A 115596-nucleotide genomic window follows, 5' to 3' on the forward strand; every position below is an offset into this window, starting at 1 on the left:
AGAATCTTAAAAACCTGAGTTGGCACATCCCTGATCATAGAGCAGCCCTGGCCTGGTCCAGTCAGTTGTGACTAGTCATATGTGCTGGCGTCGAAGGTGAGACTGATGCGTTCAGACATCTGATTCTTCTCCGATGACCAATTGGGTTAGTAAGGAGTGGTTGAGGTGGAAATCATGTGTTAGTCGCGTTAGAAGGGTAAATAGTTAAGGAAGTACTGTTTTGAGCCGTTTGAAAGGAACTGAGGTAGAGAACTTGAGCATAGGTAGTCCTGAGTGTGATAAGTGCAAAAAAATAGTTAATTTTCGTATGGAATTTTAGCACTTATGTTTTGAATTGAGTACATTTGTATCAATTTTCGCCAATCTAAGAAAGATGAAATGTAATCACATGTTTCTGAGTTGTTGAGTAAAAGGAAATCATTTGATCCCTAGTTTGTATACATTTCAGGTAAACTAAGAGAGAAGAGCAAATCCTGCAACATTTCACCCAAGCTAAAATGATTTCGCTTAAGCTAGACTTGTCCAGGAAGCCATTACCCTAAAAGTCATTCTCGCTTAAGCGAGAATATTTTAGCTTAAGTGAGAATGATTATCTTCTCCAAGAAGTTTCTTCTCGCTTAAGCGAGAATAATTTAGCTTAAGCGAGAATTCAGGCAATTTATATACTTACGAAGCAGAAAGAAAGAAAAAGACGGAGAGCACGGAGAAAGAAGTTACCCAAAGAGTTTTTCTTCCACTTCAGCTGTAGGATCTTCTTCTTCATCTCTTAGAATGTCAATCGCCACCATGAGTGGCTGATCTCTTCTCTTGGGATTGAATGTAATCGATTCAAACTCAGATGTAATATGGTGATATTTATATATAGCATTTCTGTTTTTATTCAACATTGGTATTTTTGTTCTGCTCTTAATGTTTGATTCTACCTGAATAATAGTTTCATGAATGTGGATTTTAGACTTGACTGGAAAGTATTTCTAAAACTCTGATCTGAGCAAGAATACTTGATATTCTGTGATGCTAGGGATAGATTTCAGTTTATCAATTGCTTATAACACTTGAATATAATGTTGGACAATTTGTTGGATATGTGAGGAATCAATATTCAAGGAACTGCTCTTATGAATTTTATATGCGAGGAATCGATATAAATGACTTTGGTGTGTTGCATCAATGTTGGTAATTTCAGTTGTTATATGTTTGTATTCATCCAGATTGCAAACGAGTGAGATAGATGAATTCAATCCCAACTTCTCATATTAACCTTCGTTAAGTTATTTGTTGTTATTATTTTACTTTCACGCAACGTAGTTTTATTTATCAACATCCATCATGAATCAAATTGAACATCCTTGTATATATACTGTTTGAGATAACAATTTATCTATTTAATCGAAACTGTTCCTCGTGGGTTCGATACTCTCACTTAAAAAAATCATTATACTACAGTTGACTATTGGTACGCTTGCCAAAAGTTTAACAGAGTGCAATTGGGCAGTTTGGCTAGCTGGGATGAGTAAATTAGAACAGGTTAGAATCATAAAACTGAGTAAAGTCATGTTCAACATGGTAGAATTGAAATTGGGTTCTTGGGTTAATGAACTTGGAAATTTAAGTTGAAAACTTGGTAGTAATCACCTTAGAATCATGCTAAGAGCGTTTATAATCATCTAGACAAGTTTAATTAGGTGTGATACAAGAATTAGGAGGGTTAGAAGTTGGGGAAAATAACTGAAAATGGTAAGGATTAGTGTGAGTGTGTGATTCTGCAGAATTCATGTTTTGCAGATTATGCAGTGTCGCTATGCGAGTTGTCTCGCATAGCGAGACCCTGTAGAGGGTGCTCACTGTCTTGGTAATTCGCTGTGCGAATTACCAGAGGGTGATGCTCATTGTTTATGGACTCGCCATGGCGAATCCTGTCGCTATGCGACTGGTGGTGGTCTGGGATCACTGCCCATTTAATTCGAAGAGCTAGTGGGGTGCATAGCAAGAGCTTTGGGGAGGTTGGTCTCTGTCTGGGTTCTCGCATAGCAACCTGGGTGCGCTATGCGAGAGGTTTGAAGTCTGATGTATGTTGCGACTTAATTCGCTATGCGAACTAAGGTGCGCTGTGCGAATTTTTGTTGTCTTGCCTTGCATCTTGGTGCGTTGTGAGACCTGGTTCAGTGAGTTTCATATTTTTCCACATCTGCTTGAGCTGTTTGATGTTGTTTGACTGCCAGGATGTATGTATGTCCATATATTTGAATCGTGTGGCTTGAAATAATGTGATTGCAAATTGAAATGATGAAATTGAGTGTGAACTGGACATCTTAGGGTGAGATGATTGAAAGTGATGTGTGGGGGGTTGTTGTTGTTCTGTATAACTGTATGGAGCTTTGAACTGGTATGTCTATCCCTACACTCGAAGCAATGTTCATGCTCAAATAGAGGAGAGCAGTGTAAGTGGTGAAAGAAGAGGGAGGTCCTCGTCTATAGTCTTAGAGTTTAGACATAGACAGATGGGGCATTTACCTTGCATAGTGTTGGGGAGTGCCAGTTGAACTACGCAAGTGCAAAGACGACCAATAGTTCGACAATTATACCAATCCGGATGAGTCGTGTGAGTGGTTGAGTCATGGTTCAAAGGGTATGCTTTAATTGTTCTTTTATATGTAACTAAGCATGATGACATCGATTGATTGTACTATATGATTATTGCTTGTTTATCTAGCTCACCCTTACTTCTTTGTTGTGTGTTGCTTTTGTATGTTTTTCTTTTGCGATGATCATCCACTTGGATGGGAGCAGAAATTGTTGAGGAGATACCTTTGAAGCAAGAACTAGAGGATACTGATGCTGCAGTGCAGTCTACTTAGGAATTTTCCTATTTGAACGCTTGAAGTGTTGAATACTCTAAACTATTTAAGTTTAAAATTTTGTCTTCTTATTTGGATGACTGTAATTTCGTACTTAATTGCAAGTCATACTCTAACTGTTATCTTTATTTGAATGTTGACGCCTATATTATATGATTGTCGTTATTATATATTTGGGATGTCACAATATTATATCACCAAAGACAAAAACACTTGTTGATTTTTATAAAATAAAGAGTAATATTACTTATGAAAAGTTATATGTAAATAAGATTACAATTAATTAAATATTATCAAATCAGTTTTGTTATCACAGTTAAGAATTTTTTTTGAAGTTCTCTTTATTATAATTATAATTATATATATATATATATATATATATATATATATATATATATATATGTATATGTATGTATATATATGTTTATATAAGTCTCATCATGTAATTCTACCATTAGATTACTTACATTTGTTTACAAAGTTTTTTTGGATTAATTTAGTTCTTTTTCTTGTCTTGTACCTCTTAAGTGTTGTATTGGATCTTTTGTTCTCATTTGATCTTGAAAATGAACTTTATGACATTAAGAACTTCAACTTGATTAATGATGTTCACATCAATTAATAAACCTTATAACCATCATTTTCATCATGATTCATCAAGTCTTTTGAAATATATTTCTTTCTCAATATTCATGCATAATGTCCTTTACTATATGATCTTCAAGCTTTTGTAGTGTTTGAAGTTCTTAAGTATTTTAAAAAGATTCACAGTTTAACTCTTCGATGCATCAAGTATTGACCTCATTCATCATTACTTTCAGAATACTTTTTGAAATCCAATTCATAAAGATTGGAAATAAATTGTTTTCAATAACTTGTCACCTCCATGGACAAATTGAGGTGGTGAATAGAATACTTTCTACGAGTTACAAAAAAAAAAATCTTAGAACTTGGAAATAGTGTTTACTTTCTGTTAAAAGAGTTCTTCCTGTTAAGCTATTCTACTCTGACATAAAACTTTCTGTTTGCTTTGTGCGTTATCTGGCTCTCTGCAATTACTTTTCTTCCATAATCAATATGAAAAAAATGTCACATGTAAAATTCTGAAAAATAAGGACAGTTACATGACCTATTCTTAAACAAATATTTCGTTTAATACAAAATCAGTAATACACAGTTTATGAATTCAAGGACCAACATGAAACACCACACTCAGATATAAGATCACACAACATGCACATATGGAAATTAAATTTTAAAAAATAATTTTCATCAAGTAAGCAAGTACATTTTCATTGTCATTTGATTAAATTTTTGCTATCTCACTAAGTGTTATATAAATTTCGTTTAAATAGTTTAGTTCGTTTGTCAACCTCATCAACTACACATTCTCGGAAGTACAGTTAAGTGAAATGTGAGCTCAAAATTCATAACAATGTTTGCATCAATTACTGAGAAATTTCCGCTTTTTAGATGTGTTCATGTAAGGTCTAATGACCCATTCTATCTGAGCTTCAGCTTGATCCACCGTTCCCAACTTTATCTGAAACCAAAATTTTTTAAAACATCAGGAACTGTCAGTACTTGTTCAACAGATATGTTGTATGACGAATAGGCCAGTTTCGATGACAATTTACTTTGGAAACTGGCGTTCAAGATAACCAATGAAAGCCAAAAAAAAAACTGAAGTATGACTATAATGAAAGCAATAAAAATAAATAAAAATAAAATAAAATAAAATAAAAATAAAAACTGAAGCACAAACTACTATGGTCCAATTTAATATTGTATGTTAAGGAGAGAAGTATGCACTTTAAGCAGCTACGATTCCAAAAATTAAAAAACAATGCTTAATCACAATTGAAAGTGATACTGCTTATGGAATTACTCTAGGTCCTGTCATGTAGCCGTATTCATGGTAGAAAAACTGATGTTACAAAACTATGGCATTTAAATAAAAAAATAAATCATAACAAAATCAAAGCACAGTTAAGCTTATGAGAAGTATTAATGATGATGAAAACATATTGACAAGATATCATATAAGCCCATGCAAAAGAATCACTACACTATACAGCTTTAAGCAAACAAAAACCTTAAATCCTAGTAGCAATAATGTGTTCAATCCATAGTGGGCTTAATTGTGATGCACACCTGATAAAGCCGTAACTCAAACCGTGGACCAATTTCCTTCAGTTCTAGAGATTTAGGGCCCCCGTGCTTTTCATAAATATGATGCCTGTATATAACAGACACAATTTAAAGAAACAAATTAACCAGCGAAGATTAATAATAGTTAGAACTTGAACAAATATTTGAAGCTGAATCCACAAAATTGGAAACATTGACCTAACCTGAACGAGATATAGTCAGATTGGTTGGAAAAAGTGACAATTCGTTTTGTGTCTGGTTTTGGCACTGGAAAAAGATGCTTGAGAATGTTCGCTGACCTTTCACCTAACTGTTTAGCGTCCAAAAGTATTCCAAACAAGATGAGCAGTTAGCACTTAGCAGTGTAATGTAGTCCATAGTAATTAATTTTGTTTTGAGTGAGATGGCCAGAGCATAATTTTGTAAAAAGATACTCAAGAGACGAGAAAAAGACAAGGGAAAGGTCCTGGTAAACAATCCTTTAAGTCAATCATAAATGATAAATTACTAATTCTTTGAATGTAAAGGTTCTTGGCAGACTCTCAAACATTTTTCATATAAAAAGGATACAAAAATATATTATAAGAAATAACTTCCTTCATCAAAAACCAGTAATGAAATAGTGATTGAGCATCTTTCATTTTCAAAAATGAACTGGAGTTTGAATCTCAGCAGTACAATTTCTTATTTCAAAGGCACAGAAGTACAAGAGATGTTATTGAAAAATCGAGCTATTTAACTTTTACACCAATCAGTACTCAAACAAATGACAGCACACCCTATCAACTCAGATTCATTTGCTACTGCTCACAACATTTTGGGCATTATAGTAACATGCCATTTTGGGTATGGTTCTACAATCCTTCTCAGTAGAAGACACTTGTAAGCTCTCTCAATATAATGACTCCACATCATATCTATTCTTAAATGTCTACTCATGCATCAAAACATTCTCATTCTTGCAACACCTAATCTATGCTATTGTCTACACTTAGAAAGATAAGAATTTTATATCTAACTAACCTGTCAAATGCTCAAACCGCAATCTAAGTACAAGTACTCAAACCAGAACCAGATTGCACAGTTCCACACTTGACATGCCATGATAGCAACACACTACAATGCTTAAACATGTTCACATATTATTCTGGCTTCAGTGAAAGTTTAATACCACTTGATGTTTAAAAATAATGACAATTGCATTTCAACGTTGGAATTTAATATCCATCCAGCATAGTGTAAATATTTTTTAGTCAATAATATTATGTCAACTAAAGCCTGAACCAGTTAACTTTACATCTAGATTTGAATACTTTAAAATCATTTTGAACTCCAATCACTACATTATGGAATAAGATAAGAACCAATGATACTGCAGGACCTGTAATTATCAAAAAGGTTCAGAGACAAAGCAACAGATCATTGTCATTGAAACTTAGTACTTCCTTAGATATAAAGCTCATACTGAATTATGAATACCTTAGTTGAGAAGTTATCAAGAATCAAATGTGGATATGCCTCAGGCATAGTTCCAATGGCTTTCTTGTCTTTAATTTCATGCCTTGTAACCTGTACGAAACAACAGATTAGCATATTTTCCTCTAAAATCAATATGAAACATTGTAAGACTAATACTTGCCACATTGAGTAATCCAAAATATGCAGTTGGACCAAATGGTAGATGGCAAACAATTAAACCATCTGGTACACCACGATGTTCATGAACCAAAACAACATCAGTATAGTCATGTGCACGACAAGATTCTATAATCTCTGAGATAACCTGAAATGAAAAGGAAGATTGCATAAACCATTAGGCAATTTGCTCAAGGAGTCAAGAATTAGATGTTGACATGTTTTAGCAAGAGTTGAAAATAAAGCTAATTACAGAAAGCCATCTGACATTCTAGATTGAAAAAAATGGCTTAATGAATGCAACTAAATTGAAGCAGAGATGCGCTGAATAATAGAACCTAGTGGTGTGGATGTTATTCATGTACTGCCTTCAATTGTGGCGTTGGAATATTAATTTCCTTAACAAGAAGCAAGAGGAGTAAAGTGTGGTCTCACCGAAAGACCCCCACGCATACATACTATTCAAAATTAAATTATATTAACTTCACAGGCCTGAACGACGGAGGCAAGTAATGAAAAAGGGTGTAATGGGTACAAATCCATAGTGATCTTCTTTGACTGAGATTCTTTGCATATTTTCTCTAACCCGTTGAGAATTTGTACTCAGTTCTTTTGGTTTATTTACTTCTAGCAAATATTTAAAGTTTTGTATGCATTCTCCGGATAGATAGATGTTCCTTTAAGCAAATTTGGAATTTGGAAATCCAAAACTCACTCCAAGGTCAAGATTCTGTGTTTGGAAAGCAACAGAATTCGTAAAGCACACATATGCAGATTTGTAGACCTCACATAGCACTTTTAAACTTATGTATTACGTGAACATCTAGTTTGGAAAAAACACTGCATTTGAGCAACTACTCTTTACGAGATAATTAATTTGAAACTCATGGAGTTGCTGAGCACTAGGAGTGCCATTTCAGTATCGTGTTCAGACAATGTGCTCGACATAACACAAAAAACGCAGTAGCCAGAAAGATGAAGGGGCATGTATATGCCTTTATTGGATTGTCTTCACAGTATCTATAGGTAAATTGAAGAAGCCTCTCTTTTCTTATCCTATCCTGGTATTTCTCTTATTTCTAATTAAAAACATAATTTCTTATCTAAATCATATGACCAAAGAAACCACCAAATAATCAGATCATGATGTCACAAACATGTAGAATGGGACAACAGATGATGAATAATTAAAGACACCAACCTGACCACCACGATTCATGCGCTGTGCATTAGGAAAAACAAAACTCAGCTCCTGCACAAAAGAATTGAAGATCACAATGAACAAGAGTACTTGAAGTAACAAGCAAAAAAGTAGAAAAAAAAATTGGTTTTATAAACAGAATTGAAACAAACAAACACCACACTCATCAAAAGCAAGCAAACCTTTACAAACTGCTGAAGAGGAGCGCTTGGATCCCTGGAAGTGGTCAACAAAATCTTGGGATCCTTTTCCGCAGCATAAGCATACTCATCATCAATGTGCGTTCTTGGAACTGAATTCAATTATAAATCCCATCAAACCCCATATTGAAACACACAACAAAAGGATACATGGCACAAACTTGGATGCATTAAAACAAATTTTTCCACAAGAACTTCTAACAGAAGAAAATTAGAAAGAAAAATAAAATAAACTTCTCTATAAATTAAATTAGTTTATGGTTGGCTAAGTGTCTCCACAAATACTTCAACAACACAAAAATAAAAAGGAAAAACACAATTTTTAACTCATGTGCAAGCTAATTTTAGCTTGTGGACAACTTTATTTCATTTTGTGACATCTTAGATTCTCTCCATGTGCATAAACCAAACAAACACTTAAAAACCATTTAAAGTTATTACTTTAAAAAAAAAAAGAAAAAAAAAACATGAAGAAACATAACATAGAGCGTGACACCACTTACCAGCAGTGTTTTCATCTTCAAGGTCGATTTGGCGTCGAAGTGCAGCTTCCTCATTTCTGAGTTCAGTGGGAATGGGTTTCCCTTCTGCAAAAACCAAACAAATAAATAAATAAACATAATTATATGAGAAATAATTATTATTATTATCATAATATTGAATATGAAACGCAAGAAAAACAGAAACCTTGAAGCGCTTCTCTGATTTTGCGTTTCTTTTCATAGAGCAAGCGCTCTTTGCCTTCTAAGCTCTTTCGGTACAAATACTCTCTCCTCAATCGAATGTTTCTACGCAGCATGTTCAACACACTCACAGAACGAAACGGCGCCGTTCAGAGATGGAGAAAAACGAAGAGGAATAGGTGTGGAGCGGCGCGGGAACAGAAGAGAAGAAAGAAGTGAAGAAAAGAGAAGGGATACCGTAAGAGCAAAACGACCTTCGTTTTGGATCTCGATTACCTGAACTTAAAGAATATATGTATTCACATATACAGCTAATAGATGCCGTTGGATTAAACGAGTTTAGAAGAGATATTTAATACGAACCTAGTGAGACCCATCCAACGGTTTGGATCTAAAGATATCTTGTAAATTTATAAATAAAAAAAAAACAAATTCTTAAATTTTTAAATCTATCTTTTTTTTCTCTTATGAAATTAAAAATATATATTTTATATAAAACAGATATAGAGGACAGATTTTCTCATTTCATCTACACATCTTATGTTCTTATTTTAATATTAATTATGTTTTAGAATTAAAATAAAATATACTACTATTAAAAGTAATTATACACTTTCATTTATTCTTATTTTCTATATAAAATGTATAAAGTAAATTCTATCAGTATTCTGTTGTTTTTTAAGATTACGTATATTTTTTTACCTTTTTTTATGTTTACAACAGTCTACCTTGTAAAAGTAGACAATGCAATATTTTCTTAAAATAACTATTTAAATATTCTTTGTCGACATTGAGTTGATTATTTATAATATGTATATTATTATTGCATAAATACCAATGCTTCTTCTTATAATTATATATATGTATAATCTTAAATAAATTTTATTTATTATGCATAAATAAGATCAATAAATATATAATATAGTATACATTATATTATATGTTCTAATATTTAATTATACAAAATTAAATATTTTAAATGCTTAATTGTGTTTAAAATATAGGTAATTGCTCACCACTCTTACCCCTTAAACATGCTCTTCAACCTTATTAGTCTCATCATCTTCTCAGTAACATCACAACTATTATATAAATAATTATGTTTAAATAGGGTATATATAATTATGTTATTGAAGTATTTTGTAAAACAAAAAGTAATCATATAGAATATGTTTAACTACACATGTTATGTAGGTTTTTTTTTTCTTTCTAATGTATAATGGGTTTATTCGCACCTTTCTTCTCATTATCTATCTTTCCTTCCCACAATCTATTAAATTCTTTTTTTATTTCCTTATTTTGCTTTATTATGTTTTATTTTACTTTTTTTTTACATCAATATCTTTTTATGTGAATTTTTCATTGTTTAAAATATTATTAAGAGTAAAATGAATATATATATATATATATATATATATATATATATATCGCTATAGATTATAGGTATATTAAAATTTACTAATTCTAAAATTTAATATATTTTTTAATACATATCCATTTCTATAATTTATTTATATTTTATGTGGTTTTTGTATAAATTTAAGTTTTATTGAAGAAAATTAAATTTAGAATAAGAAGAATTTGCATTCGGAGAAAAACACAGATGGGAAGCGAGAGAATAAAAACCTTGGAAGTTATAGAAGATAAATGAAATATTCACTCTTAAAGTTAATAGGGAATGAGAGAAGGTCGAAGAGAAAAAAAAGTAATTTTACATAACTTCAAATGATATATTAAAAAGTAAAATATGCACACTAAAAATATCTATTTGCATTTCGATCACGATCTTTTATTTATATAATGCATAATTTAATTTTTATTTTTATTTTAATAATTAGTTTTTTAAAAGAAAAACACACTTTTTTTTTTGTTTAACATCCATGGTAATACCATTATTTTTCATTTAGAGTTTAAGTTGAGCTCTTTTTCTTGCTATAAAATAAAGTAGAGAATTATTTGTTTAAATAAAAGTTTAAAGAAGGAGCAAAGTTATAAATTGTGTGTAGTTATCTAAGTGGATAAAAATAACATTTTGAGGTGATTTTTAAAGTAGTGTGTATATCAATTAGAGTAATCTATTTATTATTGTTAAATTTTTAATACATATATTTTACAAAATTATATTTTAACAGTGTAGTTAATAAATTTAAATAGTTTTTAAATCCATATGGATTCATCTTACTTCTCAAAAAGAAAAAGTTAGTTCTAAATAGAACATTGCAATAATTCATTGTAATTCTTATCATTAACTAAAATTAGGCTAAAAACAAGTAGAATACTAAATAAGATTAAAAAAACAATAATTTTTTTAAACTAAAATAATTAGATTAATTTTAAGTATATAATTTAATCAAATAATATGCATTTAACATGAATAAGATAATTACAAGGGAGTTATATGTTTAATATATTTTCTTTGTACATCAGAGACTAAATAGTAACAGTAAGTGAGCGAAGAACACTATGATGTTATTACAGTATTCTATGAACAGTAGACCAAAAAAGAAACAAGTTTGAGACAAAAGGTAATTCAAGAAACTGAATGAATCAATCTTGATACACTACTAAACTTTTTAACTGTCTTCTGGTAAATGGCTCATCAAAAACAAAGGTAAAACACAAGCATGTACACCAAAATAATGTAAATGAATGAAGATCAAAACCAGATCATTGCCACAGAATTGTACATAGAGAAAGGCTTGTTTTAAAAGTAACTTGACTGAGATTGCAAGAGCTCAAGCTCAGCTAAAACTTTTGCAACTGTTGACTTCAATCTAGAATCACTCTTTTGAGCAAGATCAATAAGAACCACCTGAGCAGATTCTCCATATTTAACTCTATGTTCTGCAACTTTGAATATTCTCTCCAGCATCCATATTGCTTTTTCTTGAACCTTTGCATCGCCAACTTCAAGACTTTTTATGATGGCTTGCACACCAGATAACTTGGCAATGCAACTGACACCACCTTCCCAGATTTCATCTTGCAGAAGAGTTGAAAGAGCATGCAAAGCAGCTTCAACTGCTTCTCTCTCAGTATCTTCCAACAGTTGGATGAGGGGAGAAACAGCACCTGCCTTCACCAAACAAAATGTGCTGTTTACAAAGCAAAATCCATCATGAACTTCACAAAATGCATTCACCGAGGGAGGAACACACAACCACCTTGACTTTCTAGACTTTCTAAGAGACAGAGAATTCTGAGATAGTTGAGCCAGTGAGACTGCAGCCCTTGCTTTTGTGATTGGTGAACCGCTTGAGAGCAGTTTCACAAGCAAAGGAATCACCCCTTGTTCGGCTGAGAGAAGTTGTAGTTTTTTGTCAGAGGAATTGGTGAAGCGAATGATAACACTGGCAATACTCTCTGCTAAGCTATTTGTTGTGGATGAGTTACTTCCTGAGATAGTATACATGATGGATATTAAAATTGGCAGCAAATTTGCCCTCTGCAGTATATCAGTCACCTTTTTGTTACTAGCAGGAAGATTACTCAGTATGCCAACAGCGGCAGCTCTTTCACTGTCTGATGTTGATGTTGAGACTATATTGACTATGTTTAAGAGGTGAGTTTCATCAAGATGTTCAGTTAACTCATCTGTTAGATCTTTAGAGAGAGTGTACAAAAGATGCAAGACCTTGCTCCTGACTTTGGTGGTGTTTTCCTTCAGAAAGGGTAAGAGAAGCTGAAGTGCACCTTTTTCCTTCATTTTGCTTCTCACTCTGGATGCACCAGGGTGGGAGGCTATGTTATTTAGAGCTTCTAACAAATGGCCCTGGATAATGGGGCTGGAAAGATTCAAAAGTGAAAGCATCTGCTGAGCCACATCTTCATTCACAAGGATGGATTCAGACTGAGCAATTCTTGCAAGAATGGCTGATGCAGGCTCACGCAATGTCATGAGCACAGATGTAACTGAGAAAAGAAGTTGTAGCAGAGATCCTGAAATTCCTGATCTGATCAAACGCTGCACATTTTCTGCCACGGTTGACAGATTTTGCAGCGCATTTAGAGCTGATAACTTGGACTCCAGTTTCCCTGTGCTGAACATGTTGACAAGGGGCTCAATTGCCCCATCTTCTCCAAGGGAAAGCTTACTGTGATCAGGGAGTTCCAACCTTGAAAGTGCTGTCGCCATTAGAATCTTGTTCATGTCAGATCCTACAATAACAAGGTTGCAAATTCAGATACAGGAAATGCAGAATCAACTTGAAAATGATCGCCTGTCTAAGGACTTAAATGAAAGTTTTTTCTTATTATGATCAAATTGAAAATGACCATGATAAAAAAAATTGTTATTTACCCTACATTTAGTATTTAGATAGAAGAAAACACAGCAAAATTTTACATGACAGAACACACAATATTGGGTTTGGAAACTGCTGATTCAGTTGGGGAGACATAGCTAAGACTAGCAAATTAAGATTGAACTGGATTTTAGTGTAAACACAATGATTTTCCTCTATGATAGCCCAACTTCTTCTGAATCAAGGACACTACACAAAGCATTACATGTTCCAATAAAATCAAATTGTTTGGTAGATACCTTTAATTGAAACCAGATGCTAATTTTGCTGCTTCTACTGCTAACAAACTCAATCAATTTCTAGCTCCTTCCACTAAAATTTATTAAAATGTAATGGCTCGATGATGTATACTCCTAAATTACCTGTAATATCATGAGTGTATGGACCACAAGGTGATGGTATCAGATAAGAAAAATCTTGCATTACCTTCTTTCAAATACTGCACTAGTGGCCTAAAGTAGCCAGCCTCGGCCATATGAAGTGCATTTTGAGAATTACTAGACAATATATCCAATAACTTTGCAGCATCATTTGAGGCATCAGGGTCATCCCCATTAAGGATAGCAACTAACATAACAATGCAGCCTTGAATTCTTCCGATTCGCCGGCGAACGGCCTGAATGTCGGAGAGCTCTAGCAACAGCCCTACTGCTTCCTTCCTCTCCTCTGAATCTCTTGTGAGTGACTTCACCACTGCTGATAAGAAATCAATATCTACCATCTTCTCCTGCAGTGAACTACTTTATAAAGCAAGCTAAAATAACCAAAGGTGCAAAGATTTAGACCAACAATTACAAGAAGCATCTTCTTAAGTTAAGGGTTTTACCTTTTTCTCATCATTTCCTGAAGCAATACTTCTTAGCAACCGCATGATTGCCAACCTGTTGTCTGCCTTACACGAGCCTAGACGGTTGAAAAGAATGGAAAGAGTTGCTTCCTCGTTGATCAAACCACCATCAAATCTTTCACTATCTATGAACTCCTTCAGTCTCAAAAGTGAAACTGCAAATTCTTCATCATTACCATTCTTAAGTTGCAAAACAACATCAGCAATAGAAACATTAACTATCTCCTCTTCTATTTCTGCAGTCAGCTTCACTTCACTGCCGGAAACCTCTGATTTTGGACTTGAAGCTACACTTAAACTGCCATCAAATCTCACATTCATCAACTGTCTTTGCAATGTACCAATCTTTTCTCTGAAATCCACGGAAATTTCTAGGCTGGCTACGAGCAGAAGGCCAAAGGATCGACCTATGTCATGTGTTATGTCCTCAATTTGCTTGATGGGTTGCCTCAAATTCGAGCTTTTTGTCAAAGCTTTGGCACGCCTCAGCTCATTCTCAAGAGATTCCAAGGATTTTCTTATAGGTGGCTTGTCCAAAACTGTGTTTTTGTCTCTCAAGTCATTGAAGATTGGTGAGAATTTCTCAACCAACATGGCAAACTCAGAAAAAATATGTACCTCAATTTCAGAGTTCTTAGCAAGAGAAGCAACCTCATCGGCCAAAACTATCAGCTCTGACAACAGTATAGAAAATTTTCTCTTTTCCACGATTTCCATCTTGTATGCGAAAACTGAGTTTATGCAGCAAAAGAAAAACCAGTCATCACTCACCGGTTACAGAAGATCCTCAATTACACACATATGTAGAGCATAGAGCTAACATAACAAAATATCAATACATAAACAAAGAAAACCATACAAATAACATAGACAGAAGAGAATAATCCAACAGACAAGCTGACTGGTTGACTTTAGAATCAAAAACTTGCTTAAAGTTGAAATTTTTCAGATACCCAAATCCCAAACGAGATCAAATCACCCCAGTTCTTCTTCTTCTTGGCTTTGAAAGCAGAAGGGAAAAACAAGTTGTTGCTTTTTTTCTTATGTTTGGTTTGGAATATAGCAAGGACAAGGTGTGTTGTGGGTCATTATCAGACGGCTGTGAGCTGTTAAATATAATAAGGTGGTGACATATGGTTTCTTTGCTTTGATCGTCATGATCACGTTGTGCTTCCAAGCAAGTGAAATTGTGAATGAATGATGGAAGACCAAGTCAAAACCTGAAGCACAAGAACTTCCTTCCCTCTCTCTCTCTCTCTCAGGACTTTGTACTTGGAAAGTGTTTTTGTGGTTGGATGCTTTTGCTTGGTTTTCAGTTTCATTTCCAACCATTTTTCTACTTTGAATGCTAACCAGACTTCTAGAGGGTGGGTGGGTCAAACACTCTAAACTCTGCACAGTACCCATCTGACTTCAGATTATAGCCTGTGGGCAGAAATTGCCCAAGCAAATGCCACATATTTTCTCACAAAACTATTATTAGTTTGGTTTTCAACTTGGTGATATTAGGACCACTAGCAGCTTCACAAGTTGGATAAAAATAAGCTTTTAACTACATCAAAGTTTGTGTTTAATAATTTCTTTATGATTATCAAGTTTTGTCAATTTTTAAAAGAAATATGATAGGGAACAATTTACTTTTAAAAAAAAAAAAGACCAATCACAATTCATTACTACGTGAGCATTGTAAAAATATTATTAAAAAAAAACATTTTTCATTTTAAAATCTTTATGAGTCAATTGAAGGTTTGAAGATTTATATTATTCATTAATAATTAAACATTATATCTATTAATTAGTTTTTTTTTAAATCTTAAAAGAATATATTAGATAATTAAAAATTATTAAACTAATATTTTGAATTATTCCAAAAAAGCGTAGTACATGGACTAGTTTTTTTTATAAGAAATTTTATATACAAAAACCATTTTTTTAATAATATATAAATTTAAACTTTTTAAAATTTATAAAAATGATATTAGAGGCGTTTTATGAATTAGTTTGGTTATAAAATAATTTAATTGATTGTAATTTTTTTCTTTAAGCATTTATGAGAATTTTGATCTATGAAGATCTTTCTTGGGGAATCTTATCTAAATTTTATACTTATTTAAATTTGATTATGATGAGTTGCATCTTTCTCGATATGAGTGTTCAGGAAAGGCAAAACTGAAATATCAATGCTTCAGTTTGCTGAATACATACACCAAAGTCAAAGTTCAACAAGAGTTAAAACATCAAATTAATTCTTAAAATATGGGTCGAAAAATTAGAGCTGGAGTGGCAAAATGTGTGTGGGGTCCACAAACCCTTCAAAATTTAGTAAATTGGGTTAGAATTTTTTCGTCTATTTTGACTTGTTCCGTTTAATCCGTGAAAATACGGTGATAGATTGAAAACGTGTAGAATGGATTAGTTATTTTCTAAATTAAAATAAAAATAATTTTTAAAATTTAATTTTTATACTATTGACTTAGTTACATTTTAAGTTTTTGATCAAGTTTACGATCTTCATATTAAATTTTTTTGATTTATTGAATTTTCAAAACTTTAAAATTTTCAACGGAGTCTGTAATTAATTTTTTTAACTAAATAATGTGATTGTTAATTCGTTATAATTTCTTAAAAACTATTACCATTTAAAACTATTTCATAAACGTATACATATATTAATTTGTAATATAATTTTGATGTATATTTATTTATTTTTGTGACTTTTCTAAATTTAAAATTAGAACGAGTGTCAAAGTATTAATGTTGTAGATAAATGAAGTGAAAGAAAATGAATAAAACATTGTTAACTAGATTTTATATATTAAAATGAATAACAATAAAATAGTTTATATATTATTATAGATTTTATAATTTATTTCAATCATATTTTTTCTTATTGTAAGTTTATTGGAGGCCGATATCTTTAGTATAAGATAATATCCAAAGTTCTGTCAAAAAGATGGTAGAAAGTTCTTTACAAAATCATTGATAAGAAACAATTTGCAATCATTAAGGGTACGGAAATACTTGATATTACTGTAATGGGATTTTGAGAAAGCATACGATTCAATTAATTGAGAATTCTTTTTCATATGTTACAAAGATTGAGATTCGGTCTAAAAATTATTCTAGTTTTAAAAATAATGAATTTTTTTAATTTTAAAAATAATGAAGATATTTCTTTTTAAAATTGTGATTGAATCGAATAAAATTAACAAAATTTGGAACTAAATTGAATAAAAATAACGAAAATTGGAACTGAATTGAATACAAAACACAAATACATGACTTTGACAGATATTGACACTAACTTGACACATGACATTGACATTGTCACGTGACGCATAACTTGACATGTGGACAACTTTTTTAAAATTAAGAAAAATGACACACAATGTTTATCTAACGTTAACGATTTAGACGATGTCACGAAAAAAATCAAATTGAACATAAATTACGAAATTGAGACCATATTGAACACTCAAAGAAATTAAGTTCCACATTAAATAAAGTTGACGAGGTACCAAAAGAGTATTTAAGTCTTTGGTATATTTTTTTTCCACCATTCTTGTATTCTTTTCTTGTTTTTAACTTAATGATTATTGTTTGCATCTTTGATAGTACTCGTTGATTGAAAATAGTTTGGGAAATCTTGTTGAGATAAGACAATTAATAGATTTCACATGTTAGACATAGATGTGAAACAATTAGTCATTCATAACATTAGAATGTTGAACTTAATGCGAATTTATAATAAAAATTGCTAACACATTAGGGTTTTTATTGTTAAAATTTAGACTTATTCCTACGACATTAGGACTTGTTACATGAATCTTTAAGTAGGAGTTAGAAATATATTGTGTTGGTGTCTTTATATGGAATTAGATCATGAAACTCAATTCTGATTAAATCTTTACTGTATATTTCATTAAATCAATTTAATTGTTTTTTACAATTTTAGAATTATTTTATAATAAAATATTAATACTTTTTATTACTTGAAAGTTTTCTTAACTTTAATTAGTGAATAAATATAATTTTTACCGAGAGAAATTATACCTAAACTTATCCATTTTATTAGTTATGTAATTTGGTATAATTATCAATTATGTAGCATAATACATTAAGAACCTATAAAAATTTATCCAAAATAATATTTAACATGAATTTAATTGAATTGAGAAAATTACTTACTGGTCTCGTTAAGATTGATAATAAAATCTTAAAAAATAGATAATTAAGAATCTTTGGAGTAATTAAAAATTTAATGTGTTCGAAAATCTTATAAAAAAAGAAATGTTCTTAATTTCTCAACAATCATATAAAATAGAATAGGGAAGAGATAAGATATATGAACAACAAAATTTACAAAGAATGAAAAGAAAAAATATAGGACAAAGTCAGAAAGTGATGAGGAAAGAAAATTTTGAGTACAGAGTGACATATATAATCATTCACTTAATTGCAAGAGTGACATATATAATGATTCACTTAATTGCAATTTATATTAAGTGACTGTTTGGTTTCCTAATATAATTGGTAATGCTGAGCACTGATGATAACATGACAATGCAAACAAACAAAAATTTGGGCTGCTAAATTTTTTATCTTCCATTTTTACATGTTTTGGTGGGAACTTTGCTGATTAAATATACCAAAAACAAATTTATAATTTTTATTATAACGATGGTTTTAACTTTTAAGTACAAAGTTAACCACATCTTTTGGTGCAAACATATATAAAAGACAAAATGTTAAAGACACTAATTCATTTTTTTTAGAAAGAGTATTGATGCATCTTTATCAAGAATGAAAACGAATCTCTAATGCGTTCTTCAATAAAAATATTATGAGTATCAAATTATTGATCAACTTTTCAATAAAAAATCTATATGAAAATTGATACATTTTTGTATGGTTAGCTTTGTTGAATCATAATTAATTGGCCCGAAAATTATTAGTATCTAAATTAATTTTTATTATAAATAAAAAAAATTATATTTGATTTGTAAATTAAAGTCTACATTGGTTTATGATTTTCACTTATTCTATATCATTTGAGAAAAGAAATCAAGAGATTTGGTATCAATAAACAAACCTTTATAAAAGATCATGACACCATTTTCAACAAAAAAAAATCTTAAAACAATCATGTTACTCATTTTTACTTTTAATATGAGATTTTTAACTCTCTTTGAATTCTTAACATAAATTAGTTTCTAATCTAAAATTAAAAACTGATTTAAAATTAATATTAATAAGAAGCTAATAAGTTATAACATTATTTCCCGAGTGAAATAAGGAATGGAAGTGTATAATTAAAATAGTTGGATAACTGACTTTCACACAAATGGAAAAACTACAACTGGAAATTGGAGATACTAAATAATAGAGTTTGATAGAAATGGAACAGTAAGATTAACATCACATAATTATTTTAACTAGAGTACCAAAAGAAGGAAACATGTTTGAAAGTTCCATGGCTTATTGCAACAATTTTTTAGGACTAAAGTTGGTTCAATTTTTTCCTTGAAGTCTTAGGGTGAATTCCTTCAAGGAGAGAAGGATTTCCTTCAACCTGTTCTTAACATCTTCATCAATCAAGTCACCATCACCGTTAAACTTTGGTGGTGGCTGGAATACATTCAGGAAGAATTCAGGTTTGTTGATGAAATGAAGATCCAAAAACACTCCAATTTGGCGTAGATGATACTGTGATTTTGCTCCGCCATGCCCTCCTCCAGCACTTACTATTGCAGCAGCTTTTCCGGCCCAAACATTTGGTGGTCTTGATGCCCAGTCAATTGCATTCTTTAAAGGACCTGATATTCAATGTGTCCGTATAAATTTCGTTACGATAGACTTTAACCTAACTTTGATACATAATAAGAAATGAACTTTAAATTCAACTCAATTTCGTTACGATAGACTCTGAGCTAACTTTGATATCATAGTAAGAAATAAATTTTAAGCTCAACTCAACTCCATAAAACTGACTTATAAAATAAAATTTATATCTATTTATATATTCTAAATTACTCTCATGACTTAGAACTTCCGAACACAAGTCAGTATTTATGAAGAATGTTATGATATAGTTATTTATGATTTTGAGTTAAAATTTGACGATGATAAGAGAGGTGTGGAGTGACCTGTGACAGAGTAATTGTATTCAGGGGAAGCAAAGAGAACGCTATCAGCTGCAACAATCTTCTGCCGAAAAGCTTCAACTTCAGAGGGATAACTTCCATCTTTCTCAAGATCAGTGTTCAGAAAAGGCAAATCCGAAATATCAATGTACTCAATCTCGATGCCTTCAACCTCTCCTTTGCTCAGCTCAATACCTATGTCAAACCAAATTACAACACAGTTCAACCTATATATCATGCCAATTTTTCCATCTTCATCTTTCTTTTACATAATTGATCTAAGTTATCTAAAATTTATCATATATTATTTATTGAATTATTAATATTTAGTCTCCCTGGAGATATATAGTTTGTGGTGGTTGAGACATCTCATGAACTAGAGATTATAGACATATATGAGTGAATCTGAAGTTCCTTTAGATATAGTTTTTTTGTATAAAAATAAAGCGATGAAAGGAAAAGAGAAAGGGAAGAAGAAGGAACCAGAACGAATGAGGGCGGTGTTGTAAGAGCCTTTCCTGAGAGAACCTGAGAGCGCCACCACCTTAATCAGCGACGAGGATGCTCTGTTCACCGATGCCATGTTTTGTTGTTTTGATGTCTGTGAGTCCATGCTTTATGTGTGTGTATATATATATATTTATATATAATTGTAATTAATTATGTGGACGTCAACGTTGTTGGGTGGTAGCGAATTCTTTTTGCCGTCTTCCAGTCTGTACTAAAACATTGAATTCAATTTTAGACTTTTTCATATATAAAAAGTTGTAGAAGGTTGGTTGGTGGGGCTGCTATCCCATAAGGTGGTGAATTAAATGTTTAGCTAATTTTGTCCTTATACTGAGAGATAAAAGAAATAGCATATATACAATTTTTTTTATGACAAATATTCATAAAATATTTTAAATTATAATTTTTTTAGGAAATTAGGATGATTAATTGATTGATTCTGATTATTTGGTGGAAATTAATTATATTTAATTCTGTAAATTAATAATGTGGGATCTATATTAAATACAAGATACATTGAATAAATATTATTTTCTACATGGTATTAGAAGTTTACGTCATTCGATCTACAATAGCCTCCTTTTTTTTTAACTGTATTCGTGGTCATTGTGCGCCTTTTCTGCTATCAGAACCGTCTTCCTCCTATGACCAGCAAGCTTCGTTCTCACTTTGATATGTCGCTGCACGCGTCCTCCGCCTCCTTCCTCCTCACGTTCGGACCTTGCCTCCACAGAAACACTCGGTGCGGCATCCTTCGTTGCACCTCCTCTAACCAACCAACATCGCCGCGCCATCATCTCTGGTCTATATTGGATGCGAGTTTTGCAACATAATTTTTAGCGTGAAACATTGGTAAACTCTAGAAGGAGAGATTAAATAGAGTTTAAATTTTTTTCATAAATAAATGTTAGATGCTATTGTAAGATTTAAACGGTTTATAAGTAGTGTTGAACACTTTAAGATTTCAAAAGTTTGTAGAAACCTTTTAAAATTAAAACAAGATAAAGATTTATTTTTATATTGGTTTACTTCAATTTGAGATATGTCTAATTATTCTTTAAACATTCTTGAAGGATTCCATTAATCTTTAAAATATTACAAATGAGTTTGATCACTCTTAGTTTTGCAAACTAACCCAACTCGTTAGACAAATTTCATCACTTCTAGTTTTACACTAGTTTAACTGAATAGATTGTTTAACTTCAATGAGTTAAATTAATAAGTATTTTAATTCACTTCTAAATATACAAAACAATAAAGTGTTTTTGAACAATAAGTAGAGATGATGACTTTCTTAGAGAGTATATATTTTTAATACAATGAATATCTCAAAACTTGTAACAATGTTTTTCTTTTTCCAAGAGAAAGTCTAAACTATGTAAGCGAGAGAGAATGTTGACAACGTAAGAGCATAACAAATCTTGTTTTGTTATCTTCTCTTCATGCAATCCTCTTTATATATGAAATGTTTAATTGAATTCAGAATCGATATCATGAATGATTTATTCTATGCATTTTCAATGAACACATGTAGAACTAAAATTATTGTTATAAATGTGAGCTCTAACCAAAATGTTCAGATGGTAATGTGAATGTTAACCCAATGTCAATAAAAGATTGAATGAAAGTATAATGCAACTTCAATGCTAATAAGATAATTGCAGTGATATATTGAAACTAAGAATGCAACTCAATCAAACTAGACAAATGCATAATTTACATTAACAACTTTGAAAACCAACTCACAACAGCAATATAACAATTTAGATATGTCAAGCTTGTCTTGTTGAGTTGCCGAGCTCGAGCTACCTAGGTATTATGCTGTCAAGCTCAACTTTCAAACTTGGAACTAAAACAGATGGGTAAAATGAACAAAATTTCTAACCTTTTCCAAGAGAGAACAAAAATGGTATTGGGATTGTCCACTCAAATGCTAACCTATAATTCAAGAATCACATTCAAAATCAAATGTCTGTGCAAAATGCCAGAATGAAATGCATCAAGTTAAAATCAAAACCTTAAACTTACCATCGATAATCGATAGACGAATGCGAATAGGTAAAGAGATTGGGGAAAACACGAACACCCCCACAGAAGTTTAGGTTATAGGAAACACAATTAAGGAAAGAGATTATGTTGGGTAGAAGGAAAGAGACATGACAACAGGGTCAACAAAGATCTACATTATCTACATTATGACACTGACAAGTCTTAGTTGTTTGTTTTGGGGAGAAAGTGGGTCTAAACTTTGGGAGAGAAAGTTTTGCAGTTTGGTGGAGAAGGTAGGGAAGAAATTTGAAATTTTGATATCTTTCGTTTTGCTAAATTTACTAATAGATCTTTTCGTTGATAATGTTTGCAAAATATTACTGACAAATATTTTCGTAATTTTTTTTCATATGATTATATCGACAAATAATAAAATTTCATAAGTACTTTGCAATTTTTTTGTAGTACAAATTTTCTAGTGTTTTATTTTTAATTCACGTATAAATTAATTTTAATTTATAACATTAATTTTATCTTTTAATTTTAAAGGTATATGTGAAAAGAACTTGTATGAAAAAGAATATTTCAAAATGGAAAATCTACATTCTCAAACATTAATTTTTAAGTAAAGAAAGCATTTTCGTGATTTTAAGACAAAAAAAAATTGAGATTATATAATGGATTTGATCATCCTTGAATTTGGACGAGCGAGAGAAAGAGAAGAGGTGGAAGAAAGGAATTATTATTATGAATGAAGGATAGATCTGTGTTATATTACAAATATATAGATTGATATAAGAAACTGATATAACAGAAACAAATAGCAACAAAACAAACCACGAAACACCAATATAGACAAAAGTTCCAAAATGTAAAAACATGTAGGTTATCTTGTTTATGCAGAAAACAGTTTTCATGCAGTCATAAAAGGTATGAGCCAAAATCCATTCAACACCTTTTGGGAATCATGGTTGTCTCAATTTTTCCCTTGAAGTCTAAGGGTAAATGTCTTCAAGGACAGAAGGATTTCCTTCAACCTAATTTTGGCATCTTCATCAATCAAGTCACCATCACTGTTAAACTTTGCTGGTGGCTGGAATGCATTGATGAAGAATTCAGGTTTGTTGATGAAATGAAGATCCAAAAATACTCCAATTTGGCGTAGATGATACTGTGATCTTCCCCCACCAAAGCCTCCTCCAGCACTCACTATGGCAGCAGGTTTACCAGCCCAAACATTTGGTGCTCTTGATGCCCAGTCAATTGCATTTTTTAGTGGTCCTTCAATAAATCAAAGCATAGATTCATTTTAGTTTGGTTTTCAACCTGTTATTGTTTAGCAATAACTTATGCAATAAGGATTTTAACTGTGAATTTGAGTTCATGAGTAGAAATGAACATATCTGAGCAATATACAAGAAAAAATATTTACAAACCTATTAATTTGTCAACATTATTAGAATAATTAATGTTTTTTCCTCAAGTCTCAAACACGAAATCCAAAAGGAAAAGAAAAAGATAGTTTGTACTATAGCTTTTGCTTTAATTAAAGTCTCTAAGGTGATTTCAAGGATTCAAAGTAGTATTTATCTTGATCTTTAACACATCCTTCTATTTTCTTATTTTCAAAAGAACACTCTTCAACACCTGCACAACATAACATAACTCTCACACAGAATATCTTTCATTATATTCTTGAAAATATTTATCCTCAAGGATATAACACTAAAGGAGACTATTCAAAAGTAGAAACACAACTGATTTTATACCTTATAATTTAGATCGATATGATAATTATGTGGTGATTATAACACTATAATTGGTATAATTTCTATGATGTGGTTTAGTCAAAGTCTATTAAGTAATTTCCAAAACATAAGTCAGAAAAATGAATATGTATTATCGTTATCTTTATCCTCTTTTAGGTTACTTCCAGACCATTTATTTGATTAACTAACTACCTATAAAAATCTTGAATCATTTCTTTACATTTTTCTATTTTGAAGAAATCGTTTTACAATCCCTAAAGAACATTTTGGCAGTGTTTTGGTGAGGTGCAGAAGTACCTGTAACAGAGTAATTGTATTCAGGGGAAGCAAAGAGGATGCTATCAGCTGCAACAATCTTCTGGCGAAACGCTTCAACTTCGGATGGGTAAGTGCCGTTTATCTCAAGATCCGTGTTCAAAAAGGGCAAAGGCGAAATATCAACGTAATCGATCTGAAGTGCCACACTGCTTTCTTTGCTCAGTTCAATCGCTATCAAACTCAAACCAAAAAAAAATTAAAAATCAAAACAAACGAATGAAGTTAGAGTGTGTATCAGAAACCAACCAGCACGAACCAGGCCTCTGTTGTAAGAGCCTTTCCGAAGAGAACCAGAAAGCGCCGCCACTTTAATCAGCGACGAGGATGCTCCGGCCACCGCTGCCATGTTTCTTTGCTGTGTGGCTTCTTTCGTTGACTCCAAACAATGACGAGGAAAGTTTATAACGAAAAATCAAATCAGTTTTTCTCTCTTTATAGACTTTCAAAATTAACATGCTAAACTCGATAACTTCATTAATTTTTAAGCAAATACTAAATTTAAATATTTCTAATCAAACCCTTATTATAAAATTTTGAAGTGACTAAAATACTTTTCATTTTTATCTGAGTATTTAGTTATTTAATTTTTTTTTCATCTTCAATTTATCAATTGATTCATTTTCTTCTTATTAATTTTCAGCTTGTTATTGAAAAAGAAAAAGATAAAAGATAAATTATAAATTGATTCATTATAGGGGAATTATAAAAGTAATGAATCCTGTTTTCAAAATCTCATAAAAGAATTTGTTGGAAATTTGTAATTAGTCATAACAACAATATTGATGATATAAAAGTGTTGGGATTCAAAGAAGAAATTTTATTTTCTTTCAAAAAAGTTAAAGAAAGGATATTAATAATAGAAAATAGAAAAATAATACAAGGAGCCTACAACATTGGAAAAAAAAAATATTATTATAGGTAGAGGTGTGCTTAAGAAAGGAGATGTGAAAATACTACATGTGTGCCTAAATATGGAGGTGAGACAATTTTATGAACTACAGTAACAAAGAAAAATACTTGGTAAAATTATAGGTAGTAGAAGAATAAAAGATTAACAATATTTATAAGCGAGATCAACAACATCTTTAACAATTAATGTATGATTACAACAAGATGAGATTAATAGTTATATGGTGAATTAGTAATGTGAGCATTGATTGTATGTCATGTTGTTATCTAGTGTGGAGGATGCTCTAAAGAAAATTAGATTTGCAATATTAAGAAGAGATGAATTGGTGATTAAAACTTCAATTGATAATACGCTTTGAAATTTTTTTCTTGAAATAATTTTTTGAAAAGATTCTTGAAAAAATTTATTGAGAATATTTTTGCAAAACACAAATATATCTAAGAAATATAAAAGATAAGAAAAGAAAGAGATTAATCAATTTTAGTGAAATTATTTCTATCATCTTGCAATTACTATATTACAACTACATTTCTCATGTAACACATGTAATCACACATTATATGAACTAAATATTTCTTGAACAAACCAAGAAATACTACCTACGTTCAAAAGACTATTATGCACTATGTACCTTACAAGATGTAATGTATAAATCGATCTAAGGAAAAAATCACTTGTCTATGATAGATAAGCAAAAGCTAAAATAAAAAGTATAAAACCAATTTCAAAACACTTAGCCTTGTAAAAGATACAAAATCATTTATTTTAATTCTTGGAAGTATGAAATTAGTGTTATTGAAAGTAATTAATTGATTTTCAAGATTGTTTATTGAAAAAATTAGTTGAAATGTACTAAGTCACCATAGGCTAAGATGTATTAAGCTACCATAGACTCAGATGGTAAGGATAAGAACTTCAAGGATGAGAACTCAAAGCTGAAATGACAATGATGATAACTCAAGACCAAGATGACAATAATGCAAGCTCAAGGTTGAGATGTGGTAAGGATGAGAACTTAGAGAATGAGAACTTTGAGGATGAAATGGTAAGGATAAAAACTCAAGGCCGAGATGACAAGGAAGTCCTTTTGCATTGCCATTAGAATGACCATCTCATTAGATGAATTTTCAGCTTCTTTTGTACTTATCATCTTACTTCTCTTAGACATCATATAACTTTTTCTTCATCGATCATATCTTAGTCCCATGTGGGCGTCAATGTTCTTACAAGGCTAAAATCATCTTATAAAACTCTTTCTAATAAAAATTTCTTACTTTCAAATCGAAATGTTCCAAAATTTGGATGTAGTCTTAGATCGAGAAATGTTGTGTTCCAACTTTACACCTTCAAACTAAGATGTTTTACGTCTATGTCTCTTCTAAATCGTGAATGTATAATTATAAAAAACACTTTGATACTCGAGTTAATAAAATACGTTATATAATAATATAAATTTTAATAATAAAAATAATTAATTTACTTTGCATTCTATAATATTTATATCATGAGTTTTTTTAAGTGGATGAGTCTATGTAATCAATCAACTTAATTAATTGTTAGTTAATCAAATTTTTTAATAATACGTTAATCTTAAAAGTATGGAAAATGATACTTGAACAACCATTTTTGACAACATTTAGACACGCCACACGTGTCTAAATTTGAGTGGTCCAGTTGGAAAAATTAAATGAAAATGAAATATGACGTGGAAAGGGAGTGGTCAGGGTTTGCAGGTTCGCGTTTCAAATTTGAAATTGAATTTGGAACAATTTTAGAAAGAGAAGCGCCAAGGTTCAGAGATAGAGAGTGTAACCTAGAGAGGCCGAACGACTTGGAGAAAGGGAGTTGGAGAGAGAGACGTCCGACGGAGTGCTTGCCGGAGTGTCGCCGGACAACGTTGAAGGCTGTCTGGGAGCTATCGAACCCCTCCAGGCGATTCCGATTCACGGCCGCCACAGGTCCGACGTTGGCGAAGGAAGGGAAGACGCCATCGTCTTCCGTCCGGTCCGGCCCAGCGAACTAGGGGCGCGTTGAAGGTCTCGCGTCGTCCCACCTGCTTCCGTCCCTGTCCCGGAGTGCCGGCGGAGTGCCGCCGGAGCATCGCCGGAGTGTGGACTGTTCGGTGGACCAAAAAGAGGGGTTTTCCGGGTTGTCAGTCCCACCCACACCTTTATCTTCGTCTGTGTTCCAACCGCCGCACCTCGTGCTGAGTGAAGGTTCGTTTTTTTTTTTATTTCAGTGGAATGAAGGTTTCATACATGCATGATGTTGTTTGTGGATGGTTTTGCTTATGTATGAAATGTCTCCCAAGTGGATTTTGTTGTGTTACTGATTTGTATACTTGTTTGCTTAATCTTACATTGTTGTTGTAATTTTTTTCGATTGGTAGTCATGGACCGCGTTGGCCTTGCTGTGAAAAAAAACAAGCCACCTCAAAATGAGAGTGGTGAACCTAGTTGGCCTTGCTGTGAAAAAACTTGAACCCAATTACCCAATTCATTCGGCTTTGGTACGAGTTATGTTGGTGAACCCAGGGTCCTAGAAAATGTATTTTTATGTGACACGAATTTGTTAAAAAAATGTTAAGAAATTGTTCCCAGGTTACTTAGAAGTAGCTAAACGAGGGAAAACAAACAAGGCACCCCAAAATGAGAGTGGTGGACGTAGTTGGCCTTGGTGTGCAAAAATTGGAACCCAGGTACCCACATATTCTGCCTAAGGTACCAGTTATGTTCCTGTTCCATGAGTGTTAGAAAATGTATTTTTATGTGGCACGAATTTGTTAAAAAATGTTAAGAAATTGTTCCCAGATAACGTAGAAGTAGATCAAATGAGGGAAAATAAAGAAGGCACCCCAAAATTAGTGTGGTGGTCGTTGTTGGCCTCGGTGTGCTAAAACTTGAACCCAGGTACCCAGTTAATTTGCCTTAGGTACCAGTTCTGTTCCTATACCACGAGTCTTACAAAATGTATTTTTATGTGGCACGAATGATATGAATTAGTAAATTAGTATTATTTTTTTGTTCTCTTTTTGGTTGTCTTTTAACAAATGCCGACAATGTTTGTTATCATTTTCATTTTGTTCTTTTACTTGATTGTGTTGTTGTAATGTAATTTAACTTTTTGTGTTGGTGTAGTGTCATGGAGGAACTTGGTGAACAAAGTAAAGGACGTGATAGAAGGAAGAAGGTACGCAGGATTGTATTTGACTTCCATAGATTTGTTGTTTGACTGTTTGCACTGGACTCTTTAGGGCACAAAAGAAAAGAACGACAAAAGATTGACAATGTCATTGTATGTATAGTAATTGATGTTTACTTTGTAATTACAAATTTATAAGGAAAGTATGTTGTTTCCAGGCACATAATCTTGCATTGCTTTTTGGACATTTGTTGAATTGTTCGGAAGACAAGAAACCATCATTTGAAAATATCAATTGCTCGTCGACCTCTTACTGCTGGACGACCGTTCGTTCCACACTGGACGACCGTTCGTTCGGTGGTCGACGAGCGTTCGTTCGCTGGTGGACGAGCGTTCGTTCGCTGGTGAACGAGCGTTCGTTCGCTGGTGGACGAGCGTTCGTTCGTCATCATCAGCATCCACTCATAAATTTTTTTAACGCCGTTAGCACTATTTAACGGAAAGGATCGATTTGTTGCAATTTTCATAAAATTGGGACCCAATTGATATTTTCAGAAAGAAAGGGACGAAATTGAGATTCCATGCGAAAATAGGGACTTAGTGAATGATTAAACCTTTAAAATAAAAAGGACACTCGGTCCTTACAAGAACTGTCATGTAATAATTTTTTTTTGCAAAAACAATGTCAATAAAAAAGTTGTATTTATCATTTTTATATTTAATTATTATATAAATATTTTTATTGTTGAATATTTCTCATATTTTTATTATGTAAAAATTAAAATAATGTTGTATAATACAAAAATTAACATAAATCATATATATATATATATATATATACAAATAATTTTGTATAAGTGTGTAAATATTTTAATTAAATAAGTCTAACCATACATATTGTTTGTTTGTTAATGTATTGATTAAACAAATTATAGTAAACATAAAAAAATACACTGTGCTTTTTATCCAATAGTTAGATGAATATGATGAAACACATTAAAAAACTCATTTCATGCATTCATTAAACTATTATAACAAAATTATTATATAAATTTGAAAACATAATTGATTAAACGAACAAAGTAAGTTTAGCAATACATTTTATATAAATAAGTCTTTTACACATTTAGGACAACTTTAATCATATATATTAAAAAATATTTTGACACACAAATTAAACAAATATATTACATAGACAAACAATATAAAAACTTACAAATTAAATAAAACAAGGATTTAAAATTATAAATCATCCATAAGCAAGTTTATTATTATATTAAATAATATTTTAACAACATTTTTTATCAATATTAAATATTAAGAATTCAAGTATTTAAAATAGTTTGGAGAGCCTATCATAATAATATTTAAAATATATTATTTTTTGTCTAAATAAGTATATTAATTTATTCAGTTCATTAACTATTTCCTTTTGTTTTTCATTTCATTTGTGTAATTTATAAAAGTTATTTCATAAGTGTTTATGGTTTGTTATTGTAACATCCCAATAAATAGTAATTACTATTAATCAGAACTAATCACATTTACAGAAAATACAGTGCAGTCTTAGCATAATTAACAGCTGCTTCAAGATAAAACAGCATGTCCAGCAAATTACAGTATTCAGAAATTCAATAAAGGTACAAAACCAGTTACTGGACAAACGTTCTGCAGAAATATACAGTCAACGCCCCAAAACGCTATACAGAAAGACTAACTACTACTAATACTGTATGAACAGCGCTGCAAAACTATACACAGAACTATCAAAAATACAGCACTGAAAAGTTACTAATGCTAATACAGAAACGGGTCTCTACTGCTCAGCTTTAACTTCAACTTCCACAAGGTTGGCATCCTCCAAATTTTCTTCTTCCAGTATAGTTTCAAGGGGTGCCTCACCATCTGCTCACATCCACAACGGATGATCATTGCATTGACAAGACGGACATACAGAAACAGTAGACAACACAAGGAAAACGCAAGGGTAAGCTTAGGTAATTTAGTTCAATACAATCAACATAATTTAACATATAACATCAGTCATACAGTTCATACAACATTAAACACATATCCACGCATACGGTAACTCATTCATATTCTCCTAATTAAAGACTGTCCGGACTGTATGATGCCATGTATCTACAGGCGTTCTTGCACCCGGGTGGTGTAGTAACTGGAACATCCATCAGCTGCCACCCGAGGTTAACCCTATCAGTCCAAAGTACTCAATAGGACTAGGGCCTCCTGCCATTCCCACGTATGACCTACTCCCCTCTACATGAGGATGAGCACTCACGGAATATCAGGATGAACAGCCATCAGCAGCTTTACCATGGTCATACTACACTACTTCTCATATTCACATCATGGAGACGTTCCTCCTTGGAACGCTCTTTCATAATCCAATCCAATAAATCCATTCCAAATACCATTCGCACATATTCACAATTTCTCTTATTCAAATTTTCATTCTGTGTTCACTCTCTTTATTTTAAAGAACGGTCATCACTCAATAAATAGGGACGAACATATTACAGTACTCAAACGTCCACGTTTCTGAACAAAAGAAACGTACCATTTATCAACTTAACTACATTACAACACTTAATAATTTGAAGAAAACTGATCTGAGAAAAGATGGGTAATACTTAAAAAAAAATCTTAAGTATAAAAACTCCAGGTAGAATCCAAAGGATAAAGCCAATAAGAAATATTTAGATAAACAATCAAATATAATTGAATTCAGAAAACAACACTGCCAGTCAAAGACCGAACGTTAATTAACAATTTGAACGAACGCCATATACGTTCGCTCACGAAGCAATAATAAGAAGAGCGTTCAATTATAAAAGCAAACACTGCTCAGGACGAACGCCAGGTCAATGACCGAGCACCAAATAGAACGAACGCACATAGGAACGAATGTGCATGGAAACGAACACGCATGGGAACGAACGTTCAGTATCAGACCGAACGCTAACTGGGACGAACGCTCAATCTAAGATTGAGAGTTCATTTGGACGAACGCTCAGTATAATACTAAGCGCCACTTATGACGAACGCTGGTAAACAAAACCGAGCGTCCTAACTATACTTCACTTTATATTTTTAATGGTTGGACCCGCTAGGCTAAGCCGAACGCTCACCTAACTCTTAACACCAACAACGCTCGTTCTCGATCAGGTCCTTTCCAAATGAAAGAGTCCTTATTCTAAGTGATATTCCAGGGAAACCGAATGGTATAAGACCGTTCGATGACGAGCGTACATCATCAATCATAGAGTATCAGATTTCCAGATTTTCAGACACTATACTGCACAGTTTTTATACGATTCATAACTTAGAATTTTCTTCTTCACCATAAATCTTATACATTACAACATTCATATTATCATCTCATAAATACAGAATCTTCCATTTTCCAGTTTCCAACATATCATCACCAACATATAGTTCAAATCATTATCATTCCAAATTATGCAGAAATCAATCACATTACAAATCATACATCTCATTCACTGCATAATTTCACACCACATTCCTGATATACATCCATTTCAAATCTGCTCATTCACGCATATTCAAAATTCATATATTGCATACATTTCAGACATCCAGCACTATTCATTACTGTCATACAGATCAAACATATATTAAATTAAATTACTAAAGCTTCCCTTACCTGGTCTAACACTGCACTTCCAAATGCTTAGAATTTATCTCGACCACTCACGGCTTCCTATCCAGAATTCACTCAACCACTTCCACTTATCTAATACACCAAAATCATTAACAGATCAGACTTCTAACTTACACATGCAACCAAAAATCTTGGTTTGCATGAACTAAAACAGACAAGTGCAGGGACGAGAACTTACCAGTTCAGTTCTCAGTTTGGTTCGGATCAGAATAACGCTCACGGTGCAGTGAAGGCGTCTACGGTCTCTGAAATTAGATCAGAGGAGTTGATAGTGAGGTATTTTAGAGAGAAGATGGAAGAGTGCAGAGAAAATGTAGAGAAGATGGAAGATCAGAATTTGTGAGGAAGAAGAAGATTGCATGAAAGGAAGAGAAGAGTTTTCAGAGAAATTATTTTCTCTCCCTCATCAAACGGTTGAGCAGTTACTCACTGCCACTTGGTTTCCACTACAGTTTTTAGAAGTTTCCAAAGTGACATATGGCATTCAATGCATGCAGAGAGAAAGAGAGTGGAATTTTGACGTGGCAAGGTGAATTAAAACAGTGATCAGAGGATGGATTTAAGTGTGTTAATTATCAGGTTCTCACAGTTATCATCGCTCAAAATAAAGGTTTGTAAATATATTTGATCTAAGGTTAAACTTATAATATTGTATAATATTAATTTAGTTACGTTATTTTATATTTATATTAGTATATTAATTTATATATGTATGGAGTTTTTTTAAGCTTTAGGCGGCCTTCGCCCAATTATCTTTTATTTTTAAAAAATTAATATATAAATAAAATAATCCTTTTTTTTAACTTTAATGTATTTAGTCCCTTCAAGTATATTTATAAAAGAAAATTTTGTCAACCCAACTATAATACACACACACACACATATATATATATATATATATATATATATATATATATATATATATATATATATATATATATATATATATATATATATATATATATATATATATATATATATATATATATAAAATATCAAATAGTTTTAAATTAATATAAATTTGTATAAAAACAATTAAAAATAAATGGGCTGAATTAAAATTACTAAAGAAGTAACAAAACCTGGATTATATATTTCATACGTACATTATTGCTTAAAGTTTTAATTAATTAATCAAAGAAAAATATTATTTTATTTAATTCTATATAGAATACTTAATCAAAGCGGGTGCATTACGTGACACTATCAAGTGACTATCAAGTGACTTACATATCCGTTCCTAACCCATTGAAGGAGGTTCAGTCTCAAAGATTTCAAGAAAGAGATTCCTAAAACCCTAATCTTCCAAAACCCTACCATCTCTCATGGCGTCGTCGTTAATTCGCCTCCGCCGAACCCTCAGAGCACTATCCGGCGTCACCCAGTCCGTTTCCGCCACGCATGCGCCATCGTTTTCCGCCCCTATCAGGTGCGCCGTTTCATGGAATTGCCACTCTCTGAAGGGGGTGGTTCAGTCCCGTTCTTTCAGATCATCTTCAACTTCTCTCCTCTCTGTTAGATCCTCGCAGAGCAACATCCCCGAAGAGATAGGTCCCGATACCATTCTCTTCGAGGGCTGCGACTACAACCACTGGCTCTTCGTCATGGACTTCCCCAGGGACAACAAACCCCCTCCCGAAGAAATGGTTCGTGTTTACGAGGAAACTTGTGCCAAAGGCCTCAACATCAGGTTTCTCCCGTCATGTCTTGTACCACTCTTCCTATCACAATGTTTTGATTATTTTCCTCGTCCTCATAGTCTTGAAACAGGTTATATTGTGAAAAAATATCGAGGAGGGCCAGTAACACACTCTATTATTAACCTAAATTTATTGATAACCACTAAATCATGAGTGAAGTTCGTTGATTAAAAATTAGAAGCCCCATGACATGCTGTGGTTTTTAATTCATTTTTAGTTGAGAGCGTGTTGGATACTGTGTGGATCTGTTCGTAGTGGTCTTTACTTAAATATGTGTTTTTTTAGTGTGGAAGAAGCGAAGCAGAAGATATATGCGTGCAGCACAACAACTTACACAGGCTTTCAGGCAGTCATGACCGAAGAAGAGTCTAAAAAATTTGAAGGTATTTGTTCCCGTTTCCCACTCTCGAATTCCGTGTTACTGTCGAGAAGATAGAATTTTATGTTTGATTTGTTGCATCTGAACAGGTCTTCCTGGAGTCATCTTTGTGCTACCCGATTCCTATATTGATCCAGTGAACAAGCAGTACGGGGGTATGATTCTTTTTTCTTTTCAGAAGATCTCTCCATGCTTAAGAAGTTGATTGGATGTCTTCATTTCTTGTTCAATTTCAGTATTAGTTGTATCATGTGACTTCAATAGTTTGCTACCCTTTTTGATTGCAACGCATGTTTTCGTGGTTGATAAATAGGAGATCAGTACATTAATGGAACCATTATCCCCCGACCTCCACCAGTACAGTATGGGAGAAATCAGGGAAGACGAGACCGGAATAGGAGTCCTGGTCAGTACAACCGACAAGAGAATCCAGTGCCAAGCTCCCAAGGGAATCCCTCTTACGGTGCTCAGGAGTCCATGCCAAGGATGGAAGAAACTATGCGCCTCCACAAAATTATCCACCCCCACAGAACTATGGTCAAGCATCACCACAGCAGTATCCGCCTCGACAGAACTATGGCCAAGCATCACAAAACTATCCACCCCAACAGAACTTTGGCCAAGCATCACAAAACTATCCACCCCAACAGAACTTTGGCCAAGCATCACAAAACTATCCATCCCAACAGAACTTTGGCCCAGCATCACAAAGTTATCCACCCCAACAGAATTATGGCCAAGCATCTCAGAATTATTCACCAGAACAGAAATATGGTCAGACATCACAGAACTATCCTCCCCAACAAAGTTATGGCCAAGCATCTCAGAATTATCCACCACAACAGAAATATGGCCAGACACCACAAAACTATCCTCCCCAACAAAATCATGGCCAAGCATCACCCAATTTACCCCCACAACAGAACTATGGTCAGGCATCACCTGATTTTCCACCCCAACAGAACTATAGTCAGGGGTTGCAAAATTATCCACCCCAACAGAACTATGATCTGGCATCGCAAAATTATACCCCCCAACTGACCTTTGATCAAGCACCGCAGAATTATCCACAATATGCTCAGCAGCAGGGCTTTGGACCTCCAGGAGGACAAGGGGAAAGGAGTTATATGCCACAGCAGAACATTGGACGACCGGGACAAGGAGAAAGAAGAGATCCTGTGCCTAGGCATGGTACTTCAGATGTCAGGGGTGACACTTTTGTACCGTCATATACGACGAATTTCAAGCCAACATACATGGAGGAATTTGAACAGGCTGAGCAGGAAACTCATCCTGCCAAAGAACGGACAGGGTCTCAACATCCACCTTCTGGCCCAGACAATTTTACCGGACAGGTATTCTACTGACCCAAAATTGAGTATATTCAAGTTTCTGTTTATTGGTCAAATTAGTCAGAATAGAGATAAAAATTGATGCTAATATTTAGTTCAAAAAATTTTCTTGCGGGAAACTGTATTCATTGAGGCTAGATCTTACGTATTCTTTTCTGTTGGAAAAATTATCAACTTTGTCTCGATCAATACTAAAGGTGACTTGTTTTTGTATTTTTCTTTTTTCTTTTCTGCAGGGAAGATATTGAGAGTAGTCTGAGGCATGTGGGCGGCTTGTATTAAAGTACTAATCACATTCTAAGCTGATTTGCATGTCCTTTCCCTTTGGTGGAATATTGATTCATTGAGCTGTGGATGTGTATCGATTAATTTAGTTCATGCACTGTTGTGACAAAGTTGAATGTGGTATGTAAGTTAGTACTGGCTACCTTGTTTTTTTGAACATGGTTGAACTGTGAATTTCACGTGGTGCTTTGCTCTCTTACTCCTCTTTCCGTTCTCGTTGTGACGAATGGAACAAAAAATAATTGTGAATTTGCTGTTTCATGTGGCAAATTGGTCAGTTTCCATGGCCAGCCTAGTGCATAGCTCACAGCCAACAGCCATGTCTCTTACTCTTTTGGCATATATTAAGTTTTGGAAGATCTACTTCTTCAAATGATAGTAGTTAGTGAGAAGTGCTGTTGAAGTCAATAAGAAAAGGATCAGGTAAAAGGGTTCTTGTGCTAGTGACCGAGAATTTCGTAGGCATAACAACATTTTCGAAATGTCCATGGCTTATGTTAACCGTAAATTTTGAGGTTCCCATGGAAAATCAGTCTTTTATTATAAGTTGAAATGACATGGATATATGAACTCTCACCACGTACAATCCTGTAGCCTAAAACTTCTTTACACGAAGAACAATAAATATTATATTTTAAATCAATTTAGTAACACAAATCACTCTTTCAATGAATAATAAATGTTTTATTGAAGATTAAGAAAATCGATTAATTGACAAAAAAGTATTGAGACTGTTGGTAACACACTCGATATGGTTTTACCAAAACATAAAAATTTGGCTGCAACATTATGAAAAGGTAGGGGTAGTAGTATATTTGGCTTTGTAACCAAAGTAGGCAAATATGCCTTCTTTATTACCAAAATAGGCAAAATTTGACCGAAAGTGAAGTCGTGGGGGGCCAAAACGACTTCAAAAGAAGAAGTCGTGCCCCCCCTGCACGACTTCACACTGTTCATAGGTACAGTGTTGAAGTCGTGCATCCCAAAAACGACTTCTGGATCCTGTAATCGATTACATTGATTTGGTAATCGATTACAGAGTGTTGAAACTTTCTGAAAAAATCGCGCGCCCGGGCGCGGACGATCTGTATGTGGACGAGCGTTCACTGAAAATGGACGAGCGTCCACTTCTCCTGCCGAGCGTCCACTGAGCGCATCTCGACGAGCGTCCTCTTAGCTAGATGGACGAACGTCCTCTTAGCTTTCTGGACGAGCGTTCTCTCTGCCTGGCTGGACGAGCGTCCTCTTCTGCCTGGCTGGACGAGCGTCCTATTCTGCCTGGACGAGCGTCCGCTTCTGCCTGGACGAGCGTCTCTTCCGCCTTGCACCAAAACAACCTGGTAATCGATTACACATGTTTTGTAATCGATTACCAGTGCTTTTGGTGGCATACAAATTTGAAGTCGTGCAGGGTGGTCATGATTTCAACACTCTGTAATCGATTACCATTACATTGTAATCGATTACAAAGTCTTGAAGTCGTTTTTGGGGTGCACGACTTCAACACTGTTGCTATGAACAGTGTGAAGTCGTGCAGGAGGGGCACGACTTCTTCATTTGAAGTCGTTTGGGCCCCCCACGACTTCCCCATTTTCGTAAATTTGGTTGAATTTGCCCATTTTGGTAATATTATAGGCAAATATGCCTAGTTTGGTGCAAAAACCAGTATATTTTCTTAATCGGCAAAGGAATTTTATTTACAAGGTACTAGTTATATCACACCAAATATAAACAAAAATCCTTCTGAAGATTAATGCCATTGTTATCACAAAGGTCTTGAGTGATTGTTCGGCTGAGAAATACCAAGGTCTTGAGTGATTGTTCGGCTGAGAAACTTGATGAAACTTATACAGAATCGTATATTAGACAGTGTAAAAGATATATCCAAACACATGAGACAAAGTAATATAGTTTCAGTCCAAAAGATAAATATAATTTCATCAAAGTTATTTCTTTCAAAAAATCAATAATGTCAGAATGATTATCCTCCAGCACAGAGATCGAAAATATGTAACATAAGTATAGATATTTAATGAAAACATAAACGAAATAAAATACAAAAACAAAAGTATGTAACATAAGTATAGATATTTAATAAAAACGTAAAAATAAATAAAAATAAAAACAGAAAAATAAATAAAAATAAAAACATAAAAATAAATATAAATAAATAAAAATAAAAACATAAAAATAAAAACATAAACAATAAATAAAAACAAAAACATAAACAATAAATAAAAATAAAACTCTGGTTGAGGACGAGCGTCCTCGGCTAAAATACTTTGCCTGTGCGTTCGTTACTGAACGGTCCTTGACCGTTCGGTTTTCTTGATGAAAATAGTTGAAGTGGGATTCCTTCATTTGGTTAGATCCCTTGTTGAGGACGAGCGTCCTCATCATTAAAATGCTATGCTTGAGCGTTCGGCCAAGCACTGTTTGTATCTGAGTATTCTTTGATAAATTTCTATTCTTTAAATCCCATAATATTTGACGCTCGTTACTGAAACGGTCACTGACCGTTCGGTTTTCTTGGTGAACAAAATGGAAATGGGATTCTATCATCCGGATGGAATCCTAGTCGAGGACGAGCGAACCCTCCTGTTAAAATACTTCGCTTGAGCGTTCGGCCAAGAGCTGTGCATCTGGTACTTTTGATACACACCTAACGTTCGTACTTTTGACGATAGGTCTCCAATCTAACGTTTGCCCAGAATAGCGTTCGGTCTCACACCAGCGCTCGTCCAAAAGGGTGTTCGGCTTATACTGAACGCTCGTCCTAATGGTGTCTGTTTTGAACTGAGCGTTCGTCCTAAATGAGACTCGGTCTCATACCGAGCGTTCGCTCTAAATGGTGTTCGGCCTTATTCTGAACGCTCGCTCAAAATGAGGCTCGGTCTTATGCTGAGCGTTCGTCCTAAATGACGCTCGGTATTATTTTGAGCGCTCGTACTCTTCTCCTGCAAAATAGCGTCCGTCCAATTAACAGTACCTTACTCGACCATTCCTGAACGTAACTGTTTCTCTGCCGTTTGTACTCTGATACGAACGAGCGTCTTTTGTGTCTCATTTACAGCGTTCGTCCTCGGTCTTTGGGGACAGAACGTTCGGTCTTGGTGGTTTTCTTATGAATGGTGAAAATGATTATGTATTAATGAATAGTACATGATGAACAGTAAATGATGAACAGTAAATGATGAACACAGAACTAACCTTCTCTATGTTTTCTTGCCGTTCTGATAACACATTTCATCCCACAATAGCACAACGGACTACCATTCTGTTCTTAACTCCTCGAGCACCACCACAGACCACGTTACTATCTTGCTTCCGCCGCATGACGAAGGGATGCATCTTCAACCGCAACTTCGATTAAACCGTAGAAGTACTCAGAAGAATTCGATCTGCACGAAACCTCAATCCCTAATTCGATCTGCACGAACCGAACCCTAGAAGTACTGAGAAGAATCCCTAATTCGATATCCACGTGCTTTTTACTTATAAAACAATTCTTTTCTTTTTACTTATAAAATATTCAATATCCACGTGCCCCACTGCTCCTGCTCTCTTCAACCACGTCAGATAACACGTCCACAACAGCGTGCCACGTCAAACACACCGTAACGCCGTTTGACACTATTTAACGGAAAGGATCGATTTGTTGCAATTTTCATAAAATTGGGACCCAATTGATATTTTCAGAAAGAAAGGGACGAAATTGAGATTCCATGCGAAAATAGGGACTTAGTGAATGATTAAACCTTAAATTCAAACAAACGTGCTTTAAAAAGAAAAGAAGAAAACTTTATTATACAGTATATTCCAAAAATGAATTATTAGACTGTTAAGTTTTGAGGCCCGTAAAGAATTGGGCTTAGATAGGAGGCCCAAAAAGAAGAAGCAGAATGAAGAGCCGTAAGGTATTTTAATTTTAATTTTAATTTATTTAACAGGGAGAAAGACTGGTGGAAGAAAGAAGAGAAATCAAAGGTTGAAGAAGAAAGAAAAAATTGTTTTGTGCAGAAGAATAAAATAAAGGTCGAAAAATTGTGAAGAAGAAGAAGAGACTGACCACAAGGATGCAAGTTGTGGTGCTGAATACTCAATCCTGCTGCAGAGCCCCACAACTTCCTTCATCTTCTCGTTCCTTCGTATCAAAAAAGGTTCTTTTTTTTTATTTATTTATTTTATCTTGTTTTTGGAATTATTATTTTTGAATAACCCTCTTATTTTTCAATCTCATCTTGCAATTTTTCCTTCGTAGGGAACCAGGTTTTTCGGTGGGCATGCTTCTTTCAGGAGGAAGGGCAACGTTTTGCGTTCTTCCTTTCGGATTCATTTATCGCGCTCTACACGTAGCCTTGGTTAGTCTCTTTGAAAATCTGTACTTTTTCTGTATCCTTCTTTCAATTGAATTTGTCAGATTCAAAGCTCTATACCTGCATGGATTACAATTGTTGTCTTTTTTAATTTCAACATAATACCCAAACGCTGCTCTATGCAAACGTATTTTTAATCTTAGTAAGTTGAAAATGTAATCTATTTTCTTGCTACCTTAGTTTGTCAGTATTGCTTCCTTTAATTTCAAATTCGGTTTCAGATTCTTTGTTTGTATGACAATTGGGGAACCGAATCCCATGTTAACTTTATCCTCGTACAGCAGTAAAGTGTGTTGCTACTCCGAATCCAGCTGTGGAACTGCCATTAACTGCTGAAAATGTAGAAAGTGTATTGGATGAAATTCGACCGTATCTCATTGCAGATGGTGGAAATGTGGCTTTACATGAAATTGATGGCAATGTTGTGCGGTTGAAGCTACAGGGAGCATGTGGTTCGTGTCCAAGCTCTGTTACAACAATGAAATTGGGCATTGAGCGTCGACTGATGGAGAAGATCCCTGAAATAGTGGCGGTTGAACCGATAGCTGATGAAGAAACTGGTCTTGAACTAAATGAAGAAAACATAGAGAAGGTTAGTTCTGTGTTCTATCAAGATGATATATATACTTCGCTGGTTCTTCTGGATTATTCATATTTGAAATAAACTTTTTGTAGTTTTGTTGAGAAAACTGGTAGAATGTTTTTTTCTCTCTCAAATGGTATCGCACAAGTACAGATGTTCACATGCACCAAGGGACTTGAGAGGGAAACAGTATATCTAGAGGATATGAATATGCAAATAGTGATTGAGTGGGACTTAAATGTATATTTTTTTTATGTTTCTTGGGATTTCTTTGAAACAATCTAGCGGATATACGAATATATCTGACAAAAAATAATTGAATGATAAATATTGGTAACTTTTGTATATTACATTGTAATCAAGTTAGTTGATGGAAGTCATCTGTGGAATTCAAACAATTTGGGAAAAGGCTAAACATTTTTCGTGAAGAATGCTTTTGTTATTTGTGGGTAAGTTTAGTAATAATTTACACACATTAAGACCCTCCCGTGATTCCCATTAATATGATACAAAATCTGTTGCACATTGAAGTCTTTACCTCATATGTTGCTCAGTTCTGTACACTGTCTATTTGATGGAAAGAGACTTCTGTTTAACTACTAGCTGTTATAATGAGGTTTAGGCCTCAATATCAAGCTCTGCATTTCAGTATAAGAAAGATGCTTTATCCTGCTAGGCTGTTAAACTGTATATGTTGTTTTTCATATGTTATATGCATAGGATTGTGTTTATTGAGACTGGTCTAAGATCATAGTATATTTGTCAATAGATGGTAAGAAATGGTTCAAACACTGGACTTTATTCTATCTTTTTAAGTTTCTATATCAAGCAAGACCTGTTCAGTTATTGTATAAATGACTAATATAATTTCTGTAACATTAGTATGAAGTGAAAATCTTAATGTTATATAAACTGGTTCAGGTTCTTGAGGAAATAAGGCCCTACTTGGTCGGGGCTGCTGATGGAACTCTTGAGCTGGTGGCTATTGATGAGCCAATAGTAAAGATCAGAATCACAGGCCCCGCTGCTAGTGTCATGACTGTGCGTGTAGCTGTTACACAGAAGTTGCGAGAAAAAATACCTGCCATAGCAGCTGTTCAGCTTTTATGATACTTTATTTCGAAAGAATAGAACTATCATGGCATTCTTGTAATTTTTCACGTACAACAGTAATTGAAATAAAGTGTTACATGTTATGAATAGTTATAATATATGCTGTCAAATGATTCTTTTTATTTTTTATGAAAATCGTCAGTCACACGCTTTTACAGTGGATGAGGGTTCTGCTATTGTAATCAAACTATAGATTAATTTATTTGTTATGGTTATCACTAAGTATTAAATCGTATTTTTTGTCTGGACTCCTGTTTTCCATTAACTAGGTTTTCGATCAAACTAATAAGCATGCACAAAATCCCGAATATGGTGTCGCCATTAACGCATCATGAACGCCTTAGTAAAAGTACGGAGATGGTTGATTTTTCCTATTTTGTTAGAAATGAAAGCTATTTTATCAGTTGCATATCATGTTTTCCAATGCTCCAACCTAATTCTCCTTGATTATTGGAGATTTCGCAAGTCTGGCCAACTTTAGGGAAACTGAAAGTTGAAACAGTTTTGTATTGAATAAAAAGGAAAAATGGTTTCCCCTCTAAAAGGAGTCAATGCATTATAGTAACAATTTTTTATCTCCCCTTTACTTCATTCATCCCCTATTAGTATTTAATCAACCCATCTAATCAACTAACTAACCAATGATATTCTAATCATGTTAATGAATTCTTTATATCCTAACACATTACTTCTATTTTAATCGCGTTTTGATCAGACTACTACCTGCATCGTAATTAAGTTACACCTTTTTCCTTCCTATTACTCGATTCTAAAATTAATCCCCATCTACGCACACTAATACGCCTATTTCATAAGTACAACTGTGGGTTTTTATCATTCAGAACAATCTTTTGCATCGCTGTCTTGATACTTGGTTAATGCGAACATTTTCCTCAAAGAACGGTAAGAAGCCTAATTTGGCAATGTACAAACATAATTTACTCGAGATACCCAATTACTACAACGCAATTTTAAACTCAATTGCGCAGATTTAAAGCAATAATATAAATTTACCAGTAGTCTCTAAAATAAATCTTGTGTTTCATAACACGGAATAATTGCGCTCATTTCTTGTGGCAAGCCTCACTACACCGTCGAAACTGCAAACTCAGTAATTGACGTCTTTTAAAAAGGTACACAAACGGTAAACAGTATTACTCGATGTTTTTAACTATAATACAACCAAACAGAATGCCACATTCAATCTCCCTCAAATAGCATGCGCTGGGTGTCTTCGAATAATTTGGTTTCTCATACCTGACATGTTACATAAAAAATGCAGTTCTATTCTAACCGCAAGCGAGGTTTTGTGGATATGAATTCCTGGAATGATACTTCGGCTAAAGATTTTAGAACGACAAATATGTGTGAAAAACAAAAACAATTCAAAAAACCAGAGCAAGAACCTCGCTATTTTGGGTGCCCTTCATTTTGCCTTGCAGTGTTTTCTATTTAAGAAATGAGGAACAAAATTGTTGAAAAGTTGCAGGCTACCATCCTAGATTTTGTCGACCAATCACACGCCTGTATATCCGTATTTATACTAATGACAGTAAAGTTTGATCAGTTTATCAGCACCAGCTGTAAATAACCATGGCTGTCTAGGGTGAAATTTACAGTCTAGTAGTATCCCTGCAATGCAGACAACTTCCAAGTAAGATCAAGAAGTATTTAGCATATAAGTAATTGTTCTCGAATGCATTGTCAGATAAGAATGTAATGGGCAATCATCAACCAACCACATACTCAGGGTTGGTTTATCAAATAACGGCAATCGTGAGAACATATTACATCTACATATTGCATAAAGATGAAAACAAAGGCCAACAAAATGCTTGGAAGGTTGGACTGATCATTCAGAGACTGTTTATTTTTCCTACGCTAATGAATCAATCATCTAGAACCAAAGCAGCCAGTATAACGAGTATCCATTTATCTGTAAACAAGACTGTGCCATTATTATAACATAAAAAGTGCTATAGTTTGGATATTTTTATCCTCCTACCAAGTACTATCCTAAACTGATTTTATAGTTTTCAAATGCTTGACTTGTTTTTTCCCCTTTCTAGACAAGGCTATAACATCTAGGCTCCTCTGATCCTTCTATCCTGAACTGATTTGATAGTTAAAACACTGGACTCGTTTATTTTTTAAGTTGGTCTGATCTTTCAAAAAAAATTGGATCCCAAATTTAGTAACATAAAGACTCACCTCTGCCATTTGAACTGGTATGACCACGAAGAATTTCCAAAGGAACAATAAGGGGATTTTGATTGAGATCAGAATAAACCATTCCATGAAAAACATATGCAGTGCAGTCATCTGAACATGAGCAAATAATGGATATGTGCGGTGAAAGATGACATTGTTGATATCTTTTGGGTGACACCTGCAACAATAAAAATAAACCATAGTTATTTTATGTCCTCTACGCCATGTTAGTTTAGTTTTTTCAAATAATGAAATTTTGTAGCTATATATATGAAGTGGCCATGCTAACACAAAGGGAACTCATCATGTTATAATAAATTTAAAATTTCAAACGATATCCCAATTAAACAGGAAATTGTAATTTAAACATAATGAATGGGGGAGCTGTTATCATAATATAACATCAACATAATTTGACACATTCACTGGCATAGCTAATTTTCTAATCAGCTACCACACAAATTGGTAAAGGACATGGAAGGCTTTATATAGCCCAATACTATATAATAAGTTGTGCGTTCACAAGCAGAGAACTACTCTGGCACAAAAAAAAGTAACGAGTTTGCATTCCTTAAATTAGCAGACAAAAAAATACTTACTTAAGAATTTTATATGGTTTAGATGAAAGGTCCATGTCAAACCAACACATCTTGCCCTCTTTGCTACCCACAATTAAATTATCACCTGCATGGAATACATACGACAAACAATTATGATGAGTAACATTCTGCATTTTATGAGTAGAAGAGGAAGTGATTACAATATAATTCTATGACAACAATAATCATACCTCCAGGATGAACTGCAATAGACGAGGCTTCACAAAGCCCAGTATCAAGCTTTTTTATGACCTTAGTTTTTAATAAATCATACACACGAACGTTCTTTTTCGTACAAACAAAGAAGATGGAACGGGATGGATGGAAGGTTGACCTAACAGCAAGTCCATGTAATTTGAAAGGAAGTTTTTGCGTAAGCTTCTTGGATAACTGGTGTATCAAAACTGCTCTGGACTCACGTAAAGAAATTGTCAAGGAAAAAACCAACCAACCCCTTAGTTTAATATATTTATATCCCTCTAAATTTCATATAATTCAGTCAGAAAACAATTCAGCTAAAAATTTGGTAATCAAGAACTAGTTCAATACGATTTGTTTTCAGTAAATTCCATAGGTAAAGAAACCACATTCTAAACACAGCCATTAATGATGCATGGCATGCAACAGGAGGAATAACACGACAAATAGCAGCTCAAGGCCAAAAGGTTATGTTATTCTAATTGAAGTTAAAAGCCAGCCATGCCTAGTGCTGTGTTGAACAAAATAAGATTCCCTTGCCATCAAGATATGTTGCACTAATATTTGTGCAATGAAAGCACGTGCACATTTATTTGCATACACCCAACAATAACAAAAGTCAATAATATACCAAAAAATATAAAGGAAAAAAATCATAAACAATCATCACCAGAGACATGTAGTGTTGAGCAATAAACCAATGAATAATTAGGTATGCATAAATTGATCAGAAGAAACACTTAAAAAGGATATCTGTTGGCATCACTGTTGAAAAGTAGTCACCTTTCCGGTGCCATTCTACAGCAGTAACTGTCTGCAAAAACAAATCTACAAATGTTTAATTGAACAACTACAGAAATTCAATCAACAAGTGAACCAAGATGGAAATGGAAACAAATGTGAAAACACCTTGAAGTGCCTTAACCTTAAACCCATATGTTTGTCATCTTTAAGCCAGCTTACACTAGGTGCTTTATCACCTGCAAACTCGGGCATGATTAGAAAAAAAAACAAAACCACGATTCTGGGACATAAAATCTCATAAGCATTGATATAAATAACAAATCAACATTCACCCAAGTGACCAGTTAGGTTTAAACTTTAAGCCGATCCCCCTTCCAATAAAAAGCTCAGTTGGGGTTCATAGGCCAACTTGAGAGTTTGGATCTCTTGGAGCCTTCTATTGAATGTTTAGATCAAAACCAAAGTGACAAAAGCACTGACCAGAGTCATCTGATGCTGTTGAAGAGTCAATCCAGAGAAGCTCCTTAATCTGGTTCTGCAATTCTTCATCCCCCAAACCAGTGTTCAGTAGAAGTACATCTTGTCCCCTAAAACCAAAGATTTACCATTGATTTATTTTCACAATCAAACCATATATAAACATTAAGAATTTTATAGAACAAAAGGTATATGACTCTTAATAGCCAATAAAATCAGACTTACGCAGAAACAGCTAGAATATGCATATCAGGCAGAGGATTCCAGGAAACACAGCTGACAGCTTCACCAACTTCCCACCGCCTAAGACATCTGCCAGTTTCAACCTCCCAGACACGGACAGTTCCATCACTTGAACCTGAGCAGATAGCAGAAAAGTTAGAGACCCATCTCCATCCTTCCTAAATTGAAACAGCAATATATGTCATCAATATTCATACCTGAAGCCATCCATTGCCCTGAAGCTTCAATGGAAATTGATGTAACAGAATCTTCATGGCCTTTATACTCAATATAGCATGTTACGGGATAAGGCTTAAGCTCCTTTCGACTCGGAAGCTTTGGCTTAAAGATTCAGGATCAATATTAAGCTAGAACACGAAAAGAAAAGAAAAAGTGAACAAACTATACCAATTATAGTATACACACATTCGCACCAAAAATCAAATCAGTAAACTAGTTCTCTGACAGATATTTCACTCACGCGCTTTTTCCGAACTCAAGGGCACAAGTACAGATCCAAACAACGTTCAAAGGATTCCTTCATAGCATTCTCATATGAAGGGATGCTCCTCATAGACGTAAACCTGACCAAGTAACATTTATTAGCCCGACACTACAGAAAGAAGGGAGTAAAAACGTTTGCCCTGAAACAAAGTACCTTTTTGGAATAAACTTAGGACGGTCTTCCTCAAACATCAATTGATAAGAATTTATCTCCTCTTGAGTTGGAATGTACTCTAAAGGAGGATTATAAGATTCATCATGGCCTACAAAATGAAATTATGTTATCAATCACCAAGGTACACCAAAATCAGAAGCAAAAACAAATATTATCTATTAGTAGATTTTGGCTCTCCAAAATGTAAGTCGCGGTTAATACCAGGTAATTTCTGCTTAGGGGCAGGAATGTAAGCCAAATGATTTGATTTTTCTGTCGAACCAGAATCATCTCCCCACAAGAGATATGGACCATCTTCCTCTTTTGGTTTGTCAAAAGTAATTGTTCCCTTGCGAATTGCTCTAACATATTGTACAACCTGTAGAATCACGGAAGTTTAAAAGTGATAAGAAAAATCAATTTGTTTCCAATGTCCTCCTGAACATCTCCACATTAGTAAACAAAGGAATGGTTACCTTTTTAGCTTCCCACTTTGAAGGAATAAACCTCCTTTTTGGTTCAGGAGCATTAGACAATGGATGCTTGGCATCTTCCCATTTATACCAGTCAACATAATCCTGAATATTACATAGGAGAGATGAAATTTAGGAAGAAAACTGTCCACACTAATTATATTTAAAATTGTACTCAAAATCCCTAAAAATTAAAATAAGATGGAAACTAAACACATACCGGATAAGGATCAAAGTCAGAATGTGGTGCCTGTTCTTGAGCAGTCTACGGACAAGTTTGATTTCATCTTTTGTCAGCTCAACTACCTCATCATTGTACTCATCATAGATTTTCCGCCTTCAATGTTTAAGAATGTAGACAGATCAAATATGTTTCTAGAAGGACAGTAACATTAACAAACTATAAAATAATATTCCCCCACAGATGTACGTGCTATACTTATAACAAGAGAAAAGGAAACCAATAAGAAATAATTTCATAATAGGACTCGTGCAAAAACAAGCTATTTTGCCCTTGTAACCCAACCACAAAATACCATGGTCATACTTATCTTGTAATCCATGGCTGATGGAAAAGTTCAAAACCAAGTGGCTAATATATAAAAGATTGAAAAAATTAAACCCATAAATTTCAAGTTCTTAGACTATATGTCCTGGTATTTCCATCAGAACATGTAGGATTCTACCAATTTTTCCACTATTAGACTTTGGTAGACATATTTAGTGTGCATTTGGTTGAACCCATTTTGAATAAATGATTGACTATTTTCCCCAGCTTCCTATAATAGTTCTTCACTGTTTATTTATTGAAAATTACCCAATTTACCTTCTTTAATGTATTGTAATCTGTTCTGCTTAGGGGCATAGGGTTTAAAAAATAACAATGCTAATTCAAAATTTAGGCCTCAACATAATAGAAAGGATACCAAATGTAACGTCTCAAAGAAAATATTATATACATCGAGGAACATACTCTCTGTGTGTACTGAGTAGATGGATGTAAAGTTGAGTGTTGGTGTTTACAAGCATTATGAGAAGAAAAGAATACAATAATGGAAATTGAAATGAAGGAAATAAGTAGCACAGGAGGAATGAAACTAACCAACTCTTAGAATCGTCAACGTTTGCAAGAAATGAATCTAACTTGTCTTGCTTTTCCTTTTTCTTGATCTTCTTGCCCTTTATGTCGTATCCAATATGAGGTTCATCCTCATACCACTTCAAAGGTACATCTCCGATAGTGTTTCGAGGAGCCACCTATAAAGGAACACAAATGGCGTAAGCATAACACAGCTTCTTAGAATGAGGCAAAATCCAATACGTGAGCCTGTTTCAGAAGACAATGACAGTGATCACCTCATCCTCGGAGGAGTCACTCTCAGCTCCTGGCTGATGGAGGTCAGAGCTCTCATTTCCACTGCCTTCACCATTGACAATGTCCTGCAACGATTTCTTCAACTCGTTACTTATGGTAACAAAAGCAACAACGCGGCCTTCTCGCTAAAGATGCCATGTTATTAAGAACAGAAGGCAGTTTACCTCGTCTACAGAAGATTCAGTTCCTTCGGCTTCTAAATCGCCGGACCTACCATTCTCAGGGGAACCTTCTTCGAACTCTGATTCAGCTTGCGAATCCATCTGCAGAAGAGTCCTACAAACAGAATACACAAGTACACTTCTAGCATTAGTATATAGTCACAGTTACAAAAAGTTATATGAAGTCAGAATTCCTTGAGAATAGCACCTCGTAGTCAGAGTCAGAATCGGATACTGATGGCGAAGGAACCTTATCAGAAGGCAATGGAGCTTCTTCTTCGTGGACGTCGTTTTTCGGCATCGTCTTCTTCTTCCCCTTCATTTTCAAAGTTAGGGCGCGTTAGGGTTTTGTTTGAGGAGGGAAAGCGCTTTGATTTCCCACGCCTTTGCTTTTTTGTTAGGCCCAATCTTCATAAAACTCTGCCTTTAGAAAATAAAATTGTACCCTAAGCAATATAGGAATCATAGTATGATTTTTTTTAAGCAAATCAAATTATATATCTGCACTTTAAAATGTAAAAATATATATATAAATCTTAAATTACATAATTTTGTTGATTTAGTTTTAATTATTTGTTGTAAGGTTTAATGTTAACATCTTAATAACGTTAAGTTTTATGAAATTATATAATTCTTCATTTTTTTCCTTTTTTTTACATTTTTAATGTATATATTTTATATTCTTATTTTATTTTTAAATTATGTTTTAAATTTATAATGAAATATATAAATAGTTTTATCTTATATTCTTATTTTACCTTTAATTATGTTTTAAATAAAACAGTAGATAATTTTTAACATTGATGAAGGGTGCCTTTTACTTCCTTTTTTTATGCAATTCTGTTTACTTTTATTTTTGAAGTAATTGATTTTTAAATTAAATAAATACTCGTGATAAAAAAATTATTTACACCACAAAAAAACAAAAAACAACTCACTCTTTTTTATCAAAAATATTTATAATTCAATAATATTTGTATTTGAATCATTATTATAATAATAATTCTTTTATTATAAAAAATAGACACGTACACATGTATTTCTAATCTATAAAAGACATACGTGTTTAATATTTTTGTTAAACTTCTAATTACAATTTAAAATAAAAAATATATATCTAAATAGTAAAAAGTGGTTACCTTTTTTAATAATGTAACTACAATTATTAATTTATTTTCATATATATATTGAGATAGAAATAAGAAAAACAAAGACAGACTTAGTTATCTCGTATTTATTTATTTATTTCGTTTTTTATTTTAGGATAATGATACTTGAACAATCTTTTTTGACAACATTTAGACACAGGACAGGTGTCTAAATGAGATTGGTTCACGTGGAAAATCAAAATGAAAATGAAATCTGACGTGGAAAGGGGGTGGGCAGGGTTTTCAAGATCTGCGTTTCAAATTTGAAATTGATTTTGGAAGAATTGTAGAGAGAGAAGCGCGAAGGTTGAGAGGGAGACTGTGACCTAGAGAGAGAGGCCGAGAGAGTTGGAGAAAGGGAGTTCGAGAGAGAGAGTGGTCCGACGGAGTGGTTGCCGGAGTGCCCGCCGGACAACGTTGAAGGGTACCGATTCACGGTCGCCGGTACCGATTGATGGCCGTTACCGATTCACGGTCGCCGGTACCGATTGATGGCCGTTACCGATTCACGGCCGCCGCAGCTCCGATGTTGGCCAACGAAGCGAAGTTTATAAGAGATTTTCAATCTCATTTTTTCAAGTTAATACTCAAAGGAAGTTTATAAGAGATTTTCAATCTCATTTTTTCAAGTTCATCACTCAATGCATATTCTCCATTTCTTCCGTAATCAAGCTCAAAAATATGGTTTCTATTTAAATACATAAAAATCCTAAATTTATGAAAATATAATATAACTCAACATACCTTTTTCTTGTCTTAATAAACTTCATCCTCGTGATCAACTTCCTCCATTGCAACAATACCTACGCTACCAAATAAGATCCAAAAATATTAGAATAACAACGTATCATACATAACCAAAATCATCCACAAACAACATCATACATATATTATACATTCATTCCACTCAAATAAAAAAACGAACCTTGAGTCAACGTGTGCCGGTTGGAACACACGAAGAAAAATGTGTGGGTGGGACTAACAACCCGGAAAACCCCTCTTTTTCGTACACTCCGACGGCACTCCGGCGATGCTCCGGCGGTGAATGCAAAGGTCCGGCACAGGGAGGGAAGCAGGTGGGACGAATCGAGACTCAGAACGCGCCCCTAGTTCGCTGGGTCGGAGGGAAGTTGGCCAACGTCGGAGCTGCGGCGGCCGTGAATCGGAACCGGCTGGAGGGGTTGAATAGCTCCGACACGGCCTTCAACGTTGTCCGGCGGCACTCCGGCAAGCACTCCGTCGGACCTCTCTCTCTCGAACTCCCTTTCTCCAACTCTCTCGGCCTCTCTCTCTAGGTCACAGTCTCCCTCTCAACCTTCGCGCTTCTCTCTCTACAATTCTTCCAAAATCAATTTCAAATTTGAAACGCAGATCTTGAAAACCCTGCCCACTCCCTTTCCACGTCAGATTTCATTTTCATTTTGATTTTCCACGTGAACCAATCTCATTTAGACACCTGTCCCGTGTCTAAATGTTGTCAAAAAAGGTTGTTCAAAGTATCATTATCCATGATAATAATAATAGAGGTACAGAAGATGTACATGAAAAAGGTTAGGTGGCACTGAATTTGCATGCAAACACTGACAGAGTGAGTTACATTACTCTTCCTCGCTTCAGCCTCTGCCACGCAACACAACCACTACACTAACACATTCTTCTTTCTTTCTCACCGATTGTCATTCATGATTTGTTCTTTCTTTACAAAATTAATCTGCAAATAAGTAAATAGCTTGGGTTGGAAGATGAACCCTCAGAGTCTTTTGGCTTCTGCGGCCATAAACATAGGGTTGGCCTTCCTCATTCTCTCGCTCTTCTCCGTTCTCAAGAAGCAGCCTTCCAATGCTTCCGTCTACTACGCTCGCCCTCTCTCTCACCGCCGTCAAATTCCCGTTCACTTTCCTTCCTCGCCTCTGCGCCGTTTCCTTCCCTCCCTCGATTGGGTTTTCCGCGCGTTCAGTGTGACCGAAGCTGAGATCCTCGACGCTCATGGCCTCGATTCTCTTGTTATCATCAGACTCTTCAAATTCGGGTAAGTTCATCTTCCCACTTCCTCTCTCAGGTTTTTTCACATACACTTTCTCTTCTTTCGTTCTTCCCTCTATTTAGCTTTTGTTTAGCGCGTGTTTCTTCCGTCGACTCAATCTGCCACTTATTAACACATTAAGGTTATATTCAAGCCAAATCTAGCAGATTTCAGACTACCTATAAAAGTTTTTTTTTTTCATTTCTTTTAAAAAACAATTTAGCATTTATTTTTCAATATGAACCCATTCATTGTAGAGGATATTCATGAAATTGAATTCTTGTCCCTGATTCGCGTATCTAGTTATGTCAGTAAAATTTTGTAAATTTTGGATTTTTTTTATTTGTAGGGTTTTTATTCCAAAATAGGTATAAAAAATTCAAAACTAAAAGAAAATAAAAATAAAATAAATAGTTAAAAAGAGTAAATTTAAATAATTAATTAAATATATAAAAGTTAATTTTTTTATTGATTTTAGATAAGGAATTAACATATTTAAGTTGAATTTGATTTTAAAATATTATTTAGAAGTAAATTTTTGTTAAATATATAAAAAAACTAGTAAAAAATATAATTATGATTATAAACTTGACTAAAATATAATAGAATAATTTAAATAAAATAAATATTATTATTGATGATTAAAAATTAGATATAAAGTTTAGTTAATTTATTAATTTCTTTTGTTATGTGATGATAAATAATTTTAAAAATCTTAAATATATTTTGAAATTATTTAAAATAATTATTAAAAGTATAGTTGACAATAGAAAATTGACCAACTGTTCGGTCAACTACTATTCGGACGGTCAACCAAGTTGACAACAAGTCTCAACCCGGACTATCATCTAATAGACCGGGGCCGGATTATCAACCAAATAGTCCATACGATCATCTAATGGATCGGTCTGAACAAGGGCAAAGTAGATTAATTCTAAAATCGATTAACTCAAATTTAAAGTATAATTATTTACTGTTGGATTGTAATTAGGCTAATCTTAATAAAAAATCTACCAAAATATTTATAAAATCTACCAAAAAATTTATAAATAAAGATTTGAAGTAAGAAAATAGATTATGCATTAAAATTGATAGAAAGGTTACGGTCAAAGACTAGTATTTTGATTTGTGAAATGAGAAAGAAAAGAGGTTTATCTTATGGAATAACAAATTACCTTAATATCCAATGTTTAACATTCATGCTGCTGCACTGTAATAATAACATGCAATAATAACGCTGCCGTTATTGTATTTTGCTTAATTTTACTATTTTATTCTTATGTTTATATTTACTATTATTTTTGTGTTTGCAGCATTAAGTTTTTCCTCGTGTGTTCTCTTGTTGGATTGGTGGTTCTTCTCCCTGTCAATTATGGTGCCCAGGAGGTTCAAAATGGGAGTTACTTTACAATGGATTCTTTCACAATATCTAATGTTAAAATAGGTTCAAATAGGTAAGGTTGTTTTGGAAGATTTAGACAGGGTTACTTGTATGATGATCCTTTGTTTGGTAGAGTTTATGTACTTTGATTTTTCACTCCCCTACTATGGAAGTCTAAAAGAAATGGCTTTTGTGAATTGGGCATGTTAATTTTGAATCTCTAACCACAAAAGTTTAGGGGTTTGAATCAAAGCAATGTTGACAAAACCATGATTTTTTTTATGAAAAGAATATCATTAATGGAAGTCAAATAGAATATTTGAGAAGAAAATGTTAAATTTTGTTAACAGATAATACCTTCAATATATTTACTATTCAACAATTCTGTTTCCTCATGTGATTTTCCTTTCTAATGCCAGGTGCAGGGAATTTAACTACAAGAAAAGTGTGACTTTTTTTATTAATGCTTTTTCCAGATATGATGTGTCAGATCATGTCATAGTGAAAATCTTACTAGCCTTGGGAACCCAAAGCTTAGGTTAATTTGTGGGGATATTTATTTTTGCCCAATCACTACGGATGTTAAATATAGAAGTCACACCTCTTATGCATTTGTGTTTCAATTTATAATGCTTAACCAATAAGTAAACAATAGCATTTATAGATGGCTAATAACATTTATAATGCTCCACTTTCAGTTTTAAATCCTTGTGCAATTGTGTTTTGTTTCCTGCACATTTGATTTCTTCCATTATGCCATTAATTGGTTTCACGCTCTCAGCATAATCTTATTTTCTTATTAGATAAGGAGAAATAGACTATTGCCCCCAAGTCTGATATTATAGATAAGGTGAGAGATTGTTTGCCTCATTTTGGAGTTGTTCAATAATCAACTGTCTTGTTATAAAGCTGGTTATGAACACTTCACTACAATACAACCCTTGCATTTAGAAAACGTTTCAATAAAAAACTTGATTGTTATTTTGGTGTTTTGCCATGTTTGAAGCTGACTTCCCCATGTTCCAAGCTGATAGTTTTATTTTCTTTTTTTTTTCAATCATACACTATCAATGTTAGATTTACTTCATTGTGCAATAGGTTAACGGTTGTGGTGCCCTGCAATCTTTTCCTCTTCAATTTATTGTCAAATCTCTTTTAATAATCTTCAATCCTGGACTAGGTAACAGGTCATGATTTTTATTGTTGTATGTTCATTTTCTGATCTTGTTATAGCATTTATCATTTAGACCAAATGTAATTCTGACTCAAATTTAGGTGACAGCATTAAAAATGATCTGTTTCATGATTTTCTAACAGGCTTTGGGTGCACTTTGTTTGCTTGTGTTTTATATCTTTTTACGGGATGTTCCTACTATACAAGGTGAAATTCTCTGTTCGATTACTATTGCCATTATTGTATGAAAACACTTATTGGAAGAATGGTTTACCTTTTACAGACAATAATGCTCCAATAGTGTTAGACAAGTAGTGATACTCAGCAAACTTAGTGTTTAGTCAAGTTAACATTATTATTTCCTTTATGCAAAACCAGGAATACAATGAAATTTTGATTAGAAGGATTCAGCAAATTCAAAAGTTAAAAGATAGGCCTGATCAATTTACTGTGCTAGTTCGTGAAATTCCATTATGCATGGAACACAAGGCTCGTGACTGTTGCGTTGATCATTTCTTCAGGAGACATTATCCAAACACTTACCTTTCCTACCAAATGGTGTACGAAACTGAAGAACTTGAGGAATCGGTGGTAAGGCATGCCGTCAGGCACTGTCACAATTTACAATTTTGATTTCTTAAATATGATATTTATGCATTGCTTCATTGTAATTTATTCTTATTATGCTACAGACTAATCATGAGCATTGGATAAAGATATTATGTGAAAAATAGTATTTGAGATGCTCCTTATTACCTAATTTAGTGTTTATAAGCCATGGTCAATTTTTGAAAGGAAGCTAGTGACATTGATTGTTCTGTAACCTGAGCTGTGAAATCTATAAAGAGCTCTGTAGTCAACTTCCCATGAATTGTATATTTAAGTTCTCAATTGTTCAAAATTGGAATTGGAACAACCCAACCTTAGAAATCCCATGTCAACTAAGAATAAGGTCAAATTATAATATATAAATAGAATGCAATCCTTAAGTTACAACTCGTTTTTGTAAAGTTAAGTATAATGTCATTTGCTAAGATGGTACCATAGCCTTATAGAGCCTAACCTAGTACTTTTATTTCGATCTAGAATATAAGTGTGTCAAGATGAAATTTATTGAACCTTATTAATTGGTAGGATATTCTTTTAATAAAGCACTTTATTTTCCAACACTGGATTTGAAACCAGTTCAGATTTTTCACCTGTAATGGAACGTATATTTTACATGGAAAAAATTATTCTTCAATTCAGACATGGCAGAGATATTTTGTACTTGTTCAAAACATCAAAGAGAACAAATTCAGTTTGAATTTGTCCTGTGTAATGGATCCTCTAACATATATTGTCACATGTAGAGCCATGCAAAGTCCCTTTCAAGAAAAATAGAGGACATGAGAAAGAGTTGTATAGCCAACAAAAGTAACAATAGGTTATCACTCTTGGGTTTATTACATCGAGAGACTTCAAAAGGTGATTCTGATTTGCTCGAGGAAAAGCTTCAAGCCCTTACTCACAAGATCCATCAGTTACAATGCAGAGACATGCTCCAGAAAAAGGTAGCAGCTTTAGCCTGTAGAAACACGTCCATCTCGTTGTGCTTGCGTGTTTCCTCTTCTACAATTCTGGAAGTATTATAAAACAATTTGGTTTTTTATGGAAAAATTAGATGTATTAATGATTAAAAAGGGAAAGTTTTTGTTACAAATCAAAATATTATAAGCTTTTCAATGATGGAGAAGATTCAAATTGCAATATGATAGGACTGGAAATACTTAAGAAAGTATTCTCAGTACATAACTAGAAATATTACGATCCTAATTCTTGAGACATGTTCAAGATATATTTTGGCTAAAAATCCATGTCCATATTATGAGAACATGGGTATCTTTTGCAGTTGTGTGTTCCTATTTGCTTCTTTGAAAATGAAAGTAAAAATTATTTATGAAGGTTGTATTCATTGTGTGATTAAAAAAGCTGAAAAATAAAGTATCTTTAATTGTCTCATACATTAGGAGTTGCCTGTTGCTTTTGTAATATTCAAGTCACGTTCGGGTGCTGCAGCAGCTGCTCATTTGCAACAGCATTCTCATCCACTTCTTTGGATCACTGAACTTGCTCCAGAACCAAGGGATGTTTCATGGAGGAATATGAGAGTATCCTACAAACTAGTTCCACTATATAGACTAGGCGTTGTAATTGCAGCATCTCTTCTTACAATTTTCTTTGCCATTCCAGTTACTGCTGTTCAAGGAATAGCCAAATATGAGAAACTTAAGAAATGGTTTCCTCCGGCCACGGCTGTGCAGCTCATGTGAGAAACATAACTAGTTCTTTCCCTTCTGATAATTAAGAAAATATCACATTTGCTTGAATATTTCATTACATATTGTGGCTAGATCTTGTCAAGTTTTACAGTTTTGTAGCGTTCCTCTTAGCAAAACACTTCTAAAATCTTTATGATAAATTTTCCTGTGACTACTCAATCAATTAATATAAAAGTAAATCAATTTGGTCCTTATGATAGAGAGATTGCAAGGTTTTTCTCATTATAAAAAAGAATAAAGAGTTTTCACAAATAACCTTTTATGCAAACGAACATCTCCTTGTTTAAGTTTGATATCACATGCTTTGTAATTTATTGATTAGTTCCTAACGTAGAAAATAGAGTATTTTGTTTCTTATCTTTTTCTGACTGAGAACAAATTGTCCATTCATCAGACCCGGACTAAGCTCTATAGTGACTGGTTTTCTTCCAAGTGTTGTACTCAAAGCATTTATATATATTGTGCCTTTTACAATGTTTGCTATGGCTAAAATAGCTGGATGTATTGCAAGAAGTAAGGAGGAGATGAAAGCCTGCAACATGGTTTTCTATTTTCTGGTTGGAAATGTGTTCTTCTGGAGTGTGTTATCAGGATCCCTTCTTGATTTAATTGGAGAATTTATTACTCAACCCAAAGCCCTTCCAACTCATCTTGCCGGAGCTGTCTCTGCCCAAGTAAGTATGTTACTTCATTTATGCTACTCTTCATAATAGTTCTGAATCAATAACTGAGCCACATTTTCAAGAACTATTTTAGGCTAAATTATGTTTTTAACATCTTAGACTTGGTGTGAATCCAATTTTGGATTCCCAAATTTCAAAAGTTCATTTGGGTAGTCTAATTTTGCCTAATTTTGTTACATTTGGATAGTCCTCTAATGAGTTTGACTTCTTTCTTCTGTACTCGTTGTAGGCAGATTTCTTTGTGACATACATCTTGACAGATGGTCTCTCTGGATTTTCTTTGGAGGTTCTCCAGCCTGGCATGCTAATTTGGGATATTTTGAAGTCTCGTGTTTATGGCTCTCAAAGAGAGACAAGTCCTTACCTTTATTCATTTCCTTACTTTAGAATAATCCCTTTAGTCTCTCTCTCAGTTCTAATCGGCATAGTGTACGCAGTAGTGGCACCATTGTTGCTACCGTTTCTTATCGTCTACTTCTGTTTGGGCTATGTCGTCTTTGTCAACCAGGTGAGTTTTCTCTGTATCTGCAAACACCCTTTTCATGTGTTTTATAATACAAATTCATAGGCACACTAAAAGATCTGGTCTGTTTAAGATGCTTTACTATGTGATCCTGTGTTAGTCTAAAATTGTCTTGAAAATATTCCGTGTGAGTCGAAGTTCCACATCGGGTAAAGATGATAAAAGATTAAAGACTCATAAATCCAATGTCTCAAGATTTTTAGTTAAAAGTAGTGTTAATGTCTTATGTAGGTTAAACTCAAGTCACAAATATATCAAATTATTAACATTAGAAACAACGCCTCTAAGATTAGATTTAGATTGTATCATGCAAGTTGGCAATAGATGCTATACATATGCAACGGTTGATATTTGATCCTTCTACTACATTATTATTCTGTACTCAAGAAATATCATTATTGTAAGTTTTTCTTATGCTGAATTCTGAAAAGGCACTCACTTGCATGGACAAATATCCAATTCATACACATATTTAGGTATTTTTCATTTTGTCTTCCATGAATGCTGTCTTAAAGACGTGCAAAACTTACCTTTGCAGATTCAGGACGTGTATGAAACTACTTACCAAACATGTGGGCAATATTGGCCGTACATTCATCACTACATTCTCCTTGCAATCATTCTCATGCAGATAACCATGATTGGTTTATTTGGACTGAAGTTAAAACCAGCTGCTTCTATTTCAACCATTCCATTAATCATATTCACATTGATGTTCAATGAGTACTGCAAGATGCGTTTTCTCCCTTCCTTCCACCATTATTCTCTCCTGGTAAAGTTACTAACAATTATTAATGAGGACAAGTCTATGGTTAAAAATAAGACAATGCTAACCAGTAACTTAAGACATGGTTAATAAGACACGGTTAAGAGAATCAAACTATTAAAAAGTTGTTATCATGCATCTCCTCTGTGGTTTCTAATGCATTTTTGTTGTGAATAATCTAAGTTTAAGTTTCATATTAGGTAAAAAAGACAAAGTTAAACATTATATAAGATGAAAGATCCATAAATTTATTGTCTTAAGATTTTGGATTAAAAGTGGTGTCAAATATCTTATGCCTTTTAGACTAAATCATATATATATATATCCTCTCCCTAATAACTCCTTTAGAACCTTAAGCTTTTTGGTTAAAAGTGGTGTTCAATGACTTATACGTGGTAAGACTTATCTCTTCAATAAAAAACCTCCTCAGGTAAAAATATAAACCCATTAGACTTAGAAAAAAAAAACTTTCAATTATTGATTTCTTAACCTATTTTGCCAATGACACAAGTTAAAAAGACCCTTATGAATTAACAAAGTCTGAATAAATTTGAAGCCTATGGTTTCATGTATGATTATGATGTGCATATCTATCTATTCCTGTACACACAGATATTTTGTGTTGCTATATCTTGCTGAAACTGTGTTTATGTTCGTTTAGGATGCTGCTGAAAATGATGAACTTGATGAGAAATGTGGACTATTGGAGTTACATTATGAGAATGCAATGAATGCCTACTGTCCACCAGGTTTACGACCGGTGAATTTCATGGCATCAGAGTCCAGCTCCACACCCTTGGTTTCTTCCTGATAATTCATTTTGCATTTATGTTTTATTTATTTTCAGTAGAAAAAAAACCACAATCAAGGAATAATAGGAAGTGCAGAAGAAAGGGCATGGTCAATTCAAGGAATCTGAGGGAAGTTTTTAGGAATCCATGCATTACATCTTCCCTTTGCTTTTAAAATTTTAGCTATTAAACTTGTTTCTAATATTTTATTTTATAACAACAAAGGTTTTCCTTTTGTGAGAGTTTGTAGATTTAGTTTTTAATATGCTTCTGAAGAAAATACTAATTATTTTATTTTAGTTTGCTTTTAACTAAGTTATAATATCAATTTATTTTGTTTAAATATTAATAATTGACTTATTTATCAACATTCTTAGAGTGGAAGAAATGAGATATGATAAACTTAAGGTGAAGTTTGCACTCAAGTGCTTTTGATACATAACCTTTTTATAATATTGTCCTATAATTTTATTACCCTTGAATTACCTAGCATAATCTCGATGAGATACTTATAAATATAGCATGCCACGTTATAACAATTAATGTGGCAATACTATTAATTCAACAACAACAACAACGTAACTAAGTGATTGTGAAAATTAAATTACCTTCAAATATGAATATAAAGTTTTAAAATAATAAAGAAATTTACATTTAATTTGATTTTATTGAACTTATAGAATTAAAAAAATTGTCTTTATTTCACATGATGCAATAGCTCGTTTCCGTTATTTTTCACTTATTTTATTATCAGTTTCCATGACCACGGTTAAACATAGGTTAAGATGAGAAGTTACTTTCAACTTCTCTTCTGAAAGCAATTTCAACAACTTATAATTGTTAAAGATTTTTTTTTTTTTGGGATTTTTTTGGGGGAAATTTTTGTTTTTTTAAATTTATTATCACTTATTACATTTTAATATAATAATTAAAATTTTCTTCCAGTACTATTTTAAATAAATACTAACACTAATACAACTTCAAAATCATTTAATATTAATCATAAATCAATTAAATGATAGACTCACCAAATCTTTCCACATAAAAATAAAAACATAATATAAAAATTACACCGTAAATATTTATATTATATAATTAATTATACTACACACTTTTATCAATGTTTACACTTATTTACTTTATATAATTAATTATATTTACTCTTGGACATAATTATTACGCATAAAACATTAAGTATATAACAAACATCAATAAATATTCACGTTTTATTCATTATAATAATATTAAAATAATTAAAAAAGTAATATAGAAATAATAAATATAATAAATAAAATAGTAATTTGCAATAAATTTATCTCACAGTTTATTCAAACGCTCAGTTTCCATGACCATGGTGAAACAAAAGGTTAAACAAAGGTTAAGATAAGAAGTAACTTTCAACTTCTCTTACGAACACTTTTTCCATTCCAATCAAAGAGTGTGAAGAATAAGAGCTCCAATCACACCACCCATGACGTACCTTTCTCCATCGCAATGTCTCATCCTCTCAGAGTCGCCGTCATCGGCGCTGGCGTCGCCGGCCTCGCCGTCGCTCGAGAGCTCTGCCGCGAGGGCCTCGACGTCGTCGTGTTTGAGAAAAGCCACCACCTCGGAGGTACTTGGCGCTACGACCAGCGGATCGACTCCGATCCTGTCGGCTCGGATCCGAACCGGGAGGTCGTGCACACGAGCCTCTACCGCTCCCTCCGGACCAACCTGCCGAGGCAGCTCATGGGCTTTCTCGACTACCCATTTCCGGACCGTCCGGATGGGGACTCGAGGACTTTTCCGGGTCACGAGGAGGTGCTGTGGTTTCTGAACAAGTTCGCGGACGAGTTCGGGCTTCTCGGGTTGATCCGGTTCGGGTGGGAGGTTGTTCGGGTAGAGCGAGTCGCGGGGAGGAGAGACTCGTGGGTGGTTGAGTCAAGGACTTGTGACTCGGTTTTGAGTCGGGAGATTGTTGGAGCTGTTGTTGTTTGCTCTGGTCACTTCACTCAACCCAGGGTGCCAACAATTCCTGGTAAGTAGAGAATAATTGCATACTTAAGTGAAATGTGGTCGCTCAAGCGACGCCATGGTCGCCCAGCTCAAGAGACAATGCTCCTCGCCCAGGTTATGGCTTGTGGAGAGATGTTGAAACAGTTCACTTTCCACAGGGTTTCTCATTTTTGTGGTTTGTCTTTCAGGGATGGAAAAGTGGCCAGGATACCAAATTCATAGTCACAATTACCGAGTGCCAGAACCTTTTCGGGATCAGGTGCTGTAAACAGTGTTAAGCAAGACCTTTCTATATCTCAAAGTAGTATCCTAGATTCCTAGTGGACCATAATTATCTTCTAAATCTTATTTTTTATTGCAAAGTAGTATCAGGCAACAATAACCAAATGGATAACTGCTTCATATTAACTAGTTTGTTGAAGCATTTTTGACTTGTAGGCAAAGGACTCTCTCGCTTTCTTTCTCATTGTAGATAACACAATTTATTGGGAAAAACCCAACTCCCATATAAAATAAGATAGTGACAGTGGCAAAGCACAATATATAAATCCTCACTTTATGAGTTTATTTTGTATGGTTGAATTATGTCTAAATCACTTTGTGAGACAGTATCAAAGTCTATCTTAGATACATTGAAATGGCCAATCACTATGTTATGCATGTTCCAAGAGTAAAATGGTTTTGTAGGATTGAGTTAAGCCTAAACCATTTTGTAAGAAAATTAGCTCTAATGTGTTGCTTTGGTATATTCTGTTTCTTATTGCATGTATTGATTTCAATTGATGTTTTACTTCCTTGCTTAATAATTAAAGTAATATCGTAGCTTTGTATATGACAAAGTATAAAATTCAATTGGATATGAAATGTATCACTAATAGTTTTTTATTAAAATATAACCCTAATAGTTTTGATTAAAATTACTAAGTATTGATATCTCCTTATTAACAGGTCGTGGTTGTCATTGGATTTGCATCTAGTGCCACTGACATCTCAATAGAAATTGCAACAGTAGCTAAGGAGGTTCATATAGCAACTAGAAGTCCAGATGTAAAGGCTGTGAAGTTAGCAAATCATGATAACATGTGGCAGCATAAAATGGTATGCTAAACAGTTGGCAGTATAGCTTCTACTGTTGCCTTTTAGTCAGAAAACATCTTATTTACATTTTTCTGCTCTTTGGACATGACATGAGGAATGAGATCTTTGCTGTCCCCTAATTCATTTGGTGTCTGTGAGGAGCTGTTTTTGCTTCATTATAACTAGCGTAATGTGTAGGCATCCTGTGAAATAAGTTTCATATCAATCATGTCTGTACAGGTAAAATGTGTATCTGAAGATAGGTTGGTTGCTTTTGACGATGGATCCTCTGTGTATGCAGATGTCATACTCTACTGCACTGGGTATGCATATAATATATTTATAATATGATAGGTGTTTTATGGTCTTATTTTTTAAAATATTGAACTAGAAAGGTATTTCAAGAGATAGAAAATAATAATACTATATAGATGTTTGAGTTTATTATTTCAGAAAAACAATAAAAGACTGGGATAACACTGCTTCACTAATGAACTATTTTGAAATAGAGATTTGATCTTATAGCCATGACTTCATTTTAAACTTTTTTTTCAAACTTTTGATCTTCAGACCGATTTTGTAATTTGTTTTTTTCAGAATTGATTTGAAAATAGTTTGAAAAAGAAAACCAGAGCCAAGAAGACCTATATTCTGATGTTGGTTGCTTACATCATCTATGGCTTACTTTTGACAGATACAAACATCAGTATCCATTTCTTGAAACAAATGGAATAGTGACCATTGAGGATAATCGTGTTGGCCCATTATACAAGCATGTCTTTCCTCCTGCATTGGCTCCTTGGCTCTCTTTCATTGGTATTCCTGAAAAGGTAATTGGCTACAGTTTTCTCTTCTTGTAACGCCATAACTCACTGTGAAAACAATTGTTCCCATGTTGAAAACAAGAGTACATTCGACAAAGTTTTACAACATTTCCTTCCGACAACTCATTTTTTTCTGTATCTCTTTTTATTGAATATAGTAAAAACTAGGTATAGGATTAATTTTCTGTGTAGAAAATACACGTAGGATACTATATTTATAATAAAGAAAATATGAGATAAGTCCAAAATACAAATAATGATAGGAAGGAAATAATACCATATAAGCAGAAGATAAAAGATAAGATATCTAAGATGTCTAACACTCTTCATCACATCAGTTATCCTATCTCACACTCTTCTTTCTGGTCTCTCCTAGATTTTAAGAATTAGATGTAAAATCAGCATTAGTCTCAAAAGTATAACTTCAAAGTCTACGTGTACCTGGACTTTATCATCATAAAAAAATGCCATGTCGGAAAATTTACCAAAATTATATTGCTTGTATGTTGAAATGTATATAATTTACTGTGATCAGGACATCATCTTCCAAATGACGGAGTTGCAATGCAAGTGGGTAGCACGTGTTTTATCTGGTAAGGTCCTGTTACCAACTGAAAAGGAGATGATGGCTTATGTTGAGGAATACTATCAACAAATAGAAAAAGATGGATTTCCCAGACACATGACTCATTACTTGCATTTTAAAGAGGTACTTCTCCCTCTTTATCTTTTCCAGTAATATTTGTGGGATGAATACTGAAAGATCTTTAAGCATTCACAAGCGTGTGTTTGTTTTAGCAGTTTGAAAAGTAAACCATGTAGTCTGGTAAGATTTATCTGTAGCATCAGTTTTGTCATAAATTGGTCTTCAAATACTCTAAATGTTTCATGAACATTGATTTGGTTGTTACTCTAACTATTCAATCTTGTTCAGTTCTAAAATATGACATAACTTCTTTGGTAGAACTCCTCCAATGTTTTCACATTGGAAAATGCTAAAATGTAAAGTAGTTTGTGAAACAATATATAACTTTTCTTTCTTGATCATGTTGTAGTTATCTTTTTTTCTCTTCACTCATTTGCACCCTTTATTGGTAAAAATATACTCTTTCATAGAAAGTGACATACTAAATGATGTTTCTTTTCAAAATTTGTTACCTTTTGTTTTTCTTTTAATGAAGGTGCCAAACATTAACTTTCTGATTATCTTTACACATTTGCAAAATTTTCTTCTAGGTTGGCTATTGCAATTGGTTAGCTGCTGAAGTAGGTTTGCTTCCTAGAGAGCCCTGGAGAGAGGAAATGTATTTAGAGAGCATCAAACCTTTATTACTTGGCACGCTAGAAAATTACAGAGATCAATGGGATGATGCTCACTGGAATGCAATCATTAAAGATGCATCTCTTACACAAAAATGAAATAATGTAGTACTTTCCCTGTAGAAGTATTGTAAGTAATTTCCTATCTGAACTTAAATTACCAAAAGTTTGGTGTTAAATCACATATTGAACACTGTAAAAGTAAGACGATTAAGATGACTTTTTTTTGGGGGGAAAAACGAGTTTTATAGGTTCTTAGATAAATGATTCCTTCTGCCAAACTATCCCGTGGAGTTTCTGAAACCAACCTTGGAATTTAGATACCAAAACGAAAAGGAATTTAATTGTAGAAGAAAATGAACTAAAAGGAAGAGAAATAAAATGAAAGGTATATTATAAGGATACAAGTTAATGAAGCTTTTTTTCTTTCAAATTAGTTCAGAAATAAAAATGTTACAAAATGGTTTGTAATGTAGATAAGGCAATGTAATTGACATAATTGGTAAAAGATGACATCAAAGACTATGTAATATGTTTTTTTTTCTAATTCAGTAGCGAAATTATTTTTATTTAAGAAGATTAGTATTTATAATTGTTATTTAAAAATGGTAATAAATAAAAATGAATTTAGAAAAATATTGAGAGTGTGTTTGGTAAAGTTAATAGGCTAGTCAAAGAGGTTACTAGCTACTTTATTGATTTTCTAGTGTTTATGAGAGTTTTTTTTTTAATTAGTAATTTGATATTTATATTTATTTTTATGATTTATTTTAGTTTTTATATATATTTTTATTTAATTTAGTTTTAATATTTGTTAAATAGAAATATTTGGTTTTTTTTTGGTTAATAACGTTTAGAAAATTTGGAACATATTTTATTATGGAATTTTTTTGGATATTTTTTCTCTCGATTGTTTTTGTGACTATAATTCGATTCGTTTCTTTTGACGAAAAACTTATTATACTTGTGTCAATATATACATAGTCTTCATTTGTTGTTGTATAAACTCCTAAAGTATATGTAGTTTATTAGTCAACCTAATATATATATATATATATATATATATATATATATATATATATATATATATATATATATATATATATATATATATATATATTCTTTCTTTTAATTGTATGATTTGTTTATATTTACAAAATTTATCTTTGTGATACTTTTATCTTATAACAATTTTTATCATGCTTTTTTTTAGTTTATATTTACAAAATGTATTATCAATTTTAATAAAATAGATTTTAGGTTTTATTTTTGATTATTTTTACTCATTTTTAATATTTTTAGTTATAGTTATTTTTTCATATAAAAAGTTTGATTTTCAATTTCAAATATTCAATTGCTACAATTCTTCGTTTATTAGATGATATAAAACTTTATCTTCTTTATTCTTTTTTTACTTTTAATTTTTTATTTGAAAAAAAATTGTTTTGTTAAAATGATTTTTATTATCTTTCAATGATTCGACTTTTTTATATTTGGAAATCGAAGGTATTTTTTATCTTATAATATCTTTAATTATGCATTTTTTTTGTGCAATTGTTTTAATTTTTTTAGCCTTTTTAATACTTTATTTGTTAGTTATTTTATTATGTAAAATATTGTTTTGATAATTTTTTTTTACTTTTTAATTCATTTTTACGTGTATAATTTTATCACTATGTATGAAGATTTTTCATTTTCATGTGAATAAATTTAGCACCATGACGGGTGCACTTGGCGTTAGTTTTGCAACCAACATATCATCGTGTACAAGAATATCTTTCAAAATTCTTGAACCAGATATTGTCTTTTTTCAATCAACGTGAATTTCATATTGAAATCACATTTAAGAAACACATTTTGAGTTCAACAGTTCTTTTTTCTCCCTTGAAACCTGGGAGCATCTCATTTTATGACTTTTATTCATACATGAGTTCCATATATGGCTCCTAAATAATCCTTATTAATACAAATCACAATTCCCAATGAAGAAGGAAACCATTATTATGTTTTTAGAAAATAAGAAATGAAGTAATCACACTTTTACTTTAAAGTATGGATAAAATTGATTATTGTTTAACAAATTTAAATAAACCTCCCATCTTGAGGGCTAAATTAAAAATTTATACTTTAAAGTTAAAATTGCATCCAAGACATTGTGGACGAAGTGAATACTCATACTCATCACTAAAGACTAACATAATGCCTACCTTTCATTGAGTCACCATTACACAAACATACATTTACATGTCATCACAATCATATTAAGCAATATTTATTTCATAATTTAAACTCATAAAATAATACATCACATACAAACAAAAAAACAAAAAGGAAAACAAGAAAAAGAAAGATGTAAGTTGTCCTACTTCTCACTTTTCACTTCTTTAAGGAAAACAAGAAAAAAAAATGTAAGCTGTCCTACCTCTCACTTTTCACTTCTTCCTTCCGTCCCTTCAACCATATATTTGTAAACCTAATATTTTATTCTTACTTATATTATCTAATAATAATATATAAATGAATATAAAAATATCTCAAAATATATTTTTATTTGTAACAATTATGGATGACAAAAATATTTGAATCCACGAATATCTGCACGATGGATAGTTGGTATCCGTGGGTAATTATTATCCGCGAGTTGCAGATAACGGGTATTTTAATACTCGCTTATAAATGAGTCGGGTGAAGATATTATACTATCCGACCCGCGAGTACCTATTATCCACATAAAATAAAATTAATAATTCAATTTATACTTTATTTAATTTAAAATAAAATTAATTTATAATTTATCAGATTAAATTTAATTACAAATAAATATTTAGTTTATATTTTATTTTTTTATATGAAATTTTATATTTTTTGTAGTTATATTTAAAATTTTTATTTTTAAAATATATATTTTTTAATATTTGCGATATACTCACAAATTTTAAAATATCCATGGGTATTTTTGAAACAAGTACTCATGCGGATAACAAGTGGATTACATGAGAAATTTTTATTTTACGGATCGGGTTGCTGGTAGACATTATCCATACACAACCTGACTCGTTACTGTCCCCAAGTAATAATATAACAATATTCAAGAATATTAACTAAATATAATAATACATAATAATATTTTTCTAATTATTAAAATTTTTAAAATCTTACAAATTTTATCCTAGTAAGAGGTGAGGTACACCATTACCAAGTTCATCACATCTAAATCCACCTCTAGGTCTCTTATAATTGGGGAGAGAATTGTAGTAAGGACATAATTGTAGTAAGGAGAGAGACTTTAACCTAACTATTCTTTGCTACCAAAGATAGTATACATTCTTTTATAAAATGTAAAGAAAAAATTGATACATATTTTATAATAAAAATAGAATATGATTTTAGTCAATAATTTGACAGTGAAAAATATATTTAACCAAAATTTTAACCATGAACCCGTGCAAGTAAATATTATCTAAGTCTTGTTTAGATAATTTTACATAAATATTTATAAAAATAAACCTTTTCATTAACTAAAATTAGTTTACATAAAATATAATAGAATTTTTATAAATTAATCTGTAAACAAGTTATTTTTTTTCTTACTTTAGTTATAAAAAATTATTAAAGGCGGACCTTTAATCCAAACCACTGTGAAAATGATGTAAATTAATCATTGGTAGGAACTCTTTGAATTTGTAGACAGTTATTTTAAATAGAAAAAAAAAAGAAAAAGAATATTACTGTAATTTTTTTTCTTTTCATAAACATATAATTGATAATTGATTTAACAGTTTTTGGAATAATTGAATAGACACACTACTATCATTTTTTCTCGTGTTGTTTTCATGGCCGTTTCGAACTTCTTCCCTAACCTCCAAATTTCCCCTCACTTTCTCGTGCCCCAACCATTTTCCCTCGGATTTTCCCGCACTTTCCCTGTTGCGACTCCTCTATGCAGAGCTTTCCGAGAATGGCGGGAGTACGAGGAGGCGGTGAAGCGGAAGGACCTTGCCGGAGCTCTGAGGTTCCTGAAGTCCCTCGAAAGGGAACGCCAAGAGCCGCTCGTCGAGGGCGTTTCTCCGGCAACTGAGTTGACTCGGCTACGATTTCTCGAGTCGGAACGGTTCGGGCCGCAGAGGGATTGGGAGGTTCTAGACACGTGCTTGAACGCTGACGACATGAAGCTTGTTGCTAACGCTTACAAGTTCCTCAAAGATAGGGGTTTCTTGCCCAATTTCGGAAAATGCAGAAACATTGGTGAGTTTTGGTCATCTTCTTTTCCGAGATAATATCAGTAATTACTAGTAATAAGTAATGTTAAGATAGTTTTGCTTCTGCTTGATTATTTATATAGTTAGTATGTTTATAAAAACTTCCCTTAGTCACGGCACTTGCATTTTAGTGCCTGTGCGTTTCCTTTTAATCTATTTTAGTCTCTAGGTTGAGGATTGAGGTTAAAAGATGATATATACGGGGAGTAAAAAGGAATGTTTTATAGTACAGAGAATAACACTTTGTTTGGATTGGGAAATAGAAAGTGAGTGAGTTGAAAAGAAAAAAAAAAAAGAACTGGAGTAGAAAATGAGATTGTTTGGATTGAGATAAGAGAGGTGAAAAGAGGAGAGATCTTAGTAGACAGTTTGTAAGTGTCTGTGGTTAATTTGATGGAATACAAGAGAGATGGTAATTGGTTTATTTAGGCGACGATTGTGCTGTCCTTGTTTCCATATTATGTTAAATTACACATGGTAGGAATAAAGAGTAGGGTCATTTGGTGAAATTGGAATTCCGTTTCATACTTTTAGCATGCATGCATTAATAATCGATTATTCCCCACTGAAATTGGTGATTTTTTTAGCAAGAAAACTCACATAATCAATTATATGAGCACACTAAATGATATTTTCTCTAAGACTAATAAATCCTAATATCCACTATTACTATATTTACAAGATTCTAACAATTTTCTATAATCATTCTAGTGAAGCCTTTTCATGCACTCACTAACAGGTATTATTTTTCCTTTATCTTCTCTCCCCCTTTTTCTGGTGTCTTGTATAGTTTTGGATGGACCGAGGAAAGTGACACCAGACGTCTTGAGCTACTCAACTGGTTTAGAAGGTAAAAATATGAATTTGTGACACAATATTTTGCCCTTAGCTATAAATTGCTAAAAGTTCTTTTTTAAGTTATGTTATGCTGTGACAAGTAACCTTTTATACAATTCTATGCTGCAGAAAAATGGTTATACTTTATAATTTTTCCTTTCTTTTGGGCAGTGACTAAACTTGCTCCCAAGAAGTGGGGTCTTTCAGATGGTTCAAATATTGTTTTGGCTGCATTTCTTGGTGCGGTTTCCTTTCTTATATCACAAGGAATTGACCTCAGGCCCAACCTTGCAGTGGTATTGGGTCTAGCAGCTGCAGATGCCATCTTTCTCGGCGGTACTTGTTTAGCTCAAATCTCAAGTTACTGGCCACCATTTAGGCGCCGAATTCTTGTTCATGAAGCTGGACATCTAGTGACAGGTAAATAGTGTTGTTTATTAAGATGGATTTTAAAGGTCACATGTGGGGTTATACAATTTGGATTATGTTTGATTAATTGGCTACCCGTCTTACAAGGTCCGTGATAATGCAATTTCAGCTTACCTAATGGGTTGCCCAATTCGGGGGGTGATTTTAGACCCTATAGTTGCAATGCAAATGGGCATTCAAGGACAGGTATTTTAATATTCAAGGACAGTTTATTTTTCCTCTTAATCTTTCGTTGCAGTGTACAATTATTTGTGTGTTAAATATGATTGAATATTTTTCATTCATTATCTTACGTCGATTTTTGAAAATTGACTACATTGATTGGTTAATGCATTGACGAGTTTAGTGATCAATCTGCAGTATCTTTGATTTTGAATTATTTGTATTTGTTAACACTTGTACACTTACAAGTACAAGTCTTGTTCTTATTTCCTATTTTTCTACTTTAATAATATTTTACATAATGTGCTTCATTATTTACTTGTATTGTAGCAAATACGAAATCCTGAATCTTGAAGTTTTTCTTTAATTGTTCAACATCACTTTACTTGCAGTAAATCCTTGTTTTTCAGGCAGGGACTCAATTTTGGGATGAAAAACTTGCCAATAACCTTGCGGAAGGCCGACTTGATGGTACAACTTTTGATAGGTATGTATAACATTATAGCTTTTAGTTATAGTGATACATTAGAAAGTTTTAGACATTATGATGATGAAATTTCTGAGTAGCTTAAATGAGTTACTCAGCTGAGATAGTATCTATTTGCACTGACAAATTTTGTGTTTACAAGTATGATTTTAGTTCTAAGTATAATCATGGTATATTCTAGGTACAAAAATAACTCTGCATAAATTTGAAATTAATTGCTACAAGTTCCAATAGGGGTTTAGCTAGTAATTCCAACAAATTTAGAACCACATGGATAACTTAGCTCATCATCCCCTCACCTCATTTCCTGTCTTAATAAATGCCATTCCTTCAGCCTTTTTATGCCCAACTCCAATACCTAGGCCTTAACATTTTGTGGCATTACAATACAACTTTCTGCCAGTGATACAATAAATTACAAGTGCACGATTGTAATCAACTATCTGATAGTGTTTTTTGGCTTTGTAATTATTTCGATTTAATGTAAATTAAAAGGAAAAGAAGTTAATTGAATTTGGGTATTGATTGTGAAATAAAGAATTCAAGCAGAAAATTTAAAATGGAACTAGGAAAGCAAATTAATTGGGATAAAATTGATGTAAGAAAACTTTCAGGTTCTTTGCTAATTCATTGATTCCTTGAAGGATTAAATCTACACTTGTGATGTAAATCTAGGTTCCTCCCTTTTAGTTCCAATGATTAGATTCACTTCTTGGTCCTTTCCTAAGCATTTATGACAATGAAAAATGATTGTTAATCGCATCACAAAGATGAAAACCAATAGAAGAGAAATCAGGAGGAGAAATGAAAAGAAATTGTAGAAAAAAATAAATTAAACTTCAACATTCGTCAACTTATGCCTTAATCCCATAATAATGACACTACTCACTCATAGTCATGGAAAAAGTAAAGTAACAGAAATGTCAAACCTAGAAAAGAGAAGTATCCATGGTCTCCTTTGGTATCTACTTAATAGAGAATAAAATGTAGAGAGCCTAAGCCTAGAGAGGAATAATCTATTTAAAGACATTGGGTAAGAGAGTTATGGGCCCAAATTGCAATTAAAATGTAGAACAAGAAAGCCTAGAAAGAAGTCATGGGGGTGACATTTTTCTACCACGGGCCATGGTCATTCCTGTGAATGTCATGGTTGGACATTTTGATATTGAGAAAAATAAGCTTTCAGAGAAGATCACGACCCTGCCTTTAAAATAATGGTTATAATAAGCTTTGAGAGAAGATCACAACCAGGCCTCTAGATGCCATGGTCATGCGTAATGAAAACTTCTATAATTTGTTTTTTCTAATATCTTGAGACTTGAGCTTCCTCAGAGAGATCTTGTAGCTTCTTTTTAATGGATTAAGTACTCTTTTGACACAAAATATGTGCCTACAACACAAGCACAGCCAAGGATTAACCTGTACTAAGAAAAATTGGTAAAAATAGAAGAAATAGTTACGAAAATGAAGTTCAAATATGCAAAATATATTACTTTCCACTCTAAATGGCAAACACATTAGACAACTTAATTTCCATATGCTTAGGGCTTACTAGACACATAATAGAAATCATTTACTCTACATCCCCATACCATATGATATATTCATGAAAGATCACCACCATATTTTTATTTAGGCTTAACAAAGATCTTTGTTGTATCTTGTATCTTCAGACTCCTTGTTAGGGATAATATCAGAAATCCTATTTCTTTTCGTTTTCATGTGTCTTCATCCTTTGTTTAATTCTTATCAATGAGAGATATATACAGAATATAATGAGATTTCCTTCTCTTCTTTATTCTGGGAGGCACCTCTGTCCTCGAATTCTGATATCTTATTCCCATTAATAACTGTAATGGTGAAGTTAAATAGTTTTATTCCTAACTATAGGTTCTTCAGGTATTAATTCACTATTCCTGTTTCAATTCTGGTCACTATCTCAGTAGGCACATACAAGCTTGTCTTCTGGCCCATTTAGCCCTATGTTGATGGACATATGAAACATAATAACTTGTTGCTGAAAGTTTTGGACCGAGTCCTCCTCCTCCACCCCCCATCCCGAATTTTTTTCCAAGTGAGACTGGTGCTTTATGTAATGCAACCAACCACTAACCAATGGTTTAGGTACTGCATGGTACTTTTTGCTGGTATTGCAGCTGAAGCGCTTGTATACGGTGAGGCAGAGGGTGGAGAAAATGATGAAAATCTATTTAGAGGCATCTGTCTTCTTCTTGATCCTCCGTTGTCAACAGCTGAGGTCTTTCCACAACTGATACATCTGCTCTGGTGGTTTGTATTTTGTGATATTAATATTTAAACTTTGACATTCTTGTATTTGGGCAGATGTCCAACCAAGCAAGATGGTCAGTTTTGCAGTCATATAATTTGCTCAAGTGGCATAGAGCTGCGCACCGAGCTGCTATTAAAGCATTGGAAAGCGGTGGCAGCATGAGTGTTATAATTAGGAGTATCGAGGAGACTCTGAATTGTAAAAAATGAGCCTCAGAAGCTTATATACATAAGAAATATTTTCTTTTCCAAAGTTGCTTACAGGTCAGCACTATATAGCATTCGCACTTTCGATTTATTTTTTAAATCTTTGAAGTAATTTGTTGTGTTCATTTTCTCTGGTGCAGGGTTCTGAATATGGATCTGACGTGAAGCTGCTTTTACTCTGTATGTACTACATAGCATATTATGCAGATGGTCCACATATGTTACGCCTTGTCTACCAAAGCAGACAGCAATTAAAGGAATAATTTCTGTTTCAACAAGTGACCGTTATGTCCCGAGGCTGGCCCCAACTTGCACCGAACATTGTTAAATAAGTGATACCAGTAGAGACAGTCATCATGAGAACGGTAGCTTCTCTTCAGAATAATTCTGAGTGTTACACAAGATTGTGTAATTTTTTACCTGCATTATTACCCGTGCTAAATTAATCACGACTCTTAGAAAATGGTTTGTAAATAAATGTTTCTAGAAATCTGGCTTTCTGGATTACTGAATTTTAATTTTGTATCTTTTCTTCCCTCTTCCTGTTCCTTAATGGGACCAACTGGTCCCCAACTCTGTATTATTATCGTGTTGTTGAAAATACAGCACTGTTTCATCAAGTTTCTCAAATTTTAGGTTTAACCTGCCATCTCTCCCCTAAGGAAAATCACACTATAACATTACATTGTAACAGTGCCCCCTCCATTTCATCGAAGGTTGTCAGTTCGATTACTATAAAAGCAGTAGAAACGTTTTTTATCCTGTGTTGGGTAAAAACGCTTTAATATTTCCGACACAACATTAAAGAATGAACGTGTCAACTGTACATTTGTTGTTGGTGAAATAAGATTACATGAGATAAATTACAACCTTCAAATCGAAGAATCTGAGAAGGTAATAAAAGGGGAGTTTCTCTTTTTCTCTTCATTATGGTTTTGGCTTTCCTCAGAGAAGAAATGAGTCTCTTAGATAACAAAACGTTGGCAGTAGTGTTATTTATCTTTCATCTTCTCTTATCAGTTTTCTTGTTCCCTCTTTACTTGCAACCAGAGCCCCCTGAGACAGTTCTATGTATAAGTGTCATCCCTTGCTTTGTCTTGGTTTATGCTACCATGGCTTGGCGACCCAGTGGATACATGCAAAGGGCTAATTGTTACCATTTGAGATTGAACTCAGAGAAGAAAACATGTTGATCAGCACTTGACAGTTGGAGAAAACTGGCTGCTTTTAGCTGCAAGTTCCTTTTTCCTTTTGTTTTATTCTATCTGCAAGTAGATGGAATCTGTTAAAGTTGAGATTTGCGGATAGATGACATATGATACTGTACGGAGAGCTTTGTAGGTTGTTAAAATTATGTAAGGGAAATTTTTTCTCACACCCATTCTTTTTTGTTTTTTTATAGTACTAATCTCTCTGCAATAAACAATGTACTTGTATTTGATTGTGTCCTTATAAAAGGTTGAGATGTACTCATGCTCTTTCAATTTGTCTACTTACACTCTTCAAGCCAATATGTTTTTGAGGAACTTCACCTACGTGTTCTCTTCTAATATGAGGTCCCGGTCAGAGTATATGTAAAGATATTATGATGTTCAAGTGACACGTCATAGATAATATATATTATAATAAAATAAATTTACTAACATATATGGTGAACAATGACTATTTGTAGTGTCTGTATGGGCCAATACTTTATTTCAAAACGATAATTGATTGCAATTGGTATTTCTTAGTTACAACAAAGACATAAAGTCATTCATGATTGTCTTCTTTTGTTAAGGCATGTATGAGTTTTATAATAAAATACAAATCTTAATTTGTATATCATGTTGAAGATCCTCATATTTTGATGTTAACAAATAATAATATAGTTTTGTATATCTAGAAAACTACTTGAGTGTGAAATAGAAATTAGACTTAACATAAGATGCTTAAATGTATTTATTAGACAGTCTTTGGAGATTGGACAAAAGTACTATATGCATAGCAAGACAAGAGAAACTCTCCAAGCAAAATATACATCAAAGAGAGATAAAGTACATAAGTTTATGATTCAATAAGTTCAAAATGCTAAACATGATAAAATAGTAGAGTATAAAATTGACCTAAACATGTTATATTAACATTACAGTAACACATTCAGATCAAAAACAGCGGAAGCAAAAAATGAAAGAATAATGTGCGTACCTCCTGCCATTGCAATTTTGTAATCCAAACACAGACAACTTTGTTTTGCTAAACCTTAACTCACTCAAACTCGATGATGTGTTTTCTGAATAGAGGAGTAAGCTTAGTAATCAAAACTGAGAGTAACCCATTCCCTTATATAAAGTCTGGCCATCACAGGTTTCAAAATAAATGAGCTTTACGTTTAAAAATCAATAACGGCTCCATAACCTCTATGCAGTTAAAAGGATAAAAATAATGGCTTAATGGACCACTTTATGTTCCTTAAAAATAGAAACTGAAAATGCTATAATATTTATTTTATATTTAAAATAATGCTAACAAAATACACATCTTGATGAGACAAAAATGTATGAAATGCAAGATGAAGATAACATTAAGGTATTGTCAACATGAACACAAGCCATAGTCAATAAAATGCAAGGAACACTAAATCCAAGATACATAATACACATGTTCAACACAATACACATTACAAAGTTTAAAAGTTGTGAAAGAATTTCTTAAGAATGCATCCCAAGGATAATTTTGACACAATGTATGGGTCATTTGAATTTGTATGCTCAAATTGGTATTGTTAGAACATCATAGGAGTAAAAGCAATAATTGTTAGAAAATCATTTGAGTTAAAGCATATATCAACCAAAAGTGAATATGTTTTGAAAAGAAACTAACACTAGGAAATCAACAATATACAAGAGTTAACCGTTTGATTTAGGGTCTATATAAAAGTAAAGAAACTAACACTAGGAAATCAACAATATACAAGAGTTAACCGTTTGATTTAGGATCTATATAAAAGTAACCGTTTGTATATTCTTTGTCTGGAAGTGATGCTTGCTTAGTTAAATTTTTTTAAATAAGTTTTCTTTCTCTTACTATTCTTAGAACATCAAAGGAATGTGTTCAAAAGTCTTATAAGTCATAACCAACCTTCTTATGTTAAGATGTTGGCTAAGTAACACATGATCCAAAATCTAGTCAAGTATAAGTTTGAATACGAAAGTACCAAAAGAAAAGTATCCATGAAAGTAATTCATTTAATGGAAAAAAAAAATACTCACACCAAATAATTTAAATATTCTTTAATGGAATCAATTTCACACAAATTTAAGTCACTCCTACGTAGCTTAACATATATAATTGCTAGTAAAAGTTGTTGTATAAGTAAAGGTAGTTTCCTTGTAAAACTTGTACTAATATGTAAGAGGCTTTGTTTTACTTTTTCTTACTTTGTAATTTGTTGTGGTTGAGAGTAAGTACAACAATGAGTTTTAATGAGATTTTAAATTATCACTAAAAATATTTCACATATTTTATTATGATTAAATTACATAAAAAAATATAGTGACATAAAATTCTGAAATAATAATTAATTAAAAAAATTACTAATTTAGTTCCAATTGATTAGATTTGCAAATTATGTATTCAATAAATATTTGACCTGAATTTCTTTTATTTAACAAATATTAAACCAACTTAATTGGTTTGATTGCAAAAAATTATAAAATTAAGATCAATGTTGCAAAAATTCTAAGGTGATAGCAAAGCTTTCCAAAACAACACATGGTTACCATTGCAATTTTCAAACCACAATTCATAACCATGGCTTATACAACAAAGGTCACTCTGTAAAAAAGGATACTATGAAATCTGTTAAATATGTGTTGTATTGTATCCTTAGAATAAGTAAATCAGTCATCATTGCCCATCAGAGTGAGCAGAAACTTCTTGTAGTCTCCTGAAGTTTCATTGGCCACAACATGCTCAAGATGAACACTGTTTCTCTTGTAATACACATCTTTGATCTCCTTCAGATCCTTCTCAGCCCTTGTCACAATCACACGCGTCAATGCTTCCTCATCACTTCCAACACTTTCCATGGCATTTCTCAGAACCTGCATAATGGATTCAGAGTAACAATTCTTTGTATGACAAATGTATTTCATCATGTCATGTTCAAAGAAGCACATAAGATTTTCACCTTTTCATAGTACTTCTTATGATCATTGATGCAACTAATAGCTAAATTGGCTGCCATATGAAACTCATCAGACCCTTCATCGGACAGTTTCTGCAAATGGAAAAAGGAACAAGCTAAGAAAACTAGTTCTTCAAAAAATTTCTGCTATCAGGTCCTACAAATGGCGTCTCCTTGTGTCCCGACACATATGACACGTGAAACACAGACACACATCATGGAAGACATTTTTTTGTCTAAAACATAATTATAACATCATGAAATCTTAACATGAAGAAAGTAAATAAGAGGTTCTTCCATGTTGTACCTTTGTAATGGCAATGCCATGATCATCCCTGTAACGGTTGAAAGTGGCCACAAGTTGGGTCTTGCTCCTGGTGGTAAGGATCCTAATAATTTCTTCATTGCTTTTGTTCTTGTTTTTGATAGCCTCATGAAGTGCATCAGCTTCAGATTGTGCCAATCGTGCATTAATCTCACTGCCACCGTACCTAAATGAGCTCACCAACCCTACCAACAGCTGAAACAAATTAACCAAACCCTAATTAGATCATGAATAAATACCCTAAATCATTTCACCAGTTGACTTCTTTCTCTTCAAATGCAAAATATGAAGTGTGTATAAATTACAAAATGTATATATTTTGGGTGAAACTTTCCAGTGAAAATTAGTTTCATTCAGTTAATCATAGTGTTCTGCATTAAAACTTATGGAGGCAAAACTCAATTAAGATGGAAGAATCACAAGAAGAAACTCAATCTGAGTTTTGTGGAATTATATAAGACATGCCTGGCGAAGATGGCCAGTGGTATTAGCAGCCACATCTTCCTCCATGGAACGTTTGAACCTGTTGTGGTAGGCACGTCTCACAGCAAAAAGCTCTTCAGGTGAAAGAACACAGGAAATTTCCACAATCACTTGGTAGCCTTTTTCATCCCTCTTAAGGGCTATATTGGCCAACAAAGCCTCACGTTCTGCAGGTTCCAATATCCAACGATACATTGCTCTCTGTTTCGTACATAAAACCCACACAACAATACTTATTAATTACATTATTAGTAAGATAGATTGACATAGCTTCTAATCCACGACTTTAAAGCAATATGGTGTTTAACTTTTTCTTAGCAGTTGGATTTCACAATAATAATACGAAACTTTTTCTGAGATTTCCAGTGCCAATTTCGTGTACCTCGAAGTCACCAGAGAGCTCGGATTCAAGGCGTTTGATGAGATCCTCTTGGAAGAGATTCTGGTATGCCTCTCTGATTTGGGTCCTCTGTGCACCATTTCTATGGCCTAGTATTGATATAATGGCTTTTCCATCAGCTCCCCAACCTACAAAGTTTTCAGAATCCATTGCTTTAATCTTAGTCTTTTTTGTATAAATCACAATTTTGAAAAATCTGGCATGCTCATCACCTATTCCAAGTTCCTACCAAATTATTGGAAATTTGATGATGGACTCAAAATATGTAAACCTATGATCAAATGAATTTTTGGAAATATGATGAATCATGTCAGTATCTGACCTTTCACGGCCTTCCTCAGAGATTCTGCATCTTCCACAGGAGAGTGGTTGGGAGGAGCAACCAATGTAGCCATGCTTCAATTGTTTACTTTTACTCTAAGCTTCTGGCTAATTAAATTTATACACACAGCTGCAAAGTTATATATATGAAAAATATTTTTTTAACCATTTTCTTTTTAACAACTTTTTAACAATGTCCAACACTCACATGATAAATTATAATTGTTTTATTCCAAATAAATTCAAACATACTAACACGATGATACATAACCTAATATAAAAAAATTTGAATATTTCAATATATATATATATATATATATATATATTCTTAAAAACTGAACATATTATACAATAGCTTCTGTGTTCACTATGTCCTCTAAAATATATTAAAATAGGTTTAATCCTTTTCGACATTCCTATTTGTGTACGAATGTCTGAGATAGGTCTTCGTTTTCTAAAGTGTATCAAAATGGTCCTTAATTTTGAAAATTGATATCAATTGAGTCCTTTCCGTTAAGTTGGCTAGACGGCGTTAAAAAAATTGATGAGTGGGATGCTGAGATGACGAACGAACGCTCGTCGACCACCGAACGAACGGTCGTCCAGTGTGAAACGAACGGTAGTCCAGCAGTAAGAGGTCGACGAGAGTTCGTTCGCTGGTGGACGAGCGTTCGTTCGTCATCTCAGTATCCCACTCATCAATTTTTTTAACGCCATCCAGCCAACTTAACGGGAAGGACTCAATTGATATCAATTTTCAAAATTAAGGACCATTTTGATACACTTTAGAAAACGAGGACCTATCTCAGACATTCGTACACAAATAGGGATGTCGAAAAGGATTAAACCTAAAATATATTTTAGACTCCTACATCACACTAAGTTGATCATTGTGGGTGAAAAAATAAATATATATTTGAGAGTTTCAGTGAAAAATGTAATGTTATCGTTTACGCTACCGAAAAACAAATGCATTTTGATGATATGAATAGTCAAATCAATTCCTTTAAACTATCCTTCAACGGTATAGTTTCATACTTATACCGTCTCTAGATTTCTCTTATTCCGATGTATGTTCGATTCTTTCATATTTCCTTTCCACTGGAAGTTTGGAGTCGCTCTTTATTTGTGTCTCTTATACTTCGTATCTCTTACACCGGCGATCACTCTCCGCCCTCGTGAGTGCCCAGGTGTCACAACAAATATATTTATTATTTTAGAAATAAAGATAACTTTCTACTTCCGTCCTATTTATTATTTCTACCTTCGATACGTTACCAAAATCTTTCCTTTACAAAAGAATCAAATTCAACTCCTTTTCAAATTTAGAAAAAAATATTAATTAAAATTAATTGCAAATTAAAACAAATTGACCTTAATAATTTTCTTTTTTTCTTACAAATTTTATAGTGATCAATAAATTATAACTAATACAAATAATGTGTTAGAAAATAAATGTATTCTCAATTGCCACTCTTGTAAGTTGCCGAGGAGAACAAAATAATGTTAGAAATTAAAACTTTGAAAAAAATGAAGAATAGTGATTGGAGACGAATCATTGACGTGCCATTGTACTAAGAAAGAACTATTAAAATTAATATTTTGAGAAGATTCTAGAGAACATTTTTTCCTTTTTCTCACTGAAATCATCGACCTATTCTATCTATGAAAAATAAGGAATTGGATTATCGATTATAAAAAGTACGACGATTGTTAAAACCACTGGATGAAACCATTTCACTTCATTTTAGTTTAATTTTGTACATTATTGTCTTATTTGTTTGGTTAGAACCTCCCGCCAAAGACAGTAATAGTTTATAATTATACATTTTAGGTGCCGACCTAATTTGCCAACCACTGCATAGGATTTGTACTTTCAATTAATACTTTAACAACATTTTTTTATGATATTATCTACGTGTCCTTTATGATTGGTCTATAATAATGTTTATAATAATTATTATTAATTGTATAATAATTTTAGATCAATCACATATATAATGACACGTAAATTATGTTAAAATATCGTTAAAATGTCGTTAAAATTTCATTATCTATTATTTTATAGAAAAAAAAATGATAAAATCAGTTCTCATGTTTCTCGCAGTGTAAAATTATTATTTTTTTTATAAAATCAAAGCTGATTGTTTTCTTTTTCATGTAGTTTTCTCTTCTATACGATGTAAAGTGTGTTTTAATTTGTTATTTTTTACGTATGGGTTAAAATAAGTCAGGTGACATCAGATTTTACTTATTTTAAATTCGACTATTTTTAAAAGTTAAACTATTTAACAATTCTTCAATAAATAAAGAAGAGATGAAAAAGAAAACAATAAATATTAAAAGTGTTTGACCTTAAAGCTCTCGAGATAATAAGTTTGTTTTTGAGTTTGAAATTTCTGTTAGGATTTTGTCTTTAAAAATATTAAATTATTTTTTATATCAATTTTTAAATTATGTGAAATTATTGGATATACAAAAAGAAATAAAAAAATTATTAGAGACTTCTTAAAAAATATTAAAACAGTTGTCTTTTCCATATAAAAATCCTAATTTATATAAAGAAAATAAATATTCTTTCATAATTTTTAGAGACTAATATCTTTATTTGATTTTAAATTACGGGTAAATAAGATTACGATAAACTATAAAATGTTTCAGCATAATGTAACATAAACTTGGAATCAAAGACTTATGAGTTCTCTATAGATCTATCTTCCATATTTGTATGGTTTGAATAGGTGATAAAGTTTAGTGTAAATCATTAAGAAATTGAAGAGTTGTTTTTATCTCATTGGCTTAGAATTCTCTTAATCTTTGAGTCTTATCTTGGATTTTTTAGTTTCGACTGATGATTTCCTTTTCATTTATCTTCATTCATCCTCATCGTCTTCTAATATTTTCACGTTTCTCATTTATGTTTTTATTCCTTGTATACTCATAGAGTTCTTGAAACTAATACGAGTTTTACACACATTTATGTGATTTGATTTGAGTTGTTTATTGTTTTTTCTTCTTTAGTGATTTTACTTATGATTTTCTTAAAATGTTTCAAGTTCACATTTTATCGTGAATATTTCTGTTGTTTTTACATTTTTATGTTTTATTTTGTTGATTATATCTTTGGTACAAGATTTTATTCATTTTCATATTCTTGTACTTTTAAGAGATTTATCTAAATGGATTAAATCTCAATATTAGATTATTAAAAACTCATTCAGAGATATCCTACTTTTATGGTTTCATTTTGATTCTTAAACTTGGATTAATATTGCTAATGGCTAATGCTAATAGACCTAAAAGGCCTAATCAGACTAATATACTCTTAACAAATTATAATCTTTATAGTTGTTGATGTAGTACTCTATTGAACATGTGTTGGATCTTTTTAATTCAAGAAGATTTTAACACAAACCACACTTCCTATAAAGCAAAGTAAAAAAAACGTGGATTAAGATAAAAAAATGAAAAGAACATGTCACCTAGGTATGTAAGGACAAGTGCATTGAAAGATTATATTTAATTAAGAGAATAAACCTATATAAAAATATTAAAAATATTTAATTAAGAGAATAATGACAGTATGTATCCTAATTTCTTTCTATATAAAATAAACCTCCCCATTTAAAATATTCATTCTGATTTATATAATATAAAAACATTTTTTATTTACCTGTCCCTTCAGTGTCAATATATATATATATATAATATAATATAATATGAAGAACTCAATCTTTGATAATGAGCTTTTATTAAATGAAGTAACAGACAACATAACTCAAAGGAATTCTGAAAGGAAAACAGCATAGATAGATGCTGTCAAATAAGAGAAAAACAAAGTACTGACACATAACTCAAGGAAAAGGCACATATGCCCTCAAACAAGACACAAACTGACCTAATGAAACAACACATCAGAAACTCATTATTTCTAGGGTATGCCCTTAATTAGGGCAAGTTCTTTAGTCTTGCTTCCCCAGCAGTGCAAGGATGAACCTCTTGTAGTCTCCTGAGATTTCCTTGGACACAGCATCTTCAAGATGAACACTGTTCCTCTTGTAGTACACCTCTTTGATGTCCTTCAAATCTTTCTCAGCCCTTGTTACAATCACACGAGTCAACCCATCCTCATCAGTTCCAAACTTTTTCATTGCATTGCGTAAAACCTATTCATAATACAAAACTTTAGGGTCAGATTACAATGATACAATGTCTATTTTCTTATACAGAAAAGAAACTGATTTGTTAGTCTTTTTCTTAATGTTGTGTTTTCAAACTTGCATTTAGGGAAGTGAGAACCTGACCTTCTCATAGTACTTTTTGTGGTCATTGATGCCACGAATGACTGTGTGCGATACCTTGACAAAATCATCTGATGACTGATCAACCAATTTCTGCAAAGAAAATACACTATTATTTTTAATCATTCTTTAAGATAAATTAAATATAGACAAACAAATTTAGCTATCAAACATGTAGAAATTAATGAGTTATATATAATGGGTATTGCATTTATCAGTACCTTACTAATGGAAAATCCATGTTCATCTCTATAGCGGTTGAAAGTTGCAACAAGTTGAGTTTTGCTTCTTGTGGTGAGAATTCTTGTAACTTCTTCATAGTTAGCTTTCTTCTCCTTGATTGATTCATGAAGAATATTAGCTTCAGTTTGTGCCAATTTTACATTGATCTCATCACCCTCGTACCTGTATGAGCTCACCAGTCCAACCAAAAGCTGCTCAAAACCAATCACAGATTTTGACCATTAGCATTCAAAATTTCATTAAGTGACTTCAAACACTCAAATTATTTGTATGAAAATGACTTGCCTGGCGAAGATGGCCAGTGGTGTGTGCTGCCACATCTTCTTCCAAAGAACGTTTGTAGCGATCATGATAGGCACTCCTAACTGCTAAAAGTTCTTTAGCTGAAAGAACACTAGCAATCTCTGCAATCACATTATACTCTTTTGGACCATTCTTTATTGCTACATTCATCAAAACAGCATCACGATCTGCAGGCTCCAACATCCACCGATACACAGCTCTCTGATTTATGAACACAATTCTTCATAATGTAAGGATAAAGGAACCACATGATTGTTATCAAAAACCAATTACTTAGATACTCTAAAGTCATATGGGATAGTGTTGTTATGATACCTCAAAATCACCAGAGATCTCTGACTCAAGGCGTTTGATGAGATTCTCTTGGTAAATCTCTTCATAAGCCTTTATGATTTCCTGTCTCTGATGAACATTTCTGTGACCCAGTATAGCTATAATGGCCTTGCCATCAGAACCCCATCCTAAATCATCAAAAACAATGTCATGTTTCCTTTTAAGTATCATGTCATCATATTCATTTTGTCACAGTTATGTTTGTATCTCATTAAACAAAACAAATTATATTATTACGTCACTGACTGTTGTATATTCACATTGTATATTTGTATCCCATGTCAGACGAAAATTAAAGAATTTTTAGTGACACGCAATTTCTGTATTGGTATTTGATAACAAGGACTATACGTTGTTTTTTCTTACATCTTTGTAAAGAGTCTTCAATAATACCAATGTCTTGGAAATATATTGTGTTATCAATTGTGTTTTCATTCTATAAAATATATTATTCTAATCAGATTTATATTTGTTATTTGAGACTGCATTTACAGGGACAGGACAATTTTTTAATATTTCTATAATTCCTTTAATTTTAAAAACTTTTTTAGCTTTTCAAAATGAGAAAGAAATCAATTGTTTTATCTTTAATATGAAATAATAAAACATTAAGTAGATATATGTTCATGACATTCATATAGTATTAACTTAATAAAATATATACATATATATATACATATATATATATATATATATACATATATATATATATATATATATATGTATATATAAAGTAGATATGTGTGTGCATGTGCATTCATATCTTTATTTAACTCAATAAAAATATTAAAACAATTTTGTACAAAAATTATAAAATGATGTATATCAACTTTCATGTCTTTATGACTTTATTCTAAAAAAGACAGCAAAAATACACAATTTAACATGGGTTAGGTTTATGCTGATCTTTTATAGTTTTCAAGATATTATATTATTATCATTCTTCAAGTACCTCGGCTTTTTCTTTTCACTCGGTTGGCACAAGTTACTAGTGCACAGAATAACTCATGATTTACTCTTATTCCAAGGTGTATCATTTGGTACAGAGAAGAGAAAACCAATTTTAAGAAAATCAAATTAAAAATCAAGAAAGCTTTTACTTTTTATTCAACTAAAAGAGTATCATTTTCTCCCTGCTAAGTTAAAAGAGAAATAATCAGAACAATAAAAAATATTGACAGGAATGTAAATATCTGCCATAGATTTAGCATATCAAGAATGTCTGAAATGGTTCATGACAGTAAAACATAAGTAACAAAAAATATCCTTAACAACGAACAGAAGAAAGTTAATCAACACTAATGACAAGATGTAGCAGAAAGAAGATAAATTCATGATTAGAAGCATCAAACATAGATAGAGCAGAGAAAGTAATAAATAATTAAAATGGTATAAGTTTATGAAAACCTTTGAAAGCTTGATGAAGAGCCTCAGCATCTTGAGCAGGAGAAGTTTGATGATGAAGAACAAGAGTGGCCATTGGAATAACCTTTTCTAACACTCTGAAAGTAACTATGTGTGTGTGATGTGAGAATGCACATTTGCTCTGATCTCAATTTATAGAAGGAATGGCTCCCTTGGAGTTATCGCCTTCACAATATTACATGTTTCTAAGTATACGTTTCAGTGCACTTTCTTCAATAAGCATCTTTTAACGCGTTAAGAAACAAAGTGAAGAAAGGGAAAGAATAATAAGCATTACAAATAAAGTTATGTAAAGGAGCTGGCTGCAGTAGCTGAGACTTGTTTGCTAGTAAAATGCTTATGAAGCGTCAATTATGAATTTACATAGCCTGAGGTGAGATTTTGTCCTTTTCTGTTTGCATGAAGAACAAATGTCACCACTGTCTTATAGGGTTCATTATTTCTGTGCAACGGCTCATTTACTGTCATAGGGTTCTTTATCCCCATGTAACGTTTCTTTTACTTTTTCATCTTTTTTTCTTAATTTTGAATTCGAATTCAATAAATATATATATTACTTTTGTTTATATGTATAAAAATTTGAAACTTTCACGGCGTTATTAAATTTATTGAAACATTTTTTAAGATAAGATTGAAGTATCAAATTTCAAAGTGTACTATATAAGAGACTGAAGTACCAAATTTTAGAGTGTAGTAGTTATGTTACGTGATAGGCATTTATTCTTATCTTGATCAACCCAAGTGAGGTTAAATAATTTTACATATTGTGATAATTGACTATAACATATTATGTGAGGTCAAAAGTTTACTGTGTGATGTAATCTTTATATTTAATATATACTTATAGTTCAATTAATATTATTAATTATTTTTTTGTTTATATTTAATATAAGTTGATGGAAAAATTAGATTAATTATATAATTTTATAATTTTAAAATTACAATATTGGTTTAATGATAAAAGTTGGAAAAAAAAAGTAAGAAAAGTGCTAAATTTAATTCTTTCAACAAATATTTGAAAGATATAAAATTAGATCGATAGCACAAGAGATTTTGAGTTTAATTTTTTTTACTAACAAAACTAACCACTAATATCTATTGATAAAGAATTTATAATTTTAATTGTAATTGAGAAATTCAACATCCACATAGTTTTGTTTAAAGGATCTAAAGATGTATGAAAACAATAAAATTACAAATAAGGATACTGGAAAAGGAGAGGAATATAATTTCTAACATTAACTTTAATAGAAAATTTATATATCTAAGACATAATAAAGATATAAATGTATTAATATGATAAGAACAAAAAGACTAACACCATGTATTAGAGAGTTTGTTAGTTAAAACATAAAAACACTTAGTAGTGTAAGATTTCGTAAATAAGTTAACAAAATGCATAGCTACTAAAAGAGATGAAAGATAGTATAATGGATGTATGATAAAAATAAAATAACGACTAGGAACAATGAATTTCTCCATATGCTCGTTAAAAATTGAATTATCACTAAATTTTATAGCATTTTGGTTACCAGACTACTTAGGAGTTATCCAGAAAAAGAAATGACTAATGTTAGAAAGAAACCAATGCAATCAAAGTAACTCATTAATGGTTAGAGTTATGGCACAATATTCAACTTCATCAAGAAATGAGAAACAAGAGAGGGTTTTTAAGAAAAAATGCACAAAATCTATAATAGACTTATATAGTAAAGTAATCAACTCAATCAACAACATAAGAATAAGCATACAACGTCTAAGGAAGATGATGAGGAAAAGATAAAGCTAGGTATCTAAGAATGTGGATAATAGTTGCCCACTGCACTGTAGTAGGAGAAATAAGAAACTAATTCACAACATAAACAATATTAAGACAAGTAATGGAAATATATTAAATTCTCAACAATAACAATAGTACAATAGTGGATCAGATAGAGGCATATTATTAGAAAGAGTAGATTTCTCATTGAGCTTAATTGGGAAGTCAAATGTTCAAGTATTAGAAAGGCAAACATGTTATACAATAATGACTAAGCTATATGAAAACTTCAATCCCCAACAAATGACAAAGACGACTTCAATCTTTTATTTTAAAATATTTTAACAACTGTAATTCTAACTCCACTATAAATAATATTAATTTATAAAAAGTTTTTATAACCCCACAAAATAATCCCCGCAAAATAATAATTTTTTTTATAGTGGACCCTTATATTTACAACAGTGGTGGAGGTATTTTAAGTCTTTTCTTATCATTGTGGAGGTGCAGTTGGTAATTTTGTGTACACAGCTAGTAGTCATGGCTATGCAGAAAATAATAGCCATTTACATATTTTTTTGTCTTTACACATCTCGGGATGTACAGGAAGAAGAAATAATAGGGTGTTAAAAGCAATTGCCGTATCCTTAACAATTACTCAACTTTTTCTATGGTCTTCTTTTCTTTTTAAACGATGTAATTTTTTATTTTTAATTTTAATTTAATAAAAAAATACAACCATGCAATGGAAGAAAAGTGAGCATACATCTCGTCTCTGAATATGTCAATAATGATAATATTTCATGAAGTAATCTCTACAAAGCTTTGATGAACTCCTACAAGCATTTGGTGTAGTCTACAACTCACAAGGAATAAATAACGATGTTATGTTACACATTCACATCTCCCTGGTAATCTATTCATGATCAGATTGCCACCAAACAAAGAAAACCCAACATTTTAGGAAACATTTTCTTTAGAAAGCACGAATTATTATTGTCCATCGGGAATTTTGCATATTACATATGCTTTCTTGCCAATCTTACATTCAATACCTTTGAATTTACAGCTAAAAATACTCTTGAAAGATTTTCCCGCATTGTACTTCATTTCCTCGTCAACAACTTTCTTCAGTGAATGGGCAATGTCACCCGGTGACCATGCCAAGGATATGTGCGGACGTGGATCCTGTAAAGTGTAGTTCAAGTTCAAATACCAGAATTGAATCAGGGATAAGACGGTGTTCTAAAGTTTCTAGGCAAATTCAAAACCGTAATTACCTAAATGGACAAAAAATTTCAAAATTACATATAGACAAGTTATGCAGCCCCACACAACTTCAAACAAAGAAGTTGTGCTCAGGTGTACGACTTCAGACATATGTTAAAAGGTGAAGTTTGTGAAATCCCAGATATTTTTTGTCCGGATAATCGATTACAATAAACTATAATCAATTACTTAACGTTGAAATCATGTACGATTTCACTGTTAATTGATTATAATATTATTGTAATCAATTCCCAGCGGGTGTAATCATAATTGATCACCGGATGGAAAAATGGGTAAAATACATGAAAGATCATGGGAGTTGATAATCCATGGATTTAACCATAGAAAATTTGTGATTTTTACTTTATACTCGTCATAATTTGGATAAAATTGTATAAATTAGATAACAAGATACAAGGAAGAAGTACAATTTATTAATATTCAAAAATGGTAAATACAAAGATGTAAGAATTATTAACTATATGGACATGTTTACTATTATGACCTTAGTGTGGGGGCTACACGACTCGCCAATATCCGTAATTTTGAAAAATTTTTATTCATTTACGTTATTACGGTTTTGAATTTGCCTAGAAACTTAAAAAGATCGGGATAAGACAGTAGTTATGATGCAGTGGTTAGGGTGGCAGCATTACTCAACAAAACTACTCACCTTGTAAAACTCAGGAAGATTATGAAGTCTGTAAATTGTATTGACTGTTTCAATTTGCTTTGTAATCTGCAATTAATTTTAAAGAAAAAATACATTTCATATTAATTGATAAACTAGAAGGAGAGAATGAATTGGCATAAGATTAAACAGTGAGAAATTAGTAGTCTTTTCACATATCAATTCTATTTTCCAGAGGTTCTCATCCCATCTCTAGTCTTTTCCCAATTATATATGTGCAACTTCCTATACAAGATAAAAAGGATGAACTATGAGTTTCGAGAATTTACATTTCCATCTTTATTTAATTTAGTTTTTCACGTCACCCTAATGATTTAATTCAGTTTCAAATGCAATTTTCCAAACTTCCTATAGTTATATTACGAATGACATGAATCAAGAGAGCATTAACATGTTCTAAATCAGCAGCTTTATAGAAAACAAACCAAGGTACAAATATTAAGCCCCTAACAATCACATTTAAGCGACAAGTGCAACACATAAATCCAACTGGGGTATGATTGAAGAGTAAAACAAGTAACAGGGGCATGCAAAAAGAAAATGTAAGGCCACAAATCATACCTCTATTAACCCTCTTTGAACAACTTCTACCGAGAGAAAGGTGCGTGTGTGATCATCATTAATAAAGACCTCCCACTTGTGAAAGTCTATCCAATACCTACTTCAAAGGGAAACAATGAGGAAAAAAGGTGGAAAAGAAAAAACTGTTCCATTTTCACAAGTGAAGAATAGAAGAAATAAAACTGACTGGCGTTGGATGTGAAGCTTCTGTTTGAGCATTGAGATCACTGAGTCAATCTGGTGCACTCGTATTGGAACAGTTCTTCCCAAACTTATGTGAAATTCTCTTCCTAAGGCAACTTGTTCGAGCTTCTCATCATGTTGGCACAGGATGTTTAATGGGACATCGACATCAACAACATTAAGATTTGGCACCCGAGATGACACTTTTTTCAAGAAAGCAGATAGTTCTTTCTTCGACGGAGATGAAATGTTAACTGTAAACAAAAGCTGCACCTTGTATAATTTATCATGAAAAGCTTTTGAACAAACTTACTAGCATGGTGAAGTCTATTAAAAATATATGAAGAAATCAACAAGGTACTGGTAAGGGAACAATAAAATATAAAATAGCCTTGCATGTGGTGGTTGAACTTGATCTAAATTCTAGGAACGACAATCATAACTGAAACTGAGAATGCCCCTTTCAATTTTAAGGATATCACTTTTACAACTACATCGTGCAGGTGATCCTGTTTCTAACACGAGAAATTTCCAGGAGTCAAGAGCAGAAAGTTCAGACATAGACAATGGACCAGTTGCTTGACCTAGGCAGGACCTTGTTATAGTGAAGGTGCTGTCCATATGAGAATATTCATTCACAATATGCTCCAACAAGTGCTTTGAAATGCCAGACCAAGTGCACCTTGCTCTGTGCTTGTTGCAGATGCATCACAGGGCACAAGGACATCTAAACTGTAAAGGACTCAAATAATTTGGAGGCATAGATATCTTGTGCAACCAAGGAAATCATCTTTGCATGAGAATGTATGAGAATAGCTTAATTTGACTTTACTTGTGATTTAATTTTCAGAAGTTACTTTACTATGGCTTTTTTTCTATTTAGAGCAATTATCACAAATATAAAAGAATCATAATGACTCTTGAAAAATAAATTAACATTAAAGTCAAATCTGAGTTGTTATCAAATTCTCCCAAACTCAAAACCTTTGTTTATCCCCAAGAAAAAAGTATATTTTAATTAAGAGAAAAATTAAAAGGAGAAAAGGTAACCGGTGAGACTCACAAGGACAATTATGTTATTGTTGGAAATCTCATATTGATTAGATATATAACCAAATTAAAATAAGTGGATGCAATCTCATATTGTTGGAAGGAGGAAAAAGATGAAGGTATCAACCCAAGACAAAAGAGATAAAAGAAGCTAAGATGATTTTTGAAAAATTGCTCAACAAACTTTTGTTGTCGAATGAAACTGGACTAGCAAGTAAACTCCTCAAAGATTCATTCAACAAAGCATCTTTGCTGAGTGAAATATGGACAATGTGTAAGATTAGAAAAATTGCTCGACAAAGAAATTTTGCTGAGCAATGTTTGGCAGTGGTCAAAGTGCTAAAACTCACGAGATTACACTATTCCATTGTTCAGAACTCTCCTAGCTCATGTTTTTAGGATTCTTCGTTTCCTTTTAGATTTTGATGCTTCTCATGGCAACGAGTACCTAATCTCTCCGTTGTTGGGGTTAGATGTTACACTTAGAAAGTAATAGGCCTAAGTGAAAAGTAAATTTAAATGTGAGGCATTCTAATGTGCACAGACAAATGCATAGGGTAAATTCATTAAAAATCACCACAGCAGAAAAACCATCACGTTTAAACATATAAAGATATTTTTACAAAGAAAAATTCTTTCAAAGATCACAATTAACTTACTTGGTATGTAAACATGTAAGGCATAGTTACCATCAACGTGAGGGAAGCTCCTAACTCTTGTTGTCTGACCTGTCTGCAGATCTAAAGAACATTTACCATAAAAACCATGAATAGTTGTCTACAAAAGGAACAAAGCTTGCTACCAAATAATAAGAAATAAAGTTGGTTATAATGAAACTTTCATCATAAGAAATATGAGTTTATGAATTCAGAAAAAAATTGTAACATCAACAAGATTTTCAGGTTGGTGAAATTTACAATTCTTATTATTTCCTATTGGATCGCCTAAACCTATCCAACAAGATGAAAGCTTCATTCTCTTTTTTTCATTCTAGTAATGAGTAAATAAAATCAGCTTAAAACCTAGAATACCAAGAAATGTTGTCGGGTCAAGGAGAGAGATAGGAGGTGGTGGCAATGGTGTGAATACTGCTGGGGGAGTAGAGGTTGGAGCTGAAGGTGCAGATTCCGAATCTGAATCAGAAGATCCATCACCATAACATGATTTCAATGCCTCCATTTCAGTCTAAACTTTATAATATACGAAGATCTGTACATGAAACTGATCAAACTTATGGTAACTCGTATAAAACAAATATAATAATCAAAGAATGATAAAAATCTTTAATAAGAAATCCCTTTGTGTTTCTATGCAATTGTATAGCTCAACTTTAAGATACAAAAATGGATTGCTCCCCCATTTAAGTTGCATCTTAGTCCTTTATGTACTTATTCTTTGAAATTTGTAATGATAAATCCATGGTAGTTGTATACTAAATGAGATTGCAAAATAAACTTTTTAAAGGATTGCACATACAGGACTTGGCATGAGATTTCATTACCTTCTACTGGTAATGCTCAAGTGAAAATCATTAAGCAAGGCACAGCATTTTTAATGAAACAAAAACACTTAGCAAGTTTCACCATAAACCATTCCCATATGGTCATAAAAGAGCAGTGTCAGATCAAATTTGAGAAACTGTACATACAATATATACATGTTACGAGCATTTCTTTTGTACAAATGCCATGGCAATGCATAAAACCAACCATTGCCACAGTCAAAACAAAAGTTAAAATATAACTATTAGAATGAAACAAATCAAAGTTTGATTAAGCACTAGAAGGAGATTACAAAACTGTCACTAAAGGTAGAATTTTTAGAACAATTATAATGAGACAAATCATAGGACAATGGTAGTTCAGAATTGGTGAGAGCTGGAAAAATTTGTACAACAAAGGCTTTTAAGATGGTAGGAAATATATCAGTCGAGCAAACAGATTTGTTATCTGAAAATAAATTAGAATCATAGTAGATGAGATGGAAAGCGAAAGAAGACACAATGTCCCCAAGAGAAAGAAAGAAACAATTTTGGTGGCTAAGGATTATCTGAAAATAATCTCTTTATTCACCGAGTTTGTTTGGCTAAGTACACCACTTATTATGAAATATTCAAACTGGACCCAATTTAAAAGTTCTTAATGAAGAGAAAGCCAGAAAAGTAATATCTCATACATAGACAAAACTAAAGACCTAATCACGAATTCTTTAGAGTAATCCCTATCCCTGAAACTGAAAATAGAATATTGAGTGCATTTGCAGTTTACTATGCCTTCAAACCATTTCTATAAATTGGTGAGATCTGTGCATCTATTAACATGAATTTATTTTATTTTTGGAACACCTGTGGATTTTAATACTCCTTTCATCAACTAGCCTTTTTTCAAATATTAGACACCTTATCTCATATTTGAAGAAAAAGTTCCAAAACTCAATTCCACATTAGCCTTTTCCTATTAATCATGGACAAGATTCATCATTCAAACTTACAGCCTTGCAATTCTCAAATTTCAATGAAGATTGAACATAGTGAATTAGTTCTTCATCCGTTCAGTTTTCATCCATTTATTCTTTTAAACATGGTCTTTTATATTTTGATCCCTACTTTGACCTGATACTGAGATTGCATGGACTGACATAAGTACTTGCCAAACTAGATATTCTCAACTGTTTGTTCTATTAAATATATGCAACTCGGTTTTCACTCATCATAATATACACACTACTTGGAAGTGGGCGCAAAGATTAATTGCAGGCTCACCCTATTGCTTGTAGGTAACCTTTTACATAACAATTTAAAATTTACACAACTTGGGATGTATAAACAGACTTCGTAACCTGAGAAAGTGAAAATGGCCACACTACCAAAATAGAGGATATTATTTGTGTTTACGTTTAGATTTTTAGAGATTTTAAACTTCCACAACCCACTGTTGAACATGCACTACTAAGAAAAAAACTGCAAACTGTTAAAGTTTCACAGAAAGTGATCCTCTAATTTAAAATCATGAACAAAGCCTTATGGACAAACAAATGTAAACTACAACAAACAACAGGTTGAGCACGGGAATAAACAAAACAATCATGGTTACAGACAACAACATTTTGTAGTCATTTCAAAGGGACAAAACATCTAACAAAGAAATTGAATGAGAAAAAAAATATAATGAAAAAACATAGAATGGAATATTACCAACTACTATAAGAGTTAAATTGAAGTTACAGTTTACGACAAACAGGGAGTTGAGAACTAGGGTTCCAGGCAATCCCTGATCAAAATGTCCAAAAAATCTAAATCAAGATTAGAAGAATAGACATAAATGGAGGATCTATAAACCTTAAACTAACAGAAATCTAAAGAAGACTAATCATACACTTACCTGATATATAGGGGATAAAGGTGTATTGTGCCTAGTTCGATGATTAAGAAGATCCTGGTGACTAGTGAAATAGATAGCTCAATTAAATTGTAAAGAAGTGGACTTTAAGTCTAACTCAATCTCACAAAAATCAACTTGTGAGGTTAGGTTTGCACTTACATATATACTATAAATTGGTCTTATCTCTAGTTGATGTGAGACTTCTAACATGTCCCCTCATGTTAAGGTATATACATCTCAAGTGTGAGACTTGATATTAATGGGTGGTCCAATAGCGGATGGAACAATATGCCCAATAAACAACAAATCTCGCTAGGATAGATTCTAATAATGGTTTTGATATCATGTTAAAAAGTGGACTTTAAACCTAACTCAACCTACAAAACCATCTTGTAAGGTGAGGTTTGCACCTACATATGTATTATAAATCAATCTTGTCTCTAGTTGATGTGGAATTTCCAACACAGATTTTCTAGATAAATAGGATTGTGAGAAACATATGACTAATAACCCTAAATCCTAGTGCCTATATAAATAGATTTGTTGTAGACACATCAAAATGGTTGATAACTAGGCCACGTTTCTTTTTCTTTATTACTCTAGATGTGTATATCTTCTATCCAAAGCATAACCAGAATTCAAGACACAAATTTACAAGAGTCCATAAATACAAACTCACACCCTTTAATAAAGCTCAATGTTATTTAAACTAGTTGACTCCAAACTCAGCGCACAAGTCCTGTTTTATTATTTTATCTACAAAACAAATAAATAACGGGTTATATTTTGACTAGTGGGATAATTATATTTGCTACCCGTATGCTTTATGTTGATCCTACCCCTATCATGATATTTCAATCAAATCATAGCCCTCTATTGTTACACTGAAGCTGGGTATGCATTTTAATTATGAACAAACAGTTAAAGAACTGTAAGAAAGAAACTTACCCTTTTACACACACAGGATTTGAAATTAAAAACTATGAATTGGTGGGATCAAATCATCAAGCTTCTGCAGAAAAAAACCAGATATTTACAACATTATTTACATCTCAGCTTAAGAGAATTGTACAATAAGTATACATAAGGCATCGTAGCAAAGTCTAAATAATAATCCAACAACAAAACATAAGCCAATACTTGGGCAGAATTATAAAAGAAGAAAAAACAACCAAATCAAGTAACTAAATGCAGAACTGAGATTAGACTAAAATGTTCAACCATAATAATAATCAACATCTGATTGCAGAAAAATGTAGAAAAAATTAATTAACAACAATAGCATAAAATAAGAATGACCAAAGTAAAGAAAACACAACATATACGTTAATGGGAACTAATTGAAGCAGTAATAAGTCCACTGAAGATGCCAAGGCATCACCACCAATTGTTCCTAACTCTGGATACCCTTATCAATCCCTCGTACCAATTGTACGTGAACTCTGTCCTCTTCCCCATTTTTCTTCCGTGTATAAACAAATAATAAATGTCCAATACATTTTTCAATCCACTTGGAGGGATTCAAGCAGAAGCATATAATGCTGTCAAATGAGAAACCAAACAACTACTAAGAAATTCAAACATTTAAAAATCACTGCCTAACTTCAAGTTCCTAATTCCTTAAACCAATATAGCCTCACAAGACCCAGTATCCTCACAGAAACAAGTCCAAAATACCAAAATTTTCAAATTCAGCATCAAGTGAACAAATACTTAGAAGATTAACATGTCAAAATGAATTTACATAGGAACAAATGGTCATGACGACCTTCATGATCACAGCGAGCTCAGGGGTGATGATGAGAGCTTAAAGGAACCGAACAAACCACACTTTTCGGGTTGGGATTAATTTAGAGGGTGATTTACTGGAGCAACTCAGAGATTTAGTGTGAGGAGTGCAGTGTATGGTGAGACGGAAATAACTGTGCACCCTGTAGCTCTCTTCTACTGTAATAAAAAATATCTAAAATGAAAAAAAAATTAAAAAAAAATGTTTTCTAAATTTATATTAAAATTACTAAAGGTTGTATGTAAAAAAAATTATATTTTAGTAATTTTATAATTTTATAAGTATATAATAAGATTACTTGTAAGTTTAATCACTGTGATAAAATTGGTTATTATGAATTTTATTTTACAATCCAACAAAAATAGTTATATTTATAACAAAAATGTAAGAAAGAAAGTTATAAAACAAACACTATTCTCCTCATATATCATTATAGAAATATTTTAGTTATGTAAACACTTAATTTTCATCTCAATAACAAATTGGTAATGGAAGGTATTAATTTTTTACATACCAATAAAATTGGCTATATTTATAAAGTAAAAACAACATACATTTAAGGGTGTTACTCCCTCCACCCCCACACGTCTCTTCCTCCACCTCCCCAATTTTCTAAAATGCCAATTATATCCTTCTAAAATGACAATTATATTCTCAAAAGTTAAAATTTTTTATTTTTATTATTTTAATATTTTAATTTATTTAAAACTTCTGATTTACTTCCCTCTGCACCTCTTCCTCTCTTCCATTTTCGTTTACCTTTCTCTCTTCCGTTAAGCTTCTTCTCCACCTATAACAAATTCATATTTTAACAAATTCATATTTTAACAAAATTATTACGTTTAAAAACTAACCATATATAACATTTAAAATTATAAATTTAAATATAAATTACTGTAAATAAAATAAACAAATAAAATAAAAACGAAACGTAAAAGGAACACTGCCTCTGGACGGATGACATCCTTCAACGGATGTCAACATCCGTTGAAGGCAAAACGGATGTCGACATCCGTTTTGCCTTAAACGGATGTCGACATCCGTTTTGCCTTAAACGGATGTCGACATCCGTTTTGCCTTAAACGGATGTTGACATCCGTTGAAGGATGTCATCCGTCCATAGGTAGTGTTCCTTTTACGTTTCGTTTTTATTTTACTACGTTTTGCGGCTCATGCAAGGATTATAGGCTTGGATATTAAAAGGATTATTGGAAGTATGGGAAGGATTTAGGGTTTAGGATTATTGGAAGGATTATGACTACGTACCTGGAGAGGAACCACGACAAGGACACTACACCATAAACGCACTGCACCACGTACTGCACCGAGAACAAGAAGAAGATTGTTTGATAATTCTTTTCACGATCACCAAGCTTTGTAGAAAAATATTTTACTCATACAAGAAACTACGTAGGTTATCAGTGAAATATGTTATAAATGAATAAAATTGAAAAACAAAAATTTTAAAAATAAAATTTTACTGAGGGGCAAAATAGTAAAGGAAAGGTGGAGGAAGGGGCAAAATAGTAAAGGGGAGGTGGAGGAAGAGATGTGTGGGGGTGGAGGGAGCAACACCCTACATTTAAAAACAATCTACAAAATATAATCTTCCTAAAAGGAATTTATTTAAGAGTGAGTTAAACTTGCCCATAAACCATAGCTCAAGTTGATAGCTTTGTATATGAGAAGTGAAAAAGGTATTAAGGGGCAGAAAGGGATTTCCATCTCCAATATTGATTCTTTATAACTTGCATTAATTTGTTTTTCTGATTATGTATTATCATATCATATGTTTTTTCATCTTAAAAGAATATATTTAATAAGATCTATATTTACTATTTGCGCTGCATTCTTAAGTACAAAAGCAAATTTGTTCTATCTCTGTTATTATTTATTTCAATCACCCAACGCAATGTTTAAAAAAGACTTCATGAGATATTAAATAAATATTATACTAATGGTAAAACTATTTTTGAATGATGTGCGTGATAAAGTAGTTCTAATATTTTTTTCTGAAAGACTCATTTATTCAATTTGTCTTAACATGTTATGTTTTAGGAAAATTAAATTATTTTAAATTTAAAAAATGATAATAATGGTGTTAATAAATATTATTGATGATATTTGATAAACAATATCTACATTTGAAAAATAATTTCGGTTTTCAATATTTAATATATATTTTTAATTATAAAAATGTTAGTTTTTCAATTATGAAAAGAAATCAAATCCGTTGACATAAGAAAATTTACTATACTTTAAATGACTTCCTAAACTAGTATTACTGTTATAAAAAAATCTGTTTAATCTTGTATTACTACGAGAAATTGAGTTATCTATTAAAACATAAAATTCAAAAAATAAGTATTCAGAAATTACAAAAATGATGTATAATTCATAACTGCATGTAATAGCAGCATTTATTTAATTGTGTATATCAACTTTAAATGTCTGTATTACTTCATTCCAAAAAAAAACAGAAAAAAACTGCAAAAATAATTAATTTAACATGAGTTGGGTTTACCGTGATTTTTTATATTAACTATAGTGTTTAATGTATTATCATTATAAATAATGCATTTTATTTATTCAGTACTGTATGAATTTTTCTATGCTTCAAATAGCTACCCACAAACATAAGTTTCCATGTACAATCTTACTTTTTAGTTAATTGCTTTATAAGAAAATGGGCAAGATAAATAAATAGAAACAAAATCAGACAAACAGCCTTGAATAAAAAGGGGATTTATTCAATGAGAATGAAGCTCACAAAGATACAAAAAGTTGGTATGTATAGCTTCTAAAAGACTTTGTAGCATTATCAAGCATGGATATGTACAAGTGAATGTAGCCTAAATTATAGGCTACGTATTTTTATGTACACTTGGTGTACACGGACCCTACGGCCTGTACTTCAGCATGCATGCGAAGATACCATTGCTGAAAGAGGTTGGAAATTAGTATTTCCTACAAACCAATAGAGTGCCCATTTCAAATTGCAGAGCGTGTACTTCAGAGATTTTGTCCAATTTTCCTGTTTATTGAAGCTTTGAGTGATGGAATAGTTTTCCACTTTGTCATTGTCAATCCTACAAATTACCCAAAAATGTCATTCTCAAACATCAAACTAATGCAGGAAAACAAGTAAAGTTAATGTATGATGATGATCTTCACCTGATATCTTTGTTGAGCATTTGTTACAAAAAAAAAGAGTTATGTAAATTAAGCAAAATCAATCATACTATACTAAAAAGCTCAAGAAGGAATACATGTTGTTCTGTTAATACTAACTCAATTCCAAACCGAGCATAGTAAGGCTTGGGTCATCACCGACCATTCTACATCCATTTTATGATGTTCAAGAGAGTGGGAAAGGCCTGCATGTGTATCAGAACAACTAAAGACACTTAGTAGACTTCACTTTTATTTCTTTGTTTGCACTTTCAGGGTATTAAGCAATGGCTAAGGACTCAACATGTTCATCGAGATCTTAAATCATCATGCCTGAAGCCAGATTACTCTATTAGACAAGCTCAGGGGTAGTAGAAGTAGACATCTGGCCCTCCTATTCTCTACTCTCTCCACCATCAATTAGCCAAAGGACATAATATGCTTAACTCAAAAGGAGTTTTGTTTGATGGCATCAAAGCAAAATTCTTCTGTATCCAATTCTCACATAGCATCCAAAGATAAAACACACTGCTGTGAATGAATATATTAAACTCAGTACTTACTTATAAGGCAGTTTGAAACATTTCTCAGGTGGTATGTTATTCTCTTGATCCTTAGACTTGGCAAAGTCTGCAAAATCCTTGAGGCAAGCTAAAAACAATGTCATTGCTTTGTCATAACGTGTACTCCAGAACAAGTTGACAGGACCAAACCTGGTAACATAATACCATCTACTAATATGATTCAGTAGCCAAGTTTAAGAACAAAACTAAAGACAGAAAGTTTACTAAATTGCTTCGTTTACAACTTTTTATACAAGTCATAACACCAACCACAATCTCAGCACGCATACAAGTCAACTGCCAAGTAAATGGCAAGACCTTAAATAGTGTAAGAACCCCAATGTAGAGGTTTATCCTAATGTTTATACATAGAAACAGAAGTAATAAAACTAACAACAGACATTTAGAAATTGCTACCAATCAATCAGCTGGTAGATCTGATTTCTTTCACACATTGCACTACTGATTTTGGTTCTCAACTTCAGACAGCATCAAATTCTATTTTACAATTGAAGTAGATATGTAGAACAACGAAATACTTACAGCTCAAAGGTACTATTATTGGTGTCTGTGATACGAGGGTAGCTACCCATAGGAATTATCTTTATCCGATATCTAAAGGTAACAAGTTTAGGAGTTACAAGTCAGCAAATCAACAAAAATCTTATTCCCGTTGGGAGAGTTTGATATGTGAATCACAGTTTCATATGATGTCTTTGGTCAGAGAGGGTATATTACTAGTCATTCCTTTGAATTATATGAAAACTGACAATAACAAGAGGAAATTAAGAAAAGGCAATACTTAAGAAGAAGAATAATCATAAATCATAAATCAAACTAGACTATAATGGCCTGGTAGTGTCAATTCAGAAGAAGAGGCAATACTTAAGAAATTTTGGTTTGAATTTCATAAAAGATATTAGCAAGTAACAATATATGCCTACGAAGACAACAGTCTTTGTCTGCCTAAAATCATCCCTTGTGATGTTTTGCCCAGGCAGCACTCAGAAGAACTTGACAAAAAAAAAAACAGTAATTAGCAGATGGCTTCAATAGCTGTAATGTAAATTCCAGTCCTGAACTAGATTCATCACTACACGCACACACATATACATGCAGACATAAAAGAGAATTATGCTAAATTTACAAAAGTAACTACACTTATCCAATATGCTTAATGACAAAGGATACTGAAACTTCGGCCGGAAATACTGGCACATAGTATGAAGTAAAAGGCAAGCTTGGCCCCAGGCAGCATTTATCTCATCCCATTCAACCTACACATTCATAATAGCAAAGTAAACATCATAATCAAAAACTTCAAAGTAGAAAGAAAAAAGAATTTAAGATTAATAAATCCTCTAGGACAAATAATTATAACATCTCTAATCACCAAATGAGGAAAGGACACGTGCAGCTACAACATTTTCTTTTATCAAGGAACATTCCAAAGCAAAACATGACTGCATGACGGCAAAGTTGAAAGAATTAACACCATATATTAGTTGTCTGATTCAAAAGCACAACACAGCAAAAGAAATTTAACTTTTTGCCTTAAAAGAATTTTTAAAAAATAAAATAAAAGCAGCTCTTATCAACATCTACCACAAAACTTCTAAAGACCTAGAAATTATTAATCCAGAATGCAATAATGTACTAGCAGTCATCTCTAGATTTTCTACTACTAGGAGCCATGTCAGTTTTTTCAATCTATTAGATATATTATGTTTATTTTATATTTATTTTTTATCTTTAGTTAGTTTGTTACTATTTCTTATTTGTATTTTGGGCTTAACCCATATTTCTTCTATTATAAATAGAGGACCTTATGTATATATTTAACACAAGGGAAATCAATCTCATACATAGTTTTCACTATATTCAACATGGTATTAGAGTCCGCATTACCCATTATTGTCTAGTCTCATGCTCGAGATATATATATCTCAGCGAGGGGGGTGTTGGAAGTTCTACATTGACTAGAGATTAATCTCATACATAGTTTTCAATATATTCAACACAATCATTTTATGGTGAATACATGTTATTTGTCTTTCCTTTTAGCATTATGCACCACAATTCCAAAGTTTGGAATGGAATGCTAACACCAGCACTTTGGATCACAAGTTTTTACCTAAGATGATAGATATCTCATGGTAGCTTATCAATTATTGTAAACTTTAATAAAGGTAACAGTTACTACAGAGAAAACCAAGTATGCATATTAGCTAAATAACACATGGAGACAGTAATAAAAGACAGAAATAACACATGGAGACAGTAATAAAAGACAGAAATAAAGCATGCTAAGCATCGTACTGGAATTTTAGGGAGTCTTCCAAGTCGAAAGTTGTTAATTGTTCCAAACTCTCCATCGTGAGAAATGGGGAAGGCATCATTGAGCACATTTGTTCGCTTCAACAATTCTAAATGAGCTTGTGAAACTTCAATCTTTGCCAAGATTGCATCTCTCTCCTCCTGTTAATTCAAGTATTTGTGCTTATTTCCCAGACTTGGAAGTTATATGTTTCAGAAAAAAGAGGCAAAGTTTTCCGAAACATGCTTAAAACTCTTACTACAATAGTATCAAAATAAGTGAAACCTATAGTAACACAACATAATATAAGACAAACATAAAATAGAGTCGGAAAGAAAATTTTATACATGAAGAAGGATGGTCCTTTGAAAATGAATGTTATTTCCTCTATGATATCAGTGACATATTTGACCAATAAGATAGCAGTAGAAGTAGAGCTATTAATTGAAACAGATGAAGCCACTTTTGTCATTTGACAATGATCCTTTAGAACTTTCCCAGACTAGCATAAGACATAAACAACAACAAAAATATGCCAGAACAATTCTACCCAACAAGATGGTATGTGAAGGGCGCAGCAGGACAATGACAAACCTGATGTGAAATTAATTGAAACTGAAAATTGTTGAACTCATGCCAATACCTGTTACACATTTAAACAAGTATAATCAATTATTGATTTCAAGCATCACAAGCATCAGCATAAACCAAATAAGAAAAAGCGCCATTTTATATACATTTTTGAAATTTTATTTCGGGATTATGATGTTTTATCAGGAAAAATCATGTCATCAAGGTACAGAGAAAAATGCACCTCTCTTCCAATTCATGAAAGCGACTTGATTTTAACTCTAGTTCCTTCAGTTCAGCATTTATTTCAGCGTTTTGTCTCTCAGATTCTTCAATTGCTGCTTCAAGTCTTCGTTCTTCTTCCTCAATCTTGAATGGTATACCAAGTACAAAATCACTGATTAAGCTTTGGAAGAAAGCTTAATGGTACAATCAAGAAAATCATCTTAATAAAACCACTGTTTCTTAGGATAAAGACATTTCCAATCAAAACTTCATATTTCCACTAAAAAAAGACAACTGCAAATTTTAAATTCAAAAAACGTTATTAACTGAACATTCCTGCTTCAAAACTGAAAAGGGCTCCCACCGAAATAAAAATAAATAAATACACTTTACATTGTAGTATACATATATAGCTTTGTTAAAAAGTGCACTTTAAGTCCAACTCAACCCCACAAAATTGACTTCAACAGAGAAGACAAATAAGAAAAAGTGAAGGGAGCAATGATGCCATGTCACACTTAGAACAAATCCATTGAAATGTAACAACCATAACATGTCATCCAAGGCTCATGATAGATTTGGAATATTTAAAAAAATGCTAACCAACATAGGATGTTGCAATAAAATGCAATTTGCCTAACAGTCCATAATAGATTCATAATGGTGCAATTCACTGTAGTTAATTCTGGATGGCATTCTCATGGTAGTCAGAATCGCATTCCATCTAAAAGGACCACACAATTCTACTTTTCTGTCATGCCTTAGTGAGTTTCATCGAATCTTAGAACTGGTAGACTGTAGAATCATAAAAACTGTGAAATCAAAGAGTTTTCAAAATATGCATGGATAATGTTTTTGTGAGCCAACTTTCAGAAGTGGGTCAAATTTTTTCCTTTTTTTTCAATTTTGGGCTTTTGTAAACCTAATCCCATAAAACCCAAGCCCCCAAAACCAACTTTTTCTGTAATCCCAACACTAGTATTGGAGGAAAACACCTTCTCTGACCTGACATCACTGAATGTTCTTCAACCTCTAGCAAAATTATCTGTCCTCTCTCTCCCAAGCCTTAAAAGAGATGCATGAGAACCATGCTAATCAGAGCTCTTTTCTTCCAAGCTTGTAATATAAAATAGATAATCCAAATTTAAATCACTGTCATCCTTATGGTCACAAATTTTATATCATCAAAAAACTTTGTAATGGTCAAGTTTTTTGCATAAAATATTGCAGAGGTGCATATAATTTTAGAAATATATTCATACATACACTTATTTTTCTCTGGTAAACATACTTTTATATATGTCCGAAAACCCCAATTCATGCTGCACTGCTGCCAAAAGGGAGCAGACACTGGAGGAGGAAAAGAGAAAATGGCATCTTCACTGATGCAGACAAGAAACCACTTCAGGAGTTGGAAGGTATGGCCAAAAAGGAAAAAGGCATAGGATATTGCAATAGCCTATCTAATTACTATGCATTAACTATAAGTTTATTATGTCTTACCCATCTACCTCTATCTCATAACAAACTAACATAGCATTAAATGCAAACTGGCCCGAGATTCAGATATTAGTCAAAGAGATTATGAACACTAGGATGTTTCCCCATAGTTAACACTACTAATGGTTTAAATATTATATATATAGTTACGTAATACACAGACTAGAAATGGTAAACCAGATGAGCACCTTCAGTTTCTCCTTAAGAAAATCAGCCTCACTGAGGACATCTCTAGCCTCCCCCTCCAAGCGTTTAAGACAGGCCTCGTAGGATTCAATGTCCCTGTTCACATCTTCAACCTCTTTATCAAGTTTATCGGACAAAATCCTCATGCAATCAAGGCATAAAGGCTGTTCAACCTGTAACCATACCCAAAAAACACAGACATTATACCCAATAACCAATAAACCCATTAAATACATTCCATATTTACGTGTTTCAGTCAACAAACCTGGGTCTGCGTCGTGGCAATCTCAAACGCTCGAGTCAAGACAGTAATAGTGGAATTAAACCCAGAGTTATGAGGCTGCAAATGGCCACCAGAATCAGCACCGGCGCCAGGTGAATGAGCCCCGCCTCCATCCGTCCCCGATTCAGACTTGTACACAACCACAAACGACTCCTCCATCGCCTTTCCAGGCTGTGCAGCGGCGGCGGCGGCAGCATCACCACGTGGGCGATGAGCATTTCCCTGAGCCTGGGGTCTCTGCTTGGGAAGCACAACATACGAATTGTCCATTTTAGTTGCACTCAGCACACTGCTGGCACCATGAACGGACGACCCTTGCATCCCTATACTCATTTTCTCTTCGTCAAAAATTAAATCACCACAACACAACTATTCACTGATGAATGATCACAATTCACTCAAAACCAATGCCGATACCAACATTATTTCAAAATCAACAACGTAAGCAACTGTATAAATCAGCCAGATCAATAACATGAGACAATCAATTAAATTAACAAAACAATAATAAAACCCTAACTAACCGGAGCGAGAAGGATCGTTGAAGAATTTGTCAGCGTAAGAGTCCACGCCGACGATGCAGAGAGGGTTGCGGCAGTTCTGGCAAACCCATCGGGGAACGTTCGGATCCACCGGGAAGGTCCGAGTCCGACCCTTATTATCGCCCTTCTTCATCGTTTTCTTTAGTTCCTTCACTGAAGCCCGATTCGACGATTCTTGATTTATATTACAGAATAATGAAAAAGAAAACAGAAAAGGGTAACAATAATATGGGGCCTGGGTGAGGTGATTTAGGTGACAGACAGTAATCCAGGCAACTGAAAAAGGTGAGAATATTCCGACGAAGCAAGTAACTGAAAGCTGATCCCTAAGCACAGCACAATTTAGTACGGGTCATTATTGGACGAGTTGGTGGATTCGGGTGGGGCAAGGTCCGGTTCAATAACCCAAACCTCTGGTCGCCTTTAATTTCCTGCACCCCATAATTAGTAAACGCACCCAATGAATACTAAAACATTATATATATATATATATATATATATATATATATATATATATATATATATGAATGACAATAGTTCTAGTTGGATGCGGGTAGGTCTATCTGTTACCTGAATAAAAAATTATATGTTATTTATTTCATAACTTATTGGATATTTATTTAAAAATTTAATACTTGTGAGTATCGATAAATATTTTATAAATTTTTAAAATAAAATTATAAAAAAATATAAAATATAATATAAATTAAAATTAATATAAATTAAATTTTAATTTTAATTTTAATTAAATTAAATTTAATAAAATATAAATTAATTTCAATGTTAATTAAATTTAATTTAATAAAATATAAATTAATTTTAATTTAATTCTTTATTAAATACTACAACATATTTTTTTATCAATAGATATTTTTTAAATAGATATTCACTTGAGTAAGGAAGTACGAGTTAAACAGTGAACCTAATCCGTTATCATTTTTATTAACTAGAATACATAAAATTTAAAAAAAAAAAACTTCAAAGGGTATAATAGTAAATTAGTGAAATAAAAGGTAAATGACATACAACTCTCACACTATTAAGCAATGGTAAATGGATAAATCCAATGGGTTTTTTTAAAAAAATAGTTAATAAATTATAAAACTAATATTTTCTCAATAAATTATGACAAAAAATAATATTAATTTTATTTAGTAATTTTTTCATAAACACTAAACATAAATGTATTTTTCAATAAAAGTTTAAAAGCTATCACTTTGTAAAAGCCTATCTCTGTGAGATTTCTTTCCTTTTCTCAATCAAAAATTTAAAACTTTAAAAAAGGACACTAGCAACAAATTTGATTTTGAAGTTAGTTATTTAATTTAACTGAAAAGGGAAACTCAAAAGAAATAGGCTGATCATGTGGTGATAACTATTTTCATATAACTCTTGTTTTTTGCTTCTTCCTATCATTGATGAGCACCTAAGCATAAGTATTCCGACACTAGACCATAAATAGACTAGATCTGAAAAATTGTTAATTTCAATAATTAAAAAATATATTTTTAATGGAAAATTTAATTTATCATATTAAAAATAAAAACTGCGTACAACAAAATCTTATTTATTATTTTAAAAAACAAAAAATATTTATTTATATTTTAAGAATTATTTATGTATTTAATTAAAATTTATGTAAACATATAGGCTTTATTTATTATTCTATAAAAAAAAATGTCAAAACGCACCCTTTTCTATTGAGTAAACTATTGAAAACATCAATACTTAAGTATTTTTGCCATTGCACCTTTCTTAAGCATGTGCTTTAGCTCAACACCACACAAACAAATATAAAAGAAAATCTATGTCACTTTCAATGCTCACACATCTTATCGTTGTCCACCAAATTATAAACAACCAAAACTCTTTCTCTTTCGTGTTCGTTTATATAGAGAAATTATGTGATGCTCTTTAAATTTTGAAAGTTTTGATAGAGTTAGTTTTAATACATCAAAAGTTATTAAATTGCTGTCTTTTTGCTATTGTTTCATTTAATATTAAAATTACTATGCATTTTGATCTGGTCTCTATTTGACTAAAATATTTAAAAGTTATAATTATTGCAATTAAATCATTTAATTATTTATTTAAAAATTATTAGATAAAAATTTGATTTGACATGCTTAACTGTTAGAAAGATATCTACCTCCTGTATCTTAATATTTTTAAAATTACTATTATTTTATTATATATTTATAGTAATCATTTTGTTAAAAAACATAGTTTTAGTTATTGTTTGTTGATATTCAAATTAGAGATTTAAAATTTTATATAATTCTTTTTATGAAATTTATTATTGTTTATATATTTAATGTGTTAACTATGTTTTTTTATATTATTAAGTGATTTTGATTTTAGTTATTCTTTCAAAACTTATTCTAATTAGGTCCTTATTTTTTATAAATTCATGAAATTAGTTTTCATATTACAAAAATTTGTGATTTTAGTAGGGATTCGTTTTTTTATTACCGACCGTTTTAACTCTAGTAAATGCAATTCCTGTTGTTGACAAAATTGCTGGGAAAATCACCGTTGCAAATAATTTTTTGCGATTTTGTTCAAAACTATCATTATTTGCGGAGGTTTCATAAAAACTGCTGCCACTTACAGGATTTTATGAAAATTGTTACTAGTTGTGGGGGGTTTTGCAAAACCCGACGATAGTTGTTCGGGCTACTTAAAATCGTCTTACATGGATTGTCTAAATCTGCGGGGTCTTGTGTATGTTGTCCAAAATCGCCGAAAATTTCTAAGTTTACATACTTGGGGTTAAAAAACCGGTAACTAATTTAATTTTTTTAATAATTTAAATGATTTGCTTAATTTGATTAATAAAAAATATGATTAATAATATAATAATAATCTGAAACCAAAAGTAATTAATATTATATAAAATAACTATGAACATTAAAAATACAAATATTTTATCTACTTAATAGTTCTTCATGGAACAAGCTTTAAAACATGTTATATCTACATTTTCATTTCATTTCATGTCTCAGCTGCAACTACTTCACCATTGGTTTTCTCTTGAATTGCACTCTTCTCATTGTCGCCTTCGGCTTAAATTTTCATTCTCCTTAGTCAATTGCATGTGGTGGTGCTTGCAATAGAGTTTCTCATCGTGTGCAATGTAATTAGAGAGATTAATAACACACCCTCCGTGGGTGCATTTGAACCAACTCTTGTGATAAAGAGTTTCATTCACGGTCACCAAAACCATTTCAAAATATACAAAACTTAATATCACTTTTCTATTCATAGATTCAGATTATGAGCATTATAATTCTTATGCATATACTATTTTAATTTGTTCAACTAACTTATAACTTATTGATAGTAACAACAATTATCAATTAACATTCTAACAAAATACCTGACTTAAGACATTTTAGATTACAATTTACAATTGACTCACATTTCTCGAGGAACACATAACCTTAACTTCATCAAAAAAAAGCGACAACGGACAACAACGGTGACAGTGCACAGTGACGACGAACGACAGAAGGACAAAAACGTCAATGACATACAATGATTTGACTCTTGATACCAACTTGAAAATCTCCTCCTTTAGTGTTTCCTCTGCAAAGAAGCCAAAATTGTTAGTTCTCTGTAACAGTACAATGCAATCACGTCGGTTGATAATGCATACACTAAAAAGTCCTTTTTCAAATTAAAAGCCAAGCATAAGGGAAGGGAAAGTGTGTATCTGTTGATGGATAAAACTCAAATTTTCAAATACATACAAAATTTGTGTTGGTGGTGAGCAAATTCCCTCAAGGGGCATTTTTAACTTTATTTCTTATTGTGCGGGTATCATAGTATCACTTTTATTACTGTGTTCAGCACACAGCTCAGAACTATCAGTAAACAACTGTACATATAGTATAACTCTCCATGACCAAAAATTGGTTCTAAAATTACAAAACTAGTGGACAAATAACCAACTCTACACGCTTACTCCAGAGGAATAAGACATTAGTTTATTTAAATAATTTTTTATTACACACAGTGGATATTAGAGCAATCATCAAATAATTTGGTTGGTCATATGCAATGCAGATGCAACAATACATAAATCACATCCACATAATTCGACTTAAACAAAATTTCGTATATGAAGTTCAAAAAAGTAGTCTACAATTTTCACACAATAATTTCAAAGAATAAAATGTCATACCTTTCGCTTGTGTACTCGGCTCTTTCTGCTGCTACCTTTACCAGATCCCATTACTTGCTCTTCAGTTCTATCTTCAAAGGGTAATGTTTTGATTTCATCATAGAAACTTTCTGTTAGACCTTGCAACCTGAAATAGAAAAAGCACAAAAGCTAAGAGAGAAAAAAATGTATTTAAACAAAAATACTATCACACATTTAATTCTTTTTACTTGTTAGGAATGGAGAAACAAAAGGAAAACATTCCAAACACTTCCCATACCCATTTCTTGATTTCTTCAAGTATTTTTCTCGCTTCCTCTCCTGTTTCGTAAGAGGAACACGAGTGAACATCTCCTCCTCTTGCTGAGCGCGTTTCTCCATCTTGGAGACAAATCTATCAACTTCTTTGCTAGCTCCCTCAAAATCCCTCACCTGAGTAGAGTAGTGAGCAGCCAAAACAAACCATTACGTAAAATCATTAAATGCAAGTTCGGATAATAGTTCAAAAAATATTCTTAGGAGTTAAAAGTACTTTCGAGAAGGATGCTCTCTTTGTACATTTGAGTCTGAAAATACTTTTGAAAGGAGTTTAACTGAAACCCAAGCATACTATAAGTCATAATGATTCAGCACTAAAAATAACTTTACCTCTTCAGGTCTTTCCTCCATATCATTCATCAATGTCCTGATATAATCACTCTGCTTAGCTTGTTTCAGAATTTCTTTTTCTCTTCGCAAGGCATTTCTTTCATGCTTAGAAGGTTTTTCTAGATCCATAGAAGTAGGGGCAAACTTTACAGGTTGATATGTATCATGTCCATCCTACATCATATAATAAAAGTTAGATAGACCAGGAAAATACCCTTTTCAAGATATTACCACCCTGCGTACACCAAATTTTACACCATTTATAATATCACATATACACTGATTGACCTGCAAGGTTAAGTCTACTTTGCTAACTAGCTTGTCAGGATTGGGACGATACTTTGATGCATCCTCACTCTTATTGGACGCATCTGGCTCCGTACTTTGAATATCACTTTTGGCTGCATTTTCACCAGCCTGCACTAGTTTCTGGATTTGGTATTGTTGTTTTCTGTCAATTGGCCGAATCTGCAATGGAAACTAGGAAGTCAAATGTTTAACACATAATACAATGTAAATATACACATGGAAGCCCTTGAAGATCAACACACAGAAGGATAAAACTATACCTTTTCCAAAAACAATCTTATCTCTACAACACTTCGAACAACAGGGTGATCTTCTATTGATAACCCTTTAGCCTTCCGCAATAAATAATAAACAAGGGATTGACAATAATTCAAAAGCAGCAAATTCTTAGCCTCAAGGTAGCTAAATCCATCAGCTGTAGGATACTGACCTTCTTTCACCTGGTATAAGAAACATCGAGAGACAGAATAATAATAATAATCATATCATTCATTGATATCAGGGTATATTTAGCTATAACAGAAAACTTATAGAATCCCCAAAAAGGCCCAAATTGCGAAACTTCATGTCCAACCAACAGAAAAACTTCTTTTAAATCTTAATATTATATGAATTTGAAATGACGTTAACGGAGTCCTTAAAAAAAATTACTTGAATTGAAAAAAGGGCCACTCACTTTGGCAGTTAAAGATTGAACTTTAAGCCTCACAGTATCGAACCCTTCCTTCATCTCTTTCAACAACGCCGCAAGTTTAGGCGATTCTCTGCGAAAAACGACAAGATTTTTAAAAGATAAAGGCTCCAATTTATTACTTGCGTATCAGAAAATTTGAAGCAAACACAAATTGATGCACGTTCAAGGAAGAGGAACAATTCAAAAAAACCTACTCTTCCTTGATAACGTCCTCATCTAAATGCTTCGCACTGCTTTCCATGACTTGAGATGATTTTCTATAATCTCCAATCCTGAACCTTCTTTTTGTAGGAATGTGAGTGATTAAAATTTGATAGAAACAGAAATTAAATTATTGATGAAGAAAGGTTAAGGGGAAAAATGAACCAGAGAGGGAGCGAGAAAGATTCAACGACCAAAGACAGAGAGAAGGTGACGGCTTCTTGGCGGTGGATGGTACTGAGAATGAGATACTGCGGCGGAGGAAGGGATTTGCGAAACTGAGAACGGGGCAAGATGGGTGACCAAAGAAACCTTTTTTTCTTAAAAGTTATAATTATAATTTCAAGGTTATAAACCCGAAAATAATCATACATACATCTGCTACCAATATATATATTTTTATTTGTTCATTTAGAGAAGTTTCATTTTCTCGATAATATATATATATATATATATATATATAATTTAATATAAACAAAAAATAATAATAATGATGATCAAAATTTTATTTTAAATACTAATTATAATTGAAATAAAAATAATAATAATAACATATAGTTGAAAATGATATAATTATATTTTTAAATATCGCTATATCAATATATAACCACAATAAAATTCATTTAAAGGGTTAAATATGTTTTTAGTCCCTAAACTATTGACCGTTTCTGGTTTTCGTCCCTCTTCCAAAGTAAGGTACAATTTAGTCCTCAATCTTTAAAAAACGTTCGTTTTAATCGAAAAAACGAACGTTTCGAGGACTAAAACGAGGACTAAAAACAAAATTTTGAGGACTAAAACGAACGTTTTTCTAAAGAATGAGGACCAAATTGTACCTTACTTTGGAAGAGGGACGAAAACCAGAAACGGCCAATAGTTTAGGGACTAAAAACATATTTAACCCTCATTTAAATGATAGAGCGATGTTTCTAGGGGATGATCGAAGTGTACAATGTGCTGGGTACAAACGTCAAAACTTATGAATTGTGGCATGAAAACAAGACTTTTGTGTAATAAAAAGTCGTGATATTGAAAAAATAGAAGCAAAATTGAATTTCACTATCACTGGTTTCCAACTTCAAAGTTGTTATTTTACTATTTTAAGTTTGTCTCTTACCAATGAAGGTATCTTATGTGTATATAAATCTATGTCCATCTTTTATTTTATTCGAGACTTTGTTTGACCCAACAATTTTATCTAGTTAATTTAATCTAAATCCTAGATAATATTTAGTCCATCCTACACAATTGCTACTACAATTGAAATCACAAACAATAAATGATTGTTGTATTCAAGAATTAATAATATGTGAAGGATTTTGAAGAGAAATCAACAAGGTCCTCTTGTACACGAGAAATTTTAAGTTTATGCAATATAAAAATAAAAAAACTATAATAATATTATTATTACTTAATAAGAAAAGTAATTGTGAGAAAGTAAATATTATATGTTTTATTGAGAATTTGGACAAATGTACATTTTTTGTGTTCATTGTTGAAAATGATTGTTGAGAGGAGGTGACAAACCTTTTATGCACTTAGATCTTTGGAAGAAACATGATGTCATTTGGACGCATTTGGGTTAATAGAAGACATTTCTCTTGGCGAAAGATCTATGAATTTGTTTTCTCTTCACTGGATGATACGAGAATGATTTTAGTTGTTGGAATGTAAAATTTATTAGTATTCTTCATGTTTTTGCTTGGACAAAGAACTTTGCTCCTATATCAATGAAACTCATGAGAACTCAATGTTGGGTTTGTACACATGATCTTTCTTTGAAATATTGGCAATCGAAAGTGATTATTTTCATTGCATATGGAATTGACACACCTTTATCTTTAGATTATTACATCAAGAATAAGTCTCATGGGATTTTGACTTATGTTTAAATTACCTAATCACATTCTGATAGAAAGGTCATTATCTGCATTTTATTATTATTGATGTGAAATATGAGAGACTATCTCTATTTGATTAAAATTGTAAAATGATTGATTATGATTTATCTAATTGTAAAATATCACCACAATATATCAAAGCTAATTTTGGTAACAAGAAAACCATTTGTACAAAACTACAACAACATTATTGTCACGTTGCTTCAAAAAATAGTAAAAATTTGTTGTGACAACAATGAAATATACATGTCAATGCAAGAAAGATTTGTTGTGACAACTAGGAAATTGTTTCAAAGAATGATAAAAATTGAACTCTTGTGATCAACTTTATTGTATAAATTCCTATAGCAGTTAAATAAGACAAAATGTAAAAAAAAAATTGCCTAAAGAAAGTCGTTAAAAAAACAATTCTATTATTAATTGTCATAAATTATGAACAGACATACCTATCATACCATTAACTGCATATTTAAAATATATAATTATTGGCAATCATTCTATAACATATAGGTCTAAGATGAAAACTTTTAACTTTTTTATATCGGGTATCTACACGTTCATCATATTATTTAGTGCTAGTTCTTTTTTTCTTTTTACCATAAAATATGATATTTAAAAATTCATATATTTTCAACAATTAATTAATAAACATCGAAAATAATATATATATATATATATATATACTCTTTGAGGAAGAAGTGGATAATAACAAATTGTGTGTGAACATATTATTTTTCATTTACAGTAGTTACATTTTTGAGCTAGACTTTCTTCTTCGAATTTTGTTAAAATGAGTTAAAAATAAAAGTAATGTATTTTGTTGGAAATCAAAGTATGAGTCTAAGTCTTATATTGGATAAAAATGAGAAAGTAGAACACTATATAAAATTGAAAGACTCATTAACCCATTATCTTATGATTTTTGATATAAAGTGGTGTCGACCCCTTATATAGTTGGACTCATATCTCACTGGTATTGTGTCTCCGGTGAACTTTCTCCTCAGACCGAACATATGTTATATACATAGTATAATAAAATAGTTATAAAAATATAAAATTTTATATTTTTTTTAAGAAGAAAGAGCGTAAAAAATTAGAAAAATAATATTACTTAAATGTAAAAAATTTAGATGTGTGAAAAAATTATTTATAAAAAGTAAAGTGCCGTAATATTAGGTGTTATACACAACAGCAGAAGCAGAAGCAGAAGTGCAGAAGAACCAAACTGCCCCGAAGGAGAAAACGGTTTATGATTTGAATTTGATTTTGATTAATGTTTGATTGTATAAGATGTGAATGCTAAAGTTGATTTTTCTTCACGGATAATATGGACACAACCACGCCAGGCCCATCTGAAAGCGACCCCTTAA

The 115596-nt window shown here is 32.4% G+C and overlaps 13 protein-coding genes, 2 long non-coding RNA genes and 2 pseudogenes across 27 annotated transcripts; 5 read left to right on the top strand and 12 right to left on the bottom strand.

The window, feature by feature from the left end:
* Positions 1 to 4077: 4077 nt before the first annotated feature.
* On the bottom strand, positions 4078 to 9004 carry IMP4 (Ribosomal RNA processing Brix domain protein). Its single transcript, XM_047326118.2, has 9 exons — positions 8733 to 9004; positions 8549 to 8632; positions 8028 to 8137; positions 7846 to 7896; positions 6649 to 6792; positions 6489 to 6578; positions 5213 to 5319; positions 5013 to 5097; positions 4078 to 4401 (listed from the first exon to the last, which is right to left on the bottom strand). The coding sequence occupies exons 1-9, from the start codon at positions 8842 to 8844 to the stop codon at positions 4303 to 4305; spliced, it is 882 nt and encodes a 293-aa protein (XP_047182074.1). The 5' UTR covers positions 8845 to 9004; the 3' UTR covers positions 4078 to 4302.
* A 2155-nt stretch (positions 9005 to 11159) lies between these two features.
* LOC124848441 (U-box domain-containing protein 44-like) lies at positions 11160 to 15290 on the bottom strand. 3 transcript variants are annotated; one of them, XM_047326117.2, is made up of 4 exons: positions 14833 to 15290; positions 13859 to 14610; positions 13459 to 13759; positions 11160 to 12886 (listed from the first exon to the last, which is right to left on the bottom strand). In XM_047326117.2, the coding sequence occupies exons 2-4, from the start codon at positions 14594 to 14596 to the stop codon at positions 11433 to 11435; spliced, it is 2493 nt and encodes an 830-aa protein (XP_047182073.2). In that variant the 5' UTR covers positions 14597 to 14610; positions 14833 to 15290; the 3' UTR covers positions 11160 to 11432. The 3 variants fall into 3 exon arrangements, with proteins under 3 accessions (XP_047182073.2, XP_087966976.1, XP_047182072.2); XM_088110850.1 differs by having other exon boundaries at positions 14739 to 15290; XM_047326116.2 differs by having other exon boundaries at positions 13859 to 15290.
* Positions 15291 to 19252: 3962 nt separating this feature from the next.
* Positions 19253 to 20661, bottom strand: LOC124848440 (NADPH:quinone oxidoreductase-like). Its single transcript, XM_047326114.2, has 3 exons — positions 20506 to 20661; positions 20026 to 20217; positions 19253 to 19695 (listed from the first exon to the last, which is right to left on the bottom strand). Exons 1-3 carry the CDS (start codon positions 20633 to 20635, stop codon positions 19391 to 19393), a joined length of 627 nt encoding a protein of 208 aa, XP_047182070.2. The 5' UTR covers positions 20636 to 20661; the 3' UTR covers positions 19253 to 19390.
* Positions 20662 to 22182: 1521 nt separating this feature from the next.
* On the bottom strand, positions 22183 to 23014 carry LOC148201321 (uncharacterized). The gene is made up of 2 exons (XR_015784779.1): positions 22561 to 23014; positions 22183 to 22470 (listed from the first exon to the last, which is right to left on the bottom strand). It is a non-coding gene; the product is annotated as an uncharacterized LOC148201321 (long non-coding RNA).
* Positions 23015 to 23247: 233 nt separating this feature from the next.
* LOC124848443 (NADPH:quinone oxidoreductase-like) lies at positions 23248 to 25015 on the bottom strand. Its single transcript, XM_047326119.2, has 3 exons — positions 24855 to 25015; positions 24588 to 24779; positions 23248 to 23802 (listed from the first exon to the last, which is right to left on the bottom strand). The coding sequence occupies exons 1-3, from the start codon at positions 24952 to 24954 to the stop codon at positions 23498 to 23500; spliced, it is 597 nt and encodes a 198-aa protein (XP_047182075.1). The 5' UTR covers positions 24955 to 25015; the 3' UTR covers positions 23248 to 23497.
* Positions 25016 to 30202: 5187 nt separating this feature from the next.
* LOC148201322 (uncharacterized) lies at positions 30203 to 39747 on the bottom strand. Its single transcript, XR_015784844.1, has 2 exons — positions 39289 to 39747; positions 30203 to 30564 (listed from the first exon to the last, which is right to left on the bottom strand). It is a non-coding gene; the product is annotated as an uncharacterized LOC148201322 (long non-coding RNA).
* Positions 33579 to 36277, top strand: LOC148201323 (uncharacterized; annotated as a pseudogene). Its single transcript, XR_015785326.1, has 5 exons — positions 33579 to 34052; positions 34348 to 34445; positions 34531 to 34596; positions 34755 to 35796; positions 36030 to 36277. The product of XR_015785326.1 is annotated as an uncharacterized LOC148201323 (transcript).
* A 267-nt stretch (positions 39748 to 40014) lies between the features above and the next one.
* Positions 40015 to 42385, top strand: LOC148201324 (nifU-like protein 2, chloroplastic). 3 transcript variants are annotated; one of them, XM_088108187.1, is made up of 4 exons: positions 40015 to 40238; positions 40340 to 40439; positions 40736 to 41046; positions 41959 to 42385. In XM_088108187.1, the coding sequence occupies exons 1-4, from the start codon at positions 40155 to 40157 to the stop codon at positions 42145 to 42147; spliced, it is 684 nt and encodes a 227-aa protein (XP_087964313.1). In that variant the 5' UTR covers positions 40015 to 40154; the 3' UTR covers positions 42148 to 42385. The 3 variants fall into 3 exon arrangements, with proteins under 3 accessions (XP_087964313.1, XP_087964314.1, XP_087964316.1); XM_088108188.1 differs by having other exon boundaries at positions 40739 to 41046; XM_088108190.1 differs by having other exon boundaries at positions 40838 to 41046.
* Positions 42386 to 43217: 832 nt separating this feature from the next.
* On the bottom strand, positions 43218 to 49608 carry LOC148201325 (ribosome biogenesis protein BOP1 homolog; annotated as a pseudogene). The gene is made up of 18 exons (XR_015785014.1): positions 49477 to 49608; positions 49272 to 49383; positions 49089 to 49172; positions 48835 to 48989; positions 47953 to 48069; positions 47736 to 47837; positions 47482 to 47638; positions 47260 to 47368; positions 47083 to 47185; positions 46820 to 46969; positions 46605 to 46737; positions 46383 to 46489; positions 46068 to 46138; positions 45912 to 45972; positions 45152 to 45379; positions 44961 to 45045; positions 44362 to 44539; positions 43218 to 43782 (listed from the first exon to the last, which is right to left on the bottom strand). The product of XR_015785014.1 is annotated as a ribosome biogenesis protein BOP1 homolog (transcript).
* A 2251-nt stretch (positions 49609 to 51859) lies between these two features.
* Positions 51860 to 60320, top strand: LOC124820101 (hyperosmolality-gated Ca2+ permeable channel 2.5). The gene is made up of 10 exons (XM_047291732.2): positions 51860 to 52445; positions 53753 to 53893; positions 55138 to 55201; positions 55373 to 55585; positions 56347 to 56547; positions 57004 to 57302; positions 57710 to 57989; positions 58228 to 58506; positions 59060 to 59293; positions 59949 to 60320. The coding sequence occupies exons 1-10, from the start codon at positions 52159 to 52161 to the stop codon at positions 60096 to 60098; spliced, it is 2148 nt and encodes a 715-aa protein (XP_047147688.2). The 5' UTR covers positions 51860 to 52158; the 3' UTR covers positions 60099 to 60320.
* Positions 60321 to 61491: 1171 nt separating this feature from the next.
* Positions 61492 to 65581, top strand: LOC124820102 (flavin-containing monooxygenase FMO GS-OX-like 2). Its single transcript, XM_047291734.2, has 7 exons — positions 61492 to 62098; positions 62265 to 62335; positions 63025 to 63174; positions 63394 to 63476; positions 63848 to 63983; positions 64513 to 64686; positions 65214 to 65581. Exons 1-7 carry the CDS (start codon positions 61573 to 61575, stop codon positions 65394 to 65396), a joined length of 1323 nt encoding a protein of 440 aa, XP_047147690.1. The 5' UTR covers positions 61492 to 61572; the 3' UTR covers positions 65397 to 65581.
* Positions 65582 to 69082: 3501 nt separating this feature from the next.
* Positions 69083 to 74609, top strand: LOC124820103 (uncharacterized). The gene is made up of 8 exons (XM_047291736.2): positions 69083 to 69542; positions 70347 to 70406; positions 70565 to 70813; positions 70932 to 71008; positions 71395 to 71471; positions 73596 to 73728; positions 73815 to 74024; positions 74108 to 74609. The coding sequence occupies exons 1-7, from the start codon at positions 69131 to 69133 to the stop codon at positions 73968 to 73970; spliced, it is 1164 nt and encodes a 387-aa protein (XP_047147692.1). The 5' UTR covers positions 69083 to 69130; the 3' UTR covers positions 73971 to 74024; positions 74108 to 74609.
* Positions 74610 to 77561: 2952 nt separating this feature from the next.
* Positions 77562 to 79780, bottom strand: LOC148201326 (annexin-like protein RJ4). The gene is made up of 6 exons (XM_088109994.1): positions 79666 to 79780; positions 79326 to 79471; positions 78926 to 79144; positions 78443 to 78655; positions 78139 to 78228; positions 77562 to 78052 (listed from the first exon to the last, which is right to left on the bottom strand). The coding sequence occupies exons 1-6, from the start codon at positions 79736 to 79738 to the stop codon at positions 77849 to 77851; spliced, it is 945 nt and encodes a 314-aa protein (XP_087966120.1). The 5' UTR covers positions 79739 to 79780; the 3' UTR covers positions 77562 to 77848.
* A 3618-nt stretch (positions 79781 to 83398) lies between these two features.
* Positions 83399 to 86410, bottom strand: LOC148201327 (annexin-like protein RJ4). Its single transcript, XM_088108236.1, has 6 exons — positions 86252 to 86410; positions 84827 to 84972; positions 84494 to 84712; positions 84187 to 84399; positions 83969 to 84058; positions 83399 to 83830 (listed from the first exon to the last, which is right to left on the bottom strand). The coding sequence occupies exons 1-6, from the start codon at positions 86322 to 86324 to the stop codon at positions 83627 to 83629; spliced, it is 945 nt and encodes a 314-aa protein (XP_087964362.1). The 5' UTR covers positions 86325 to 86410; the 3' UTR covers positions 83399 to 83626.
* Positions 86411 to 88802: 2392 nt separating this feature from the next.
* Positions 88803 to 97081, bottom strand: LOC148201328 (uncharacterized). 6 transcript variants are annotated; one of them, XM_088110743.1, is made up of 9 exons: positions 96931 to 97081; positions 96111 to 96174; positions 94976 to 95051; positions 92814 to 92991; positions 92442 to 92522; positions 90737 to 90986; positions 90550 to 90646; positions 89971 to 90036; positions 88803 to 89216 (listed from the first exon to the last, which is right to left on the bottom strand). In XM_088110743.1, the coding sequence occupies exons 4-9, from the start codon at positions 92959 to 92961 to the stop codon at positions 89022 to 89024; spliced, it is 837 nt and encodes a 278-aa protein (XP_087966869.1). In that variant the 5' UTR covers positions 92962 to 92991; positions 94976 to 95051; positions 96111 to 96174; positions 96931 to 97081; the 3' UTR covers positions 88803 to 89021. The 6 variants fall into 6 exon arrangements, with proteins under 6 accessions (XP_087966869.1, XP_087966867.1, XP_087966868.1 ...); XM_088110741.1 differs by lacking the exon at positions 94976 to 95051; XM_088110742.1 differs by lacking the exon at positions 94976 to 95051 and having other exon boundaries at positions 92814 to 93003.
* A 2599-nt stretch (positions 97082 to 99680) lies between these two features.
* Positions 99681 to 106652, bottom strand: LOC148201329 (beclin-1-like protein). Its single transcript, XM_088109325.1, is given in 11 exon segments — positions 99681 to 99876; positions 99878 to 100040; positions 100686 to 100835; positions 101229 to 101300; positions 101877 to 101962; positions 103005 to 103163; positions 103597 to 103645; positions 103817 to 103941; positions 105486 to 105656; positions 105749 to 106089; positions 106291 to 106652. Coding segments are annotated over 11 exon segments (1518 nt in total). The 5' UTR covers positions 106442 to 106652; the 3' UTR covers positions 99681 to 99825.
* A 2889-nt stretch (positions 106653 to 109541) lies between these two features.
* LOC148201330 (uncharacterized) lies at positions 109542 to 112680 on the bottom strand. Of its 2 annotated transcripts, none has more exons than XM_088108394.1 (9): positions 112491 to 112680; positions 112319 to 112402; positions 112107 to 112194; positions 111691 to 111870; positions 111410 to 111589; positions 111122 to 111295; positions 110754 to 110905; positions 110495 to 110621; positions 109542 to 109896 (listed from the first exon to the last, which is right to left on the bottom strand). In XM_088108394.1, the coding sequence occupies exons 2-9, from the start codon at positions 112363 to 112365 to the stop codon at positions 109885 to 109887; spliced, it is 960 nt and encodes a 319-aa protein (XP_087964520.1). In that variant the 5' UTR covers positions 112366 to 112402; positions 112491 to 112680; the 3' UTR covers positions 109542 to 109884. The 2 variants fall into 2 exon arrangements, with proteins under 2 accessions (XP_087964520.1, XP_087964522.1); XM_088108396.1 differs by having other exon boundaries at positions 112319 to 112405; positions 112491 to 112632.
* Between the last annotated feature and the right edge of the window lie 2916 nt (positions 112681 to 115596).

The sequence above is a fragment of the Vigna umbellata genome, chromosome 3, assembly GCF_029865625.1.
Source record: "Vigna umbellata cultivar VRB3 chromosome 3, Vumbellata_1.0, whole genome shotgun sequence".
NCBI lineage: Eukaryota > Viridiplantae > Streptophyta > Magnoliopsida > Fabales > Fabaceae > Vigna > Vigna umbellata.

Bases quoted from the DNA above. Each gene is read 5' to 3' on its own strand.
- LOC148201326 (XM_088109994.1), bottom strand. From the start codon at position 79,738: ATGGCTACATTGGTTGCTCCTCCCAACCACTCTCCTGTGGAAGATGCA. The intron at 79,472-79,665 runs GTCAGATACTGA...AAAACTTTGTAG, and splicing joins TCTGAGGAAGGCCGTGAAAG to GTTGGGGAGCTGATGGAAAA. The intron at 78,656-78,925 runs GCATGTCTTATA...AATTTGTTTCAG, and splicing joins CCACTGGCCATCTTCGCCAG to CTGTTGGTAGGGTTGGTGAG.
- LOC148201330 (XM_088108394.1), bottom strand. From the start codon at position 112,365: ATGGAAAGCAGTGCGAAGCATTTAGATGAGGACGTTATCAAGGAAGA. The intron at 111,590-111,690 runs GTATAGTTTTAT...TTTCCATTGCAG, and splicing joins TAAGATTGTTTTTGGAAAAG to ATTCGGCCAATTGACAGAAA. The intron at 110,622-110,753 runs GTATGGGAAGTG...TTTCTATTTCAG, and splicing joins TTGAAGAAATCAAGAAATGG to GTTGCAAGGTCTAACAGAAA.
- LOC148201327 (XM_088108236.1), bottom strand. From the start codon at position 86,324: ATGGCCACTCTTGTTCTTCATCATCAAACTTCTCCTGCTCAAGATGCT. The intron at 84,400-84,493 runs GCAAGTCATTTT...GGTTTTGAGCAG, and splicing joins CCACTGGCCATCTTCGCCAG to CTTTTGGTTGGACTGGTGAG. The intron at 83,831-83,968 runs GTCAGGTTCTCA...TATTATGAATAG, and splicing joins ACAAAAAGTACTATGAGAAG to GTTTTACGCAATGCAATGAA.
- LOC124848441 (XM_047326117.2), bottom strand. From the start codon at position 14,596: ATGGAAATCGTGGAAAAGAGAAAATTTTCTATACTGTTGTCAGAGCTG. The intron at 13,760-13,858 runs GTAAAACCCTTA...AGTTCACTGCAG, and splicing joins CAGGAAATGATGAGAAAAAG to GAGAAGATGGTAGATATTGA. The intron at 12,887-13,458 runs GTAATGCAAGAT...TTGTTATTGTAG, and splicing joins AGTGCAGTATTTGAAAGAAG to GATCTGACATGAACAAGATT.
- IMP4 (XM_047326118.2), bottom strand. From the start codon at position 8,844: ATGCTGCGTAGAAACATTCGATTGAGGAGAGAGTATTTGTACCGAAAG. The intron at 8,138-8,548 runs GTAAGTGGTGTC...AATTGAATTCAG, and splicing joins TGAAGATGAAAACACTGCTG to TTCCAAGAACGCACATTGAT. The intron at 5,320-6,488 runs GTATTCATAATT...GACGCTAAACAG, and splicing joins TTGATAACTTCTCAACTAAG to TTAGGTGAAAGGTCAGCGAA.
- LOC148201328 (XM_088110741.1), bottom strand. From the start codon at position 92,961: ATGGAGGCATTGAAATCATGTTATGGTGATGGATCTTCTGATTCAGAT. The intron at 90,037-90,549 runs GTATGATTTGTG...AATTAATTGCAG, and splicing joins TTCAAAGAGGGTTAATAGAG to ATTACAAAGCAAATTGAAAC. The intron at 89,217-89,970 runs GTGAGTAGTTTT...TACACTTTACAG, and splicing joins ATCTTCCTGAGTTTTACAAG to GATCCACGTCCGCACATATC.
- LOC148201324 (XM_088108187.1), top strand. From the start codon at position 40,155: ATGCAAGTTGTGGTGCTGAATACTCAATCCTGCTGCAGAGCCCCACAA. The intron at 40,239-40,339 runs GTTCTTTTTTTT...TTTCCTTCGTAG, and splicing joins GTTCCTTCGTATCAAAAAAG to GGAACCAGGTTTTTCGGTGG. The intron at 41,047-41,958 runs GTTAGTTCTGTG...AAACTGGTTCAG, and splicing joins ATGAAGAAAACATAGAGAAG to GTTCTTGAGGAAATAAGGCC.
- LOC124820103 (XM_047291736.2), top strand. From the start codon at position 69,131: ATGGCCGTTTCGAACTTCTTCCCTAACCTCCAAATTTCCCCTCACTTT. The intron at 70,814-70,931 runs GTAAATAGTGTT...ATGCAATTTCAG, and splicing joins AGCTGGACATCTAGTGACAG to CTTACCTAATGGGTTGCCCA. The intron at 73,729-73,814 runs GTCTTTCCACAA...GTATTTGGGCAG, and splicing joins CTCCGTTGTCAACAGCTGAG to ATGTCCAACCAAGCAAGATG.
- LOC124820102 (XM_047291734.2), top strand. From the start codon at position 61,573: ATGTCTCATCCTCTCAGAGTCGCCGTCATCGGCGCTGGCGTCGCCGGC. The intron at 62,099-62,264 runs GTAAGTAGAGAA...TTTGTCTTTCAG, and splicing joins CAGGGTGCCAACAATTCCTG to GGATGGAAAAGTGGCCAGGA. The intron at 63,477-63,847 runs GTATGCATATAA...TACTTTTGACAG, and splicing joins GTCATACTCTACTGCACTGG to ATACAAACATCAGTATCCAT.
- LOC124820101 (XM_047291732.2), top strand. From the start codon at position 52,159: ATGAACCCTCAGAGTCTTTTGGCTTCTGCGGCCATAAACATAGGGTTG. The intron at 55,586-56,346 runs GTAAGGCATGCC...TGTCACATGTAG, and splicing joins AAGAACTTGAGGAATCGGTG to AGCCATGCAAAGTCCCTTTC. The intron at 57,990-58,227 runs GTAAGTATGTTA...TACTCGTTGTAG, and splicing joins CCGGAGCTGTCTCTGCCCAA to GCAGATTTCTTTGTGACATA.
- LOC124848443 (XM_047326119.2), bottom strand. From the start codon at position 24,954: ATGGCAGCGGTGGCCGGAGCATCCTCGTCGCTGATTAAAGTGGCGGCG. The intron at 24,780-24,854 runs GTTGGTTTCTGA...TGAGTTTGATAG, and splicing joins CAGAGGCCTGGTTCGTGCTG to CGATTGAACTGAGCAAAGAA. The intron at 23,803-24,587 runs GTACTTCTGCAC...GATTTATTGAAG, and splicing joins ATACAATTACTCTGTTACAG to GACCACTAAAAAATGCAATT.
- LOC124848440 (XM_047326114.2), bottom strand. From the start codon at position 20,635: ATGGACTCACAGACATCAAAACAACAAAACATGGCATCGGTGAACAGA. The intron at 20,218-20,505 runs GTTCCTTCTTCT...GGTTTGACATAG, and splicing joins CACCGCCCTCATTCGTTCTG to GTATTGAGCTGAGCAAAGGA. The intron at 19,696-20,025 runs GTCACTCCACAC...ATTGAATATCAG, and splicing joins ATACAATTACTCTGTCACAG to GTCCTTTAAAGAATGCAATT.